At 37.3% G+C, this 144,179-nt stretch overlaps 6 protein-coding genes and 1 long non-coding RNA gene across 22 annotated transcripts in view; 3 read left to right on the plus strand and 4 right to left on the minus strand.

Annotated features, from left to right (window-relative positions):
* Positions 1 to 2,478: 2,478 nt before the first annotated feature.
* LOC121858649 (probable peroxisomal acyl-coenzyme A oxidase 1) lies at positions 2,479 to 34,644 on the minus strand. Of its 6 annotated transcripts, none has more exons than XM_042355196.1 (15): positions 34,452 to 34,644; positions 29,822 to 29,960; positions 28,964 to 29,129; positions 26,938 to 27,106; positions 25,565 to 25,688; positions 25,096 to 25,215; positions 24,396 to 24,520; positions 23,724 to 23,884; positions 19,225 to 19,387; positions 17,326 to 17,516; positions 17,098 to 17,213; positions 13,894 to 14,033; positions 13,423 to 13,569; positions 10,648 to 10,811; positions 2,479 to 2,710 (listed from the first exon to the last, which is right to left on the minus strand). In XM_042355196.1, the coding sequence occupies exons 2-15, from the start codon at positions 29,952 to 29,954 to the stop codon at positions 2,614 to 2,616; spliced, it is 2,016 nt and encodes a 671-aa protein (XP_042211130.1). In that variant the 5' UTR covers positions 29,955 to 29,960; positions 34,452 to 34,644; the 3' UTR covers positions 2,479 to 2,613. The 6 variants fall into 6 exon arrangements, with proteins under 6 accessions (XP_042211130.1, XP_042211129.1, XP_042211126.1 ...); XM_042355195.1 differs by having other exon boundaries at positions 34,443 to 34,644; XM_042355192.1 differs by lacking the exon at positions 34,452 to 34,644 and adding an exon at positions 30,531 to 30,584.
* Positions 34,645 to 41,573: 6,929 nt separating this feature from the next.
* On the minus strand, positions 41,574 to 57,055 carry LOC121858650 (TAR DNA-binding protein 43-like). 4 transcript variants are annotated; one of them, XM_042355199.1, is made up of 5 exons: positions 56,703 to 57,055; positions 51,836 to 51,859; positions 45,883 to 46,052; positions 45,615 to 45,755; positions 41,574 to 45,290 (listed from the first exon to the last, which is right to left on the minus strand). In XM_042355199.1, the coding sequence occupies exons 1-5, from the start codon at positions 56,944 to 56,946 to the stop codon at positions 44,520 to 44,522; spliced, it is 1,350 nt and encodes a 449-aa protein (XP_042211133.1). In that variant the 5' UTR covers positions 56,947 to 57,055; the 3' UTR covers positions 41,574 to 44,519. The 4 variants fall into 4 exon arrangements, with proteins under 4 accessions (XP_042211133.1, XP_042211132.1, XP_042211135.1 ...); XM_042355198.1 differs by having other exon boundaries at positions 41,574 to 45,293; positions 56,703 to 57,054; XM_042355201.1 differs by lacking the exon at positions 51,836 to 51,859.
* Positions 57,056 to 57,567: 512 nt separating this feature from the next.
* Positions 57,568 to 69,607, plus strand: LOC121858651. Its single transcript, XM_042355202.1, has 6 exons — positions 57,568 to 57,706; positions 61,159 to 61,820; positions 62,009 to 62,104; positions 65,708 to 65,866; positions 66,435 to 66,586; positions 67,676 to 69,607. Exons 2-6 carry the CDS (start codon positions 61,326 to 61,328, stop codon positions 67,776 to 67,778), a joined length of 1,005 nt encoding a protein of 334 aa, XP_042211136.1. The 5' UTR covers positions 57,568 to 57,706; positions 61,159 to 61,325; the 3' UTR covers positions 67,779 to 69,607.
* A 13,856-nt stretch (positions 69,608 to 83,463) lies between these two features.
* Positions 83,464 to 94,922, minus strand: LOC121858652 (transmembrane and ubiquitin-like domain-containing protein 1). Of its 7 annotated transcripts, none has more exons than XM_042355209.1 (6): positions 94,787 to 94,922; positions 89,855 to 90,855; positions 87,418 to 87,634; positions 83,903 to 86,322; positions 83,791 to 83,872; positions 83,464 to 83,747 (listed from the first exon to the last, which is right to left on the minus strand). In XM_042355209.1, exons 2-4 carry the CDS (start codon positions 90,799 to 90,801, stop codon positions 86,107 to 86,109), a joined length of 1,380 nt encoding a protein of 459 aa, XP_042211143.1. In that variant the 5' UTR covers positions 90,802 to 90,855; positions 94,787 to 94,922; the 3' UTR covers positions 83,464 to 83,747; positions 83,791 to 83,872; positions 83,903 to 86,106. The 7 variants fall into 7 exon arrangements, with proteins under 7 accessions (XP_042211143.1, XP_042211139.1, XP_042211142.1 ...); XM_042355205.1 differs by lacking the exon at positions 94,787 to 94,922 and adding exons at positions 93,007 to 93,067; positions 94,431 to 94,471 and having other exon boundaries at positions 83,791 to 86,322; XM_042355208.1 differs by having other exon boundaries at positions 83,821 to 86,322.
* Positions 94,861 to 107,551, plus strand: LOC121858653 (E3 ubiquitin-protein ligase PPP1R11-like). Its single transcript, XM_042355210.1, has 4 exons — positions 94,861 to 94,990; positions 100,500 to 100,608; positions 103,187 to 103,324; positions 106,628 to 107,551. The coding sequence occupies exons 1-4, from the start codon at positions 94,904 to 94,906 to the stop codon at positions 106,645 to 106,647; spliced, it is 354 nt and encodes a 117-aa protein (XP_042211144.1). The 5' UTR covers positions 94,861 to 94,903; the 3' UTR covers positions 106,648 to 107,551.
* A 10,530-nt stretch (positions 107,552 to 118,081) lies between these two features.
* On the plus strand, positions 118,082 to 118,450 carry LOC121858654. The gene is made up of 2 exons (XR_006087476.1): positions 118,082 to 118,121; positions 118,284 to 118,450. It is a non-coding gene; the product is annotated as an uncharacterized LOC121858654 (long non-coding RNA).
* A 3,455-nt stretch (positions 118,451 to 121,905) lies between these two features.
* Positions 121,906 to 144,179, minus strand: part of LOC121858655 (F-box/WD repeat-containing protein 5-like) — a 35,121-nt gene continuing 12,847 nt past the window's right edge. Inside the window, exons 10-16 of one of the 2 annotated variants that reach the window (XM_042355212.1) lie at positions 142,868 to 142,997; positions 142,546 to 142,644; positions 138,996 to 139,116; positions 137,162 to 137,253; positions 136,244 to 136,394; positions 134,672 to 134,810; positions 121,906 to 121,948 (exon numbers count right to left, since the gene is read on the minus strand). In XM_042355212.1, coding sequence (XP_042211146.1) covers positions 134,676 to 134,810; positions 136,244 to 136,394; positions 137,162 to 137,253; positions 138,996 to 139,116; positions 142,546 to 142,644; positions 142,868 to 142,997 — 728 coding nt within the window. In that variant the 3' untranslated portion in view covers positions 121,906 to 121,948; positions 134,672 to 134,675. Of the gene's footprint in view, positions 121,949 to 127,782; positions 130,417 to 134,671; positions 134,811 to 136,243; positions 136,395 to 137,161; positions 137,254 to 138,995; positions 139,117 to 142,545; positions 142,645 to 142,867; positions 142,998 to 144,179 lie in introns of those variants that run through there. The other variant, XM_042355211.1, reaches the window with a different exon arrangement.

A 144,179-nucleotide genomic window follows, 5' to 3' on the forward strand; every position in this document is an offset into this window, starting at 1 on the left:
CCATTAATCATCTATCCTACATCTAACTCAAATGCTTTCAAAGCATTTTTAACCTTGGGCCACTGACAAATAAATTTGTGTAACATATCAGTTTTGTACTGACCATCACTAAGGCTTAAAGAACTCATTTCCCTCATCAAACTTGCTTCAACTAGAAGTCTTTCCGTGACACATGAGGATTTATACACTTCTAAACTGTTTTCCCAATCTATGGGATGATTAATGTTCCTTATATGAACGAAAAGTGTACTGCTTTCAGATGCCGTTCTAATATTGTACTTGTGCTGTTTAATTCTGAGATGGAATGCTTTCCCAGTCTGACCTACATAATTTCCATTACAATTGCAACATGGAATACAGTAAACTCTTCCATTTATTGTATATTCAAGGTTGGGCTATTCGTAATTAATATACCTAATAGTAATAGTCGAGTCATACTTAAAAACAATATTAATGTTTAATAATTTAAGGGACTGGACTAATGGGACAAATTCATTGTGATAAAGTACTAAATGGAAAAAGAAAATCACAAATTTGCTTAAACAATTTCGTGTATTTAACACATCTTCAGAATTATATTACCGTACTTTATGGCATATAAGAGGCACTTTTTTGTCTGAAAAATGGCCCGAAAAATCAGCCTGTATCCTTATGTGAAGCTGCGGTCTCCCGTATGCTAACCAATCCCCCAGTTGCTGTCTCCAGTAGGCTAAATTCTACCTAACCAAACTTAAAAATTAAATATATGTTATTGCTTACTGAAACACATTATTATTGTTTTTAATTAATTAAAAATATTTATTGTAAATATAAAAACTGGATTTATAATTACTGTACTGATGATGATAACCTGAGACGATTAACATCCGTATGGTAGACACCCAACTCTTCAGAGGTAACTAAGCAGTAACCACTTCTGAACTCTTACAAGCATTGCAATCTATTAATGCCATACCTGCAACAATTATTTTTAAACCCACAAATACCTGATACAAATTAAGTATTACAGATAACTTTCTTTTCACATTTGCACCAGTTTACATCGCTGGCGGCATTGTAGCCAGGCTAGACTCGTCACTATAACCATCAGGCTACTGAGCCAACCTGCGAGGTATTATGGTTGTTTTTCAACTTATGTTTTTGGGGAGATATATGAAACACCATTTATTTTTACTCAGTTACATCCACACACCATCTTACATATATATACTGTATTGTGAAAAAGTAAGAGAAATAATTGTTCTAAGGTGGTTGGTAGTAGGCAGTTATCAAACAGGGAGGTACTATCGCCTGGGAAGATATTGGAAGCATAATGTGTTGTCTAATGGTAGACCCTGCTACCATATGGCATCATGAAAATTGTGACCAAATACTCTCAGGTTGCTGATCTGACTTTCTGCCTCATTTACACACAATTGCAGGGTCTCAATTGTCTCTCTTACTACTGACAACACAACAAATAAAACCTTACTCATTCTCAATTTGTTTTATTCATTCTATTTTATTCTCCAATGTCAGTTGATATGAATATTGAAGCGGGGCCTTCTCGGATGGGTCCCACTGGTCGGGAAGGTTGTGGACCCCACGGCTGACCTGATCATCATCATGTTACTAGGGCCTCAACTGACGCCAGTCCCATCAACCTCTGCAGCATCTACAGAACCAGTCCCGTTGTTCGTAAGGATTTCGTAAATCGAAGTTTTGTTCGTTAACCGAATTGAAAATCCTTATGGGAGGTAATTCGTTAATCGAACCGTTCATTAACCGAGGGACCAATGTGTATGTGTATGTGTATATATATATATATATATATATATATATATATATATATATATATATATATATATATATATATATATATATATATATATATATATATATATATATATATATATATATATGTATAATCACCTGGCTCACTAGCTTTATTGGTGATTCTTTACTTCTCTTCCAGTCTTGTGTGAGATGAATCTAGGGATAGTGATCTGTCCATGAAAAAAGAGGAAATAAAAGAAGAGACTGGTGCACAACATATGTAGATGGGGTTAAAACAACAGTTAGGAGCCCCACACACACACACACACACACACTCTCTTATCATCATCTAACCATACATATTTATAAACTCAATTCTATATACAGTACAGTATATAATTATCTATTACCAGGATACATATATAAAAAAATTTTTTATGGATAACCTGTTAACCAAATTTTTCTAAAAATCACCTGACTGAGGAATGTGAAGTCAAATGTTCACCAACATAATGAATGTTTTCTGGTTCACTTAAATACAGTACTGTACCTTAAACCTGAATTTACAAGATACACATACTTCCTGCCATCTGCAAACTAATACAGTACAGTAGTAATCCATTTTATTAAATAAATTTTCACTGCATTTCTGTGAAGAGGCTACCTATACTGTACTGAACTTCTTTCACTATAAACTGACAGAAGGGAAAATAAAAAATAAAATAAAAATAATAATATTATGTACTGTCTGTTTCACCAGTGACGAGACAAAATTCAATAATAGGGAACTCATTAATTTTAGTTACTCAAGAAACAGTGATGACAAGTGATACACTGTGTACTGAAGCATTCAGGGAATTAGAGGTTAGCTTTCAGTAGTGGTCTCAAGTACTTGTAATAGGCTTCAGGGACATCAGTCTGGTTCAAAGGACTCTTCTGGGCCTCATCAAACATTCTGAAAAAGATTTGTTAAGCATCACATATTTTTTATTATAAATATTATAAAATGAAAACCCTGAAAGACCTTACATGCTCTTGTGTTTCAGGGTCACTAAGATAAACAGCAACACACACTTCCGCATTCAACTGCCTTTCAAATGTGTTCTGTTATGGCGTTCCTCTTCTAAAATGGACTTAATATTTCCATCTGGTTTACCTTTGTCACTTCACAAAACCCAATACTGTACAGTGTCATATATCAATAAGAAATCCATCTCCACAAAATATGACATTTTCTCGGATCTTACATATTACACTACTGCTTCCTAGGTGTCTTCCCTCCCACCCAAAGCAGATTTTTCCGCTGACTGCCATACATAGAGTGATTCTCCTGCATGTAGTAAAATAACACTAAACATATATTAAAGCATTTTGTAAAGTAAGTTATATTTCTAAACAGTAATAATAATCATAAATTGTAAAAAAAAAAAAAAACACCATTTATCAGTTTAAAACAAATCAAAATGCATTCTACTTGTCAGAAACTGGTGGTCAGTGCTGAAGGTGATGGTATGGTGGGAGGGTGGTGGATGTGGAAATTATACTGGGAAAAGTAACTTGGATATACTGTAAGTTGTAAAACAATCTTGCTTGCCTAATTAATATCTTTATATGTATAGTTTTCCTGAGTATACTCTATAACCTCCCCAAAAATGAAGCTGCGAACACCAAGGGACTCTTGGCAATGTTGTTTACTGTCCTTGTTCAGCACAGGACACTCCCAGATGCCTGTGTCAACTCATCAATCTTCCAATTAAAAAAAATAAATAAATAAATAAAGAACTAACTTTTGTAACTCCGGGGTTTTAACTGTAAAATTATACAGTGGGAAAAACAAAATTAAATCTCCAAATCGGGCATCCATAGATTGGAGTCTGAACTGTACCCTCCTCTCTGAACTACAAATGGGGAGACCACCTGTCCAATAAAGCCGATTGTCCGTATCTTCCGGGAAATGTACTAAATGCATAAAAAACAATAAATAATAATATACAAAACACCAAAAATACAGTACCAAATTTTACAGCACACAGTGAACCCTCAAAGATCCGAACTAAAAGGGAGGGCCACCTGTCCAGAAAAGTAGATTGTTCGAATTTTCCGGCAAATGTACTAAATGTATAAAGACGATAAAAAATGATATAAAAACACCAAAAATACAGTACATAATATCCTGACTACTGGGGTTAGTTATACAGACAGTTTCCTGTGAAAAAGCCATAATTTTGAGCAATATATTACTGTACTCATTTGTACTCAAATGTACTACATTAAAGGACTAAAATTTTTCTTTTTTGGAAAATATGAAATTCCTACACTCAAATTATTCGTTATCTTGCAAGGATTCCAGCAATGTAAGTTATATTCTGCTAAGTTTAGTCTGTGAAATTTTATAAGATAAAAACTTTAAGCCTAAAACTACCTTCACCCATGGGAAGGGGGAGGTGAGGTTGTAGTGGATTTCTCCCCTACAAACGCTGCTTGTCGCTGAGTAGCCGACCCCGCGAATTCCCCAGTGTATGCCTCGTGGTCTAGGTCAACCAGCGCCGCTTTACATAGCGGAGGTCAACTATTAAGCCACGCCTACCTCCGCTATATAAGACCTGACCTCGTGGTGACCTCTCTCTTCTTCTAGCTACAGCCGCAGCAAGCAACACCACCTCCTCCGCCGCTGCCTGGTAGCCCTCGCTCCCGCCGGCGAGCATGGCGACCCACAAGCTGTCTTCCTCTGAGCACCCTCACCAACCAGCTCTCTCTACTCAACGCTTGTAACCATGCTGCCTTCCCAGCACCAAGCTGCATTATACATCCAATACAACATGTATACAGAGAGCACATTGTGAGTTTCCTTCCTCCATCCCATCCTGAGAGAGAACAAACATCACGTACTCCACAAGGTGAGGTATTGACCAGCCGGTGGGGAGATTACCCAGTGCGTCGGGTAATTGTTTTTCTGCTCCTATAGCCTGTATTTATATGGAGTTTTTTGAGTCTAGATTACTACCCAATATAGTGGACTTTATTCCTCCATGGTATAGATATGTAGATGATGTTCTTTGACTTTGGCCTAGAAACAGTGACCCATTGGAATTTTTAGACAAGCTTAATGATATTGTCCCAAGTATCACATTCAAAATTGAAAGAGAAATAAATGGATCCCTTCCATTCCTTGATATGCTTATCATGAGAAATGGCCAAAACTACAAATTTAGGTATACAGAAAGCCCATACAGGTAGACAGTTTCATACACTTTTTATCGAATCACCTGGAGTCTACCAAAATGTCAGTTTTCTCTGGTATGTTCTTAAGATGTCTGCGTATTTGTGACTGAATTTATTGACGATGAATTGAAACACATTCGTTCCATTGCACAGAAACTCGGGTATCCTTCTGTGTTTGTTGATCGTTGTTTTAAAAGGGCTAAAAAATCCTTTCATTCCTCTCAAACCAGGCAAATTCCTACACTTAAGAATATTTTGACTCTGCCCTATCGTAATGAATTTGTCCCGTTTGAATATGAATGGAAGTGTTTATTGTATTCCATGTAGCAAATGTAATTGTAATTATGTAGGACAGACAGGAAAAACACTGCAGCTCAGAATCAAACAACATAAGTATAATATCAGAACAGCATCTGAAAGCAGTGCCTTGTTCGTTCATGTTAGGAATAATAATCATCCCATTGCTTGGGAAAAAAGCTTAGAAGTATTTAAATCATCTTGTGTCACAGAAAGACTTTTGGTTGAAGCTAGTTTGATTAAGGAATTAAAATCAATAAACCTTAGTGATGGTCAGTTCAAAACTGATAATATGTTACATAAATTTATTTGTCAGTGGCCCAAGGTTAAAAATGCTTTGAAAACCTTTGATCTAGATGTATGATAGTTATTTAGTGGGTCCTTTATTTTTGACCTGACCTGACTAGTCACGTCACCCCCCTTCTCTTAAGCTCCTCTACGTGTGTGTTGGTGTGGGGATTAGTGGATGACATCTTTATGACCTGACCTCATGTTTTTAAGGTCACCCTGTATATTTAAGCCTCTCTCTGTCCATGTAATCCAGTTGCCCCTGAAGATGTCTTGAATAAAGACGAAAGCTAAGGTGCTCGTTGTTTCCCTTTTCCCGTGTGATTTTATCAAGATTTATCTTATCCACGTTTTCATTGTGGATCTACATGAAATATATATATATATATAGTATATATACTGTATATATATATATATATATATATATATATATATATATATATATATATATATATATATATATATATATATACCAGCAAATAAGTTACAACAAAAAATACTGTACAGCATGCCCTTGAAATTTGCGGGTTTTGGTTCTCAAAATGGCGGCGCATTGATCAAAATCCAATGAATATCATTTGCTGACGGAAGGAGGGGGGTGGTACATGTTACTCGTGTGCAAAGAAATGTACAGTATATTCCCTTTATGTTATTGCCATTAGGACAATTATTCCTTTTATCTGTATTGTACAAGTGTGTGTGTGTGTGTGTGTGTATGTGTGTGTGTGTCACAAAACACAAACAAATTAAAAAATAATGGGAAAAATCTTCTCACAAATAATCAGAAACAAGACAACAAAATGTATCAAAATGTAGAAAAATGTGAGTCTACCCTCAAGTCAACTCCGTGCTTTGTTATTAAAGTTGAGCTGGCTGGGTTACTATACGACAATTTTTCCTAATAAAAATTATTGTCTCTAGAACGAATAGTATCCGAGTGCCAGCTGGATTGATACCTAGATCAAACTTACACAATTTCCTTCGTAACCATCTAGCCAACCCAACATGAAGGATGTCAAATTGTGGTGTAATATATTTTTTTTCACAATATGTATGTATGTAGGAAGGATGGTGTGTACATGTAACTGAGTAAAAATAAATGAAGAAGGTTAAGTATATCTACCTGAAAATACGAATTGAAAAAACCATACCACCTTACAGCTTGGCCCAGTAGCCTAGTGGTTACAATGAAGAGCTATCCTAGCTACAATGCCATGATTAATCACTGTTAAGCACTATTCTGTCAATAAACACTAATAATAACAGTTAAGCCAGTGAAATATGGCAGGGAGCGAAGAGTCAACAGCAGACGATGCACCAAATAACAAACGCAGTCACTCACTTCCATTACTGCTCCCGTTGCCAAGTGTATGTTGCCAGGCGTAGCCAGACGCACGTATGGGAGAAATACACATTTTGTAGTCTAATATGAAAATGGTACGGGCTCAGTGATAAACAAATTATATAAACCATTCACTTTCCTATGATAACATAATAAAAAACATTGTATCATTACTAGAGTGAATGAACTAATATTCCCCAAAACAGAAATTGACAACTCTGTTATAACAAAGATTAACACTCACCATTCCATGCTGTAGCCCATTCCTCTCTCCCCTGCCACTGATGAATATCATGATGAATCATGATGATGATCAAGATGAAGGCAAGGAAGTTACAAGTACTCCTCATCCGCTTCAGAAGAAGAGGCTGAGGAGAGCAGAGGGAGGGCAGAGCTGGGGGCGGCAGGAGGAAGGTCGTCCATGTCGGAATCAGAGTCAGGAGGAGGTGCACGAACAGAAGGATAATGAACAGGAGGCTGACGCCCGTATTATTAAACAACATCTTCCCTTGAAGAGGGCCTTCGTGTTTCAACCCGAGTTTTAAACTAAACGAGTCCTGAGGGACACCGCAGTACAGTACTTAACGGGGTGGTGTGGCGGAAAAATTAACTAATTCCAATAAAATTAATTTATAATACCCGTATTGGAATTAGTTAATTTAACCGCCACACCACCCCGTTAAGTATTGTACTGCGGTGTCCCTCAGGACTCATTTAGTTTAAAACTCGGGTTGAAACACGACGACCCTCTTCAAGGGAAGACGTTTAATAATATGGGCATGAGACTTTTGCAGGTGTAGAAGGTGTAGGGCTTGGAGTGGACGAAGGCAAAAGAACATGGAGATTGTAGGTTGGCCAACCTGGCACTTGAGTTCCTTTAGTATTTCCTTATAAAGAACCAGGTCCTCCTCCATCCCTCTCTTGAACTTGACTGATCTCTCAAAAGAGGGATCGACGTAAAAAAAATAGTCCATGAGTGCCCTACTAGACAGCAAGCCCCTATTGATGTTCGTGACAGTTAAGGTGGGCACCTCCTCCTCTTCACCACCTTCTTCCTCATTCTCACAATGCTGCTCCTCAACAAGCTCAGCCAGCTCTTCCCCAGCATGACCCAGGAGCTCCTCTTGCACCTCTTCCTCTTGAAGGTTGTCAAACCCCTAACCTCCCACTTGACGGGCAAGCTGGACCATGTGTTGCACATCCTGGTCGACTGTGGGGAAGCCAGCAAAATCGTTTGCCACCTCTGGACACAAGGCCCTCCAGCAGGGGTTAACACAGAAGCTGTCAGGTCATCATGGCACTGCTTGATGAAGGAGAAGCAGTCTGCAATGGAGAACGTCTTCCACATTTCCCGCACTGACTCGGCTTCATTCCGTGTGTCATCGTCCCAGGCCTGCCGTATCCTGTTGAAGGTGCAGGTCATGTACTTGGCATTGAAGAGAGCAATGACTCCCTGATCGAGTGGTTGGAGCAATGTTGTTGTGTTCTTGGGCAGAAAGATTACCTCAAAGTTTATGTTTGCAACCTTGAGGGGCCTCGGGGTGGCCAGGGCAGTAGTCAATCACGAGAAGGACCTTAAACTCCAGGCCTTTCTCCTGCAGTTAATCCTTGACCTCCCCTCAATAAACAATTTCTCCTGCAGGTAATCTTTGACTTCCCACGCAAAATAATTGTGAAACCAGTCGGTGGACAACATTGCCGTCATCCAGGCTTTCTTGCTGTGGCAGTAGAAGACTAGGAGAAGGTGCAGACGCTTGGCACGGTACAGCAGCATGGGCTTGATCATGTGTCTTGTAGCGTTGCCACAAGCAGGAGAGATACACAATCTTTGGCCATCTTGAAGCCTGGTGCACTCCTTTCCTCCCTGGAAATGAATGCCCTGGCTGGCATCTTCTTCCACCAAAAGCCAGTTTCATCAGCATTAAAAACCTGTTCCGGCTTGTAGCCCTTCTGGATAATCTCAGCATAGATCGCAGGATACTCCCTCGCTCCTACATCATCCGCCGAGGCTGATTCACCAGTGATCCTCAAGTTGTGCAGGTTGTAGAACTTCTTGAAGTTCTCAAACCATCCTTTATTAATATTAAAACCTTTCTTTGAGGTATCACCTTCACCACCAGCACTAACACCACCTTCACCACTCGCTTCACCTTCACCACCTTCCTCAGCATGGAATCGGTCATACAGGACCTCGGCTTTGTCACGGTTAAACTTCTGGCAGAGAGGGATATGGCAGTGGTTAAAGTCCTCCGTAGAGATGTTCAAGGCTTTCTCCATCTTCACCATAGCTGTATCCCTCACACTAGAGGCTACCTTGGCAGAAGAGGGGGAACTTAGGGCAACAACGTTATGAATCTCCCTCTCTTTCTTCTTGATGTAGCGGACAGTTGACTCATTGATGCCATACTCCCAGCCTTACATGGCAAAGCTTTGTCCAGCAGTTGTATCTTCTCCATGAGGGTCATGAACCTTTTCGCTCTTCACTTGTTTGGGCACCTTCCCATGGCTGGATGAAGGTGGTTGAGGGCGTTCGTGAGCCATCACAAGCACGAGGAGCACAGTTGTTAAGAGAGCAGAGTACCACACGCACGAGAGTCAAGCGTTTATTCAGGACCGAGGCGGGGTGAACACGAGGGCCAACCTCCCAGGACAACAGACATCTTGCGGGATGCCACAATACTCGAATGCTCCTTGTCCAGGCTGCGAAAATGGCGCCAACTTTAAAAGTACCCACAGACATTCTTGGGTACATCCAAGGTGTCATCCGCAAATAATCGAAGGCCGTGAATTAAAAATCCACAAATTGTAAGTACATGCTGTACTACTATTTTGCTTCTCATTTGCTCAATACATCTATAAAACCTTGGTACTGCATTTGCAGAATATCTTTATCTAGTAATTACCAAAGAGAAACCCTAATGTCAATGATCTAAAAAATAGTATCATCAATGTTGAATTTATAATATCAAATAGAAGTGGACAATAATAAAGCCAGGTAAATATAAAATACTCCGGGTCTTCTCTGCACTATCACTGTCAGGTGACTGATATAGTCAACTTGTTCAATTTACTGGAAATAACAAGAACATTTTTCCGTTACCCAGGTGGAAACAAACACCATGCGCCAAGCAGTGCATTTGGCACAGAATTAAACGGAAACACGCTCGATTTAGTGAACTAGTTTGCTAAATTGAGCAAAAATAACAGAAATTTGATTTAGTGGAAATTTAACGGACTCATGCTCGACTGAACTTCAGGAGGTCCCCGGCTTACGAATGCCCGCCAATACAAACGAACATTAATTTTTACTTTCAGTTACTGTATTTTGTCATTCTGTTTCTTCTTTTGTCTTAAATTAAGTGATTTTAGATGCATATAAGGACTTAGGTTATGATATAGTGTGATTTTAAACATTGTTTTGTAAGTACGGTATGCACATAGCATGTGCTCTGACTTACGTACAAATCAGACTTACAAATGCACTCACGAATGGAAACCATTTGTAACCCAGGGACCCCCTGTAGTTTACTAAATTGAGTGAAAATAACGGAAATTTCAATTTAACAGAAAGGGGGGCTTGAATTAATTTGTTAAATTAAGAAAATACTGTACTTCCTCAAACACACACTTACATACATACATACAGAGGTGAATGGTAATCAAGTAAATTTACTTCGTTACCGTCCACCTCTGATGTTTAAATAAGTCAAATATTATAGACAGAAACTGAAATCCTGGATTACCTCTGATACACGTTTCCATCCCAACAACCTAGAGTCGAGTCCAAAATGCGATCATGCACATCAAAAGAATCCACGAGTGACACTGCATCAGGACGCAAGGCAGCCAGCAGACGGCACATCTCCCCTTCCAGAATACTCATATTGTAGCCTGTTAGGGCACCACTCTGATGGTAAAATACACAAACCATATCAAAATATCCCACAAGGATAAAATCTTGACAAGTACAGGTGATAGAGTACAGTAGAACATCGATATAACACGAGATACGTTCCAAGAGAGTTCGCTTTAAACCGTATTCGCACTAAATCAAAGTGTTGTTTCAATGGAATAATTTAGTTTGGTACTTGAGAGAAACACAAATTACTAAAAAGACTGAGAGTCTACCCAGATGCACCTCAGCCCATCTCCTAGAATAAACAAAACATTGTTTTTTGTAGTATTGTGTTAAAACAAACACTCATAAATCAACAAGGCTAAAATTATGGGATGTGAAATGGTCTGGTTACTAGCGATCAGCTGATGTGAAGATAGGGGGGTTGATATGTTTGACAGTTGATGCCAAGGTCTAGTGCTTATTTATTTATCTGTCCTTAAGAGCAACTTTAAGTTTTCTTTTATACAATGTCACTGAACTGACACGTTTTAATTAATTTTATTACAAAGGACTAAAACTTTTATCTCTAGTGCAAAATATATGACGTTTATATTCAAATTATTCGCTGTCTTGCAAGGATTCTAGCAATGCAAATTATATTCTCCTAACTTTAGTCTGTGATATTATATAAGATAAAAACTGTAAGCCTATAACCACCAAGCCCTGGCTGGGAAGAGGGAAGGGGGGGGGGGACACATTTGACAGTTGGGGCCGAACTTCTAGTGAAGTATTTATTTGTTTATTTATGTCCTTAAGCTTGAGTTTTTGTTTATAAAATGTCACAGAAGTGACCAGGGAGAATATAATTTACACTGCTGGAATTCTTATAAGATAGTGATTAATTTGAATATAAACATGCTATAGTTTGCACTAGACAAAAAACTTAGTACATTATTTTGAGTACATGTACAGTACAGCTTTGCCCTTAGGACAGTGTAGCGTGCCCAGAGAAACACTAGGCGCGAATTTTAAAATATGATGCGCCAGATTGACTCACGCAAAATAGGAAAGATTCGCTTTAAATTAAAACATTGTCCTTAATTGTGGGTGTCGCTTTAAATCAATAATCTTAAATTGAATCGTTTTAAATCGATGTTCTACTGTATATGATTACGTGTTTCTTCAGAGATGACACAATATTCTTCATAAACATTAAACCAGTGATTTTTGCACAACAATTACCAACATATCTATAATACATAATGTTAATATCATATATATGGTAATTATCATTATAGTACTGTACAGTGGTCCCTCGGTTAACGAACACAATTCGTTCCACAGTCATTCATTAACCAAATCCATTATTTCAATGGGATATTGGGTAATTGGTTCCAGCTCACAGAAAAGTACATACAAAGTAAAGCCAAAAAATGCATAAAGTCAGAAACACTCCTAAAATTCCCCTAAATCGCCCTTAAATCACTATATATAAACGTACATATACACTAGAACTCTTAAATCACTACTTAATGTGATATAGGTGATTAATTTTTATATCTTGTGCAAAATATATGACATTTATATTCAAATTATTTACTGTCTTGCAAGGATTCCAGTAATGCAAATTATATTCTCCTAACTTTAGTCTGTGATATTCTATAAGAAAAAAACTTAAAGCCTACTGAATAACCACCAAACCCTGGCTGGGAGGAGGGAGGGGGGGGGGGAAGGGGAGGTGACAGTGACATGTTTGATAGTTGGTGCGAAGGTCTAGTTTAGTATTTATTTGTTTATTTATGTCCTTTAGATTTAGTATTTGTTTTTTTGCTTATAAAATGTCATAGAAGTGACAGGGGAGAATATAATTTACACTGCTGGAATTCTTATAAGATACTGATTAATTTGAATGTAAACATGCTACAGTTTGCACTAGACAAAAATTTTAGTAATAATTTTGTACATTATTTTGATTACATATACAGTACAGCATTAGTTTCAATAAATGAATAAATTTACATATATCGAGCCAAAAATATTAGTTGAAAAACTTTATGTAGATCGAGCTTGGATGGCTAAATTTTAGAATGACCAATAATTTTAATATAAAAAATATAAAAATATTCAAGAACACAACCTTATATTTACTCCACTGGAAATGAATGTAAACACAGAACAGATTACTGTATTGGCAAACTAGCCTATCAGCTGATCAGCTGATGCTCACAACAAAACGTGTTTGTCATAAGGATTTCGTTAATCGAAGTTTTGTTCATTAACCAAATTGAAGATCCTTATGGGAGCTAATTCATTAACCGAAATTTCGTTAATCGAACCCGTTAACCGAGGGACCACTGTACTGTAATGTACTGTGTAAAATCATAGCTCCACTACCTATCTATCTGATGGCCACGACAACTAGAGGTTGCCATGACAGGGGATAAGGTGCATGTTACCATTATGTATAATACAGCACACACAGATGATAAATAAATTACTTTACTATATAAGTGAATTGGCAATTAAAGATCATTAGTGATGTAAATTTTTAAATGGTAATTTCTGTGCCAGCAGCCTGTAGACATTTATTTGTTTGAAGCTTAACATCCTCACTAGCACTCTCATTATTATTCACCAATAAAATGTTACAGTTAAACAACAATATTACAACTGTACCAACCCTGAGAAAATCTCCTTGGTTGAGGGTAATATGATAGATGAGGTAGAGACGGCACAATTGACGCAACACATTCTGCACTCCTTCACTCAGTCCTGGATTTTCTACACCCACCACGTATTTTTCACATGTAAAGTATCGGATGTGTGCCTGTTATGAAAGAACATTTAACTTTGAGTATGTTTTCATCTATTAATCACATTAAACCTTTAACTAAATGGGAAGGAATAGTTGTACTGAGCCTCAAAAACAATTAGAAGATTGATCAAAATGGAAAGCGATTTTAACCGATAATTAAACCAATAGTATTATTTATCTTTTCTACTACACTATTTTTCTTTTTTCCTCTTCCAATTTTTGGAATAAAGAAGTAAGAAATATCAAGAAGAAATATTCCCCACACACTTTATCATATCCTTAAACCACATGCAGAGTACAGAAAGTGATATTAACTTATATTATAATTTATGTTACCTGAGCACATTTAACCAAAAGAACAGAACTACTATTCCATGCATGTTCAAAGGGTCGCCCCATATCACAATACTCCTGGAGCCTGGCAGCTGTCTCAGAGACCATGGATGACACTGTTGCCTTGTAGGCTTCCACCAAACCTGCCAAAAGGAGATTTCTTAATAGTGTCAACAGTTGAAATAGGGAAGGGAATGGAATATCAGGAGACAGAAAATATACAAGGATGTGATATTAAACAGTTTTCACTTTCGTGCAAGTAGCAGTGGTCAGAGTAAAGAGCAATGTAGATTCTCCCATCATTCACTGTCATACATTCTCTCCAAATGCTGAAACAGATGTGTTCTGAAATGGCATTCCCTGACAACACATTCCCAAGATTTCCATCAGGTTTAATGCAGTTACAATATTTAATCAGGTATTACCCTTCAACAGCATGTCCATTCCTACAAGACACTCTACAATATACTCTCCAATTATAAGAGGAATACTGATATTGAAGTCTTATTATCTCGTGGAGGCTATAGCCAGGTGGCTCTCATTATTATACAGCTAGGGAGGCCTGGAAAGCTGCCATTTAAAAACAAGACACCTTTTAGCAATAGGCCTGCCCAGTCAGTACACATCATAAGAATATAAGAACACAAGAATGGAGGAAACTGCAGCGGGCCTATTGGCCCATACAAGGCAGTCCCATTTACACCCAACCCCTATTGTTCATATATCCATCCAACATATGTTTGAAGCTATCCAGCATATTTGACTTAATGATGATGTTTGGAAACTTGTTCCATTCATCCACTACTCTATTTCCAAACCAAAGTTTACCTATTTTGCCCTAAATATAAATTTGTCTAATTTAAAACCATTGTTAGGAGTTCGCTCCTGGTTGGATAGTTTGAGTTCCTTTGTAATGTCCCCTTTGTTTAGCCCTGACTTCCATTTATACACCTCTATCATATCGCCTCTCACTCTACGTCTCTCAGGGAGTGCAAATTAAGATGCTTTAACCTGTCTCTGTACTTGAGGTTCCTAATGCCCGGGATTAGTCTTGTCATTCTCCTCTGAATTCTTTCTTGGGATTCTATATCCATTCTGTAATACGGTGACCAGAATTGAACTGTGTAATTCAAGTGAGGTCTCACAAGCGCAAGATATAGTTCAGGATGACCTCTCTAGTCTTGTAACTAACACTCCTTTGTATGAACCCAAGTATTTTATTAGCCTTGTTTCGAGTAAATACACATTGTTTACTTGGCTTAAGATTCCTACTTATCATTACTCCTAAATCTTTCTCACATTCGGATTTCTCTATAACATTGTTGTTCATCTGATATCTGGTTTCTCTGTTTACATCTCCTAGACTAAGTATTATACATCTGTCCAAATTTAATTTCATCTGCCATTTTTCAAACCGTTCAAAAAATTTGTTTAGATCTTCCTGTAGTTCTGCGGAGTCCTCGTCAGATTAAATTACAAACCCTATTTTAGTGTCATCAGCAAATTTATTTTTGTTGCTGTCTACGCCGATATCTATGTCGTTTATGTATATAATAAATAATAATGGTCCAAGTACTGAGCCTTGGGGTACTCCACTAGTGACGTTACTCCAATCGGATTTAGTGCCGTTAATGCTCACTCGGTTTTTTGTCCTGTAACCACGCCCTAATCCATTTTAGAATATCTCCTCCAATGCCATGAGCCTCCACTTTTCTTATTAGTCATTTGTGGGGGACTCTGTCAAAGGTTTTACTAAAGTCAAGATATACCACATCATAATTGTGCCCCTCGTCCACTGATTCGAAAACAGCTGAAAAGAATGTGAATAGATTAGTTAGACATGAACGCCAGCTTGTGAAGCCATGTTGGGAATCATTGATCAACTTGTGCTTCTCCAGGTGATTTCGAATAGAGTTTGAAATTACTGCTTCCAGTAATTTGCCTGCAAATGATGTTAAGCTGATTGGATAATAGTTAAAGGATAGTGATCTATCTCCCTTCTTGAAAATCGGTTTTACATTCGCTATCCTCCAGGATTCTGGTACTTCACCCGTTTTTAAGGACATGTTAAACAACTTTGTTAAGGGCATACTAAGCTCTTTCATACATTCCTTTAATACTCTGGCAAATATCTCATCGAGACCTGGCGACTTATTAAGCTTACGAACGCCGTTACTAGTCACTATTATCTCACTTAATCTATTTTCTTCACTATCTCTGTATAGAGTCAGTGTTTTGTGGATGTCTTTTCCTCCCCCTGCTATCCAGTATTTTAGTTTCCCTACCCCTTCACCTTTTTATTGACCTTTTCTTTCTCTCTCCAGCCATCTACTTCAAAATAAAATACTCAAATTTACCAAGCTTTCATTCCCAAATCTTTCAGTAAGGCCATAGCCATTTTGTAAACCCAAAGTGATTATCTGTTCAATTATTCTCTTCTTTCCATATCTTATTTGTCTTTTGTATTTTAAGCACCCCTTTCACTCTACAGGCTGCTCTCAAGCACATCATCTCTGTCCTTTTTAACTTACTTCCTCCTCTTGCAGCCACAGTTCATGTTTCACTTCCTTATAGTAATACTGACTCAATTATTCCCCTTTACTTCTCTATTCTTGTCCCTTTGACATAGTTCTCTCTCTTCATACATTTCTCAATCTACCTATTAACTCCTTTTCCTTAGCTCTTTGATTCTATTTAGCACCCACTAGACCATTTCTTAACACAACCACGTCTAGATAATTAAAACATCTCTCTTCCTCAATTTTATATCTATTCAAGTTCAAATTAATTTCTCCATCTCTCTTTTCTACTTATTCTCACCATTTTACTTTAAAAAAAGGGAGGGGGGGGGGAGGGGGCAGTACAGGGGGATGGAGATGGTGGTCAGTATATAGAGTATAACGACATAAAAATCTCCTATTAAGTGGTGTTGTGTTCTGAAAACTGCCAAACTAGAGGGCATTTGGTAGATAGCTTGAGTCTAGCTTTCTCCAAATTAGATACATTCCTAATTTCAAACCTGAAAAAAATACCATTATTTGACATACATCAACTCATGACTGGCCAAGGTACTATACAGTAAAAAGCATAAATAGGCCTACATGGATTAGATATATTTATGGCTCCAAGCAATACAGGTATTGGTAATAATTTAAATATAAGAAAAATTTGAGCAGAAACCAATGTACAACACAACAGATACAATACCTGCATTAGAAAGTTGTGAGGTGGTGTGTGTAGATGCAGGCTGGGCCGAGAGGTAGGAAACAGAGTGGTGTAAAGCTAGACCTTGGCGAGCTTCACGATATGATTTAATGAGATACCTAAAGGTGTGAGAACACATAAATATTTATTTACAGTATTCTAGTTAAGCATAACAGATACATTTATACAGTACTTCAGTAAACCTTGGTGTATATTCTAACAGTTTCTTACCGAGCCACTTGTAGCCACATGACTGTGTTCTCTCCCTCATATGTGATGGCAGCAGTGGTGGTGGTGTAGATTCTAGGCAAATTTGAAGATGATAAGTAGCCATGTCCTCCACAGGCAAGGCGGCAAGTTTCTATTCCTGATGAAGCATCACCAGAGCTCAGAGCCTTGAGGCCACAAGACAAGGCATGAAGCTGAAAGATAAACAGTTCTAAGAAATGTAAACAGAGAAACCAGATATCCGATGAACAACGTTGTTTTCGAGAAATTCGACTGTGAGAAAGATTTAGTAATAATGATAAGTAGGAATCTTAAACAATGTCAACAATGTGGATTTGCTTGAAACAAGGCTAACAAAGTATTTGGGTTCATAGAAAAGAGCGTTAGTTACAAGACTAGCGGGGTCATCCTAAACTAAATCTTGTGCTTGTGAGACTTCACTTGGATTATGCAGTTCAGTTCTGGTCACTGCACTACAGAATGGAAAGAAAAATAGTCATGCTGATACCTGTTAACCCAAGTTGGGCATTCAAACAGCGGCGGGAAAAGGCGCTCGTTCTGGAACATCACCCAGGGTGTAGGGGTTGACTCGAATACTCTGGATAGCTTCAAAAATAGGTTGGATGGATATACTCGTATGAACGTTAGGGGTTGGGTGTAAACGGGAGTGCCCAGTATGGGCCAATAGGCCCGCTGCAGTTTCCTCCATTCTTGTGTTTTTATGTAAACACTCTATTAATCAAACACCATCATGAATAACATTTTATGGACATTTTCCACACTTGCATCGGCAGGCAGGTAGCTGTCCACACTGCATGGTCTCTTGCAGTCTCTCTCGTCAGGGTCTTAACTCTGATGTCATTTCTTACAACCTCTCACCATGTCATTCTTGGCTTACCCCTGGCTCTTCTCCCCCCCACACCCCTTTACATTTAAACTGATGCATCTCTTCACCCAATTAGTCTCCTCCATATTATCCACATGCCCAAAATATCTCGTACGACCTGTGTGCAAAAGTTTCCCAATACTTTCAATACTCAGCCACCCTCTTAGGTCTGAACAGGGTTTCCTATCTTTCAGTGTCGCATTACAAATACAGTAGATCTTACCATTCTCATTTCAGCCTGCTCAAGCCTGCATATGTTATTCTCTTTAATAGCCCACGTTTCACTGCCATACAACATTACACTTCTTATGCCAATTATATACATTTTTTCTTTCATGCAGAGGGAAGGTCCTCTTCCTGTCAAAAAAGCAGGAACTCCCTAAACTCCCTCCATCCATTTCTGACTCTTGCAACTGAGTTAACTTCAGCACCACCTCCAGCACTGATCATGTCACCCAGGCAGCAGAACTCATCAACACAGTCCAGGGATATATCCCTAGTGTTTGAGTTTTTCCAGCCTTGCTTATGCTACATGATTACCTGCACACACAGAACACTTAAAGTCAGCAACATCCTGCAGTCTGCCATTTATTCCATTTATTCCTCTTGTATACCAACCTTCCACACTCATTGCACAATACTGAGTTGATCCCATCACCTTTCTTACACAGAGCACATGGCCATGTGCAGTGAAACACCGCACAAATTTTTTTGAGAAATAACAAGATGTCTTTCCTTTGTAGGACATATGTATCCACAGCTTGAAAGTCGTGATGGGAATGACTGTTATTAAGTTAGTGATTCTAGCATCTTTAAAGCTGATTCTAGCATCTCAAAAGCTATCACTTCCTCTAGTAACAGTTTATGTGGACCATTAATATAATTCCCAGCTAACTATTGCTGTATGAGAAATGGGGTTGTGGATGTGAAAAAAAAATAGTTAAATAATTTCACAGTACAGTATTACACAAAACAACCTTACTGAACACTGTACATGAGAGCAATACACAACTTACCTCAGGCAGAAGATCTAGATTGCCTACTTGGATATTTCCTGTCACTTCATTGTAGGTGTCCCAAACATCTTTAGTTGCAAAATGAATGCCGAATATAGTGGCTATCTGTGGTAACAACTTATACTGTTGAGTCTGATAATCGAGGATCTGCGGTTCTGGAGCTCTGAAGGAAAGAAATGAATGAGAGGATGAAGAACAAATTTTGGTTAAACTTTTAGCCAAATTTCATATTATTCGTAATCATGTACATCAGGAAATCTCTTCCTGTGTAAGACAGTGTAACTATCCAGGCAAAATAGTTTGTCTAAAAAAAAAGAAGCTATTAAGAGTATGACTATGGATTCCTTGAAAGTGAATGATCATGGTTTAATTCTCATCTGGATGAGATGTCTGAGATCTCACCTTGTACACTCAATAACATTATGAGTAAACTATGAGATATACTTGGCAATGGTGAAATAAGCCCCTGCACTACCACCCTACTGCTAGAGGGTTGGGAGTAAATGCCTAACTGCTGAATGCCATCCTGTTTAATAATAATAATACTGAAATAATATAAATAATAATACAGTATTACCCCGCTTTACGAGGTTTCACTTTCCGCGATTTCTCATTTACGCGGCGCCTTGCCAGAACCGAACTTTCACTTTCCGCGGTGCATCTACCCATATACGCGCAGAGTGTCTGGCTCGACGCTATTTTTAAATTCGACCCTCCCGCCTGCTCCCGCCTGGGCAAGCCGCGCGGTAAGGTTGCGCAGTGCATGTCTATGTTGCGTTATCAGTGACGTCATATGACGTATCGGACTGTGATTGGCCATGCATCCTTACCTCCCTCCGCTGCTAGCTGTGATTGGTTTAAAGTAATATGACGTGTCCACCCGCGGGAGGGAGGGAGGAAAGACGACGCTTGACCTAACCGCGGCAGTTTCATCCCTCCAGGCCACACCGTGTATACGTGCATCCATTGTTCTGTGAAATGGCTTCCGCCGGACCACCGCCACCAGAGAAAAACCTTTCCTTACCTGGATCCAGCCGCCCTAAGCCAAAGAAGATACGACGTTCCCTAAGCTACGAAGTGAAATACCAGATAATTCAAGATTTGGAGAAAGGAACACGTCAAGCTGATCTCGCGCGCCAGCATGAAGTCAACGAATCTACGATTCGTACTATTAAGAAGGATGCAGCCAAGATCAAAGAGCACATGAGAATCACAAAGTCTGCAGGTGCTTCAATGATCAAGTATTGCCAGAACAAGGTGCTGCTAAAGGTGGAAAATTTGCTGGCGAGTTACTTGATTCGTCAGGCGCGACGCAACATGGCGGTGGACACGCGATCCGTTCAAGAGTACGCATGTGAACTGTACGCAGCAGTGTCATGTAAGATGGGAATTGCAGAGCCCAAACCCTTCAATGCTTCCTCTGGTTGGCTGCATAGGTTTAAGAAGAGGAACAATATCACCAACATCAACATTGGTGGTGAAGAAGCGAGTGCTGACCGTGTGGTGGCTAGAGATTTTCCTCCGTTCTTACGTGAGGTTATGGAGGAAGGGCAGTACACTGACGACTAGGTGTTCAACATGGACGAATCCGGCCTATTTTGGAAAAAGCTGCTTACCAAGACTTTTATTGTCCAGTCTGCCAGCAAGATTCGGGGTCGGAAGTTGCAGAAGGAGCGCATCACCGTCCTCTTTGCCACCAATGCCTCCGGTACTAGTAAACCCAAGTTATCGGTGATTCACACAGCCCGCAAGCCTACAAGAACGTGGACATGCGCAAGATTAATGTCCACTGGCTGACCGCACGCAAGGCGTGGATGTTCTCTGCTCTGTCACTCTCCTGGTTTGATGACCGTTTCATTCCCGACGTGAAGAAATTCTGCGAGCAACAAAATGTTCCATTCAAGATTTTGTTGCTCCTTGACAACGCACCAGGACACTCGCCCCTACTTATGGATCGTCACCCCAACGTAAAAGTGGTCTTCCTTCCTCCCAACACTACGTCATTAATCCAGCCCATGGACCAGGAGTTGATCTGCAATGTGAAAGCTGCATACTCGGCAAAGAAATTCAAGCTCCTGAACGACTGTACCAACACCAAGGATGAGTTGGGTAAGCTGGGTGACACCGATAGCGAGAGCAAAAGCGACGAGGACAAGGAACAAGAGGTGGTGACTCAAGAAGTTCTCGTCAAACAGTTTTGGAAAAAATTTAACGTCAAACAAGCTGTAGACTTCTTGGTGGAGGCATGGGATCAGCTGTCTATAGCTACGATTCGTCACGCATGGAGGCATGTGTTGCATGGTATACCAGGTGAGAGGCAGTCAACCTGTGACTGGTGAGGTTCAGTCTGTGACAGTGGCATTGGACCTTGCAAGAGAAGCTGCGCACAGTATTACAGCTGAAGGCTTCTCCAAGACCACCAACGAAGACATCCTGGAGGTGATCAGAGATCCTGAAATGACTGCCGACGAGATGTTGGAAGATGATAACGTCAGTGAAGAGGAAAGTGGTGCGTCAATCCCAGAAGAACACAAATTAACGCATAGTAATATTAAGGGTGCCATCGAGTGTGCAGAGAAATTAAAGCTCTTCCTTTCCAACGACCCTGACGATGACCGCTATGAAGTCTTCCATACCCGGCAGGTGCAGACTATGGAGCCGTACATCAAGGTGTATTAAGACAACATCAACACTAGCTGTCAAAAAAGCATTACCGAGTTCTTCGCCCGCAACCCACCACAGCCAGCCAGAGCCAGTGAAAGTGACTTTGAGGGATTTGTCAGGGAGGCCCTGACAACTATGACTGATAGTGATTCACCTAGTAATGGTGATTCACCTGAGGGCCAGTAATCTGCCTCGGAACCAGCCTCCATCCCCCTATGCCGATCCATCTCTTCTACTAACGTAAGTGTTACACCCAACCTTTATTTTTCCTAACCTAACCTTTATTTTTCCTAACTTAACCTTCATTTTTTCCTAGCCTAAACTCTTCTATATTAATTGTGTGTGCATACCATCATAAAGTTAAGATAATATTTTTACTACAACATAGTTGTGTCGTCAAAAAGTGGAGTTTGGGGGTCGGGCCAGTCTCTATTGGAATTAATCCCATATGTTCTGTTGGTCACTTTACGCGGTACCCTGTGGGTTCAATTGACCGCGTAAATTGGGGTACTACTGTAATTAAAATAATGACAAGAAGAACCAACCCAAACTTAACAAAACCAATTATACCCTGGGTCTGTTAGTTTCTGGGACTGGTTGGTTTCTGTTATAATCTAACTTAATCACTCCATTTAGTCATAAGGTGAAATAAGCAATGGTTCCTGATCTGCATGAGATCCCCAAAAATAGATGACTTCAGCTTGCCACATTTTATGCAGATTGGGTATAAATAGAAGTGCTTAGTTCCTGGAGGGAATAGTACTCTCATGGATACAACACAAGCAGCATTGGCTGTGTTCTCTGGAAGGTGGCTTTTGTGAAAAGCTACCCTGACTCAACCTCAGGGGGTGGTTTTATTATTATTGTCTGTCTCTGCAAGAGGTGCTGTCAGTTCAGTCAAACATAAGTAAGTGAAGTTTCTGGTCATCTTTGTTATTTGGCGTGTTTGCCTCAGTGACCTGATTTGTCATTTTGTAGAAACTTTACTTTGTGTTCTTGTGAGAGTCCTACTCCTCTCCACCTTTGCTTGTTCTATTAATATTATTGTCTCTCGAAGAATTATTGTGAATCATGAGTTACATGACCCATGTTTGAGCACTAGTGAACTTATGATACTTGTACATTGTTTACCCTGGCATTGTTATTAATCTATAGTTATTATTAACCTTGAGTTCTATGACACCATACTGAGCACTAGTGATATTTCCTTACAGTTTGTTAGCTAAATTGTATCCTTTATATTTACACCACCAATTATTATCATAAATTCAGCTTTATTTTGTATTTTAAAACATCTAGTGAAGCTAGTGTAATTTTGAATTAAAAAAATATTTCTTTCTAATGTTAATACATGTATAAACTTATTTTTGTAAATAAATTGTCATTTTATTTCACTTTGTCATCTGTATATCCTTTGGTTTAATGAAGTTGAGTTCCCATTATGATACAGTATATTAAAAAAAGAACAAGAGGGTATTAAGATTTATAGTCTCTAAAATCATTTAACTTCCATGAAACTGTTGACATTTACTTATGTTATCTCAATCTATGAGTGATATGATGCCCTGGATTGACTCATAAATGTTCCAAGGTGTACTAGAAAAGCCTAACCTGAAAATTAGTCACATGGTCAATGTGGAGAAATAACTTTTCATCTTTAGTAATTATTATTCACTCAGCCAACAGTCTGGAATTTAGCAAAAAGACTGGTCATCAACATCCTTGGTCTAATCTCCATTACTATCTTCAACACAGAACCAGTCACTAACAAGAATACACCATGTGTTCTTACTTTGTAGGCCAAGTACATAAAAAATACTCATACCAAATCTTACCCGGGGACTAATTCAGACTGATGACGAACAGCAGAGTAGCGGGTTGCTATGGTCACTGCTCGCTGTAGTTGCCGATAAGAGTCAAAGCAGATAGCAACCCTCACAAATACCATTGTGCCATAAGCAAGTTTATCATTAGCAGGCTTCACATAAGTTCCATCCTGAGTAAAAATTAAATTTTTTGTTAACATTCCAAGGAATATTATCTTATGTTCTACATTGTCAAGACATAAACCATAAACTAACAAAAATACAGGGCTTCAGTAACACTATTTTAATCAAGTATATATGCATTATTGGCTATCCTGGACACAAAGGCAAGCAGAAAATGGCTGGCAAGTGCGTAGTGACCACGAGCACTAGCCATCAAAACAACACTCTCCCTTTATCTCCCTCGCCACTGTGGCCCCAGGGAAGTTTCTAGAGGGTCAATATATAGTTTTTTTTTTTTTACTTTTTTGATTGTTTTATCATTTAAAAAGGTTAAAAATAATTTTTGGAAAAGTTTATTTTTCTCGATTTACCCGAATGAGGGATATGGCCAGCGGCACCCTAGCCCAGGGTGTAGGGGTTAAAATGGAAAACCATTCCTGCGTTGAAAGATGCGAGGGGATGAGATTTACGACCATGGTCAAGACTACCAGAGGGTTAATATAAAGATTTGAAACTCACTTCCAAAACTTTTGAATGTTTCATGAGTAAGTTTGTTCGAGGAATTCGGCAGTGGTCAAACCTCAGGAACCCATTATCATTTGTATTCAATCCAAGCCTTGGACCAATCTCTCCAACTGTGACACCTAAAAGTTTTAGTACATAAAATTAGGGTTTACAAAAGGCTGAAGAATAGTAGGTAGCAATGCAAAGTTGTATGATAAATACTGTATTAGTTGACAGGGAATATAGTATCTCGAGGTTTACCTGTACATGTATTTACAAGATCAGTGGTCACATGCAGCTACACCATGTTTTTAGGAGTCTTTCATTCTCATTCCGAAATATTTTATGTGAGGCACATAATCCAAAACTTTCAAATCCCTAATACTGTATAATATAGAATGGTAGTTAGAATTTTTCAGTATTAAATGTAGTGGGCTAATGGTTGAAATTCAGGGCCCATAATGCATCCCAAATTTTCCTGTAAGCTGTTAACTTTCAGTTTCACAGATTCCACATCCGAAGTGTTCTTTAAGAATGTAACCTCCATGAAAATTAAGGGTTAACTGTATAAACACAAACTAGAAACACAAAACACACCAATAAAGCAGTTACAAAGTAAGAAGTACTGAAGACAGACAAAAAATATCTCTATTGACCTTGATACTGCCTAACAAATTATGTTACTTTTCACAGAATGTTCACTGTTAAGACTCACCTGGCATGCTCTGATGAGTTTCTTCATCCCTAAGTTGGACAATAAATGGGTGGATTCCATGGCAAGTACCCTTAGTGTACAATTGAGCCATGACGACAGCATAATTCACAGTCTTGCCCACTGATGGAAAAGACCAAATATTTTAAATTGTTTCAAGTTGTCTGTTTGAGAAAAATATGTCCGAATGAAATCTGTTCAGTAACAATGGTTATGATAACACTAATTCCAGTCATCAGCCTCACTTAAATAATTTTACAAAAATCATGACTTTCTTTTTAACCAAGAGAAAATGTTCAGCAAGAAGCCTAGAAAAAGGCATACAGTACTTTGAACTATTACACATTTTTCATCTATATACCCATAATGGTACTGTACTGCAATATCGTTTTTCAATCTATAAACTGCATTAGGCACATTAACTAATATAAATCTTCTAAAAATGTGCATACTTCATAACTCATAGACCTACATCCTCCAGGCCACCATTTGGTTGCTGTGATGGTTGGAGAATGCAAAACAAATTCTTGAGTATCTGGATCATATGTGGCAGTTGTCTCAAGACCTCGAAGGAATGTTCCATGACCCAACTCTGTCTGCAATAAAAAGTACAGTATGTATATACATTACTTACAATTCATGAGCACTCTTAAATCTTGGAAGTGAACAAACACACACACACACAGTGGTCCCTCGGTTAACGAAATTTCGGTTAGCGAATTACCTTCAATTCGGTAACGAACAAAAATTCGATTAACGAAATCCTTACGAACATCACGTTTTGTTGTGAGCATCAGCTGATGGGCTAGTCTGCCAATTCAGTAATCTGTTCGATGTTTACATTCGTTTCCAGTGGAGTAAATATCAAGAAAATTGTGCTCTTTAATATTTTTGTGCATTTTTTATATTAAAATTATTGGTCATTCTAAAATTTAGCCATCTAAGCTCTGTCTACATAAAGTTTTTCAACTATTATTTTGGCTCGATATATGTAAATTTATTCATTTATTGAAACTCATTTACGTGCATACTCTGTCCTAAGGGCAAAGCTGTACTGTACATGTAATCAAAATAATGTACAAAATGAATACTAAAATTTTAGTCTAGTGCACACTATTGCATGTTTACATTCAAATTGGCGGACTAATATTCCAGTTGGTGAGCAAGCCAAAGCACGTTGAAACATTTTCGTAAGAATTTCGTTAACCGAATTTTTGTTCGTTACCCGAATTGGATATTCTTATGGAAGGTAATTCGTTAACCGAAATTTCGTTAACCGAGGGACCACTGTGTGTGTGTGTGTGTATATATATATATATATATATATATATATATATATATATATATATATATATATATATATATATATATATATATATATATATATATATATATATATATATATATATATATATATATATATATATATATATATATATATATATATATATATATATATATATATATATATATATATATATATATATATATATATATATATATATATATATATATATATATATATATATATATATATATATATATATATATATATATATATATATATATATATATATATATATATATATATATATATATATATATATATATATATATATATATATATATATATATATATATATATATATATATATATACACACACTTAAAATTCGTGAGGATTAGGTTCTCAAAATTACTACGAATAACATTTGCTGATGGGGGGGGGGACATTTTTACTTGTGTGGAAAGGAATGTATAATCCCTGTATTGTATGTATGTATGTGTGTGTGTGTGTAGATACACACACATAAACAAATAAATAATAATGGGAAAATCCTCTCACCTGGGCATATGTGCCAAAGATCTGTCCAGCCCATGCACGACCCATCCACTCTGCTTGTTGATCAACAGTCCCGTGACCCATAATTGCAGGGAGAAACATAACATAATGCAAGGCCAGAGGGTTTCCATCTTTTGTAAGTGCCACACCTAGTCCTGACCCCATCAGAGTTCTGAAAAATACAAATGAATGAATCCTTATGAAATTTCTTAATACCCTTGTACTGTGCAGAACAGCACTGACCGCATTAATCATATAAATACTATATTAACTTTACTCCCCAGCTAAAAGGAGGGGGTGCATAATAATAAAAGATTCATATATTTTCTATGAATAGTAATTCATCTATGAATTTCTTGCTTTGTTCCCCCTGGGCATTGAAATTTTGCTTAACATTACAGTCAATGGCCATCTTAATTCCATCAAGTGTTAAAGTTTGTAACTAAACTTGAAACACATAAAATAAGATCTCAGCATCAAGCCAACATTAATAACTTTACACTAGGATTGAGCAGTTCATTGCAATAAACCATCTGGAAAAAGGGAGGTAGGTTTCTCATTGACACAGAGCGAGAGTTACCTGAAATATTTATGAACAGACACATGCCAAGAGGTCCTTCTGCAAACTTGCAATTCACCTAGTGAGCAGTAGACATGCTAAACTTGATTCAGTGGTCCCTCGATTACCGAACACAATTGGTTCCACAGAGTCGTTCGTTCTCCGAAAATTTCTTTAACTGAATCTATTATTTCAATGGGATATTGGGTAATTGGTTCCAACTCTCAGAAAAAGTATACAGACAAAGTACTGAATACCGGTAATAGAAATAACAAAACATATAAATATAAACTAAATACAGTTCTGTACAGTATACTGTACAATAATACATAAAAAACAATAGATAACTGTATTGGTTCTAATGCCTTTTTCATGTTTCATAATAATTTCTGCCCTGTATATTATCAATATGTTAACTAAATTTCAGAATGACCAATAATTTTAATGTAAAAATGCAAAAATATTCAAGAGACTAACTTTCTTGATATTTACTCCACTGGAAACGAATGTAAACATAGAACCAATTACTGTATTGGCGGACTGGCCGATCAGCTGATGCACACAACAAAGCATGTTTCTCGTAAGGATTTCGTTAATCGAAGTTTTGTTCGTTAATCGAACTGAAAATCCTAATGGGAGCTAATTCGTTAACCGAAATTTCGTTAATTTGACCGTTTGTTAATCGAGGGACCACTGTACTGGGAATCATTTCATCCATCTACTTAAGGTCAAGACTAACCTGATTGCTATCTTAAGCTGTTCACCTGTGAAAAAGCAAGGAAACAAACAGACCTTACCCTAACACCGATAAAAATACAAACAATGTCTAATTCTGAATGTCCTGGGGCTAAGTGACAAGGTATCCTCCTGTTTTCCATCAATTTCCATGTAAAATTAGTTTTAAGGCCCAAGATTCATGGGGCCACTGAGCTGATGGGATCAGGAACTGAGCTTCTCCTCATATAAGGCATCACATGTGAAGTGGTTTAACATCAAGCTTTAAAATTGAGCTTAAGCATAATAGAGCACACATGCATTGTATAATGATCATAGCTTGTTAGTTCTGTGCAACATGGCAACTGTTGCCTCCCACATTATCATTTTTAAGTTAGGGTTGTTGATGTGAATAAGGGTAAACTTTATATCAAGCCCAACCCTTATGGGTTTAAGCTTTTCTTGGTTCTTAAGACCTTAGCCTTCATTGAGTACTGTATAGTACTTATGGTTTGTTCTATAGAGATTTATGGGTAGGTTAAGAAAAAATATATACAATAATAATAAAAATGATACTAGTCATAAAAAAATATTAATGTTGTAATAATAATAATAATAATAATAATAATAATAATAATACAGTATACTGTAAAGTATTTTTTTCTATCTCCCTGTAAACAAATTAATACTGTATAGAGTTCCATGGTTGACATCTGGTCAAAAAATCATTATTAATGAGTTCCTAAATTTTCTTACCTTATTCCTTCCATCTGCCCAACAATTTGCTGGACCTTCTCATCTTCATTAAACTTGCGAACCATGTGACATGCTTTCCGCAATTCATTGGCATACCGGTCTTCATGGCTCATGTATTCAGGTCGAATTGGGTCAAGAAATTCTGGGTCCGAAAGGAAGAGGTCCTCTGCAAAGTAATTCTTATGTTACTTAAATGTACTGTACTGTACTTGTGAATCAGTAAAATAGTACTGTATACTGATTGAGTTTTTGGGAAAAAAAAACAAAAACTGTAGAATTTTTTCGATCGCATGGTGTTCCTCAGTAAAGTGTACTAAGTGCAAGACTGAATGTAAATATTGCAAAGACCAACATATGTGACATTGTGTAAGAATCTCAGAATCCAACGACAAACAAGAATCAGCCCAATAAGGTAAGAAATTGGTGATTCCATCATATGGCGAGAGTCGGTTAGGTTAGGTTTTAGTTTTTCTAGTGTTTCTTGGTGTATTTTTTATTCGCTTAGCCATTATTTTTTTACAGAAAACGTCCAACGAAAAAAAAATCGAAAAAAAGGGCAATTTCAGCCAGAAATGAAGGTCATATTTGGTCTAAGCACATACAAATACAATAGAAAAATATATTTTTTACTTTCTAACAGAGTGCGGTGTGACAGTGCAAATTTACCAATAATACCCCTAACCACTCTCGGATGGTGGTAACATATAATCCTAAAATCGCTGGATGACCTAAACGATAATAATACCGTTTATAAGTCATACAAGCTAATCCCGCTCTGACCTAACCTCTCTAGATTATCGGCTTCTGTTTGTCCTACTCCAATTTACTTTCTTTGGTTAAATTTGCATTACGACTTACCTATTTGCCGGCGATTTGCAGTCTTTTCTACTCCACCATCCAGAAGATTCGTAATTTCTTCCTTGTTGAAGCTGCATTTTGCTCGTTCTCTCTTAAGGTCCAACACACACTGGCTGTCAGTTGGTCGGGCCATTGCTTGCTGGTTACAGATCATGGAATATTCATATAAAATTATCACCAATTGTTCATCTTAAAACATAAAACACATTATAGTTTAAAATAAAAAAATAACTATAAATATCTTCAAAAACACAAAGCACTAAAAGATCTTCGAACAAGATTGCCTAAATTCCAATGGTCTGGAACAATGGTGCCATTTTAACTATTTTTCCGCATGTGATCTAGCAGGCAAACTTTAAATCTAGCTGCTACCTTTTTTCTTGCTATTTTGTAAAGAAGCCTGGCAGATTCCTAGCATTATTAAAACCGATTATTATCATACTGATTTTTTAAAAATGTACTTTAAACTGCAAGAATTATTTAATGTTAATTTAAAAATTTCCTTTGACACCGTTATGACTGGTTTTGGCGAACATTCAGTCAGTTAAACACAGTAAAAAATAAACTGAGAAATTCGTATGGCAGTAAAACAAAAATGGTTAATGCCATTCTAGCAATCTGGACAGGATTAAGAAGAAATGGAAAATCATGCCATGAGTACGAAATCCCTGCAGATACTCTAAGCAAGATAGGAACTTCCCAAACCTACAGCGAAGGTGAACCACAGCAAAGTACTGTACCAGCACATCAGAAGCCCAAGTTAATGATGACGATAAATTCTCAGAGTTGCTGTTTTCTTAAGAAGCGAGTATTCTGTGTACCAGTACCAGTATATTCAGAATGTTCTTTTAATCTAAATATTTTCTTGCCATGGCTATAGTAATAAAATATGGAAAACCGTGATTTTCTAAAAATTGTGCAATTCTTATTATATTTACGTCATGTCGTATGCAAGAAATAGCTAGCTTTTTTTGGTTCCAATCTGGGGGGGTTTTCGAGGCCGCCAAAGCGGCTAACGAGCCGATCAGTGGTGAAGAGGATAAAAGTAAAAGTAAGAGTTGCAAGTGGTACTGCAGTGGATTCCTCCCCTACAAACGCTGTTTGTCACTGAGTAGCCGACCCCGCGAATTCCCCAGTGTATGCCTAGTGGTCTAGGTCAACCAGCACCGCCTTACATGACGGAGGTCAACTATTAAGCCACGCCTACCTGCGCAATACAAGACCTGACCTTGTTGTGGCCTACCTCTCTTTTTCTACCTACAGCCAGTCTTCAAGTCACACCACCACCTCCGCTCCTGCCTGGCGGCCCTCGCGACCCACAAGCTGATCCTCCTCTGAGCACCCTCACCAACCAGTTGTACTCTCTCCTATATGTCTTATTTCATCCGATAAGAAAACTTTCCTGGTTGTCTTTCAAAATTTATTAAAAAAAAAGTTAGAATGCATTCTTTAAACCTAGAGGATATACTGTAATTTAAATTTTAATGAAGCCTTAAGGGGGTTAAAAGAATGGTCTACAGTGCTTTTCAACCATTTATCATGGTGGGTCACCTGTAGTGGATACTCTCCCCTACAACTGTTGGTTGATCACTTTCCGTCCGCTTACCAGCCAACCAGCAGCGAGTTCCAAATGTGATGGGCCTCACTTTGCGGCAAATGACCCATTACTGCCTTCACCTCAGCCAATCAGCAGCGCCGCTCACTTCACATGTGGGGTTTCGTGATGTCTCGCACTCGGGATGGGTTGGAGAAAGGAAACTCTTTATGGTGGTTTTCTGTATATAAATATATTGAATGTACAGTGCAGTTTGGTGCTGGGAAGTTGCTGCATGGTTAGGAGCTTGCTGAGAGGAGGTGTTGGATGAGGAGCTTGTTGAGAGGTCTTGTTGGTTCGGGAGCTGGAGTAGAGGCCTTCACGGCTAGGCTGAAGCTTATATAGGAGGAGGCTTTGGCTGGGAAACTCGACAAGGGATCGGCTGGTAAGCGACAAATGGCAGTAGTAGAGGAGAGTATCCACTACAATACTCCCCTTCCCCCCCGAGCGCTGCAGGAGACTTGTTGTCGGCAAGGTTGTATCCTACATGCGAGACATAACGGGTAGGGGTGTGGATCAGTCTGCCGCTACGGGAGACGACTCTGTCTAGTGACGTGGAATCTGTGGGAGAAGGAAGGTTGTAGAAGGTTGAACAGGCGAGGGATGTGGTGCTTCTCTCGCGGCAGGTGTAAAGTCCTCAGGGGCGCCGGTTGGAGTGTCTGGGTTCATAGGGCCGGCTGCAGGATCCTCATCAGGAGCAGGGGGCCACGTCAGGAGCAGTAGGTACCCGAGGATGAAAAGAGGGTACTCAAAAATGTTGTGGGCGAGGTGGTGCTGTGAGCGGCAACGGTGGGCAGACTGGCGAAGAAGGTGCGGGATGAATGTGTTCAGGGCGATGGGAAGGCTGGCGTGGGGCAGTAGTCTTGAATGTCGAAGCTGCCTGTCGTAGTGTTTGTAGTAGGTCGTGACGGGCAGCAGGAGTGAAGTGGTCAAGGTCAAAATTAAGGCGTGTGATGTGCTGCTTGATAGTGTCGGAGGTTATGGCGTCTACCAATCTCCGTCGATGTCGCTTCCTCGTGTAGTTGCAGGGAGCCTCACAGCATCTAGCTTTAGCACCAAAACGTTGATGGTACCAACAGAAGGTAGGTACACTGTGCTGGGGGCTGGCGGCGGCATCCGAGGCAGGACGGGGGTGTTGGGGTCGGGAGGACACAGTGCGTGGGGCAGGAGCAGCTGCAGGCTTGGAGGAGCAGAGCTGCTCGAGGGTGTCCATCCTGCGGTGTAGGAACTGTAGTAAGTCCCTCATGTCTTGTGAGGTGTTGCTCGTCTGGGGAGCGTTGATCCAGTTGACAAGACAGGAGGAAAGTGACGGTGTGGCCGCTGAGTTGTTCGCGGCAGCATGGCGCACAGCAGTGTATTGGTGGAATACCCTGTCTGCCGTGGCTGCATAGGTCGCCGAGGTAGTCGAGTAGTCCAATGCCGAGAGGACGAGACGAACTTCTGCAGGGAGCTTGAGTGTGAAGCTGGTGCAGGATAGTGTCAGGAAGCCTGTCTGTGTGGCGAGAGTTGAGTCTCCACATCTAGTCCCAGAGGCATGCAGGCGTTGAGTTGCCGACGGAGAGACCAGATAGGTCTTGCAGGAAATTGGTGTCAGGCCGCTGGTATCGCCTCTTGAGAGCATCTCGTAGATCTGCGAATTTGTTGTCATCTGGGGGCTTAGTGATGATTTCTGCAACTTGTGTGGCAACTTCTGTGGGCAGGGAACAGACCAGGGCGACGTATTTCTGTTCGTCTGTAGCTGTAGAGCCGATGAGAGCTGCCTCTGTAGAGATTTACTTTACTTTACTTTTATCCTCTTCGCCACTGATCGGCTTGTCAGCCGCTTGGGCGATCGGTCACGACTCTTTTCCTTTATATTCTTCACCAAAAGGTCGGCTCGCTAGCCGCCCGGGCGATCGGTCACGTCTCTGTCACGCACTGTTGGCAAATACTGGGCATGCACCGGCTCCTGAATGTACCTGAACCCGCTCCAGTGTTGGTCAAGTCTTCTCTTGAAAGAGCTCACACTCGGTGCCGTCACAACACTTTCTGGTAGATTGTTCCAAGAGTTTACAACCCTCACTCCGAAAAAGTTTGCCCTCACGGTTTTCCGGACTTGCGGCTTCTTCAATCTTGAGCTGTGACCCCTTGTGGGGCGAGCGTCCGCCAGCTCCAAGTAAGGACACTCAACTGAGTAGTGCCCCCTGAGATGCTTATAAACCTCAACTAGGTCCCCCCTTGCCCGTCTGTAGTATAAGCTAGGCAAGTTCAGGCGCTCCAATCTCGCAGGGTAGCTGAGATGCCGAAGTGCAGGCACCAGCTTGGTGGCCCTCCTTTGAACATTTTCAACCAACTGACAGTCCCTAGCATATCTCGGGGACCAGATGGGGTGACAGTACTCCAGATGGGGAAGCACTTCACTCCTGAAGATCGTCACGAGGGACGGACCGTCTAGATATCTGAACGACAGTCTTCAATGTTGTGATTGAAGACTGGAAGAGTGATCCGCTTCTCATCCATCCTGTGTGAGTGCGTTACTCCGGGGGTCACCATTGTGGGGTTAACGTGATGTTGGATTGCACTAGGATGGAGGTGAGAAGGGAAACTCAGCTATGGCATTTTCTATATATATATATATATATATATATATATATATATATATATATATATATATATATATATATATATATATATATATATATATATAATATTTTTTTTTTTTTTTGGGGTGGGGGAGGGGGCATGTAAGCTATGATCCTAATCTAACCATTCTAACGGGAGTTACTAAGTCAAAGCCTATATTGCCATAGGATATGTATTGTTCCAGACTTATTTATACAGCCAGATCACCCCCTATTAGTCACCCCAGCCTATCAGGTCACCCCTGGACCTAGCCTGGGTCACTCCATGATGACTAGTCACCCAGGTTGAAAAGCACTGCTCTATACATTTAAAAAAAATTCTAATTAAGAAAGATTAGAGTGACTGCAATCTAAAGTCTAATTACTTTTAAAACAATATTTATATGCCTATTGAAGAAATACTGACCAAGCTTACTTGAAGAGAATTTCTGGCATGTAATGGTGGAGCACCACAGCTTGGACAGTGTAAGCAGCACTATAGCAGCGAGTGGGTAGTACGGTGGAGCCCGCACCTACCTTACACTGATAACAAGTACAGTATCTGGCGTGATGGTTGCACCCACCCTTATCTTGTACCTAACGATAAACACCTCTCATATATTATTATGTAAGGTGATTTATAAATATTTCTTCACCCTCCCTTGATCATATAACCTTTCACGTATTTTATACCTTATGTTAGTGATATATATATATATCTATCTACATCTATCTACATCTATCTACATCTATCTATCTATATATATATATATATGTGTGTGTGTATGCACAGGGTGGTGTAATGCCTCTAGTTTGGTAGCATTATGTTAATGTTATGGTGCAAGCACTGCTTGCTCCCTCTCGCTCTCAGCTACCGTTGCTGGCTAGTCTCCGTGGTGAACAGGGAAGCAACTTGCCCAAGTCTTCGCCTGCTAGTACACAGCCTCTTCATCAAGACTCCTGCTGTGCCGACCCCAAAACTGGATGCAGAGGCATCAAGGAGGCCTTTTATGCCAACCTTTATAGTGCTAACCTCTATCCCCAGAGAAGATAAGGTTGTGCTCCTTGGTGACTTTAATGACAGAATTGGCAGATACTTTTACTTTTTACTTTTAACCTCTTCGCCACAGATTGGCTTGTTAGCCACTTGGGCGATCGGTCACGTCTCCGATTACTTTTCTGCCGACATTTGGCAGGGAATCATTGGGAGAAATGGACTAGGCAAGTATAACCCCAATGGCCTACTCCTCCTCAGCAAGTGTGCTGCACACAACCTCACTATCACCAATACCTTGCTCAGGTAAGCCGACAAGTTCAAGGGTTCGCTTTGGTACTATTGAGCATACCACACATTCTGGCTTTTGTTTCTTGTCTTCATATTGTGCTATAAAGTGCCTTTCACTTTGCCTGTTGGCCAATGGTATCTCACTATCCCTACGTGTTTGACTGGTAGGGGTAGGTGAATGGTTTTCCAACAAACCTGACGACTTTCTGAAATCCCTTTGGTTCAGCTTTGCACCTGTATGTTCACTGTTTAACATATTTGTGAATGCACTAATGCCGTTTCAATGGTAAAGTGCCAGTGTTTGATACCATTTATGTGATTTTCTGCTGTACGGGCAGGTCGAGCAAAACTGGTCCAACAAATTGACACCCCCCATTTACCTTTGTCACCCTTTTTAGATCTTCCAGTCACTTCCTTTACTCCACAGTAGACAGCATGTTCACTCTCCCCGTAACTTGCCAGGTGCAGGCAAGCAATGTTTTATTTTCATTGTTCCATATAACAGGCAATTCAACCCATTTCATCTTCACATTTCTCATATCTTTGGGCAGCCCCTTTCTGGTAACACAAACAGTGCCACATACCCCAATGTTATTCATTCTAAGGTCTTCAAAGAGTAGAATACTCGTGTATAAAAGTTGTCAACATAAAGTACATGATCATTGTTTTCAAATCCCAGCCGTAAATTACCTGTACAGTACACACAAAATTTTAACAAGTACCCTGTCTGACTCGCACAATGACCACAGCTTAATTCCCCACTTTGACGATGGCTTAGATGGTAGGTATTGCTTGAAAAATAACCTACCTTTAAATTTCAGCATGGATTCGTCTACACTTAGTTCTTTCTGTGGGGAATATGCAGACACATACAAATCTTTAACTACGTCAAGAATGGGGCTAATCTTATAAAATCTGTCTTCATTGATTCCCCTCTCATTATTTGCAAAGTGCAGGAATGATTTTAGGAGTTCATACCTAGGTCTAGACATGGTAGACCTAAATCCAGTCATAGTTGTCACCCAAAATTTATTGACAATATTCCTCTAGCGAGTTGATGTACACTCATGCACCATAGTTTCCATGCACCCTCTACCCAACTCAATGGAAGTCGTAGCCTTGGCTTTATACCAACACGCCCCCCCCCATTGTTCAGTGGTGAAATGTGGTAGCTCGTGTTCATGAAGTAATATTTGATAATATATGCACGATACAGGTTTAGTGACTTCATGACACTTTATTTACCATCACTATACGAGAGGGGGACCGTTCGGTTTGCAGCCCTGACGACTACTACTACTACCCTTCAGCCAGGAGTAGCAGTAGAGGGTGCATCGAAACTATGGCGCATGAGTGTACAAGTCCCATGCAGATTTTTAATGCCACAAACGCTTTCATTTCCCCTGCTGCAACATCTGACCAGCACAGATACCTTGACCTCAGATAATGGTTCCATTGATCTTATCATGTCTGCAGCATACCTATTTGTTTCTGCAGCAACACGAGCATAAATTTCATTGGGAAAAAACTTGCTAAACATTCAACTGGGGCTAAATCCAAGAACCCAATAGGTCCAGAGGTACTAGCGAAGTTTGATTCACCCTAAAGTTGCACAGGTGGATGTTCTTTCACATTTTCAGTCTTTGCCCATGTAGGAGTAATTCCATCCCCTCCGGTAGATATTCCTGGAAAAGTACATTTTGGCTTTCATCAGTTACAGCTTCGCCCTCATCTTCCTCGTCGCCACTCTCCTCACTGCTAGCTACAGGTGACGGCCAGGCGGGGTCATCGAAATCACCCCTCTAACTCGTAAGAACATATGGAGTCTGCAATAGTGCGGTTAGCCTGTGCATGGCAGCTCCTGTTGAGTTACAACCACTCTCTATCGTCCATGAATCTATCTTGCCTCCTTTTAAACTTTCCAGCGTCCCAGCACTTACTACAAAGTTGCTAAGCTTGTTTCACTCGTCTACCACCCTATTTGTGAACCAGTTCCTTGCTTCCTTCCTAAATTTATGTAACTTAAATCCGTTGCTACGAGTCCTATCCTGCTCAGATATTACAAGAACATCTATATCTCCCCTATTGATTCCTTTCACCCACTTAAATACTTCTATCATATCTCTCTGCACTCTGTCTTTCTAGATAATGCAAGTTTAGTTTCTTTAATCTATCTTAATATGGAAGGTTTCCAAGTCCCAACTCCAGTGAATTGATATCCATTCTATAATATGAGCACCAGAACTGAACAGCATAATCGAGGTGCGGCCTGACTAGCGCAAGATTTAGTTGCAATATGAACTCCGCACTCTTATTATTTACACTTCTAGATATAAAACCTAATACCGTTTGCCTTATTTCGAACATTAACACACTGTTTTCTAGGCCGTAGGTCCGGGCTTACAAGTACCCCTAAGTCGCTCACACAAGTCGACTTCTCAAGGTTGATGTTGTTAAGGCTGTATACATTGACAGTAGTTGTTCTTCCAATATTAAGTACGCTGCACTTGCTGGTGTCGAATATCATTTGCCATTTTCCTGACCACTCCTGCAGTTTATTTAAATCCTCCTGTAGTGCATTTGCATCCTGTCCTGAATTAATCTGCCGCCCTATTTTGGTGTCATCCGCAAACTTGATTATGTCACTGCTGATCCCAGTATTTAGATTGTTTATGTAGATTATGAACAAGAGTGGGCCCAGTACTGACCGCTGGGGAACATCACTGGTTACACAGCCCCACTCAGATTTAACACCATCTACGCTAACCCTCTGTGTTCTATCGGTAAGCTATGATTTTATCCGATTTAAAATTTTCCTCTTGATACCACGAGCCTTAACTTTTCTCAGAAGCCTCTGTTGTGGTACTCTGTCAATCGCTTTGCTAAAGTCTAAGTAAATAACATGGTAATTTTCGTCATTATCTACTACCCAGAAGTCTTTCCTATAAAACGTCACTATCTGACTGGGCAATCGCTGCTTCGATGTATTCTTGTGTGACACTTCGCTTGCATTTTGAAGACATTTCTGAAAGGCAAAGAAAAACATGAAGTATCGGAAAACCCATCTCAATATGACAAGGTTTGGCTCTGGTTATCTGTGTCGCTCTATTCCCTCTCTCCTCTATTAATTTTGCACTACTGCTTTCTAATGCATAATTCATATAGCACTCTTAAACTTTTAAAATATCACCATATACCATTATTCTCTAAAAAATATGAATAAACAATGTCACAATTTTCCATCATGGCATATGCAAGAAATAATTTTACTTCCCAACTTACCTCGTTTATTTTCCTTCTAATTTAATGATTATCACTCTCCAAGTGCTAGTATTGAATCTATAGAATAAATACTAACCTTATATATACAATATAAAAAGTTGTAATAAAAATGGGGAAAATGAGCAAAAAACACGAGCAGCTACGTTGGCCTCATCGGCGTCGATCTAGCAGTGTCTCCCTCGTCCTGTTTATATCTTTTGATGGCAGGAGCTCCAGCTTGCCCATCGCCGCTAGGTGGCAGCATCTACTGGGTCGGCATGAAATTCAAACCGTGAAGGACTGTAGTCGGGGTACACGTTAGTGGATTTTTATTTTTTAAGAATGTGGACTAGTCGATTTACGCGGTGAAGGACAAAAATAAAAATGTGAATAAAGTCGAGCCACGCAGTGAAAGGGTTAAGAGTTGGGAAAGATAAAAAACCTATCAACTATTTCATGGGCAGTACTACTACAATGACTGAGCAGTCCTTTACTTTTTGAACAATAATTTCTTCCCTCTTAAAATTAAACCTATAATAGCCTAGTTATATATCCTAATTTTACCTCTAAAATCACCCACATGATCAGCTGGTCCTTTAAGGTGCCTTCACACGTACATACATTTTGATTGACAAGACAAAATGAGGCCCAGTTCCAACTCCGGTTAGGTGCTGTCGCGTGCACTAGATTGGCATTTCCTTGATGACAAATGTATGTACCTTTACCAGTGAATATCAACAACCTCACTGCTGACTTAAGTTACTTCCCGATACTCATACAGTACAGTACTTTTTGTGGAAAAGCATTAAGTTTTCTACTTGACTGAACTTCTATCCCTGTCCTGTAAGAGGACTCGCCAATTGTTTTGGCAGACCCAAATTTATCTTTATGAAAATTGAATTATTGTAGTGCAGTTACATGGATGTATGATATGCACAACCATACCCTTTCCCATTATTTCTTGTCAGTTGTCTTTATACACCTTGTTTCCAGTCACAGGTACTGTATGAAGATGAACATTGAACCCACAGGTTTTTTTTACTCAAATACTGTATGAGGCATATACCAGATCATCTTCAACAGTGCAGATTTTTCTCACCAATTGCCATTAGGGAGATGAATGTAGATTGGTTTGTGGACCAACCATCATAAGCCACCTGGACATTATCCCAACATACAACTAGGTTATTATGTAAAGTGAATATTTTTCCAAATTTAAGCAATTCATTACGGTTATCTCCAAACAGTTCTTATATTTTTCCTCAGCAGCTTGATACTCCAAGCTGGAGAAATTTTGTAGGTGCCAGTCATCAACCTCAAAATTCTCTAAAAGTTAACATGCCCCAAGAGATTTGGATTCTCATTGGTCACAAGACCAGTGGTTCCCAAACACGGGGTAGCGACCCCAAATGGGGTCACAAGATGCATCATAAGGGGTCGCATTGAAATCATGAGTCCTATAGAACTATAGTCCAGGTGTCAAGGACTGAAGAACATGGCCCACGTGCTGTCTAGTCAAGTCAGGACAATAAATTATGGTCAAGGGAATAATGCAGTTACTCTCCTTGTGTCAAGTCGGGTCAGTCCAGGGAAGGCGAACGCTGATAACACATTAAGCAACAAAAAAAGGCAGCACATTTCAATGATAGATTTCCCGAGTTGCTTACCGAGTCTTTGGATTTTGTTCAGTTTCTATTCAAGACAGACAGATGTAAAACAGTGTGGCTCATTTGTCCTCAAAATAGCAGAATTACAGGCTAACGAGGCATGGGTGAATTTTACCATCTATGATAACATATCAATGTTAGAGGCATTTATCAAATTGACATTCAGAGGTTAAAAATCAAACTATCAAAAGATTGTGATACAATTTGGAAGTTCCTATGTCTGAAGCAACTTTCCTGTCAATGGGGTCTACTGTTGGAAAATATTTCCTGTCGTTGGCATACCAACAAAAACCAGAGAAAGAATGTAAACACTACAGCCTGCTAGATGCGGAGGGGACCAGGTGTATAAAAGGAGTGCTGTATTAAAGATTTCACCTTATTTTTTTTTTAAATTGATGACTGATAAGCAGTAGGAAGTGATGATATTCAATGAGGTGTATGTATTTGTGCCAAAAGGGGCTGTGTATCAAGCAACAGTTTCACTGGTGTCGGTAGTAGGCAGCTACTAAACAGGGAGGTACTACTGCCTGGGAAGATATTGGTAGACCCTGCTGCCATATGGCAAAACAAAAATTGTGACCAAGTCCCAGGTTGCTGATCTGCCTTTCTGCCTCATTTACACACAATTGCAGGGTCTCAATTGTTTCTCTTTGACAACAAAACATACATATATTGTTTCTCTCTGGATTTTGTGTTTCAATTTTTGTATTTCTTTATAGTTATTACTATTACATTTTCACCCCCTAGGCCCTGATGTGGGTCAGTGACCTGTGCCCAGGTGGGCTAATCCACAAAAAAAAGGTATAATTTTTTTCTCCAAAATCAGGGTGTATCTTCCAAGCCGAAAAATATGGTAGTTCTCAGCTTTTGGATACTTAGTGCAAAATAGTACAAACCATTTCACATATTTCATACAACTAGTAATGTATTGAACTTCCCTTGTATGATAATTTTTTTATATACAAAAATATCACTCCTGAGTATAATATACAGAAAGCTCCCATTCCTTAAAACAAATTAGTGTTTATATAATGAAGACAACTTGTGGTGTGGTGTGATGTACTGCACCTTTGAAGTAAAAATTAAAAACTAACCCTAGACTTCGGGTACCAGGAACAACTTCTAGTCTTAGGGTATTGTTACTCCTGTAATACCTATTGTCAATATTTCATTTGACCAACATGTACTGCATACAATACTTTTGAACACCATTTTAGACTTACCAAGTTAACTGTAGCTCTTCTAATAAAACGCCATGAAACATCCGATGCTCAGCAACAGCAGTTGTCCATTGACCAAATTTTAAACTTCACTTTTAATACAAAGGTCAAGAAAGCAAAGGCAATTTGGCTGTGAATCGTTTATTAGACAGAGCATTCTAGCAATACAAACATTCACAATCACGCCCGAAAGGACAACAGTAGAAAGCGCTCCAAATTCTTGCATGACCAGCAGTCTGAGGGAAAATACTTTAGAAAGGTCCATTTTCAACTTTTAACAAGAAAATGGGCCCCACTAAAGCATCCTCAAGACTTTATTGCTCATTTCATTTTCCTATTTACTCCTCCTCACTCCTGCCTCACCACATTCATTGTAACTCCTTTACAACTTAAATCTCACATATCATTCTTTGTCATGTTTCAGAATCCATACAATAATACTCAAATTTCACCACATTTTCATAAGTCCATAAATCATTCTACCATAAATACATGCAGATGTTAGGCCATACTTTCGATCTTGCATCACCAACAGTTCATATCTGCCTGGCCCTGGCACTAACTACTGGGTCCTTCCCATCCTAATGAATTGCAGTGCACACCCCTTCAAGATTACGTTGTTACAGGTTGAAGATGACAACACTTTTTTAGTGAACTTGACATGATTGCCATTCCTAGGGGAAAACATGGAGATCTACAGATTTTGTTCACACTAATATGGCTAATATATGCTCAACTCCATGCTCTGTCCAAGGAAGGCTTTACCAAACTGAGAAAGTAAATATACCAGTCCGGCTTTTGGGTCACGCATAACTCACTCTGGTCACCTGACAGCAGGACGCACAACTTTTGTACCTTCCTATAATTTTTTTTGTTTTCATTAAAAACTCACAGCACACACTTTTCATAAAGAGCCCGTATGGAGTACATGTACACCTCGTATATGGGTGAAAATTCTAAGAATAATGTGAATTAAAATCTTGGGTGAAATGAATGGAGAGAAAAAAAAAACAAAAAAAAAAAAAAAACAGCATCATGTTTGTAGTTTATGAAACTACTAGTCAACCGTACTGAAATTCACTCATGCCAAAAACTCAAACAAAATATTCTTCCACTTATGACTGAGAAAGATCCTGTGGTAAACACAAGGCCTGCTTGTTAATCGTACGTGGCTCTGTCATACCTTCTTTCATCGCGTGCCAGAGGAGAGCAGGAAGGGTGAAGAACAGCTATATGTAAAGCCAATTCAACTGATACCTAAGCAGAAAATACCAACTACTTTAACCAAACAGCCAAACATCTATAGAATCGAGATTCAAACCTGCTTGATAAAATCTTAACTAAAGTAAATGCCACTTGAAACAATGACCGAAGTCAAAGAATTTGGATTTGATGCTCGAATCTAATGCTAGGATGACTGCCTTCCTGCTTCCAACTGACCGGCACTTCTTACCACCATGCTCAACACACAGACTTTGTACTGTGATTCCCAGGTCAGTGACCTCGGCAACACTGAGAGGGGAGGTCAGGTGAGGTCAAGGTAGTAGTTGCCCCTTCCCCAGAATATATCTATATATAAGTGAAGCAGACGACTTATTGCCATGAACACATTTTTGCACAGTTTGAAACTGACAAAAACATCTGCAATATAAATTTTAATGCACAGTTTCAAACAAACTTATCTGCATTAAATGAATTTTAAAAACAATTGCAAATCTTGTCCAGTACACTATGGACAATGAGATTACTTTCCTAAACATTGAATTCACACTTGTGCAGTGCTCATTGACAGAATGCTAAGCAAGATGTGTTGAGCAGGGAATAAGGGGCAGAGTCTACACTAGGCCAATGAGACTCATGCACTTTTTGGTTGTCTTATTAGAGATGCACACGAAGTATTAAAATAAAGAGGCCAATGCTCATATAGGACTTTCAAAATATATCAATATGTTGCATTGTCACACACTCATAGCTTGGCCTTCCTAGTCTACACACTCAGGGCTTCCTCGGTCACACCTCACACTGGCAAATATTGAGTCTGTGATTAGAGTGAGAAACATGATTATAACTCGTGAAATTGTCAGCAATTCCAAGCATTTAGAACCATTCCACACAGAACTTTGTCCCTGAATATAAGTGGGGAGATGGAACCATGAGAAAATTCCAAGCAGGAAATTGCTAACATTCTCACAATCTTGCTGTAAACAAACGCACACTATATACAAGACTCCTGGTTCCACACTGTTCACAAAAGGCGAACAGCTAAGCTATGGGGTAAGCAATAAAGTGTGACCTTAGATTACAATGGTGTTGTGAAGCAGGTTGGAAATCAATTGTCAACTGTAACATTAATATAATAACAGCATTTCATGAGAACGGTATGGAGCCAGGCTCATGGTACTGATTGCCTCAGATCCTCTCCACCCATCAAAGAAGTGAAATCAATCCAGTGAACCCTAGATCACTAGGAAACATTCCGCTTCCCTGAAGGATTCAGAGGGCCTCTCTCTCACGCTACTGAGACTTACACACCCAATGAACCGAATGTTCTGCACGGCCCTGGCATTGGCAAGCTCTGCCATCCACACGTCCATACCACTCTCAGTACAATGTAGCTGTCACACGGTTGGTCACGTTCCTTCTGGCAAAGTTGCCACCACCCATGCCCCGGGAGGCTACACGCAGCAAGAGAGGAGTGCCCTTACAATCATACCATGTGATCAAACACTGCTACAACATTCAGGGCCAAGTACTTGGGCCCCAGCACCCACCCATACATGATCACCACACCAACGATACACACTAAGCGTGAATATTATTCATTATAGTTAAAGTGAATACTTGGCTAAAACTAGAGCATGCTTTAGACAAGGGAAGAGGGAGTGTTGACTTGACCCACACACACTTTGAACACCCCTGAGCCACCCCCTCTGCCTTTGCAGGCAGGTAATAAAAAGATGTTGCTTACAGCAGTCACTCAATTGATGTAAACAAGTCTTTACTTCAGCATTCTACTTGTCATGGCCTGATGTCTCATCCACTCCTCACCCACCCAGGTCTGCCAAACATTCTTACATATCATACCTGTTGTACTTCTCCCTACTCTGAGAAGGGCCCCAAGACCCACCCTGACTGCCATCTCCCCAACCACCACCTGAGCTACCAGTTCCCCAGCTTCCATGACCCCCACCCTGGTTAACTGGGGGAGGATTATTAGTGGGTCCTCCCCCCTGGTTGGGCTGCCCTCCCTGGTTGTAGCCGCCCGGAGCCTGGGATCCATCTTGGTTCTGCTGCTGCAGGTTACCTAGGAGACCCCAGCTGGCCTGGCTAAGAGCAGCAAGCATGGGCATGGTTAATGCTCCCATGTTTAGTGGGTTAACATTCTGTCCACTCCCTTGGCCACCCTGCCCAGAACCCCCAAGACCCAGTGAGGTACCCAAGGCTGCTAAGTTGGGCATTTCACGGTTCCCACTCTGATTCCAATTCCCACCATTATTCATTCCCTGACCATATCCTCCCTGCCCATAACCACCCTGACCATATCCTCGCCCGTCACCCATGCGTCCACCACGCCCAAAAGGTCCACGATTGGGGTCACTCTTGGGTGCAGCATTTGACACATGAACTGACGTGCCCTTCACTATATGATCCTCACCGCAGAGACTCTGAGCTACATCAGGATCTAAGAAAGTAACAAAGGCAAAAGCCCTGAATGGCTTAGGAATGAAAACATCGGTGACCTCACCAAACTTGCTGAAGTATTCACGAAGATCATCAGCACTTATGTCTTCTGTGCATCGTCCAATGAACACTTTGCTGTTCACCTGCTGAATTTGTCCTTCCTGCTGGAAAAGATTAATTTCTTGGATCAGATAATGTAACAGTATACACCTACATATACCTTCCAAAGAAATACCTTTGTTGACCAGAAATCAGCACATTTGAAGCATCTTGAACAATGCATTCCTGTTCAAGACCATACAAATTCCTGCTATTGGTATACATATAAAAAAAAGAGTACTACGGTAATAATAAAGTCTGATCATGTCATTGATATGATCAGACTATTCTTTCAGGGTTTTGGGGGAAAGGGAGAAAAACACTTTCCAAAAAACAGGCTAACTGGTCAACAATTAACTACATAAGCAAATGTAACTATGAACTACCTTTGAATTGGGGATTTTGACATCACAGAGCCGCCCATCAATCATGTGCCGCTGGGACAAAACTCTTACTTGGGTTTCGTAATTGCCAAACCTGATGAACCCAAATCCTTTGCTTTGACTGGTCTTGGGGTCTTTCTTAACCTGTAAATACATAATTCATCTGTAGTAGTAGTAATTTTATATATACTGTACATCTTCATACTGAATAGAATTTAAAACTCACAACTGTCAACCATTTCAAATAAAACAACCAAATCCACAAACTTACCTGTGCCATGAGAACCTCTCCAAAAGGCTCAAAGTATTCACGCAATTCCTTTTCTGTTGTCTTCCAAGGCAGTCCCAAGACAATCAAGTCCGAGCATCGTTGCTTGCTCTCCATCCTCTTAGTCTTTGACATGGAACTCTCAAGATGGTCATCTGACTTGCGTTTATTTTCTGCCAAGTAAGAGAAAAAAAAACTTCTCACTAAAATTTAAGAGCATTCATAACATCCTGAAGCAGGTTAGTCCATAATTACTAAAAGCTCCCAATTTCTAAATCAGAGGAATGGCACTAAACTTGGCTATTTCCCATACTTTTATACACTGGTAGCCTTTTTTTTTAAATACAGTGGTACCTCGATTAACGAACACAATTCATTCCACATTAACCGAATCTATTATTTCAATGGGATATTGGGTAATTGGTTCCAGATCACAGAAAAGTACATACAAAGTATAAACAAATTGCAGTACAGTACACTTACTTTGAGGTGTGTATGTAGAATGTTGCTGGTTGATGATGGTGGGAATTATAAGTGGGGGTGGAGGAGAAGGGAGAAGAGAAGAGAAGCATAATGCTTCTTGGAAGGCGAGTCACCTTCCATCATAATGTCAGGAACCTCTGGACTGACAGATTCTCTAACATTTTATTTAAATCAACACTACACTGCGCTATATGTTATCAATATGTTAACTAAATTTCAGAATGACCAATAATTTTAATGTAAAAACATAAAAATACTCTGTATTCAAGAGACCAACAAACACGATGTTTCCTCCACTGTAAACAAAGTTAAACAAAGACGCTTTGGCGAGCGAGTCAAGCGGCTGATGGGCACACAAAAAAATAGTTCCCTGCACTGCATATATTATAAAAACTAAATTTTAAAATGACTAAATTTTAATAAAAACAAAAATGCAAAAATATCAAAGAACACAACCTTCTTGATATTTAATCCACTGGAAACAAATGCAAACATAGAACCGATTACTGTATTGGCGGACTAGCTGACCAGCTGATGCATACAACAAAACGTGTTTGTCATAAGGATTAATCGAACTGAAAATCCTTATGGGGGCTAATTCGTTAATCGAACCGTTCGTTAACCAAGGGACCACTGTACTGGATATGTCATTTTAAACCAAAATGGCATGAAAACATGAACTATCAAATGACCAAATGTGTTTCCACATGTGAACTAATTTCTAGAGTAGTAAAACCATTTATCCATTCAAGGGGGCATAATATTAGTTGAGTTTTAAGGCTTTATCAGATGCTTCACCTTAATTAGTGACATGCAGCTTTGTCTAAAATCAAAACTAATTAATTAGGCCTCACACAAACGAACATATATCTCATATTGGGTGAAACCATGTTATTGACAACTTTACCTACAGGAAATGAATGTACCATAAACTCTAGAGCACTTTAACTGGCCACAGTATAACAAAATTCTTCACAAACAAATGGAATCTTTTTAAACCAATCTCTGAACCCTGACAGAACTTTCCTGCAATTTCTTACTTTACAGTATTTTTCAATTGATTTGAGATGCCAGAACAGCAACCAGTAAGTGTAATGAGCAACAGCAATACCCTTAATGTTAAGATATCATTTGAGATGGTAAATTGTAGGTGATCAGGCACATTGAGGCTGAAAAAAAAACCTATTACCCAAATTATTTTCTTTTCATGAAATTGTTGCCACATATACTACATACTATACTTAGTTTTTATATATGCAAATATGTAAACTGTGTTCCAGTGTCATGTGTATTGGGTTTCCTTTCGAGTTAAGCATTTCCAAATTCATAAATTACAGTACCGTACAGTTCAGTATACCAAAGCCGGATATGTAAGTACTGTACAGGCAAATAAGGTTCTGAACAATACAGGGGCAACAACAGGAACTACAAGATTTATTCTAAACTTTGGGTGTTTCTGATGGTTAATAGAATTTATTGGAATATTTTGAGGATTCTTGAATAAAGTCTGCTGAAGAATCAAGATTCCAATGATATAAAAAACTAAATTAAAAACTGTCTACTGCAGGTTACATCATCAGTTTCAATTTACTCAACATAACATGTAAAAACAAAATGTATTTGATTGCAAGTACTGTATGCATTATCATCCCAAATTAATTCCCCAAGACCAAAATATTTGACAATCACAATGCAAGGCTTGGTTAAAACTATCAACCAAGAACCACCTTCGAGATGTGCAGACATGCATAGTTATCTGCCCAATTACATTAAAAATTAAACTAAAATAGTGTAAAATGATTGTCAGTACTTTGTCAACTATACCTCAAAAAGTGAAAGTGGTTAATTTGAGGTGAAAGTGGATAAATTTGAGGTGAAAACAGACATCAGACAACATTTATTACATGCCGGGTAGAGGACAGTGTTGTGCTATATGGCAAGTGGTCAGTGTTCCTATAGCCATTTCCAAAAAAACATAAAACAAGGTACTGTCTATATTGTCTGCCACAAAGTTGTAGGTTTGTAAGTAGGAGAAGACAATACTCCACACCCAGTTTAAAATCCCAAATTTAATCACCCAACTCAAAAATGCCAGTCAGTACTAAAATGGAGAATTTCAATATTAAAACAATTGTGGTATACAGTACATAAATTTGTGGAACTTTAAAACGTTACCAAACATAGTGCCCATCCTCTCTAACTTTGGCAAAGCACTTGTATGCCTCCTACTGTAGGTATTGGGTACAGAGGTGACTAGTATTTTTTTGGAAAATTTCCTATACAGTTGTTTCAGAATGAGCTTGGTCCCTAACAATGTGAAATACTAAGACTACAAGCTAAAACTTCCAAGCTAAGTGCATGCAATAAACATTTCCATTGATAAGAAAATCTGTTACGAGAAATAGAAAAGGAGAGTTCAGTAGGAAGGCTTGTACTCCACATGTAGGATATACAAGTGCTAGCTTCAGACCTACCTAACATTACCAGTTGACAACAAATGCTTCAAAAACCCGACTTGGGCTAGAAACCACCAGGGCCCTAGTATTTTGACAAAATTGAATACTGGAGTGTTTGTTTCAGGTAAGTTGACTACTGCAATACAATTTACCTTTCTAGTTGACATTGAAAATGATAAATTCCAAAAAAATTAAGCATCTGTCAAGTTTCCAAATAAAGTTTCATTGCAAAGAAAATTCATCAATACAAGGCAGTAATGTATTTGGCACTTATGAGCCCCCCTACCCCGTATCACTGGACAGTATCAAGGTGGGCCAAGAGTGCAAGTATGGACATGACATCCCCAAGGAGGATCCTTTCTCAGACTAATGTACCTACAGATGCCACCAATGAAGCAAATAAAATGTCAAGTGCATCCTTATGGTGGTTCAACTAACCAATAGAATAAGCAGCGAGGGTGGCATCCCATCTTGAAAAGATGTGTTCGCAACTTAAGAACTTTCGGGGATGTCTGGTGGTCTCTGTATAAAGGTTTGCCATATGCTCAAGATTGAAATCAAAGGATGGTCTCAGGCCAAGAGCTCCTGGATTTACCACACGAGACCGCGAGTAAAAGAAGGAATCCACCAGTAATCTATCTCTGATCCCAAGAAGTTCACAAGTCAACCCTTTTCTAGCACGTTCATGGTCCAAATACGGGATTTTACCCGACTATCTATAGCATAAGATCTTATTCTGGCCCAATTAAAAAACTGCTTTCTCCCGAAGGAGGAACTAAAGGGGATGCTGCCCAGATGCATCCCCCCTCCCCTCACTAAAATTAGCCAGGCCCTTCTCCCTACAGCCCACATCTGACCAAGTGATTTCTTTGATTTGAAATCCAGACCCACCACTGATGGCACTGCTTTCAGGAAAAACAGTGGGAACAGAATACTGTTGTGTGCTTTGAGAAATCGAAAGACTTCTATTACTGGCAAAGTACACAGAAATGAAGGACAAATGAAGTTTTTAGTGTTAGGGAAGGTAAAGAATAAAGTATATAAATAAAATGTGGTACTGTACGGTGTTTTTATTAGGTATTCACTTGATAAACCTTTTGCCTACATTTACTAATCAGTTGACCACTTTGAAATGTTGAACTTTACATATTTATTATACCAACTGTTAATTGAAGTATATTTCACATTAACATCCATTTAAAAAACTTCAGACTTCTCTTAACCTAGATTTTTTAGATGCCCACAAAAAATTAACTTATCCAATACTCAAAAACTCCAATTAGAAATTTTAAGATTCCCCCTCAAGTAAATCACCTATACTCCCTTAGGTAAATTCTCATATGCAACTGCTGTACAGGTACTCTCAACAGCAAAAGCTGAACCCAATTACATGATACGAGGCAGGTGATCTGGTAACACTGTATGGGGAAGAGTCGACATTTTAAATTACCAATTACCTAAGATTTATGATCAGCGAAAGCCTAAGAAAAATTTTATTGTACAGTATGCAACTCAATTGTACAAATGTGTAAATTGGAGGAATTTATTGGAATGTTATTAAAAAATATGACTACTTTATACTGAAAATACCATTAAGCTCGAGAAATCCTCGTTGGCATCACCATTAATGATACGTCTTGTTCTCCAATTCTGAACCATTCAGCAGGAACGTCATAATTCTTAATACAGTGATCCCTCGGTTATTAAAATTTCGGTTAATGAATTACCTTCCATAAGATTCTTCACTTCGGTAAACGAGCAGTCCCCCGATTAACGAATTCCTTACGAGCGCCCCTCAACATGTTTTCGCTTGCTCACTAGCTGTAGCATGTCCGCCAAAACAGTAATCGGTTCTAGGACTTAAATTTCCTTACCATTTTAGTAAATATCAAGAAGGTTGTACTATTCAATCATTTTAAAAGTTTTATATTAATTTTTTTTAGTCATTTTAACAATTACTGAACATAATTGAAGTACATGAAACTAGTTTTATGTGCGCCAAACAGCCACTCAACACACCAAGCTTGGCGTCAGTTTGTTTACAGGTTCAGAGGAAGGAACATCTTGTTTGAGACAAACCGTTTTTTTCTGTTTCCAGTCAAATTATTGGTCATTGAAATATATTTTACATATTGATAATATATAGCGCAGTGCAGTGTTGATTCAAAGAAAATAATCTTGAATTACACCAAGTGAACTAAAACTTTATGGGTGAAATGGCAGCACGGGGTGACTTCTCTTCCACCCTAATGCCTTCTCTTCTCCCTCCTCCTCCACCCCCATTCTAATTCCCATCATCATCAATCAGGAGCCTTCTGCATGCACACCTCAAAGTAAGTACTTTGCTGCATTTATTTTTCGTTTGTATGTAATTTTCGGTGAGCAGGAACCAATTACCCAAAAACCCATTGAAACAATGGTTTCGGTTAACGAGCAACCTTCTGGAACGAATTATGCTCGTTAACCGAGGGACCACTGTAACATTATATTCCTACAATTTACTGTGATAATATTTAAGTTAAATACAGAAAATGTTTTCTTAGACAATCTCCAACCATAAATCTTAAGTAATTTAAAACCTATCTGTCAACTCTTCCCCATAATGTTACCAGATCATCAGCCTCATATGCAAATTGGACTGGGACAAACTTCTGTTGTCAACGGTACCTTACTTTTGATTTTAACTACCTGTTCCCACCTAGTTTTACTGAAGGCACACAACCACAGCATGAATGTAACACCTCTCAACACTCAATTGGTCTGATTTCAGCAAAAGAGCTGCCAAGAGAGATAACAGGTAAATTACTCAACTTGTACAGATTACAGATAATAGAGAGAGAGAGAGAGAGAGAGAGAGAGAGAGAGAGAGAGAGAAAGAAAGAGAGAGAGAGAGAGAGAGAGAGAGAGAGAGAGAGAGAGAGAAAGAAAGAAAAAAAAAGAAAAAAGAGAAAAAAAAAGACAGAATTCCATAAAATCCAAATAAAAAATAAAACGACTCAAGCCACAAATGTGCATACCTTGGGAACCAATGGCCTCCATTCCTGAAATTTAGAGAAAATTAATAGAATAATTTTTCTGGCGTAATTTTGGGGAAATAATAAAAAAGAGTAAAATACAAAAATAATTCAAACCACAAACTTTTATTTGGTGGTCAATGGAGTAACAATTATTTATTTGATTTGGCCAGGTACTGTAATGTTGCCCAGTCAGAATGCAGACCCCCATTACCTATATATAGTACAGTACACTGTACAGTACTGTACTTGCAGTGGCTTAAAGAATTCCAGGTTATGCCCCTAACAGACCAGTCACTTACAATAAATCAACAAAATTAGACCAATATTAGTATAATCACCACTAGGGAAATATGAAAATCAGAATGTCAAACAAGCCACTCAAGAAATAAGGTGTGCAAGGAACCACGGGAGATGTACTAACAGAACTATTTCCATTCCAATTATGAACTATGGTACAGTACCTTAAACCCAAAATGGCTACCAAAAAGCAAAGATGTAGGGGGGCCACATATAAAATTACTTTAAAATTCACTTGTTAATTGAACATTTAAATTTTCCTCATTATGAGCCATAATGCATAACTAGTATGCTTAGGCATTGCTCATTATGTAACTAGCTGTTCAATTATTTTTTAGTGTAAATACAGTACCAGGTTCTACCATTATAATCTTAAGCCTAGGAATTTTCTCAACATTTTAAGAACTAAACCATTATTAGGAGCCACAATACCCATTCATCTACACAAATCTTATCAGTATGAAAAAAAAAAAAAAAGTTTTAAAAATCCAAGAAAAGTATACATATTAAATAATGAAAATCTAGTTATAGACTAGAAAAAGGAATAAAATTTCAGCTAATCAGGAACCACTCTATGCCAATAAACAAAAATATTAGTTGACCAAGAATTGAGCTGGAGGGTATCCATCCTTGTTTAAAATACAATGTAACGAGCCTCCCTCAAGAAGAGGGAGGGTTTTCTTGGGTCAAAGAGGCAAGTCGAGTGGAATTTCTTTTAATTTATATTTTTTTCTGAATTAGTACTTAAACAAATTTAACTAATAGGACTTCCTTTATATGATGGGAGAGGTGTTTACAGGTTCAAAAGGAAATCACTCCAAAAATTTCACTGGTGCAGATGAAACAAGATACAGCACTGTACAGGTAATGAATACCGTATTGTATTTGCATACTGTATACATAAAACATTAGAACAAATGAATCTTAAAGCCAGATAAACCCCCCCCCACAGTTCGCGGTTCTCCGTTATTCTCGGATGACACTCTGGATGTACCCAAGAATGTCTGTGGGTAGTTTTAAAGTTGTCATCATTTTCGCGGCTGGGACAGGGAGCAATTCGTTCTTGAGACAGTAATTTCCTTCGCCTGTATTGTAAATCTGTGTATACACACAAAAGATACAAATAAATAATAAATTGGAAAATACTCACAAATAATCAGAAATTAATTTATCAAAAAAACGAGTCTACCTTCAAGTCAGTGCTCTATTACAGTAGTTTCTTAATCGAGCACCGACTTGAGGATACTCACATTTTTAATATTTTTTTTCTAATTATGCTAGAGGATTTTCCAATTATTATTTATTTTTGTGTTGTGTGTGTATCTACACACACAACACTACAGGTAAAAGAAATAGTTGTACTAAGGGCAAACACAAATGGAATATACATTTCTTTGTACACAAGTAAAATGTACCCCCCCCCCAATGTTATTCGCAGATGTGCGGCCATTTTGAGAACCTAACCCTGCAAATGTATAGGCAATACTTTGTATGTCAGACTACTACAAAGAAGACACCTTTGGAACATTTTCTAGAAAAGAAAACGGACTTCTTAAGCGGGCTACTCTGTAAATAATTATTACTAATTGTGTGTTTTCCTCGGTAAATATTGATATATGTATGATAGTACTGTACAAATCTTCAATTAACAAATTCAAGTGATGAATAGAAAGAAATGGGAGGATGGAAAAGCAACTCCTGGCTTATGGGTTTTCCTCCTTTTTAAAGTGAATAAGTGCTTGGTGACAATATAAAAATTGAAACTAAACCTAACCAACATTCCAAACATATCCTAAAACAGGTCAAATAAAACCCTCAATCATTTGAAGTTAGACGAGGATGGTTTCTCTTGCCTACAATAAATAATTTATGTTGCTGCAGGAAAAAAGTCTAGGTTGATAGTATGAAACATCAAGACAAAATTGCATTACCAACAATAATATAAGTTGCTGTATATCCCCATTTTTGGTAAATTATCATGATTAATAATATGTAATCACTCAGCTCCTCTCTCGACAGGAGCTACCATGCACAGGCCAACCGGCCTATTGCAGACTCCTTATTTTCTTATGTTCTGTCAAGATTTACTACCACACTATCATCCATGAATCTATCTAGCCTCCTTTTAAAACTTTTCAGCATTCCAGCACTTACTAAAAAATTGCTAAGCTTGTTCCACTCGTCCGCCACCCTATTTGTGAACCAGTTCCTTCCTATCTCCCTCCTAAACCTAAACTTATCAAACTTGAATCCATTGCTACGAGTCCTATCCTGCTCGGATATTATAAGAACTTTGTCTAGATCTTCTCTATTGGGTTGGGTTGGGTTAGGTTAGGTTAGCATTATTCTGACCTTCATTTCTATCGAAAACTACTACTCATTTGTGATTTTCCCCGACCCAATACCCCTGGTTCCCACTGGGGGTCCCTTATTATCGTTGGAATAGGGAGGGTGGAAGCTCAAAGTGTAGTGATTTGCAGTAGAAATGGTCAGAATCTTCCAAAAACGTCAAAATCATTGGAAAAAAAATTTCAGCTTCCAACAAGAACATAGAAAAAATAGAATTTTCCAACAATGTATTGCAATTTTTTCTGAAAGTAGTCATGAGCGGGAAAAAAATACTAGAAAAGTGTCTTGGAATCGTCTAAACTATGGATACCAACCGAAACGATAATTTTACCAGCATTTCAGTGGCAAATTCTGGTTACATTACATTTGGCTGGATATACTGTACAAGCTATGTTTTTCTGATTTTTTGGTTTTGTTTTGAACGATTTGGACCTTCATGTCAGAAATCACTAGTTTTTGTGATCCCGGGGTCCCCTCATTACCGTTGGTTATGGAGAGGTACATAAAAAACCGGTGATTTCTGATAGAAATGAAGGTCAAAATCATTCAAAACATGTCAATACCACGGGAAAGTTTGAAGACCTAAATACAGGGATAACCAACACAAACTGGTATTTATGCATTTACACACCGCACATTCCTACCACTAATCTATTATCATATTCTAATAAGACGTCTAATTATAAGATAATTTTCATTTATTACATAACTGGCGGAGATGTACAATAACGGAGGTAGCATATCCAAATTTTTTATATTTTCTTCCATTACTCTTCCTCCATTATCGCCTGACTCACCTCCAACACTGTCTCTCTCGCGTCTCCTTCATAAATCATCAAGCGCATGCGTACACGTCACGCAGCCAATCAAAAGCGTTTTTGTTTTTGCAACCAATTATAAAATGATTTTGGGTTTAATTCGCAGTATATTTGGCCCAATCAAAATCGAGTTTTATTTTGGGTCTCATATCTTCAAATTCAAGTTCAGTTTCGACCATGGAAGTCTGCGATGGAGGTCACTTAAAGTATATGGAGCTGATTGCGAGTTTTGGGGAAAAAACGTAGAAACTATAGCATTTTTCGATCGCATGGTGTTCTTCCAACCTCAGTAAAGTGTACAAAGAGCAAGACGGAATGTAAATATCGCAAAGACCAACATATGTGGCGTTGGGTAAGAATCCCAGAATGCAACGACGAACAAGAACCAGGCCAATAAGGTAAGAAATAGGTGATTCCATCATATGGTGAGAGTCAGTTAGGTTTAGGTTCTTCTAGTGTTTTTTTTTTGTGTATTAGTCGCTTAGCCACTTTTTTCCGGAAAACGTCAAACGAAAAAATAAATCTCAAAAAAAAAACCCGGCTAATTTCCGCCAAAAATGAAGGTCATATTCGGTCTAAACACACACACACACACTAGAAAAATATATTATTTACTTGCTAAAAGTGAAAGGTGTGACAATGCAAATTTACCGAAATAGGTGATTCCATCATATGGCGAGAGTCAGTTAGGTAAGGTCTGGTTTTTGTTTTTCTAGTGTTTCTTGGTGTACTTTGCCATTATTTTTTTTCCGGAAAATGTCCAACGAAAAAACTTCTATAAAAAACGGCTAATTTCCGTCAGAAATGAAGGTCATATTAGGTCTAAACACTACAAAAATTTATTTTTTACTTTCTAACAGTGCGGCGTGACTGCAAATTTACCTTAAAATGTTACCGGATTAGTTAAGCTGCTTGGGTCTTTGCTCAAGGTCGCGGCAATATGTTGCTGGATTATGATTCTCTTAGATAGTATTTAACTTCTCTGAATTTCAAGAAATGGCCAACAAAACCGATGTCAACATGATCGGTGGTGAAAATATAAATCTCCCCATACAGTGAGCGCCTGGTCTGTGGAGGACGAGGCTTGGCTGGCTCGGGCGGTTTCCGGAGGCCGCCTCACCGGCCGGCAGGAGGACAGCCCCAGTCCTTCCCTGCGCCATGTTGAGGACTACCACTTCATCTTGGTACGTCTATCCTTTAAGAAAAGGTGTTTAAAATAAAATACGACAAAAATGTCACAGAAGCTTGTTTATTCAGTCATAATCAGATGATACGCGTCCAACTTGATGAACGCAGTGTGCATGCGCGTCAATGGCCTGGCGTGGCGCACCACAGCCTTAACACCAACGGTCGCCATGAAAACTAAACCTATACACCATGATAGAAACCCCCAAAACGCTCACCTTTGGGGAACACGCAGACAAACACATAGTTCCAGCCTTCGTCAGGTGCATGAAGGCGTCCATCAACCAGCCTCACGCCACGCATACCGCGGCTCTCGGCATGGCGATACTTGAGACCACAAGCGCCGGGGAACTGCGCCACCAAAGTTGATAGCAGTAAGGTGCTGTCATCTTCGGTGGGGATCTCGATGGGCTCATCATTCTCTTCTTCGCACACTTGGATGTAGCAACTCATGTTGACCATGCAAACAAACTCCACACAAACACACACGCAGCAGATACAGTCACACGACTCTGTGCAGGGTAGTGACGCTCAGTGCGGCGGCATCGACAGTGTTCGGCTATTTTCGCTTCGTGACGTCATTGGCATTCGGCTCCACCGAACCTATGGGGTAGTTCTCTTGGTGATATTGATTTTATATCTGTAAATAATTACTTTTGTTACATTACAGTATTACTACAATTAATATTAATAATAATTTTATTATAAAAAATAATTACATGTGTCTTTGACGTTATATTGAAGTGGTCGTGCAATATATCACATATTTAACACAAATAAAGTATTATTTGTCATTTTAATTACATGAGGATCAATATAGTTTTATTTATATAATTTTTTCAGGAGCATTTGCATATTTGATAAACAAAAATAAACTGATGTAGTGAAGACTGGCCTACGTGACCAAACTAGATGCCCGTATCCCAACGTACTTCTTAACTCTGGCTTCCTACTCTTTATGAAGTTACTTAAACCTTCCTTATCAACATATAAATATTTTTTAGTCAAATTGATATACATAAAAGTATATCTGTATATTAAACTAATCAAAATATTCATTTATTTTTTCTTATGAGTATGTTTACAGGAACCATCAGCAACACAAGTACGAAGGAGTCGTGAGTGCTCCTGTGGTCGACTGAGTGCGATTACGAATCACTATACCACGAGTGATCATCACACTACGTTCTCTTCTGCAATTAATGACAGCCACGTATTGATGGTGAGTACGAGTCAGTGTTTCAAGGCGACTTTAATCTATTGTATAATATACTGAAAGTAATTGAGTTTGTTATATGTTTTACTTGGCCTAGAACTTGGATACATCTCACTAGTGTATGTTTCCAGCAACCCTTTCTACTACAGTATATTAGCTTAATTGCCAATCTCAAAACATTAATATTCATAAGAGTTCTTTACAGCATGTATATGGTGTAAATTATCATTTTAAGACCATTCGGGTGGTTTTAAGCCGAATGTACCTGTAGTCGTGCCCGAGAGTTCTAAAACCGTAAAAATGTTTCTTTTTTTTTGTATTCCCCAGTCTTTAACCATTGAGCCATCCATGCCTCGTTGAGTCCTATATTTTTGTGGGCCATATTCTTTTGATACCCTTGTCAACCCTCTGGGCTCTGGTTGGCAAACAGACGAACACTCAAAAGAATAATTTCCCTGGTTTTTGCCAACCTGGGTTCCTTAATCCCTTAGGGTCTTTGCCACCCTGGACCCTTTAAGTAAGATGAGGGGTATGCCTTACCTGTCTAATGAAGGGGGTATGCTGTACCTGTCTGTAATGAGGGGGTATGCTTTACCTGTCTAATGAGGGAGGGCATACTTTTCTTGGCTAATGAGGGGGTATGCTGTACCTATCTAATGAGGGAGGGCATACTTTTACATGTAATGAGGGGGTATGCCTTACCTGTCTGTAATGAGGGGGTATGCTTTACCTGTCTAATGAGGGAGGGCATACTTTTCCTGTCTGTTATAAGTGGGTATGCTTTACCTGTCTACTGAGGGAGGGCATACTTTTCTTGACTAATGAGGGGGTATGCTTTACATGTCTAATGAGGGCATACTTTTCTTGACTGTAAAAATGGAGGGCATAATTTTCTTGTCTGTAATGGAGGGTAAACTTTTCCTGTGTAAAGAGGGAGAGCATACGTGTCCTGTCTGTAAAGAGGGAGGGCATACTATTCTTGCTTGATGAGGGCATGCTTTTCATCTCTAAAGATGGAGGGCATACTTTTCATGTCTGTAAATAGGGCATACTTTATCTATATGTAAATAGTAAGGGCATACTCTACCTGTATGTAAAGAGTAAGGGCATACTATTCCCGTCTGTAAGGGGGCATACTTTTTCTGTGTAAAGAGGGGGCATACTTTTCCTTTCTGTAAAGAGGGAGGGCATACTTTTCCTCTCTGTAAAGAGGAAGTGCATGCTTTTCCTGTTTGTAAAGAAGGGCATACTTTGCCTGTCTGTAAAGAGGAAGGGCATACTTTGCCTGTTTGTAAAGAAGGGCATACTTTGCCTGTCTGTAAAGAGGAAGGGCATACTTTTCCTGTGTAAAGAGGGAGGGCATACTTTTCATTTCTGTAAATAGGAAGGGCATACATTACCTGTATACAGAGGAAGGGCATACTTTTCCTGTCTGTAAAGATGAAGGGCATACTTTCCCTGTCTATAAAGTGGAAGGGCATACTTTTTCTGTCTGTAATGAGAGATGGTATGCTTTACCTGTGTAAAGAAGGGCATACTTTTCCTGTGTAATGAGGGATGGCATACTTTACTGTGTTATGAGGGAGGGCATTCAATTCATTACTTGTTAAGAGAATTCAGTATACTTTTTCAATGTTAAGAGGGCTCACTTTTCATGTGTGGAAGTGAAAGCATAGTTTTGCCCAAGGGGTAGGGGGACAAGCAGATACCACCTGATTTAGGCAGTCCCACCTCTTATAAAGCAACTCCTCCCATTCTGGTTTTCTTCAGTTCCCCTTCCCAGATATTTACAATAAAATTCATGGCACTGTATATTACTGTTATGAAATTTAGATACATAAGGTGATGTAGGTGTATCATTGGTGGCTGAATTGACTTGTGCAATCATGTTGGATTGTATGGTACTGTTCCAGATGTCTGGAAGAAGAGTGTGATCATGAATATGCAACTTCACTTACCATGGTAAAGTTGATGTACTTGAATATGGGAAATACAGGAGACCTGAAACTGACAAATCAGGTTATGAAAGTTTTGGGAAGAGTACAGTAATTGAGAAGGGAAAGAGTAGGGATAAATGAAGTGCAGTTTGATTTTCTGCCAAGAGGGGAACTACAAAGACATTACCCTGTAATTAAGAACAGGCAATTACGAGAGAAGTATCTAGGGAAGGAGAGAAAATTGAACTTTGTATTTATAGACTGAAAGGCATATGACCGGTTACCATGTGAAGTAGTGAAGTGGGCAATGAGAAGCTAGGGGATAATGTCCCTGGACTGTGACAGTGAGTTTTGTTACGTGGGAGAGATAAGTGCTGGTGGGGGTAGTGAAGCCTACTCAGTTATAAGTGTCAGAAGTGCCTAGAGGAACTTTAGGGACTTGCTGCCTTTATTGACATCAAGAGGATCTTCCTCTGTGTGATAGGAAGAATGGTGAGGTGGTTGTGATGTGTAATGTAACACTGAGAGACAGGAGGCACTGTTCAGAGCTAAGAGGGTAGCTGGGTATTAAGAGTACAGTACATTGGGAAAATTCTGCATAGAGGCAGGCTGAGATGTTTTGATCATGCAGAGAGAATGGATGAGACCACTTCGGTCAAGAGGTGCATGAGGATAAATGTGGAGGGGAGGAGAACCATGGATAGGCTAAGGATGACATGAGGAGTGGTTATAAGAAGTGTCATAGTTAAGACTTTGATGAGAGACTCAAGACTGTGCATCATGGAGAGCAGCCATCAAATAAATGCAGCTAATTCATACAAGCGTGGTAAATGGCTGTAAACAACAGTAATGATGATGATCGTAAGTGGAATGATAAAAAAGTAATTCTTTTGCTTAGTTTTTGTTATCCTTGTGTGAAAGAATACAGTATTCTGCAAAAGTATTAAATATTAAGATACCTGTACCACTATAGGATTTTTTTACGGGAATTAGCCCACCCAGGCACAGGTCACTGACCCACATCGGGGCCTGGGGGCGAAATAATAATAATAATAATAATAATAATAATAATAATAATAATAATAATAATAATAATAAAGAACCACAAAGAAATACAAAATGAAAAAAAGAATCAAAAGTGAGGAGCAATATATGTATGTTGTGTTGTCAATAGTAAGAGAAACAATTGAGACCCTGCAATTGTGTGTAAATGAGGCAGAAAGTCAGATCAGCAACCTGGGATTTAGTCACAATTTTCGTGATGCCATGTGACAGCAGGGTCTACCATAGACAACACATTATGCTTCCAATATCTTCCCAGGTGGAATAATTAGGGTTAATCATTCACATCATGGTATTTATCTCTGTGTAAATATTTTTTTTAGTTTTAGAAATAAATTTATTTATTCTTTTTATACAGTACTTGCCTTATTGCAATTTTTTACTGCTTGTTACTCTAAAAACTCCATCCCCCAAACAAGAATAAGAAAGTTGCCTATAATGATTTTTTTTACTTTATAGGTTGGGTGTGACTTACACAAGAGGATGAAAGTAGTTTAATGACCAGGAAATGACAGCAATCTTGTTTCGATTGAAGTAAGAAGCAGATACTCAACTGAAAACGATTTTCTCTAAAACTGTTTTGTGTGTGTTTTGGACAATAGAACGGAAAATAAGCTTTAATCAAAATGAATGTTGCCAGTCTTCCTCTTGTTGGACATTTATATCTCCCCTTGTTGTTGACATCTTTAATAGTTGGGTTGATAATATTGATCTTACTTGATAAAAGGAAGAATGAAGGGAAAGAAAGAGTTTTGGGGAAAAATTATACCACTGTCAGTCCTGTCAATAATGGTGTGTGTGGTGGTGAAAAGTCCCCCGGTGATACTGTTACCCCATGTGATCCAGAAACTGAAAATCCCTCTGCACACCCCAGAGAACAAATTGGTAGGGGTAAAGTTATTGTCAGTCACTCAGACCATGATAAACCCAGTACTCATAAAGTGGAAGATTTACTTGAGAGCACATCAGGCTGTTCAAGCAGTGAGGAGGATACTACAAGACCAAAGAGGAAGGTGTCTCATACCAGGAAGCACAGCTGTAGTGGTGCTAAGACCTGCTCCAACAAGAAGACTGTCTCAGAAGTGATCATTGTAGCAGACATCAGTGATGACCAACTCAGGGTATGGTTAATGTTAATCATTCTTAGAAGTAGATGACATACTGTATTTCATTTCTATGCACTGTACTATAATGCTTAACCTAGCCTGTGCCACTAATTATATGACACAGTTACCCAATAACAATCTTAATGTTTTATGGTTGAGGATTGGAGATAAAAGTGATCAAATGAAACTTCATTTCATTCCAGGTCAGCTCAGAAGACTTAGCAGAAAGGTTTACAACAGGTGGCCTCACTTGTACTACTAGAGCTTCTCTTGAAGTACAACAGTCATTATTAAACACTGTAAGTTTGCACATACTGTCATGTACAAAATATTTCTGATGGGGTTTATGTGGAAAATAGACAGTTACTGTACATACAATATGTACTTTCTTAAATTAGTCGATCCCTTTGAAGAGGAATTACACAAATACTGTACCCTGTGTTGTTCTAGACTGGCTGATTCATTCTATAGGTTTATTAAAAATATTTATTATTTAATACTCTTTCAGATTTTACCATTATAATTACTGATGTGCTATGTTAAGAGTGTACTGTAATTATAAGGGCTAGAGTACAAGTGGTATAACCTGCATTATAGTACCTGTATACCCTTTTTATCAGAAATTTTACCACTGGGGTTGAAGAAGTTTGTAGAATAGAGCTGACGGACATGCCTCTCAGAAAAGCCATAAAAGATGCATGTTCTCTGGGGTTATGAGCAGAGTTAATGTGGTAACTTAGCAAATCATATTGTGTGTTCAGTACAATATTGTACAGTAAGTCCTCGCTTAACGTCGTCCCGCTTAACGTTGTTTCAGTACTACGTCGCCAAGACCAAAAATTCGTTTAACGTCCCGGTGATCCGATACTACGTCGTTTTGCGTCGTCATGAACTACTTTCTACGCGCATCACCCACTCTTGTCTGGCCACGCTACGCTCTCTCGGCTCGGCGCGCTACCCTCCTCGCGGAACGTCACAGCATCCCCAAGCGACTCCAAGCCAGTCTCTGTTACGACTTCAAATCATTCGTGTGTACTTCAGTGCTTTTGCTCTAAAACTGTACTCTAACCATTCAAAATGGCTTCCAAGCGCCCATCAAGTGCTAGTGTAGTGAAGAGGCAACTTAAGACCATTACCCTTGCTACGAAAATGGATGTATTAACCAGATTTGAAAAAAGGGGAACGTGCTGTGGACATAGCCACTGTGCTTGGTCTAACCCCCACAACCGTGTGTACTATTCGGACCAACGCTGACAAGATTAAGGTTAGAGCGGGAAGTGGTTCTTCTCTGCATGCTACTAAGATGACTCGTACTAGAAGCACTGTGATAGAGAGGGTGGAAAAGATGCTGGCAATGTGGATAGAGGACCAGAATCAATGCAATGCCTCTGTGAGCCTTATGGCTATCCAGCATAAGGCCAGATCGAAGGAAGAGACCTTTACAGCCAGCCGAGGCTGGTTTCAATGATTTAAGCATCGGTACAACTTCCACAACATAAAGATGACTGGTGAAGTTGCTAGTTCAGATACTGTTGCTGCCGAGACATTCCCGCCAACAACGGAGGAGGAGCAAGCAGCGGCGGAGGAACCCCAGTCAGAGCAGGAGGAGGAGGAGGCAGCCGCAGACTCAGTGACTCGCCACTCTCCTCCCCACCCGCCCTCCTCCACTCCCACCCTCCTCCCCACCCGCCCTCCTCCACTCCCACCCTCCTCCTCCGCTCCCGCCATCTCCTCCTTCGCTCCACTACCCACCACACACTCGCTCTACCACCTCTGCCCATCGGTGAGAACCAATACAAACTTAGTACTGTAGTTCTATAAACAGGTAGACCACATCATATCCGGCAATCAGTAATCCGGTTCCAAAGCTGGTTCGGACATAATTTGGCCACCTCAATTTCAAATTTCGCGCTGGTCTCCTCGCCAACCCGCTGCTACTGTTTTGGTGGTGCCACTAGCTGACTCGGCTGTTGGCACGGTGTTTGAGGAGCGGCAAGTTATTCCTCTGTGTTTTTCTTCATTTATTATTATAAACTGCTCTTATTTAGCCCAAGTCATGTCTTCATTGAATAAAGGAAGTGCTTCTCGTGGTGTAAAGCGCAAACACCATACGTTGTCTATACAAGATAAGGTTGAACTTCTCAAAAAACTCGACAGTGGTGTGTCTGTTCGTAGCATATGCGACTTGTATAACTGGCGCTTCCACAACTACTAAAAGTCAACAGTAATGTTATAAAAGTTGTGGAAAAATTATTACAAAACTCAAATGTGGGTTAAAAATAAAGATAACATTATATATAAAACGATAAACTAAGACATATGAAGAGCAGCCACGTCCTGTGACGTCGCATACAGCGCAGTGCACACACACACTGCCATGTTTCACAACCATTTCTAGAGCATTACTGCTGTAAAAGTTGTAGAAAAATCATTCAAAACATTCTAATGTGGCTTAGAAATAAAAATAATATAATAATAATATAAAACTTTTGTATCATATCTTCTGTAGAATGCATAATATGGAATCTTTTCCACATAAAATGAATTATGGGTAGAAATAGGGCCGGTGCAAGAACGCCAATTCGTATACAATGAATGCGCATAAAGCGAAGGTCCAGTGTGCCACAACGCTGACATCTGTTGACAGTTGAGAGTCCAGTGGCTGTTTCTTTTTATTATCCAACTTGTACTATTTACAGAGTATTTTAAAGGTAGGGTGAGGTGGTTATGAAGTGGGTTAGAGGTGTTTATTTATTTAATCCTAATCTAACCACCTGTGGTTCGGCAAAATCACTAATCCGGCACTGCTCAGGTTCCAATCAGTCCGGATTTGAGATGGTCAACCTGTACTATTTTCTATAGAAATGGCAATGATTTTCTGTATATGTAATTTTTTTCATGGGGTAAAGGGAGGCTGGGGAACGTAACTCCTGTATTTTATCTATTTCTTATGGGGAAGTTTGATCCGCATAACGTTATTTCGCATAACTTCGCGTTTTCAGGAATGTAACCCCGACATTAAGTGAGGACGCCCTTTATAAGTTTTGGGAGCTTTGTGTTTTGTTTAATGATCTAATATTGATATTCTTAGATGAAACTAATCAATACACTAATTCTGAGATAAGAATGCACAGGCCGGACTGGATATAAAGATTAAAAAATTGAAAGCATCAGATGATGCTGGTGTAACAATGATGACCAGATAAGCTAATGCTGTACAGTACAATTATGATGGAATGCACTGTTCAGCTGACTGGCTGAAGAGTGTGATTGTGAACACTTACAAGTGAAAAGGTGCTGCACTTGAACATGGGGACTATGGGGGCCTGATGCTGTTAGATCTGTTCCCAAACATATTTACTTGGAAAAATGATACTGTACATCCTTGTAATGTAGAGGTGATATACTACATTTATTTTAGATTATTCCCAGCCTTTAGTGTCAGGTCTCCAATGTCTAGTGCATTGGTTTGGTGCGCACATTATATTTAAACTGCTGAGGGGAAGGGAACTGGCTATCTAATACAGTATACTTGTATAAAACACAGTGTCTTGTTCATTTTTGTGTTGAAGATAAGAGCTGAATTTGTCATAGAGATGCACATGCATTCTAGAGGTGTCATGAAAGTGGGTTTTTTTTTAGGGGGTTGGCCCTCACTCCCACAGGTGGAACCCCCACTCATTAAAACACTTATTTTTTGGTTTCTTTGCGATGTAAGGCCATGCTTTTTAAGATGGAACTGAAATTTGGTATATCTACTTAGGTAAATAGCCCCAAGAATGTTTATGAATATCTAAATGCCCTATGTGCATGACCACATACAGTACATATAACTAGGCTTGCAGGATCAAAATAGCATAAATTTTTTTAATCTAAAACAAATCTTGATGTTTCCACTACAGGAGCCTTCACAGCTTAGCCTTTTCCTGGTTACATCATATGACAAGTGTGAACGACTACTTGACACAGTTCTGAAAATAAGGGAAACCAGTGATTCTACATTAGTCTTCACATACAGCATTTTGTGCCTGACAGAAACAAGTTCTAGAGATATTTGTGAGGTGAGTTATTGAGAATGGAACATATGTAGCTACCTGTGTATGGTAACTTAGCCCCATCATTTCACATATGGCAACAACCCTTCAAATAAAAATATTACGTTAGTCCTTTTCTGAATTGCCTTAACACATGAAACTGACACTTGCATTGTTCTTGTTTTTAGTGGTAAAAAAAAGTGAGCATAATGTTAAGGTGCATTGATTTCAAGCAATTTGATTGGTTGTTGACTTAGTGGGCAAGTCTTGGGGGCCCTCAATTGTTTTTGTAATGAGGTCTCTCCTAGTGGACTCTCCTCTTGAAAGTTTAATGTAAGAATTGTGTAAATGCAATCAAAGAGATTACACAATAAAACCAGAATGTTTCATAGTTTTGGTGCACAAATTTTAGATAATTTGCTCTTTTGAATCACAGTAACTATGATCATAAAAAGGCTTCAAATAACTTTAAATTCTAAATAGTTGCATTTTTTTATAGCTATGAAAGCAGTGATTCATATACTACAGTATATGTACAGAAGATTCACATTGGTCATTTAGAGATCCATTAGCAAATTATTTTGTTTTCCTACAGTCTGCAGAGAGGCTTAGTGTAGCACTGTCTGACTTAGGAGGGACAAGATGGCTACCTCTTACCTGCATCACATACACTGGATACACACAAAATTCTTCAGTGTTATCCAGCTGTCAGTACACCAAAAAAGTTTTAGATAAAATCAAGAAAATGTGAGTATTTGTATGTATTCTTCACATAAATCTCTGGTGTTTGTATAAGCTGAGTGGGTAGGGGACTGACTTTAACTAGGAGTTCAAGCTCCAGCTAGTTTTGTGTAATCTGCCTACCTGTGATTATGTAAAAAAAAAAAAAAAAAAAAATTCATAGTGATATCCTCGTTAGATGGAATAATTGGTGCAGAGAGATTTCTGGGTATAGACATTTTTTCTCTTACCTGGAAAAAAATCACAGTCCCTGCATCTTGCACAGAGACAGAGCTGTATTTATTTACACAAACACCACTGTACGATTACAATACATAGTAAATAAACTAAATAATGTACAGTATACTGCTACAGTATTGTACTGTATACTGCAACAGTATTGTACTGTATATACTGGATTCCCCCAGCAGATGATGTCTTGAGCTTGTTATGTAGGCAGGCCAAATAGTGATATGATGATACAGGATGGCCTACCTTTGTCCTGTACCATCTCTTGGAGCAGGTGTTGCTAACTGTTACTCTCCTCTCCCCCCATAAAGGAGGGATTATGCATGCACTTTATACAGATTATACTGCACATACACCCTCTACACACTAGCGTACTGTCCATTTTACTATGTACAGTATACTGTACGTATGGTATTTTCACACTTACTAAATGTTTAGTACAGGGTACATAACTAATCAAGTTTTGCTTTAACACTGTGTTAACAGTATTCTTGGCTGATTACTGTGCAGTATATGCTGGTACAGTCATGTACAGTACAGTACTGCATATCACAGATTGTATGTGAAAACAGCAATGTGCAAACAAACTTGTGCAATGGCAGCAGACAATGAAGAGTATCATGATGCAAGAGTTTGAGGAGATAGGCTGTGAGATACATCAGCTAATCATAGGCATCCCATGCAGTCACATGACATTAGTGGCCAATTGTAGCTCACGAGCACTCTGCGCCTACCCACCCACTTGAGATGTACGGAATTTTTCAGAAAATGACATTTAGGCTGCAGCATTTAGTTTATCAATGGTGTATTGTACTAATTAAATAGATATATGTGCAGAATTACATATTTTTTTCATGACTCCAACAGATCAAAGAAATGCTGTGGAACGTCATGCAGTTCAAAAATGGAAGTGGACATTGAAGACTTGGCAGCTTCACTCTTACCAATAGTAACGCCAGTGAAAACATAACCATGCTCATGAGGGAGGGAGGATTTTCCTTCAACTATTCAATCATGTAAAATAGTTATCCGTGTATATCATCTTTATTTTTCAGGAGAAATTATTTGCAATTTTCAGTTTCTCCTGACTGCGGTTAACCCTTCCATAATCATCTACCACATAACTAGTACATCTTTACATGATGTCAAACTTAAATTGCAGTATGAATAGTTTCATTCTCAATTTACCTGAGACCAGACCAATGAGAAAGAGATAAAGGGAGTTATATTTCTTCTAGTTTTGAAGGATTATAAATGTGATCTCAAGAATGATTGTTAGTAAAGGTTGGAGGATGTAGTCACAGTGTAGTTTGTTGTGTGTTTGAATGTTTGATTTGTTTCTTGGACTTTTTTAAAAGTTAGTTATTTTTATTTATTTATTTATTTTTTATTTAAACCAATTAATTGCAATTTGTTTATTTTTTGTGGCATATAAATTGGGAATTGTGACATAATGATGAGTGAATTGATATTAATATTGAAAGGTACAACTAGAGAAAACATAGCCTACCACACATGGATATGTTGTCTCCTTGACAGTCTAGATCCAGTTGGTAAAATATTTCTGCTTTTGGAGTGGTGGTGGTACAGTATTCTCTTATTCAAGCTTTTCATTCTCCTGGGTTGGCTGTACAATTCTTTCATTCAACTCTTCTGACTCATAAGCTAGTGAGACTCCTTTTATTTATATATTTCATTCACAAGATGTATAATCCTTTCATTCAAATATTTCATTCATAGCATATCCATGAATATTTTAAAGAGATGGAAACTCCAGCTTAATTCCTGGAGAGAGAAACCAAAGAGTTCTTCATGTACTTTCAGGTGAAATAAATGTTGAGTAGTTTCTTTTTGCTTTCACAAAATGTAATGAATTTACAGACTAAGTTTTTGTGTGGTGCTCTCAGTTGTTAAATAACAAAAGAATAAGAAGTGTGAACAAAGTAGAAACACCATAAAGGATGCAAAATCACTGGTTAATAAGTAATACTATTGTTAAACTATGTGTGTATGTATGTATGTATGTGTAGATTACAAACACTGCCATGTATATATAGTGGTGAGGCTGGCAACTCTAAATGGGCCCCAGTGCAAACAGGTCCCAATTTAATCGTGATTGGGGCCTAACACAGACACATAGCAGTCCTAATGGTTTGGTTTGATTAGGACTGGGGTCCAGTTTATTAGGTAATGTGAGTGATATATTAAAGTTGTGGAGGAATGCTTTGAATAAATTGGCCAGGGAAAGTATATTTAAAGTTATATAGATATATCTAATTATATATGAATGTCATGCTGAGGTATAGTATCATGGCTATGTACTGGTAAAGATTTTTGAAATTTTTGGAAGCCTTCCCAGGTACAGTACAGGGTGCATGGAATCCAGAGCAACACGAAACTTTCCCACATTTGCTATTATTTAATACAATATATTGGTAGTATTGTATTACACAGTACATTGTATTTCTCTTTAAAAATATTTTTATAATTTCTCAAACTTATTGTGCTGAATCTATAGGTTATATGGTAGACACTTCATCTCTGTGCTTCTTGTCGGCCATTTTCATAATCCATGTGATGTTTGTCTTCCTCATTAGTTTAGGTCTTGTTGTCACACATGTCTGCTATGTGCTCAAATTTATACTTGGGCAGTGGTTCCCAACCGCTTTATTTAAGTGGACCAGATTGAATGGTCAAATATGTGACGAGGCCGAACTTTAAAATCGGAAAGTGAATAAATTAGTTAAGTACTCTGTACCTAGTCACTTGTTTATTAAAATAAAAAATATTGCCCTTAAATGTAAGAATTTTTATGAATACACTGTTCTAGACATCTCTCAAACAAGACCCATTAAATTTAGTGTAACCTGCCTTTTATGGGAAAGTTCGAGGGCTGCACAAAAATGGTTTGGGGGCTGCATGTGGCCCCCAAACCACAGGTTGGGGACTGCTGTTCAAAGGAAAAGGACTTGAAGTATGTATAAACCTGTACTAAGATTCTTTAACCATATACTGTATGGGAAAAGTTACGGGGGTTGGATTACTAGCATCACTGCAAGGCCTAATATAAATTGGCTACAGTCAAAGATTCACTTCACTGCAGAATACAGCTAATTTACAAAATGCAGGAAAATTGGCTGATAGCCATAAATACTACATAATTTTTGTAAAAGGTGACACTTGGACTTTTGAACTCTAGATAAAGTAAAAAATAAACCCCTTAGAGGCTTCTTAATTGCTAATATTTCATGGTGGTACGAACTGTGCAGCTCGGGTGTTTAAGATTATTTAACCCTTTTGATGCAGATCCTAGGTAGATATCTGTCCCCTCAACGCAAAGGAAAAGTAAAAAAAAAATATCGACCTTCCAAAGCTGTGTCATAGGATGTAAAAACACATTTTATGCAATAAACAACCGTATCTGACGACAATTTGTGTGTTTACACACAAATACACATACGTTTATCTATACACACAAATACACATACGTTTATCTATACACACTCGCATACAGTACACCACACTACGCTTACATTACACACACACACACACTGTGGCATGATAGCCCATGCCACTCAGACAGTATGTCTCCTTCAATCATGCACACACATTCGCATGTATGCAGACATACATACATGCACACGAGCATTTCAAATCTGCATGTACGTACTCACAAACACACACAGTACAACAGTATTATATCCTAGGTCATTCACATCTTTAGGATTAGATTACCAATAAAGTCCCAATCGGTCCTGGGCACTCAGACTGCCGTGAGGACACTTGGATACACATCTACTTTTGACCATGACAGAAGGAATACGCCCCTAGAATTATGAAACAGTCTGTATATTAGTAATCAATAAGGAACTTGTGGTAAGATTTGTTTACATTAAGCAAGAAAGAAAAAAAATACACATATGATGTAGAACAATCTGAATGATAAAGTTTTGATGGAAAGTGCAGTTAATTTACTGAAGTTATGCAAATATATTGTACTTGTATTCTGGGTTTTAATAATAATAATAATAATAATAATTAATGGTTTATTGAAAGAGCTTGGCAGCCAGAAGGCTGAAAATATACAGTTACATAATTGGGGAATGGGTTTCGAATTACAAATAATATACAAATAACATAAGTGATATAAATAAGATATATAATAACTAGATGGGGAAAAGCTCAAACTACAGGGCATTTCAACATAGTGACAGTGCAAGAAGTAGTATTTACTGGGAGTGAATACACTGGTTTATTACAAGTTATTGATAATTTTTACAATGGTTGGGACTGGGCTGTTCTTATAGCGATCAGTTCGTGCACGTATGGGCTGGATGCGGTTGCGGTGTCGAACAGCAATTCTCGGGCTAGGGATCTCAGGTGGTAGTAGGAGCCGGTGTCGAGGATGGTGCAGAAGCTTCTTACCAAATTTGCAGATGAGGTCGTGGTGATGGTCAGTGAGAGTCGAAACTGTGGTGAGTGCTTATTGATATGTGGAATAGGAAGGGGAGAGAATAATCTTGCATGCCCTCTTTTGCACTTTTTCTAGGTGTTTACGTTGTGTGGCATTTAGGGAGGAAGACCAGGTAGGGGAGGCATAGGTGAGCTTGGGAAGTATGAATGTTGAGTAAACACTGAGGAGCTCGGGTGCAGGAACTCCGAGGGACTTGAGTCGGCGGAGGAGGTGGAGACGGAAACTGGAGGATTTGACAACTTCACTGACGTGTGGTTTCCAATTTAGTTTGTTGTCTGTAAAAGTTTACTCCTTTAAGTGATATCCAAATTCTATGTAGACCATAATTTTGTCATAGTAGATGCTTTCTACCACATGCCATAAATAGACATCAGCTCCTCAAGTAGGGTTTTTCAATACTGTATAATACAGTAATTAGGTAGAAACAAAGTTTTGAAAAAGCCAAATTCTACAGGGCTTTGGCTTACATGCTGTAAGTTAATACACAAATGAATCAAATTTTAGCAACTGATGCAGTGAATACAAATATGTTTGGAGATTAAATGTTAAGGTAATACAGGGTGTCCATAAATGCTTACCCTAAAAACCGTATGTGCTCATGTTTTAATCAGGGTAATCATTTATGGATGCCCTATATTTTTTTCTGTCAGATATATGATAAGCTATTGTCTGTTCATTTGTACCTTGCAATTGAGGTCCATGGTCAGTTTGTAGCTAGGCAGCTGGTAGGTGGACACAAAAAGTCACTATAGTAATTTTGTATTTATATTTTGATATTTTAAGGGATAATAGCTTTTCTGTGTTGATTTCTGATAGTTTCTGCACTTGGGGAACAAAAAATTAGCTTGTGAAATGCACTGGTAATACAGCTATCATAAAGGAGCAAGATGAAGTTCTGCTAGGTTAACTCCTCTTCACAGCATAATGTCATGCAGTGTGGTGACCGAAAAGGGCGAGGATATCGCTGAATTTTTTTATAATCTTTTTCTTATTCTCCTTGATATTTATGTAACCAGTGCATTTCACAAGCTAATTTTTACTTCTCCAAGTGCAGAAATTATCAGAAATCAACGCAGAATAGTTATTATCTCTTAAACAGAATATAAATAATGATAGATTAAATTCTAAAGAACTGTAGTGACTTCACGTGTCTTGTCTGCCAGCCAATCAGCTGCCTTGCTACAAACTGGCCCTAGGCCTTGGTTAAAAAGTTCAAGTGAACAGACTATAGCTCTGAGAACAGTTTGAACTGGCTCAGGTACCAGTTGAATCTGTCATTTTGGGCAGAGCATATGCTTCAAAATGAAAATGTAATAAATATTATTTTAGAACACTGTACGAGTAACTTCTTTTTAACTGTACTGAATAGCTGAGATAAATCTACTGAATGGTTTACCCAAATTTAAAAGGGTATGTTTCTATTGTATGCAGAATGATACAAGACAAAGTGTTGTTATTCCACATTTATGGTCCTATGATGCATAGTGACTTCATTCTTTACCAAAGTGATAGTACAGTAATTAATTTACCATATTATTAAAGGTGCTCATAGGTGCTAAACTAAATATGAATGCAATAGTTATTTACTACCCCTGTGAAGGTAAAAGGTCAGATATACCAGTAGGTATTGATTTTCTGAGTGACAGTGGTGTCAACATGAAGTCAGTAATTATGGGTCGGATTCTGAAGAAACTGTTGTGGCCACAGTTCTTAAGTTCATGACATAACTATTAGTTATGAATAGTGGGAAACTTAATTGCTGGATTTAAATACAAACATTTTAAAGTAGGGTTAATATATTTATTTTTTTCTGAAGATATTGGTAATGTTAATTATTTCAGTATGTTAATGGTCTATAAGGTGAAGCTTAGTATATTCTAAATACAAGACTGCAGAACATCTGTATTGTATATCAATACAGGTACTGTATACCAATACAGGTACTGTATACTCACAGCTTAAGGCAGTTCTTTGCCTTTGTAATGTTTCAAAGGTTTATTTCATTTACATCATTCACACACTCATTTACTCAGAGCATGAAATATATAGTACAGTAATTGTTTTTGTTTTTTCAGTTCTACTTGAGTGGTATAGTATGGCAGCATACATTGAACTTCATAATATTGTACTGTAGTTTAATCTTAAGCCAACATATATGGATTTTTCATACCAAATTATGTTTACAAACCAAAGTGCCCTGCTGGGTGGGGTTGTGTTGCAGGAAATGAAGAGCTTCCAAGTACTGTACAAACTGTACAGTACAGTAAATGAATGTTAGCAGTAATCTAACATAAGAAACAGTTCTGTTAAATAGTACTGTACAGTAATTTTAAGAGTTTCCATCTTTGCAGTACATAAGAGGCTTAGAAATTATTAAAAATATGATAATTTCATTTTGGCACAATTTCCATGCTGTAAATAAATTTTAAAAGACCTTTTTTATTTTGATTTTAGGAGTGCTAGAGACATTCATGATAACCCTTATTTTCCTAACTACAGTAGTAGATTATGCTATCTCTAAGTACTACTGTAATGCTTTTTATCTTTAGTTTAATTAATTATAAAAATTAGTTACTATATTACGGGGGTATCTGTGACACATTCCAATGTGGAGGAGGAGGAGGAGGATAACCTGGTGATAGTAAAGTGAACTTGTGAATTTTGCTAGATAATGAGTAATTTACAACACGGGTGTGATGGGCCTTCGGACCATGAACCCCAAAAGTCAGTTATGTACAATACAGTACTGTACTTATGTTTAGACCCAAAGACCACAAACAAAAATTTGCATGTACTGTACGTGAATGGTACCTGTTATAGCCACGCACAATTGTGCGCGCCAGCCACATGTTAAGTGAAGAAACTGTTTACAACTCAGAATAGCTTACTAATCGAGATGGAGCTGATAGCAGCTGTGTGACTGCCTGAGGGGCAGACTATCCCCTTCTACTGTAGAGGCAACATCATGATTCTCGTCAGCCAACATCTTCCTGCAGGACATTATATTTGTTTTCGATGGTCTAACCCTAGACCCAAAAACGTGAGTGTGATTGTGAACTGTTGAATCCTCTGAGAACTCTAAATAACTTTAATAAGTGTAATTATGTACAGTATATTGATCATATTATTCAATGTGTGTGTCCTGATGTACCAGCAGTTGTTACATGTGAGTTATATTTAACAGGTTATGTACTGTATATTGATCATATTATTCAAACTGTGTCCTGATGTACCGGCAGTTGCTATATGTGAATTGTATTCTACAGGTTTTGACCAAATTATACTCATCGCGTCAAAGACAAGGGTCTTATTGTCCTGCACAAACCAAAATCTCTCCTATGAGCGATTACAATCAAAGCGTGGGATAGGACCATCATGGGAACTGCCAAGGATCGTGTTATCGTATGGAGCAGAAGGAAGAGGACCTATATCAGAAAGACTGGACTTCGTGTCAATATTGTTCGCCAATTCTTGTCGAGGAAGAAACTTGTGGGTCTGGTGACATTAAGATTGATGACAACCAAAGAAATGGACGAGGAGAGCAAAAATAAGAATGGCAACCCTGTTCAACACTGTTTGAACTTTCTTCAGTAGATAATCAGGTAGGCAGACCCATAAAGTTACAATAGTCAACCCCAAAAATAAATGGATGTAATACTGTCACAAGACACCATCTATCCAAAAACTGTTTAGCAGCATATAGATTTCAAATATGAATAATGCAACTCTTAACTCTTGAATGCTCTCTAAAAGTCAGTTTTGATTCAAAGTACACTTCAAGATTACAAGCAGATTCAACATGATGGAGTTGTGCTTCCCCAAAGTTTAAAGAGCCAAAATCATCTGTGCTGTTTCCCCTCCTAATTCCTTTGCTGACGATAATCTTGGTTGCCAACGGGTAGGGCATCCTTTCTCAGCTGAGAAAAAAATGCACTATAGTACTACAGTCTGTTCGCCATCTACGCCACTCTCATTCAGCATTTCTACGATCCTTAAGAAGAGAACTTATATACGAGTCATACCATGGCGAGTCATCTTGCATTGTAATTCGCTGTGTGATTTCTGGACAGCAATGGTCTGAAATGGACTGGAAGATATTATGTAATTTAATCATCTCATCAGAGGACAAAACAGAGGAGTAGACCCAGTTCAAAGAATAATTGACTTCCTGATCAATCATGGTCTGGTCAATGTTTCTAGCCCCTGAAAATGATTGCTTTATTGTAAGATGTTGGTCTTGGGATGTTAAAACCAAAGGTAACCAAAGCATGGTCAGAGACTGCTGGATCGATCAGGTCAACTGCAACATCTAATACATGGTACAGTACAGGATGCAGTGATGAAGGCATACTTGACACCACTGACACCAGGTAATAAAGTTAGTTTAATAGCTGTAGTTACAGATATTTCAATCCATTAATGGTATGTATTTCTTTACAAAAAGTTTACTTATAAATATGAGCAGTCAGTGGGTCATTATTTCCTGGAATGTGTAACCAAAACATCAGCAAAATGTGTAAAGGGCATCTTAAATTAAGATGATATAAGACTAATTGTTTTTCATTTCAACAAGATGAAGCAAATATGTTCTGGTATGGTGTTCTCTTTCCACAACAAAGCCTTAAGGAATTCATTTGACCTTGTGGAAAGATAACATACATATGTCTAGTCATACTTTATAAAATGTATAAAATATCTTTCCTGATAATTCTGAAACGGTAAAAGTATGTGCAGTGTCTCATTAATCAGTAAGATGTACTTACGAGCACAAGGGACAATGATACACAATGTTGTGCAAGGGTAGACACAAAACAATTTAGTTTACTAATGGGTTTCTGACACACATTATGCTGAAGAAAATCTTTTATTAGCAGGGTTTGCTACCCAACAAAAATCAAGTTTTTTAAATACTAACAGCATAGTAACAATTATATTGATGTATATAAACTCGATTGCATACACTTTCTTGAGGGCTAATCATTTCATGAATTGAGAAAATTATAGAAAAATATAGAGAATGGGGGTCTTTACAGAGCGTATGGCCATGTTATGTTGGGGATACAGAGTACATCACTGATATTCTATATTTAGCATAAACATCTATATTAAAAAGCATCCCACATATATTTGCCAATTACATAATGCAAACTTCATAACATAAATTCCAATTCCCTGGTGCTGCAATCATGATGAGCTGGACAGTTTATAATTCAGACAATGTTGTGCACAGAATACCAAAATAAGGAAGAAATTACCAGCGAGTGCAGCAGTGGAGGGATACTAAACTTAAAGTAACACACCCACCCACACACTATTGAAAGGGCTCATGACTAAAACCACAGAAGTGTCACTATGTATAAATTCCAAGAGTAGAAAAAGGCTTGTTTTCACTGAGTCTTTGTAGATTAAAGAAGAAAAAAATATATACAGTAATTGCTGAACATCAATTAGAGCATTCAATCATTCTTCAGTAATATTACTGTGCATTTATACTTCAGATGAAATACATATTATGAATATACTGTACTTCAGTTTTGTAAAAAAAAATCGAGCTTATTCAAAAGACTGGCAAAACATATACATAATTCCTTATGCACCCAATTCCAATAAAATTTTTTGCTATTTTTAAAATAGGCTGAATCACCTTGCTGTCAAACATACCTTCCTATTGTATAGTAATTCTAAATGCCCCTACATGTCTCACATTCCATCTGTCACTTTGATGTACCTTTTTTTTAAAGACTTCACTGACTGTTGCTCAAGTATATCATTTTAATGCTCAATTATCATAATGAAAAGTGAAAAAAAGCAACATCGAGGACAATCCTGAAAAAATTATAATATTCAAGTCAGCACATACAATACATGTAATAATAGAATTTGTGGAATACTACAGTATAATAATAATACAGTGAAAGATCTCTTAACCATGGTATATGAAGGTTCCGAGTTACATTGGCCCCAGTCCAAAAATGCCGAATTTAACCTTACCATAAGGACTGAAACCCATGAGAATTGGGGTCAATTAGGACTGGGGCCCATGAGACTCAAGCATATATGGAAAAGATCTCAATCCTAGCGGTTAGTTTATGGCCTACTGATACTGGGCTCCATTTGACCAGTCAATTTATAGAGCACAAGGGGTGTGAAAAAAAGAAAAAAGATGCACTGATCTTAAGTTGCATCTGGTAGTTTTGAACATTGGGATAATCTATTCAGATCCCTTCAAGCTTTTTTTGACAACACTGTATAACATTACAAGGCTGAATTCACAAATATTCAAAGCATGCATGCAATGCCAAATGTTCTCCAGAGTAAAAAAAATAATAATATATATATATATATATATATATATATATATATATATATATATATATATATATATGAACAACGGAGTACCTTAGCTTTCGTCTGAAGATGTCTTGAATAAAGACGAAAGCTAAGGTACTCCGTTGTTTCCATTTTCCCGTGTGATTTTATCAAGATTTATCTTATCCACGTTTTCATTGTGGATTTACATGAAATATATATATATATATATATATATTTTGTTTATTTATTTATTTTTCTCCAACCATTGTTTACATACTACAGGTAATTTTTTGGTATTCATGCAAGCCCAGTCCTTCTACAGCAAATAGTGACCTGTATCATGAGTAGCACAGGCTCTCCCTTCATTCTTTATCATTTGTTCTCTTAAACTGGTGTAACAGATGTGAATTAACTTGAAATCACATTTACTACATTTGCAAATTTTTAAGTTGACTTATCATTACAAAAAGATATTTCATGCTCAAGGAATGACAGGTATCACATTCATAGTTTACATCAAACACCAAAATAAAATAATGATGAAAAACTAATTGGAAGTATAGTATGAAAGACTCCTTGTGCTTAGCTCACTTGTTTACTGTGCCTCTCTGTTGACTACGACTAAACAAATGTCTTAGTGTAATATTAAGAAGAAGGTAAAACAAGATGGAAGTATATGTGTGGTTTGGTGATGAACTCGGCATACTTCAGCATATAGTAAGACCTCTTTAAGTTGAACTTCTATAAGTAAAAAAAAACCCACAAGATGGACAAAACTCTGGCTTAGTGGGGGGGGGGTGTCAAGGAGCGGCAGTTCAGCGAGGTGTCAGTTCCCGCATGTTTGTTGTCACCTCTCAAGCAAGCAAAGGCAAAATGACACCACTGAATTCCACTGGGAAAAATGGATGGTGCTCAGAATTCTACCAATTGAAGGGAAACTGAAGATATGACAGAATCGATACTGGAGTCTCCATGAATCTTAACTGTGAAGAGTTTGGGCTGAAGAGAAGTACTTTTTATGACATCAGCTAGATGTAAGTGCATACAAAATATAAGTGAAACTACTGCAAGTGTAAGCAGCCCCCAATCATCCTCCTCCTCAAGATTCATCTGCAACAATAAAAGTAAGTGCAGTGTAAATGTATACTATTAAATTTAATTTTGTTTTTGAAAAGGATGTGTCAGTAAATTGTAGTTGAAAGTACCCAAGGGGAAGGCTAGACATAAGTCAGACAGCCCCATATAATCCTTCTTAGAAAGGTATTACTGTATGTACACATGATCAAAAAGTGTCTGTGCACATTTCACGTGAAACAATGTGACACCACAAACAATGGAGCTTGCAAAATGCCATATATTGCTTGTTAGCGACATTTCCTGTTTTATCTATAGTAAGTATTGTTATTATATGCACAGAGAAAAAAAATTAATCTTGCGAACAATGTGTACTTGGTTCATGTTGACGGTTACGTTTTCTATATATATATATATATATATATATATATATATATATATATATATATATATATATATATATATATATATATATATATATATATATATATATATATATTAGAAAAATATCTCCTCTTACACAGATATATTAATGTAATAATACCAATAGAGAGTAAATAAAAACCATTGTTGTTTACCCCCCTTACAGAGGATTACTGTACTGGCTTTTGCCTAACTGGCAAACGTACCACCAGTACCAGCTTTTTAGGGGGTACGGGTGTGTCAAGAAATACCCGTATAGTAAATTTCATAGAATTTCTAGTATTTAATCCCTGTCACACATGGCATGAATCTTGGGAACCCTGGGTTATCATTAAACCCATTCGTTGTGTAAGTTTTAAAAAAATTACGTGATACCAGGTATTTGTAATCTCAATGGGCTCATTGAGAAGGGCAAAATACAGAACAGACTCCATTCCTTATAAAAACAATACAACGTACTGTATTATTCTATTTGAGGATTCATTAGAGATATTTTATTTTAACCTGTACACCCCGGTTGACGTTCCGGAATGCGCGCCTTTTCGCGATATTGTTTGAATGCCCAGGGCGGATTATTAGGTTCCAGCATGACTATTTGGTGGTCACGCCACATGCAGGGTAGCATGGGTGGGCTCAGTGCGGTTAGTACGCATTAGCCTGTCACCATGGAGAGTCGTCCCTCAACCTGGCGACAGACTGGGTGTGTCGCCGTGCACTTTTTATGAAAAATAATGCAAATAAAATAAATTCTAAATGAATTATTTATAGGAAATAATTATTATGATCAGTAATTATATGCATGATTGACCATCCTGAACACAAAGGCAAGCAGAAAATGGCCGCTAATTGCGTAGTGTTCACAAGCGCTAGCTGACAAAACAACAGTCCCCTTATTTCCCTCGCCACTCCGGCCCCAGGGATTTTCTAGAGGGTCAATATATAGTTTTTTTTTACTTCTTCTTGATTGTTTTATCATTTAAAAAGGTTAAAAATTATTTTTGGAAAAGTTGATTTTTCTCGATTTACCCGAATGAGGGATACGGCCAGCGGCACCCTAGCCCGGGGCGTAGAGGTTAAAATAAGTCCATTGATGGTTGTAATAATTGGTTAATAACAATAATCCAGAAACTAATGAACTTCTTAGTAATTAGTACAGTATGTGATGCCCACCCTGAAATTCTTTTTTATTTAATTTTTAATGTGTACTGTACGGTAACCAAAATACAATCTTGCATTATATAGTTACTGTAACTAATGCGCAGACTCTTTATTCAATCGCCATCGTTTTGTTCTTTTATTGTCAGAACATGTGTGCTGCTATAATCCCCCTCCTCCAAAATAAGGTTTTATGTTAGCCAAGTTCATGTGGTCCTAATTTTCTGATGTGCAGAACAGTATAGTTTTACATCCACTCCTGTATTTGTGCTCAATAAGCCTGGCAGTCAGCTGGTGTCATGTAACTAAGCATTAAGTCTTACGGCAAATTCTGTCAAGATATAAATCTGTTTCATAAAAAAAAAAAAATCAAATGCCCTTCATGCAGTTTCCCAATTCAAACAGATAATATCAAATACAGGGAGTCCCCGGGTTATGAATGGGTTTCGTTCCTGAGGACGTTTTTAAGTCGGATTTGTACGTAAGTTGGAACACATGCTATGTGCATACTGTACTTACAGAACAATGTTTAAAATCCCACTATATCATAGCCTAAGTCCTTATATACATCTAAAATCCCTTAATTTAAGACAAAAGAAGAAATAGAATGACAAAATACAGTAAATGAAAGTAAAAAATAAGCATCAGGTATATTAAAATACTGTAAATTTCATTCCATCCTTAGGCTTTAGTAAGCCCCTTTATAATATTTATACAGTACTGTATATACTTGTCACACTTGCCAGATGCTTCTGGTGTTATTGTACAGGGGTACCTAGTGACAGCACTAGGATCCCGCTTCCTCTATCAAGGAATAAACAATTGAAATTGACATTGTAAATTTCAAGTTTAACCACTGTTCGTATCGGTGGGTGTTTGCAAGTCGGGGACCCCCTGTACATACAAAAGTACATTTGTGCAATACTGTACTGAGTTTATCTGGATGAAAAATGTATTCATTTCAACAAATAAGTTCGTAAACAACTATAAAAGATACCCTCAAATTTTTTACTATCCTGACATGCATGGATAATCATCAAGCATTTGTAACACTGTTGTCTCCTGAATAACAAACACTATAAGAAGGAAGGCAAGGAAAAGCTTATCATATATCTATGCACTAGCTATGGCTTGTGACACACCATGTTAGGATATGATTATCTGCTTCAGAAGGCCTGAATTATAATTTTATTTTTGCTCTAGCAAGCTCTCTCCTGCTGCAGTACAAGGTAGGCACAAGCAAGAGCAACATATGCTCTTCCTCATTTGTGGTCATTCATTCTTTCTACAGTAGCTACTTTATCATATGGACATGAAATTAACAACATGGCCCTGTCTTTGATTCAAAGAATCATCTCTTGGGAGAATTAATCCCTGGGAGTATGGCTATTACAGCCTCTCCAAGCAAACCCCTGAGATTTTCATTCTTAAGTTGGTAATGTACAAGCAAGATCCTCGATTGTTTTCATCCACATGTGTGGTAAACCAAACAAAACCTGTTGACCCATTGACCTTATGCTGTAACAATAAAATTTGACAGCGATATACAGTACAGGTAAACCTCTATTTAGGACATCCCAATCAACAATATTTCACATTAATGATGCTGATATATTAAGACTACTTCCCTATTTGCAATGTAAACAAACTCTCATTAATGATATTCGTCATCCCGCCAACTTGACATATGGAACGCATCACTCTCTTCATTTGTCAGCTGAGGCGCCATGTACCCAAACACTGCCTCGTGGCCATCTAGTTAACTACAGTCCAGCCATTGTTTCTTCTTGGTTACATGTGTGCAAGAAATAAATGGATCTCAATGTTTATCAGTCATCATCAGTGGTTTTTTAACCTTACAATGAGATGATATCAATGAATTTCACATTATACTCTGTTTTAGTGACTGTGAAGTTCTTTCGCTCCGACTAAGAAATGCTTTTGCTGTGATCTCCCCGAGCTCAACAATGGGTGACCTGACATTGCATCTGAAGATCAATAATATGAGACCAGTGATCCCTGCACCCCACCTCCACTGCAAATGAGAGAAGAGTTTATATACAATGGGTGGATCTGACATTGCATCAGGTCAGGTCAGTTGAAATGAGATTCACTAATCCCCTACCACACCTCTATCACAAGTGTTAAAAGATGTAATGAGTGATTACAGCTAGGCATTACATTAGGAAACTGGACAGTATGCTCTTACAGTAGTAATACACAATATTTTGTTGATTTATTATATATTGTATGTGTACAGTGGTGCTTGTATAAATAGATACAGCTCTCGAGTCTCTGTGTAAGATGCATCGCTTACTCGGAGAAAACAGTGGAGAATTCCACTGTAACACACACACAGCTCAATTCACGAGGCTCCTTGCATGCCCGTACCATATAGATTTTAAATATATTTATTTAACTACTGTAAACTTTTAGATAAGTTATTCAGGAATAATTGAGTAAAAAATGGCACTTTTAAATTAATTAAAACTGATTTTATACTCCAGTATACACATTTCTTATATTTTTCATAAAAGAATTGAGTCCCCATAATTATATTATATTAAAATATTTTGTTTAAGGGTCTTTTATTGGAAAAGTCTGGTAGAGAATTTATTCAGGATCATTATGGTATCCAATTCATCTCTCAATCACAATTATCAGATGCTCGAGTATTGGAGATAGTGAAGTGAGGAAAGCTACCCTGGGGGGAGAAAGTGACCGTGGGACCCCTCATCCCCCCCCCCCAAGGTTTGCTTCCTACCTAGTGTATATCACTGACTCCTCTCTCACTCATTCTACTGTAACTCATTCATGATGCAATATTATTTACAGTACTGTATTTGTTATACAGGTACATTAATTAGTATAGATAAGTTACTGTAATAATCTGTGTTTATTAATACCTGTACCCTTCATATGCAATACTGTATTTAATTTCGTAGGTAAAAACTAAAGTCACCAAGAAAGCATCTCCATATACAGGGAGTCCCCGGGTTAGGAATGGGTTCCGAATGGCATACAGTACTTAAAGAATAATGTTTAAAATCCCACTATACATCTAAAATGAAAGCAAAAAAAAATTATCGGGTAAATAAAATACAGTAAATTTAAAGTTTAACCTCGTTCGTATCGGCGGGCATTCGTCAGTACCAATGGTACCAAATTAATTTCTCTAACACAAATAAAGTAGGTGGTGTGAATAAAAATTCATAAACTCTTTTGCTAGCCATAAATATATTTGCTACTCAGCTTTTGTCTGCACTCAAGACATCTTCAGGTCATGAGACCCTTTAATCCCACACCCTGGCACTAGGTGACCTGATGCAATGCATGAGACCACCCGGTGACCTGACGCAATGCATGAGACCACCCGGTGACCTGACGCAATGCATGAGACCACCCGGTGACCTGACGCAATGCATGAGACCACCCGGTGACCTGACGCAATGCATGAGACCACCCGGTGACCTGACGCAATGCATGAGACCACCCGGTGACCTGACGACCACCTGGTGATGCATGCATGAGACCACCTGGTGACCTGACGCAATGCAAGAGACCACCCGGTGACCTGACGCAATGCATGAGACCACCTGGTGACCTGACGCAATGCATGAGACCACCTGGTGACCTGACGCAATGCATGAGACCACCCGGTGACCTGACGCAATGCATGAGACCACCCCACCTCCACTTGACATTAATCAGGTTAGGTTGGTAACAAGAAACCCACATCTCCACCGCAACACTTCTTAGGCTTTTTCTTAAAAGAATTGATTCCTCATCTTTATAATCGTGTTTTTGTGACTGTGAAGTGAGCAGTGTAACTTTGAAAATGTCTGGCAAGTGTTTTGTTCATTATCTTTAAGGCTAGGAAGTAGGTTACACCTCCAGTCCCCACTCTTCAGATTCCCCAAAGACTGTGTGGGACTCAGGTTGATGTCTTCACTCCACCTTAAGAGCCCCCTTAGCCTTGAAGGGGACATGTGATGACGACTAGACATCTTCTTAATGATGTGGTGAATGTTATTTAATGGTGTTGTAGTGCTATAGTAGTATTCTAGGAATACTACATATGAGTGTCCGACTAGCCAGGAATCTATCCCATTGAACCCCAAGTTATAATGAACTTAATTTATGATATTTCGACCTGCAATGAGGTTTTCAGGACCCTAACCCCATCGCAAATACTCTGGAGGTTTACCTGTATTACTATTGTGGACTTTTGACCAGTGATATATATACTCATGTACAATATTATAAAATGGTTATTCTCAGGATGAATGAGTCCCTGGCCATCCAGAAAGACAGACAGGTGGGAAACAAATGAGTTGTCTTCAGGTGCAAGGGATATTAATGAAAACAATAGTTCTTTGGGCTAATCCTAGTAACCACCACACAGGGAAAATCTCTGTAGGAAATAATCAATATATGAGATGAGAAAACTCCCCTAGCAAAAGAAAGGACAATAAATTGTAGAAATATCTGATATGAAGCTTCATTACTCATCTCATTTGAATTGATTCCAAATAAGAAAGTTTTAAAAGTGGATGAACAATCAGTTATGTCTTCAAATGACAAAGTGAAAAAAGTACCCTTGCAGATGAAAATGATCACTATAAGAGAGTAATTTACTAATGAGACAATAAAGGAACTTATGGCTTCAATCTTCATAAACAGATCACATCACTCCTTGTCAATGAATCTGTTAATGTAAATGTTCTAGGTTGGCAGAAACTCCCTCAGAAGAAACTGAGATGAAGGAAAAGTAATATCAGATTTAGGTAGAGCAAAAAAAAAAAAAACGCCAAAAATAAATACCCGGTAAATAAATCTAAAATAATTCCTGGCCAAGTTGTAGAGCAAAGTATGGTACTACATACATGTATATCATTTCAAACTGTAGTTAGTGAATACCCAATAATGCCTATGTTCCTAGCAAAAATTATATGGTGCTAAATTTATATAATGTAAAGACCATAAAAACATGAGTCGGTGATGTACTATATAATGATAACTTCTGATTTCAAACAGAGAATTGTGTTTATGTGTGTCAGGTAGGTTGATGGTACTGTGGTTTGAAGTACATATGCAAGGGCAAGTTTAATAACCATAGCTATAACCTACACAGCTGCACACCAAACAAAATTCTATTCTCCTTGGTATTCACTAAAATTTATGATGATTCTGAGCCTACATGAGGTATGACAGACATTCATTGTAGCTAGATAAATTGTGAGAGAGAAATTTGAAAACCCATGTTATTAAGTCCAATTGAGAAGACTGTCAGAGCTTACTTACACGACTTGGAGGTTAAAGGTACAGTGTACTGTATTTACCAAGCCTAGGTACTATTCTACTGTGTGCTACTTCCATTGATACATACTGGACTCAACACTCAACACCACAGAAAAAAAGTCATTCATTCAGTGGAAGGGTGCAGTGCACAGAGTAGAAATACCATAAAAAAGTTTATGGCTACTGTTCCAATATAAAATAGCTTGTTCAGCTATACTGTTCTGTATTCTCTATATATTCCATCTGCCATTCACAAACAATGCATTTTGATTACACTGTATGTTATCTACATCAGTAGCTAAGAGATCTTTAACTGTATGACACAAAGTATATGGATATACAAGCACAATAAACTGTAAAAAAGTAAACAAACAATCTCATAAATCAAACACTTTATATGCTAAAGATTTTTTCTTGCTTCAGAATTTTCTATGGGTGTAGAATGCAAAACTGTTACACCTTCAGATACTACTGTCCATCACCACATTAAATTTAGTCTAATCCAAATGATCAGACAAATTGAAACATTCTAAATAAAATTATATATTCAGTAGTTTTTTTATAATGTACTTTGTGTCTCAGTTTGTGGACGTGCTGATATCTGGGCAGAAGTTCCATTGTCAGGCACATGTTGCGTGATGTAGAGGAGGTACGTAGAAATTAAGAGCAGAGCCGTGAGAAACAGGAGAATGACAGTTGACATCGTGTTGAAGAGGTGTCCATATTCATAGCGAAGGTACCACATCACAACCATCACACAGTACAGTAAGGGTGCCTAAAACAAAACAAAAAAATAATATATATAATCACTTGCAAGGAATTGGAAGAATGTCATGACTTATTTTACCAAACTGAAAAAAAAGATGAAGTCCTTCAATTAGCTACCTTCAGAGATAACGGACAGGGACAATGAAACTTTGGAAGAATACGTCAGAGAATTCAAAGCTATTTCCCCATTGCTTCAAGTGAGGTAAGTTATAGCTACATACTATACACTATAAGAATGCTCAATGACTATGGAGTAAAAAAGACACGGGGTTTTATACATATTTTCATTCAAATTGAAAAACGAAAATGTTTAGAAGTCCCATGGACAAACATGTATTGTTTAGGAAGACTTGCCAAGCACCAGTTTGTATTTACTAGTCATAATGGATAATTCTGTTTTCAGTATTAAGTTAGTACTGTAAGTTGGAAAAGTGAACTTAAATGTTTGGTGTGGGTATCTAGGCCAGTGAGTTCTCACTTCCTGAAGAATATATTAAATAAATCCCATATTTTTCCCCTGATCTCTTATGGGCTGATCACAGGTGGACCAACAACACAAGCTGTATTGGTACTACTTGATTAAATTAAGAAGAACTATCATTGCTGTGGGTAGACTAGGTTGCAACCCACAGACTGGATAATCTCAAAAGTTTCTTCAAATTGACCCGAAGCCATAAAACTACAGGGGGTCCCGGGGCTACGAATGGGTTCCGTTCCCGAGGACGTTCGTAAGTCGGATTTGTAAGCAAGGCAGAATACATGCTATGTGCATACCATACTTACAGAACAATGTTTAAAATCCAACTACATCATAGCTTAAGTCCTTATATACATCTAAAATCACTTAATTTATGATAAAAAAGAAATAAAATGACAAGATACAGTTAATACTAAAAATTTCAGATTTAACCCTGATCGTATCGGCGGCGTTCGAGGACCTGCTGTACTTAGATTGGGTAACATATTGACTAAAATATCACCAACAATTGACAATTCTCTCCTTCATTGGATAATAAGCTAGTGATAAAATACATAAACTAATAATATGAAGCCATGGTGAATTACTGAGAATGAGGTGCACTATTACTGTAAAGGCATTTACCAAAAGTCCTGAGACGTAGGCTTCTTCTTCCTCTTGTGCTGCCAGTTCCCCTGACTGACCTCTGTTCATTTGCTGTGGTTGTGACACATGACAGTGTACCACACAATTGTCAAACAAGCCATACTGTGCAAGAGTTGAATTGTCTTGACTTAAGAGTTGACCATTGAAAATAAGTCGAATGCGTCGATTTGCATCCATTTCTATGGAGAAGTGTTGTCTGTAAAAAAAAAAGAAAAGAAGCAAAACAATAATACACATTCATAATTATCATTGTTGTATGGCCATTTTCCATGGTTGCGTGAGTTAGCCATGATTACCTGATGGCATGGTGTCCTGGTTGTTATCAGGCATCTCCATGGTGTAGATTAATATAATCTTTTTCTTTTCTATTTTTAATTTCTTTTTACTATCATGCTCAGTTTTGGTTAGGTTAGGTTAGGTTGGAGTTAGGCCATTTTGGTCACAGGATGGGGCCGTTTTGGTCACAGGGTGTGGCCGTTCTGGTTTGGGCTGTTTTCGATTGGGGCCGTTTTGTCTCGAAACCGACTTTCCCCAGCAGCAATGTATAAGATTTATTGCAGACCTACCTAACCTGACCTAACATCCTAGAAAATAAAGGTTTTATTTTGTTATCTTACTTTTTTGGGGTGGCAGTAGAGAGCAGTTGCAATAAAATGATGGAATTACTTGAAAATGGTAGTCAACATAAGTGAATAGTTTGGCATCACTGCATGCAGAGACAGCACTTTTACTGTAAATAAGACAAACCAACAAAACCTACCTATCCTAGGATAACAACGCATTATTTTAGGATATACAGGATTGTATTATGTACTGTAGGTAACTACAAGGAAGTTATTTGCAGCCTGCAAATTATATACTCAAATCCTCCATCTGCCTATTGGAATGAGCTTAAATAACTTTTTTGTATTCTTTCATAATAGGTAACTTTGAGCATACAACCTGAGACAAGAATGTCCCGAAAGGAAAGAAATATAGGTATAGCACACAATCATCATGGCAAACTTAAACAGTAAACTTTAATGTGATCTGACAGTTACCAGTACTGTATATAATACTGTATATACTGTACTTCAGGTAATATACTATACATCTGCCCCCAGTTGCTGGTCCCACCAAAAGGAAGTGTAAATATCATTCACCATACAGTAATTGATAGTTCTGTATATCCCATTCAGATCCCTGTATTTGCTAACCTCAGATATCATTATGTAAGCCAATATTTAATCATACCCTTTACCCATGATAAAATGGTGCTTTTACAGGCATTCATTGATAATTAGGGTACAATACAGTATTTGACCAAGTCATTGAATATGATATACAGTACAGTAGTGTAGTTTTGAATCTCGCACGCACCAGTGTGGTGGTGAGAAGGTAGCGTCGCCCACCCGCCTCACCCATGCGTTCTCAGCCTGCCAAAATTCAGTTTCACGCTTTCTACCTTGGTAACAACAACTAGCACTGCTCCATGGGTTATTTTTTCAGCCCAACATAAAAAATAAATAAATAAATAAAAAATAAAAGAAGTTTGGAAAACGACGTGCTGGTACTGCACCCAAGAAATCCCGTCTTTCTTTCTATTAGTTTAGACGTGAAAATTCAGGAAGTGTGGAATCTGGAGAAAGACAGGCAGAGGTGTGACCATGACAGTGATGTCACATAAGAAAGTGATGTGCCTTTGGACATACGGTGCAGTACGGTACTTGGCTAGTTTAAGTGTAGTTTAAGTGTATGTGTTTCAATTATTTAAGTGATAATTATGGCATTCCCATTGCTCATGGTGTCACAATCTGGCGGCCCCTCACGAGTGACATCACACCTTCAGTCAGCTGAGAGGACTGCCACTGCTCAGGATGTTCATCATTTAAGGATATTTTTTTTTATGTTTAATAAATGAGTATTCAAAGATGTAATATATTTTTAACCTGTACAGAACGTTAGTATGCTATTATAACACAAAGCTAGTAGTCTGCTCTGGTTCGTGCATAATGAAAGGCTCTACTGTATGAAGTTCACTGAAAAGGTGAGCGTAACTGAAAATGTGCCCTGGGAATATAGTGTCTATATACCATCTCACTTTTTGGAACACATCTATGACGTAAATCAGTGACTTTCTGTATTTGCTTACCTCAGACGTCTTTATGTAAACTAATATCCAACCATGCTCTTTTCCCATAAGAGAGGTCATCTGGTCTAAATATTTGACACTTCGATAAAATTAACTGGGAACCTTTTGCTTCATATATAGCCTCTTGGGTTCTTAAGTAAAGCACAGTACAGTACCTTCTCAACTCAATATCTTCCTTAATGATATAAAATTGTTCACTATAGCCATAATAGTACAGAAATTTTCTTGTGTCACCTGAAAACTATCATTGTGTAGTACAGTACAGTAATCAACATTTATTCTTACCTTTTAAAGCTTCCAACTTGCTCAGTCAGCAGGGCAAATACAAATCTCTGAGTCTCATCAAGGAATTTCAGGCGAATTCTTATACTGCCAGGTGGTCTCTTATCCTCCCCATCTTCCTTCAGAGAGGAAGTAGCATCTGCAGCACTCGATGAGGAAGAAAAAGTTTCGGTGGTTTTGACTACGGGAATATATGCCTCTTCTCCGACAGAACTATCTGAAGTTGCACTAATTTTATCTTGTGCACAACTCTGTTCATTTCTTACTTCTGTAGGTTCCAAAGCAATACCAGAAGATGCATCGGAGTGGGTTTCTGAACATGCAGTACTCCCTCCCATGGATATGAACTGCTGTAACCTTCTTTTCCGGACCTCCATCTCAGGTATGCTTTCTCTCAGTTTCTCTGAAGGTGATACATGGGACGGAATAGAAGAATCAGTGGACTGATTTGTGATGCTGCCTTCACTTGCTCCTTGACTGAGACACTGATCTGACTGTGCATTTCCTGATGTGGTGGTATTGTCTTTATTATCACTTTTCTGAACAGAACTTTTACTAATTTCATCTGACAGTGGTGTGCTCATATCACATACTTCCCCGTTTTGACTCCCATCTGTCAGTTCTCCACCAGTTCTCTGTGGCCCTTCCATTTCTGCTGCATCACTGACTTCCGATTCTCCACTTTCTTTCATTTGAGAAGTTGACCTTACAGCTGTGGCTTCCCCTTCTTGTACACTGCTGCCTTGAGTCTCTCTCTCACTCTGACCACTATCACTGTGAGTTCTTTCCCCCTCCCCTGTATTTCCACTCTGAAATACAACAACTGCTGTAGCTACCAATGGTTGTTCCCTCACGTTTGTTGACAACCATGCCGCTGCTATCACAATTGATACAACAATTATCACAAGAATGGCAGTCACTGTATCTTGTATACCTTCATAGCTTATCATTGTACTACAATCGTGGCAATGCTTGTTGTTCTGACTTCACTGTGGCTGGTAGTTCTGAAAAATACAGAATGACAGATTACAAACCCTATTAAAATACTTAAAGGAATATTTCTACACCAAGGAAAATATTCATAAGTTTATGATTGAAAATTAATCTATGAAAGTAGGAGAGGAAAGAGAAAGGAAGAGGAACTGTATAAATAAAAAATCAATGAACTTCTGAATCAACCACTTTTAAATTGTGGCTGTTAGGCTTCAATCTTAAGGCATAAAGTACTGTATATTAAAGATCATATGAACCAACTGAACCTGTATTTTTAAAAGAAGTAGTATACAGTATAGTTCAGTACAGTACAGTACCCCTGTACATATATTAAGTTTCAAAATACAGGAGATCCCCGGGTTATGAATGGGTTCCGTTCCTGAGGAAATTCTTAAGTCTGATTTCTACATAAGTCGGAACACACGCTATGTGCATACCTCACTTACAGAATTATGTTTAAATTCCCACTATATCATAGCCTAAGTCCTTATGTACATCTAAAATCATTTAAAACAGAAGAAGAAAACGAATGACAAAATACAGTAAATGAAAAAACAAAAATTTGTCATCAGGTAAATAAAATACTGTAAATTTCAAGTTAAACCCCCCTTGTATCGGTGGGTGTTCGTAAGTCAGGGACCCCTGTACATTGGAACACAATTAGGACAATACTCAAAGAGCTCCACATTTTTAAACAATTTATTGAATATAAAATATGCCCGATTTACACCAACAAGAATGCAACACATCCCTTTTTTCTAGAATTAAAAGTTTCAAAATAAAGGTGGAGGATTTGCAAGTTTTGTCATTTTGGCTTTTCTTAGTTCTTGTTTTCAATAAATATGCTCCGTCCACCCAAGAATTCCATATATTGTACATTAAACTTTCACAAACACATCCCAGTGTCCAACCAGATGGTTTCTAGTGCCTTTCCATACCTTATCTAACCTAACCTAACCTAACCTGATGGAGGAATTTGCAATTTTTTTAATATTATTTTTGTGATTTTTCAATCCAGAAAATGAATGTGTCAATGCCATATTAACTGTTCACATTATATAATTTGTCATAAATAAGATAAACCAACCAGGCCTACACATCCAAGGATGGAAGTAATGTACAGTATTTTATTTTAGGTCAAGTTTGGTAGGTTAATTTACAGGCTATTATTCCAAAACCACCATAACAACTTCCCCCAAGAAGATCACTAGTTCCTATCCTCCTCCACAGTGGGTGAGTATAATGACCAAATATGGTTAGGTTAGATTAATTTTGGTTCTTCTGGTTGTTTTTAAACCCACATTTTCCCTCTGTTTTAAATCTCTGTCCACTTTTGGTGAGATTACAATTGACAGGGTAAGATGGGTCATATTTCAATACACTAATTATACATTTCCCCAAACTTTCAATATCACCACTATATTCAGCATAAAAAAACTACTGTACATTAAAAAAAGTTGCTATATAGGTGGAGCAGCTAGTTAGCACCAGAAGGATTTTATGGAATGGCACCAAATTTTCAGTTGTTTGGATGATACTAAGTAAGAAAATCGAAATGATAATGTACAGACTCTACTAGAACCTTACCTAAACTACCTAACCTGTGCATTTAAATTTTTGACATGTAAACAAAGATCGTGGACGTTTCCACATAGCAGATGATATAAACCAAAACTTGGTCACCACAAGATATTCAACAGTGCCAAAATTATGGTAGAGGTAAATTTACTGCCATATGATCAGTGTTTGCAGTGTTTTTACCGTTATTTCCCTCTCCTTTCATTCCCTGCCCACTAACAAGTAATTGATGATCAAAGGACAGGCTAAAAAGAACACAAATACTACAATGTTGTCATTTCGATTTTACTATTTAGTATCTTTCAAAGAACAACTGTGGAAAATATGAATAAGATATATAAACACATTCAGGTGCTAACTGTCTGCTCCACCTTTACCATTGTTGCTTCTCATGCCTAAATTCTATGCTGGTTCTTGCAGAATAATTACCAATTTACATTAGGTTAGGTAAGGCATGGAAAGGTCACTGGGAAGCAGTTTTCAACGGTTAAAGCATAAATACATTATGGCATCCTTCACATGTTAGGAATACTCCTAACATAACCAATTTATGATAAATCATTTATACAGTATACTGTACATACCATAACAGCTGCTGGAAGTGTCATGAGTATGTAATGGTCACTGGGAAGTGTTTGGGTGTTCCTGTCAATGAAATATTTCATGCTCATATAAACAGTGCATAAGAACATAAAAAAATAAGGAGTCTGCAATAGGCCGGTTGGCCTGTGTATGACAGCTCCTGTCTTGAGTTACTACCACTCTCTATCATCCATGAATCTATCTAGCCTCCTTTTAAAACTTTCCAGCATTCCAGCACTTACTACAAAGTTGCTAAGCTTGTTCCACTCGTCCACCACCCTATTTGTGAACCAGTTCCTTCCTATCTCCCTCTTAAACCTAAACTTATCCAACTTAAGTCCGTTGCTATGAGTCCTATCCTGCTCGGATATTATAAGAACTGTACCTAAATACTGTATGTCATTGTCAGGAGGTGGCACATCAATGTAAATTAGTGCTTAGAATAAAAAAAAAGTTGTCAATATAACAATAACTGCAAATCCTCCACCTGTTTTGGGGATATTCTTGAGGTATGAAACAACTTATCTATTATAAAAAATAATGTCTTAAGTTATTGGTTAATTAAGACCCCTGTTCCACACTATTACCATGAAAGTAAAATACTAATACCACAAAATAACGAAAAAGTCTCACATTAAAATGATAACATACTGGACATAGGTACGGCAGTTGTATTGACTAATTATGTTGTTAATGGTTAGGTTAAGTTAGGTAAAGAAGGCCATCTCTGTAACTATCATTGTATAGTCAGCCCACCACGCACGTGCATACGGGTGCCGTACCAATGGACATCAACGTTTCACATATGGCTGCAGTACCTACAATATATCCACTACCAAATGATAAGTATTATATAACAACATGATATCGCAAAACATAAATGTTGTTCTTATCACATGAGAATAAAACTCCAGTGACACTGCAATAGTTCATTAGCTTTAAATATTATTGAACATGTAATGAAATACTGTACTCAATTTTCAAAAGGTCATAATACTCTTTAAGGCATACTACTGTATTACTAAATATTCTATGCAAATGAAATGACAATAAAAACTAAAATCTTGCTAAATACCCAAGCCAAGTCAGGCTGACAACACAACATTCATTTCCTTGATATCCCTGACAAAAGATCTAGTACTGTATTGTCTCACATAACATTACCAGTGTTACTATTTAATAATACAAAATTCATGAAGACATAAGACTGAGATGCAAGAACAATTTACGTAGTAGATATCTGGGTTCTTACCAAGACTCTAGAAACTGCCAAAATATCAAATTGCCACCCGACAAATTATATAAAAAGTAAAATAAAAAAAACAAATACCCTTTACTGTCACAGGTAAGAACTGATAACTTAATTGTGGTTACTACACTAAAGGTTATAAGACGTTCAACAAGTGTAAGTGGAGCACGACCATACCTAAAACCTGCCAAAAGATCACCATCACACACAGAGGACAGTTTTACTTTTTACTTTTTTTTTGTATTCTCTCTAGCAGTGTTTACCTACATCTTGCCACTGCGGGTTTTACTTGCGTCAGAAAATTATGTCCATTTTTCGTTCTTTGGTAAAATAATACCTATCACATATAACACTATCGTCCATCAATACATATCTATAAATAAAGCCCAAAAAAATCCACATCTATTTCAAGGTTGATTGTTGTTTTTTTTTAGTGTAGGAAGGACAAAATACTATTGACCTTCTTTTGAGAATGATGTTTGATAAGAGAAAACGGATCACAGTTCACAGGTAATCAGCTGAGTTTTGTTTACCTTGAGAAGAGAGGACTGAGGAGGGGTTCAATCTTAGTCTCTCTCTCTCTCTCGTAATTGTTGGCGTGGCCGGCTGTCTTTCCTCTTCTTAACTCACTCCATCTACACTACTCGGCCATGGCTACTTCAATACCCAGTGCTGTCTCGGGGTCGTCCAGCACCGTGGTAGAGTCCGAGACACCACACCTCGGCGCTGAAGAACAGGTGAGACTTCTCCTAGGGTTAAATTTATGTCAAGTGTTGGACAGGGACTTGGAGAAACACATTCACATGGATAAATAAGTGAGACCTAATGCCTTAAATACACTTACGGCTAAAGAACCAGTTTTATATATATACATATAAATATATATATATATATATATATATATATATATATATATATATATATATATATATATATATATATATATATATATATATTTATGCAAGTAAATCGCTGTATGTGATACATGGAAGTTTAGAAATACATTTGAATGGCAGACTATACTGTACACTAGATATTGTTGCTTGTAGTGGATATTTTCATTTTGATAATGTGGTGTGTTATTTCAAAGATAAATATTCTGTATTTTGATGTGGTCAATTGTCAATAGACTGATTATAATTTACAGTTAACTTGTAATAGTGTAGCTAGTTGATTGTGAATATTATATTCATCTCTTATTAAAACGAGCAATGTGTTTACGGATTACCAATATATTAATACGAAGATGCAAAGTGATATTTTAATCGTGATTTAAGCTATTTCATGAATTGCATTAAATAAAACACTGAAAGGTATAAGAGAAACATAATACTCAAGGATATCACCAAATAACCAGTAACTTTACAAAATATTTCTATAGAAGAAAACTTGTTTCTTACCTCAAGAATATCCAACACCAGGTGGAGGAATTATATATTATTATTATTATTATTATTATTATTATTATTATTATTATTATTTTAATTGTGTGGGAGTTCTACTCACCCTGTAGTTTTTGTGTCCAGTAAATACGATCCATCACCCATGGGTACCACATTTCTGCTTCAACTGTTGACAAACACTTCCCAGTGACTGAAGGAATGCTGCCCAGTAACCTTCCTATACTGTTCTTTACCTAAACAAACCTAACCTAACCCAAAATAATAAAATTCCATTTTTGGATAGGTAGGTTTGGTTAGTTCATTTTGTCTATAACAAATCATATAAAGTAAACAAGTCAGTGAGGTGTTGTGTTCATGTAAAAAAACAACAAACAAATCACTAAAACGATAGGTAGTGGATATTTTGCCATGACCAGTTAAGTTCCTAATAACACTTTTTTACAGTGAGTGCACTCTGATTGGCTAATCATCCATTACCGGCGAACAACGCGAGAATATGTGACCGTTACTCTGGTGGCATTTGGCATTTATTTCACCGTGAGTCAATCGTTGTGTAGGAGTTGTTCGAGTTTGCTCATTTTTCCACAAATGTCTTATTATTATAAAAGAAGCAACATTTACGAGAACCTAATAGAACCTGACATAACCTACCAAACTTTACCTAACTTCCCTGCCTGGGGGGGGGGGGGTAGACCCCCCTTTATATTAAACAAAGTTCTTAGCCAATCAGAGCGCACTCATGGTAAAATAGCGTTAGTAGGAACTTAGCCGGTCACGGCAAAATATCCACTTTGAAAACAATAACATGAAAATACTGTACGTAGTTCCTCCACTTGGTTTTATATATTTTTGAGGTAAAAAACTAGTTTTTGCTTTAGAAATTTTTTGTATAGTAGCTGGTTATTTGGTGACAGTATCCTAGAGTACCTGTATTATCAAAATAAATTAACTAGGAAAAAGTAATTTTTATGTTTTGTTTATAGGAATTTAGCAGTCCTCCTGAAATGTGAAAGTCTTCTAAACCAACAGGAAACCATAGTAGCTACATGTATCATTTGATTTTATTATTAGTTTCTGCTAATACCTGTAGTGTATATTAACTTTATTAATCTGTAAGATTCCTAATTATTAAGTCTACTACAGTTAACTTTTCAATGTGTCATCATTCTTCTACATCCACCATATAGGTTACCTGTACTCCTCGAACTCAGGTGAGGACAAATAGACTCGTCACTCACCACCATGCACACAGTCACTGAGACAGTTGCTTGATTATCCAGTTTCTCTTTTCAGTATTTTTAAATTTCATGTAATATTTAGAATACTAACACATTCTGTTGAATAGATTATTTGGTAAAGAAGATTTTTGTTGACAGATACTGTACTTTACTGAACATGTACAGTACTGTAGTTATGGTAGATAAGCTTTTTTTAACAAACTGCTTTTTTCATATATAGTACTGTACAGGTATTTGTGTATTTATATATTTACTGTACGTATATTAATCTTTGTTTATGTTTATATAATAATGTACACTACTCTTATAATTTTAGAGTTTCCTGTTAATTCATTTTAGTGCTGTTTTCTTACACTTTCTGGGCTTTCATCAGGATATGTAGTTTCACCTCAGTGTTAAATCCTTCTTTTTTATGGGTGATGGGTCTGGCCCACAAGTCTCTGCTTATAGCTTGATCCTTTATCTTCCTTCTTTAATGAATTGTATGAGGGAGGAAGAAAGATTTTTTGTCTGTGTCTGTTGTTTTATGTTTGTCATGTTTAGGTTTTTAGAAAACTTTTTTTTTTAAGTAAACAGTTATGAACTGAGGTGCATGTACTACTCGGTAAGACTACAGTTCTTGTGGAAGTTGATTGTGTCTGTGGTCTGTCTCATATCTTGTTGATTAATAACCTAAATATACCGGGTAGTTGTGAGAATGGTGTAGAAGTGTACGGTATATCTTGTGATAATAGGCAAGATAAAAATTGATTTGCTGTGTTGAGTAATAAAACAATATTTTATTTCCACATGTGCTTCTTTCCTACTGTATTGATGTATGCAAGAAGAATTCCATGTATATCCCATAACTTACTTGACTGTGTAATAAATAAGATAAGATAATGCTATCAAATCCATCACACTTATCTATGTCAAGGGCAACTTAATGTAGAATTGGTACATATATTTTAGTTGTTAATTTAAATTTTGACATTCAAACACAAATAGAACATTAGAACAGTACAGTATATATAAAACAAGCACAGCTATTCAAACACTTTCAACTTTATGCTAATTGAGAAACATTCCTGTATACAGTATATTATGCATGCAGGTTACATACACTTACTGTACAGGTAGATATTTTTACTTTGTTCAGATTTATTCATTTATTACTGTTGTTTTAATTTACTGTATGTATTTTCTCAGGTAAGTTTACATTTAATTTTGCAATATCAAGTCTTACATCTTGAAAGTTACCATTTGCTCGCCTTAATATGAGGCCAAGTTTTTTTTTTTTTTATTATTATTATTATTATTATTATTGCCCCTCCCTTCCCTCTCATACTTTCTCCAGCCATGACACTTTTCCCATCTTATTTAGTGTTCCTGGGTACACTTTTGACCTTCACATCTGCTCCTATTTACTGATTCACCCTTCCTGCTTTATTCACTTATTAGATAGTGACACCATATTATATTTTATTCTTTTATATATATATATATATATATATATATATATATATTTATATATATATATATATATATATATATATATATATATATATATATATATATATATATATATATATATATATATATATATATATATATATATATATATATATATATATATATAAACTAAATAGTGGGTTCCTTTACTCAATATTACATAATTATGTAAATGAGGGGAAGGGAGACCTTGAGCCTGTCCAGCCCACTGCTCTCAGGGCCATAATTTTCCTACAACTGCTTGTGTAGTTTAAATGACACTGGACCAAGATAGTACTAATGTTGAGGGTGGGATATTGTGTATGATCCCTCCATTGTTCTTGATAGTTTTGTCATGAGAAATCACATGTATGTAAAGGGCAATTTCAACTATCAACACTGAGCCAACTACTGGCTACCTATTTACTACAGTACTACAATTATGTTGTCGATTTAGATGCCAGAAACTCTGCTGTTGACATTTCCTGTGTGGCACTTTTACTTTCAGATACAGTCTCTCTCTCTCTCTCTCTCTCTCTCTCTCTCTCTATATATATATATATATATATATATATATATATATATATATATATATATATATATATATATATATATATATATATATATATATATATATATATACTCTCTCTACTCTCTCTACTTTCTCTACTCTCTCTCTCCTGTACAGTACAAAGTGTCCTGAGGCCAAAGGGAGCACATGCTTCCTTATCTGTCTTTGAAAAAGCAAAAAACTACAGCACATTGATTTTACTTGGCAGATGGGTTGAACATTCTCCAAGGATGAGCTGATTTTAGATAGGAGAAAGTAGGTCAGATATTAAACTACAGTCCGTGTCTGGTCAAGGTCACAGCATGGTTGAAATGAGCAAGTTCTGCCCATCATAGCAAATATATAATAAAAAAGTAGGTTAGGCTAGTATAGTTGCTGTCCAGCTTGGTGGAAGAGTGTATAATTAGGTCAGGCTTGAATAGTGTGTTGTGTTGCATTTAGTGAAAAGGTGTAAAAGTAGGATACTGTAATTCTGTCCAATGTGGTTGTAACTGTGTAAATTGTGTTTAGTGTGCAGTAGTGGAGGAGAACTGAAGTAGGTCAGTCTTGTTGTTGTGCGGTCACATCCTAATTTCATCCCTGAAGTATATTATTTCCTCCATAAGCATTTATTTTTTACTATTAATTAAATAATCTCTAGACATTATAAAAACACTGACCTATCACAGATGCTCACCCTAAACCATGGTGTATGATCACCAGTGACTCGGAACCACCAACCATCTTCACCACATACCGATAAACCAACCATCCATTTGCACCACTAACTCCACAAACCATCTGCACTACCAACTATTTACACCACTAACACTCTCCTCTACCACCACTGTATCACCAGTACACTTCTACAGACCTTACTGAGTAGTTTAACAACCTCCTGTGCAACATTGTGAGACTTACCTTCACACCACCACCTGGACACATTTACATGCTGACCCTGCTGACTTACAACCCCCTTGGCAAGGATACCTGGCTTTCAGTTTGTGACCCTTACTCACATTCCTTCACCAATAGGCAACCAGATTGCCTTTCCATCCATTATCGTACTGCAGTGTGTATTTACTCATGCTGGCTATGGTTCCACAACTTGCTGGCATTTATTGTCAGTAATCAGAATTGTTATTTTATTTTTGTCATTGTTCACTGTACTGTGATGTAACTAATTTTTATAATTATGTAAGTACTGTACATGGTACCTTGTGTGAGGTACAGTACAGAGTATTTCATAATGTAATTTCATACTAAGTACAGTACAGGAATTACTGTAGTGTATTGTACTGCATCTGTTATTTCCTAAATACCAGGATTCTTAGAGCCTACCCATTAGAATTGGAAACCAGTCCCAAGAGGCCCTAACACTTATATTTTGGTTATGGCCTGTTGGAACTGGGACCCATTTGACCTGCAACTGGTTCTACACAAGCCATGAAGTTTGCACTTCATGGGTCATAAACCTCAGTTTCATAGACTCAGTTTGATCATTTGTTTTACAAGAGAATACAATACCTTTTTCATACAGTATTTTGTTGTGAAATGTTTTTAAAACTATGAGCTTACATTGCAGGTTTCTAGCGGTGTTGTGAGGCTGAAGCTGCACAAGCCAAGAACGAAGAAGGTTAGCTGGACAAATGATACAATTGATAATGAAAATATGGGCAAGAAGAAATCAAAGTGTGAGTGATAATGCCAGTTAAAAGTACCTTTCATGGTAAAGTGGAGGGTGGTGGAATAAGAAACAACATAGATGTTCTCTCACCCATTGTCATTTGTTCCTTCTATCTGTTTTAACCATCTGCTTTAGTAAATGGAGTTATGTTCTGAGGCTTAAAAGAATTAATTTTTTACAATTGTAGAATTTATTACCTGTGCATGCATGATACATGGTCTGTATGTCAACTTTGTTCTAACGAGGATATCCACCTTATCATGTTTGATTATAGCAGCTAGACTACCTCAGAACGGTAGTTATCTTTCCGTCATCATAGTTGGACCTCGGTCATAATAAAAAAGTTTTTCAAAGGAACTGAATGTTGTTGGGGTGTTGGTAGTATACATCAGTAACACAAAAATCTCTATTGTGTCCTGGATTCAGTTCCTGGCTTGGGACAGATGTGAGAAGGGTGTTATCTTGTTTGACACTACCAAATATTGCAAGTGTTCTTCAGATAAGTCAGTTTCCATGTGTACTTACACTGGACGATAAAGGTCATCTAATATACTATAGGATTAGGCGTGTGTGTGTCTGTTCTGGGCAGCCGAAACGGCACAATCGTTTTTCATCAAACTTGGTGGAAAAATTGCAAAAAAAATCGTAGAGTGGAACAAACTGGTCCCATGTCGATGGTTTCTTTAGGAAGGCATTAGTTGACAATTTTATTTACGATGGAAAACGATGCAAGTCTACGGACTTGGCGCACCCTAATTAACCATGCAGGTTTGGCACTCCCTCAGTCGCTGTATGCTGTCACGAGCGTTCAAACTCTCACAAGGGCACGAACGTGCCCGCGATCACTTGTAACATACTAGCAAAGAATAGATCAAGATTACAGTAAGCTAGTGAGTGGTGAGATGATATATAAATAAGACAGAATGATCACTGGACCAAGATAGTTTCCCCCTAAATATACTGTTGCCTTACTTCAGCCATTACAAATATACTATTACTGGATCTAACTTCTGTGCTTTTTTTTTCACTTGACCTTCAATGTGGCTGTTACCAAGAGCCACATTAACAAGACAAGTTTTTACATACAGGTATCTAGCTTTTCAAATTACGACAGAAACTACAGTAATTTCTTCGTTAACCAGAATCTCCTATCCAGTAACGGGAAAATATTTTTTTAGCATTCTGAGAAATGCAAGGAAAAATCCCTCCATTCCGGGTTTGGGGACGAATTTCCAAGATTGTATCATATTTCAAATGTAGGGACATGTGCCTGGCCCTAAGGAAGATGTCAGTTGCTTCATTTTACAGTACAGGTAGTTCTGCTATAACGCGATAATTGTGTTCTTGTAAAATATCGTGTTATAGAAAATCGCGTAATAGAAATAACAGGGCTTATGGAGAAAATAGGGTTAGGTGCAGATTACTCGAAATCGAAAAAATTTAGTAGTTAGCCTAACACAAAGGATAGCACAGTCTAAATAAATGTTACATTCATATCTAATAATGAAATCATACAGTAAATGTAATACTTTACCTTGACAAAATATGAATGTAACTTGATGGGGGAGAAGGGTGATTTTGAGGTTGATAACATCGAGCTTCTCTTCAAGTGTTATATCCTTTCTTTTACGATCATCACCGGGAATTCTATCACCAGAACGCTTCTTGGAGATATTCTTCTTTACCATATTCACAGTTAATACCACAAAATTGGAGAAATAGTAAGCAAAAATCGCGTTATAGCAAACAAGCGTTCGCGTTATACAAATATCGTTCCTAATTCATAAATCGCGTTAGAGCAAATTCGCGTTATCAAAACACGCGTTATAGCAGAACTCACTGTACGTATTTCATTGTGTGGGATTTAGGAAAGGATTTAAAAGACCCTTTACTTTCATGGTTGAACATGGGGCATAAGAGAAAACTTCCTTGGTTTTTAATCCAAAACAGTCCTAAAGGGGCTGAAATAACAAGCTTCTACTGTATCTCAACAATGAAAAAGATAAATTTTCCAAATGATTCTCAGGAGGTTTGCTTTTTTTAACGGAATAATTAAATAACTACCATTCTGGTGTACTGTGCTGTAGTCTAAAAGCAGTACTCAGTTAGGATAAGACTGTATGGATATATTGGATACAACAAAGGTGATTTATGACACCATCTCCTTACCACTGATCATAACATGGAATTTCAGGATGAACCCTTCATTTGCTGTAATTTTCCCAGTTCCTTTATTATTACTGTATTTGCTATCACTGTTACATTTGAAATGCCTGATTACAACTTAAAACAATAATACAGTACTGTATTTTCCACCATATAAGATGCACTTTAAAAAAAAGTTTTAAATAATCATCTTGCGCTTTATTGACGATGGTTAACATGAGGAGAATGTGATCATCAGTAGTAAAATTAACCCAGACTCCTCCTCTGAGACATTGGTTACCAGATGACCCTAGAATTAATTACACAGGATCACAAATTACTCAAGAAGGAAAACAAAGTGAAATAAATGCAAATGTAAAAGCCCAAAGTTGGTGAATCCATTTGCAGTACTGTTTACTTTTCAAAATCTCCCATCTCAGGTTGTTGTGTTTACGTGAAGCCACATGAAATCAACGACAGCAGCTCGGACTCAGACGACGAGTGTCAACATTGCTCGGGCCACGTAGAGAAGAAGAAGAAAAATCAACCACAGTCAGAAGAATCACATGGCAATGAGGGTATGGAAATTTAAACTTTAAAACATCTTTTATTTACTGCTAACACTTTAAGGATAGTTCAGAAGAGAAGCCAATATGAGTTGCCCAAATAATCACTTCTCTGAGATGAAAAGGAATTGACTTTTATTCTCCTGGTGGTTCTCAGTAACTAAGTGTATATGTACTGTAACCGGATATATTGATCACTTGTGCATCCTTAGCTCCCCATCATCCTTTTATAAATGTGTTTTCTGTTAGTTTTGTTTTTATTTTGCCCATGAAATACATTTAAGGCAATTGGGGAAAGAATGACGAACATGCCAAAATGATTTTATGAGATAATTGCAGTTGAAATTGGCATTTCTAACTTATTTCCCGTGTACCTCTGTAATCCACGACATGATTATGATGAAACTGATGTAAAAATTACGAGAAATTTAGTCGAGTTTAAGGATATGTAAATGAATCTTGAACCGCGATTATCTCACAAAATGATTTAGGGGTATTTGTTACAATTCCCCCGAGCGCCGTATATGTTTTAATATTTTTCTCTATCGGTGTTAAGACTGGTGGATACAGCAAAACTTCACTAATTAAAGCTATACTTGTTACTGTACATGTGGTAAGGGTGGGTTAAATTAGCTGATAATTTATATAAAAAAGAATACAGTATAGTCTGCATTTACGCAGATTTGGTTTACGCGTTTGGTCATTTACTCGGCACCTTGCCAGAATGAAAATTTTAAGTTACGCGGTTCATTCCATCATTTACGCGGGAAGCGGCGCCTGGAGGGTGCGCAATAGGTCGCTCTTACGTTATTGCTGACGCCATTTGACGTATCGGACTGTGATTGGGCCACGCATCCTTACCTCCCTCCACTGCTAGCTTTGATTGGTCTAGTGTAACATGACGTGCCCTGCCACCAGAGGGAAGAAGTCGCTGACCTAGACGGGCCAGTCTCATTGTTCTCAGTTCTCCGCGTATATACTGTTCTCTCTTGTGCCCGCTATTCCCCTCACAATGGTTTCCGCTGGACCCCCACCACCCCCGAGAAACCTTGAACTACCTGGACCAAGCCATGGTTATGTGAAGGAAGTCATCGAGTTGGGGAGAAAATCAAGCTCATGCTTGACAAAGAGACAGTCAAGCATCGGTATGAAGTGTCTAATAACCTTCGGTCTAAAATTATGGAGCCGTATGTCCAGATGTATCTCAACAACATCAATGCTAGTCGTCAACGTAGTATTACGAACTTCTTTGCCCGCAACCCATCACAACCACAGCCAGCCCAAGTCAGTGATAGTGACAGTGAGGATATGGACTTTGAGGGGTTTGTCAGGGAGGCCCTGCAAACCTCTGTGAATAGTGATAGTGATTCACCGGAGGGCCACTAATCTGCCCTCTGCCTCGGAACTAGCCGCCATCCACGTGTGCCGACCCATCTCTTCTACTAATGTAAGTGTTAAACACCTTTAGATTTGTACAGTAGTGTAGTTTTTTATTTAGATATTATGTGTGCGTCAATACCATCATAAAATTATGATGTTATTTTTACTACAAGGTACCGGTACGTATTGTGTCGGAAAAAGTGGAGTTTGGGAGCCGGCCCAGTCTCTATTTCAATTAATCCCATATGTAATGTTATTTCGTTTACGCGTTTCTCGTTTTATGCGGACCTCCACGGGTTCAATTGACTGCGTAAATGCAGACTATACTGTACTGTACAGTACTACTGTACAATTTCAAGTGGCTTTAAGTGTATCGAGAGAACAAAGGTTGGTGTTGACCAGACTGGCCAAACATGGTGGGCTTGGCAAGAATTATCATGATAATTTGGAGCCCCTAATCTTCATCTTGTGAAATTACAGGAAAATTCATAAACTAAACTACATAACTATTTATGGATGACCAGGACTAGAAAAAGTACTCAAAAATTATTACTGAAAGCTAATGTGTACTCTTCCAAGGGATAATTTTTCTTCTGTAAAAGTACTAAGTAGTCTTCTTCAAATGACTACAAGTAAAAGAACAGATTACCTCATCTGAAATTTAATCAGATTCAGATTTGCCTCACACAGTGTAGGGGCTAGTTTATTGGGCACTCCCATACATTCTTGGAGGATACAGGTACCCTCTATCTCCTATTAATAGCTGGCTTTAGTATTGGGAATAGCTAGGTTCTAATATATGATTATAAATGGTGAATTGATTCTGAGATCTCATTTTATAACAGTCAGGACTAAACAATTGGCATCTCTACCTGCTCCCTCTAAAGTGCTTAAGTGAGTTGGATCTTGGAGCTTGGTACTTTAGATACCTTCTTACGGCTGATGTTAAAAGCAATAATGGATTGGACCATTCATGTTTATGCCTTGCAGCAATACTCTTGGACGTCTCCACTTTTTTGTGTACCTTTGTGCCAAAAGGGTATCCTTCAGAAGTGGTAAGAAGGTGAAGTACCTTTATTATAAAAAAATTGAATTATATTTTTGTTTAACCCTTAACTGGTGGCTATAGATTCCCTACTTCATCCCATATGATAAAAAATGGCATGCAAGGAACATGAAATATCCACTGATGATGGCCACCATCCCAACAGCTAACTTATACAGTACTTGATGATGGCTGGCATTTCAGGGTTAAGATCTCAGTCACACAAGTCTGGGCAAGAGAGTCTTGAGGGTCCTACCTCCTAGACATGTTGCCTCATCAGAATTGCTTGATCCAAATTTGGTTTGAATGTAATTTCAGGATCAAGCCACCATTTTTGTGTTTTAGGTTTAAAGCACCAAGTTTTATGTACAGCGTTCATCTACAGGCACAAGGTAAATTAAGTATAAAAACTGAGAATTTACATCTCTTAGCAAGTAATACTCCAATTTTCTCAGGTTATGGGAGTCAACGTGCATCTTGAGTATTAACGCCCGTATTATTAAACAACATCTTTCCTTGAAGAGGGTCGTCGTGTTTCAACCCGAGTTTTAAACTAAATGAGTCCTGAGGGACACCACAGTACAGTACTTAACGGGGTGGTGTGGCAGAAAAATTAACTAATTCCAATATTATATATTGATTTTATTGGAATTAGTTAATTTAACCACCACACCACCCCGTTAAGTACTGTACTGCGATGTCCCTCAGGTCTCATTTAGTTTAAAACTCGGGTTGAAACACGATGACCCTCTTCAAGGGAAGATGTTTGATAATACAGGCGTTAGAGTCTTGAGTATTACCACTGTACAGTATTTAGGTAGAAAAGGACCAATTTAATATGTTTAACTGTTGTTCCTTCTCAGTTTCTTAGTGGACCATTTTCTTTTCAGATCCGTCTGGGGGCAAATGAACATTAACATGAAATTTCTTACACAGTAATTGATTGACTTAGATAATAACTGCTGTACTGTACTCATGTCATCTTCCTTTACAGTTTGTTGTAAGAGGAATGCAAATAGATGAAATGGGGTGAATTGTCATGTTTTGGAATGTATATGAGTATTTTCCATACCAAATACTGTACCACTTTACTCCCTAGAGTAGATGTTACTGTCACTATCCTCTACCAGGGCCAAATGTAGCTTCCAAAAACATATGAAAACTGAAACTTTAAATATTTATTTTTCTTAAAAGCTCGTAAAAAAGACATTGTTATAATACACAATGGTTCAGTGTGCAATTTTTTATAACATGCAAGCGTGTAAAGGTGGAAGGTTATTTGGCTTGTTAGTAGAGTACAGTAGGAAGTATTTCAAACATAATGGGACAACACATGTATATTTGAAATGCAGTAGACAGTATACTGTATATGTTAAACCAAGTTTGAGTGACTGTTGATTATTCTACCTTGTGGACTACAAGTGATGAAAGTGGTACTGGCTTCCAGGTTGTGGGAGTGAAATGTTTATGTACTATAGTGGAGGATATTTTTGATAGAAAGTTGTCAATATGCATTGCATATAGTTAATGGTTGATACACAAGTGCTGTATATAGCTCGACTGTTACTGGAAAAAAGTATTGATTGTTTGACTATGATGGGACACACATTACCCATTTTATGTACTCTTGTCTCCAGAGATGATGCATAGAGTATGTCTTGCACACTCACTTTTGAAGAATTGTTATGCTATTGTTTGCTTTTGAATTTATAATTTTTTATATTTATACAGTGATCCCTCGGTTAACGAGCGCCTCGGTTAACAAAATTTCGGTTAACGAATTACCTTCTATAAGATTCTTCACTTCGGTTAACGAGCAAATCCTCGATTAACGAATTCCTTACGAGCGCCCCTCAACATGTTTTCGCTTGCTCACTAGTTGTCGTATTAGTCCGCCAAAACAGTAATCGGTTCTAGGGCTTAAATTCCTTACCATTTTAGTAAATATCAAGAAGGCTGTATTATTCAATCATTTTAAAAGTTTTACATTAAATTTTTTTGTCATTTTAACAATTATTGAACATAATTGAAGTACTGTACAGAAAACTAGTTTTATGCGCGCCAAACAGCCACTCAACACACCAAGCTTGGCGTTAGTTTGTTTACAGGTTCAGAGGAAGGAACATCTTGTTTGAGACTCTTCAACATAAATGCTTTTTTTCCTGTGTTCCAGTCAAATTATTGGTCATTTTGAAATATATTTTACATATACTGTATTGATGATATATAGCGCAGTGCAGTGTTGATTTAAAGAAAATAATCTTGAATTACACGAAGTGAACTAAAATTTTATGGGTGAAATGGCGGCATGGGGTGACTTCTCTTTCACCCCAATGCCTTCTCTTCTCCCTTCTCCTCCACCCCCATTCTAATTCCCATCATCATCATCAACCAGGAGCCTTCTACATGCACACCTCAAAGTAAGTGTACTTTACTGCATTTATTTTTCGTTTGTATGTAATTTTCGGTGAGCTGGAACCAATTACCCAAAAACCCATTGAAACAATGGTTTCGGTTAAAAAATTTTTCGGTTAACGAGCAACCTTCTGGAACGAATTGTGCTCGTTAACCAAGGGACCACTGTATATATTTTGACAGTATTTTCATTCATGAGTGCTTTAAATTTAGTCTCTTTGCTGACAATTCAACATATATCATCATTAACTCCAGTGACTTTTAATATTTCAGTGTCTATGAAATATTTTTTTACATATTTTTTGTGTCCAGACATCAGGAAGAGATGATATGTATTCCACCTTAATGTTTTATCAGATGCTGTTTACTAGTCTTCATTGAAAACAGAGGTTTGGTTTTCAAGATCAGCTATTGGGAGGGATCAGATAGGCCCCCCTACATAACCTAACCACTAGATTAGGTCAGATTGGGGATTCTTAGGACTGGGGCCTATATAACTAGTTACCAGTGGGATGTAAGTTTCTGTAAAGACAAATTGTAAATAATGAACCTGTCAACTTTTCAGTCAATTAACCCATACAAATTTGGAAAATGTCCATTAAAGGTTGATAATAATGAATCTCTATCAATCCTGTGTGACTTGAATTTTGGATGGTGAGGAAGCTTTAAAATGGTGAGAACAGATTACTGTATGCCAGTATAGTTGTTTGTGTTATCATGTATGCATTATATTTGTATATTCATAAAGACAATGGGTTGAACATATACTATTTCATTAACATACAAATCAGTTAAGGCTTTGAATGCTGAGGTAACCTCTTAATGGGAATCACATTACAAAACCCACTACCCGTACTCATGTGCAAATATTTTCTGCAATTAGATTTAAATACTGTAACAACTTTTTTTTTAGGGGTACTAAATTTAGTTTTAATACAGAAATGTAGATTAATTTTTATGTTAGGAAATTAAAATTACCCGATATTTATAAAGATGACAAAATATAGTGTTGGGTTTTAGTCATTGATAATAATTAAGGTTATAATTGTGTGTAAAACTGTAAATTGTAAGGTCCTGATAATTATGTTGATTGACCCATCCCTCACTGATGCTTACAATATTTGTACTGTACTGTATGTATTTTTATTTTATTTTAGTGATGCTAATAATAAACCATGGTCACATGTTGAAATTTCACTTGTTAAGAAAGATGATGACCTTAAGCAATTCTGTACATTTGTTTGTTAATAAACAAAAAAAAATTAATCCCATATATTATCTTGGAATTATACAGTATGATTGGGTAAGTTGCACTGGTAGTCTATTGATAATTATCTGTGTTTACAAATTTCGTAAATCTCCGGAACTCAGTCTATTTTAACTTGACAAAATTTATTTTTCATTTGGCTCCTACTGTATTACGTTTAAACCAGCTTGGTGTTACTGCTTTGTTGCATCACTCCAATTTTACTGATTAAAACTGTACCTGTGTTACCTGTGGCATCCCCCTCCAAAAATATCAGTGGATATAGAATTGGAATGATCACCTTCTAGGTTTTGAAGAACATAAACCAGCAGATATTAATGTTTTACAAATTTATTCAAACAAAGGAATTGAAAAGTGGAAAAAATAAAACAAATTTCCAGTTATAGATTATTTCAGTCAATTGTCAAACTCTTGTACATCTGGCAGCATGTCAGTGACAGCTGCTGCCACCACACCATCTCGCATATAATTGCTTCTTGACACACACACACACACACACACACACACACACTTACCACTGTTTATTTTTTATTATCACTGTACATACAGTGCTACAGTATTATGATTGATGGACTTTTTCCTGCATAAGGCAGGCAATTACACCTAAGACCAATCTCTCTCTCTCTCTCACACACACACACACACACACACACACAGTATAAGCCATCTCACATACTGGCAAAAGTACAGAAGTGTACTGTATACAGTACAGTACTTGTATATGTTTCTCACTGCAACGACAAGCACCTACCACTAGGCGAGTGTTAATTTACTTCACTGTATATACTGCATTATATTACTGGTAGCTTTTTATAAATGCTATACTGTACAGTACAGCATTTTCCTCTTTTCTTTTAATAACTATTAAAATGTTTTTTTGTAAAAGAAAAAATAATAATAATAAGCTGTAATAATTTTGGAGTTATCTGGGGACGGTATCCTCCAACCTTCAGTATAGTTTTCCTTACTTTAATTAATATTACAGTATAAGTATACTTGGTAAAAAAACTATCTATACAATTCTTGTGCGAAACAAAATGACACCACGAACAAAGGTTTTTGATAAAGGCACATGAGTCACACGGTACTGTTATTCACCGTTATATTACAACGAACTAATTTTATATTTTGAATGAAATAACTATATTAGGCCTACCATAATAGGTAGGAAATTTCTTACAATCATGCCGACCAACCCTAGCGAGACAACAGGATTGTTCAGTTTGAAATTTATCAGCGCCCTCCTGAAAGACGTTTTTTTTTTTCGGAGTGTACAGTATTATCTAGCCATATTATTTTAAGAATTGAAAAATTCCCAAATCTGGTTTTTCCTAGTCCCAAATTTGTGAGATAAAAGATATACAATACAGTACAGTACAGTACAGTACTACCTGTACAGTACATCGGGACGAAGCAACTCTGTATGGTCATCAAGTCAAGAGGTTGAAACACTTAGGTAGGTCCCAGAACCCCAACATGTGACTGGAATCTAAACACTGAAAAAATTTGATAATTAGTTTATCCTTCACATAAGGTACCAAAGGATATCTATTTTTTAAGAAGGTACAGTATCTTAAAAATGGAGAAGACTTGAGAGTTTAACTTTGAACTCTGGTAGACCCTGCTGCCATATGGCACCACAAAAATTGTGACTAAGTCCCAGGTTGCTGATCTGACTTTCTGCCTCATTTACACACAATTGCAGGGTCTCAATTGTTTCTCTTACTATTGACAACACAACATACATATATTGTTTCTCACTATTGATCTTTTTAAATTTTTGTATCTCTTTATGGTTCATTATTATTATTATTATTGCAATGTTGTAATAATAACGACCACACGGACATACGACCGCCCCAGTTGTACTAAAATGTTTTCAAATTACGTATTTTTGAGTCCCGACGTTAGTGATTGCGCTGTGTACTGACAAAATTTTCGTTTGTAATTCACTTTAAAATGACTGGCATGCTTAAAAGTGAGAATTTTGTGGTGCTGAGAAGAAAAAGACACCCATTTTAGATTTTCTATGTATTATCTTCGCATTTTCAACTTACGACCAATTCGACTTCCTACCTGGATTTGGGTCCCTAACCCCGTCGTAAGTCGAGGAGTGGCTGTAATTATAAAGTTTCAAAAGCTATACTATAATTTATTTGTGGAACATTTTACATTACAATATAATTTGTCATAAACATTGTGATGGTAATGTTGTGGTGTCAGCAAAGGTTGATGCTTATACAGTAATTACTTTTTTTTTTTTACAATATTCTTGATATTTCCAGTAATGATAAAGTTCCATTTTCATTGTTTCTGCAGAACATTTCATTTTCTGATTATACAGTAGAATAAGTAAGGTGAGAATAGACTGATCTTAGACATTAAGGTGGAAGCATTATTTAGGTTGTATTATTTAGGAATTTAGTATCTAAACTTCATAAACTGCTAAGTCATGTCCTCTTTTAATTCACTTTCTCTGCAGGCAAAATTCCTTAGATGGTGCTATAATATATATCAAATAGTTTTAATGTAAAAGTCTTGTTGAAATCATTGTCTCCAGTAGCTTAAACCATATACCTTCATGATATGAAAAAGTTGCCAGTCTTTTATGTTAATGGATATTTTGACTTAAACTGTGAACAGGATAAAGAACAGTACTGTACAGGTATTGAGAGAGAGATGGGGGGGGGGTTATTAGCATTATAAAATAAAGGTGTGAACCAGTCAGAGAAAAACTATTGTGCAGAAAGGCTGCAGTATTTTACTCCTTTGGAATTAAAGTTTTACCTCTACTATCTTCATTACTGATGTGAAACATTCATGATACCAAATACTGTATGTCCTTATTATAGACACAACTGTTTTGTAAAGCTGTGGATATATCTCAGTTTTGCAGCAAGAAGTGGCTCACAAGGGTAACAGTACCAGGCGACATTACATCTTTCATGCGCAGAAGAACATTTACCAGTTTCTGCAGGCTGGGTTGAACTTTGTTTTTAAAGATTTCTACATTTTAAATATAATATTCCATAAGCTAGATCCACATATCTTTCTTAATAGCATAATGCCTATCATTACTTATATTCTGGGCCCCGACTCTCAAAGAACTCTATGTTAAATATTCACTTTCAGCTGCTTATGTGAGGATGCACTGCGCTGGCTCCCATAAAGAACACCCCCTCCCCCCACAAAAAAAATGAAGGCCTAAATGATGTTAAAATTGAATACGAGATTCTACTGTAGCTATCCAAGTGAAATTGATGATTTTAATATATGAACCTTTGAAAATTTGGGTTCTGATCTTTCATTACATTACATTTGCAGTATTTATAGTACACTGTATGCAGTATTGCTGGAGGTGATGCAAAAGTCAGAAGTGGCTGAAAGTTTAGGCAGGTGTTGTGTTTATTGATGGTGAATTGGTGGAGGTCCAGTTGACATGAAAGGAAAGATGTATGCATCCTGTGTGTATAATGATGTTTGTCAGGGAAACATGGGTAATTAAAGAGGATGACATACATAGACATGAGCAAGCTGAGATGAGAATGATAAGAAGGAAGTGTAAAATGACATTAAGAGATAGAAAACCCTGTTCAGAGCTAAGAGGGCAGCTGAGTATTGCTAGAATTGGATAGTTTTTATTTAGAGGCAGGCTGAGAAGATTTGAGCAAGTGGAGAGAATGGAGGAGACCAATTAGGTAAAGATATGCATGAGTTTGAATGTAGAGGGAAGGAGAGCCAGAGGTATGCCATGAATGACATAGGGCGAGGTTGTGAGTAATGACCTTAGAGATAAGAACATAACAATAGAGGCCGACAGAAACCAAATAACCTGGGGAGATGCCTTCAGGTAATCATGTTTAACCCACATAAGTGAAAAATGGCCATAAGACAGAGATGATGATGATGTACAGTCCTCCCAAAAAGTATTGTTAGCTATGGGGTCAATGTGATTTGTGGCTTTCCGAGCGATAGTACTTGACCTGTTTCAGAACGGTTGGTAGTTTTACATCTGCGATCTTTGAGCATGAATGAGTACGTTATCGAATGATGTGAATCCTCCGAGGCTTCAAGTCATATACACAGTATTACAGTACATGATTTGGATTAGATGTTGTAAATGGATACCAACACCATGCCAGTTATCTACGGGATCTTACATGAAATGGAGGGAAAAATTATTGGGGAGACATCACAAGTAAACTAACCCACAGTATCACGATGGGTTAGGCGCCATGAAACAACTGGTGCCACACTGAAACTTACAACCACAAATGTCTCTCTATAGATTGCCTGTTGCCTGCAAGTCCCTCGATTTGAAACCTTATTTCAGTGTTAAACCAATACAATTTACTGTTACATATCAGTAACATGGCAGATCCCATGTAGACCTAGATAATGTATATTGCTGTAGCTATTCACTCTAATATCAAGTTCTATTTGCTAAGTCACTTCATAAATCAGACATATTGTGAACAACACGAGTAGGTATATTGTGTGACTGAACCTCCATTAGTATAACGTCTTCTTAGTCACGATGTTCCGAAACATTTCCATTTAATGTATATTTCGGTGTTATTGTATAATCCTCAGTCAATTATTGTTTACATATGCCTTACTTGTGCCCAGCATGATACATACATTAATATAGCTTAATGGATTTCTTGTTACTGTATATGTATATTGAATTATCTAGTATGCCATACAGGACAACCTCCTCCCCCATCTCTAGTTGTTGCTGATATGGCGAGTAGGCATAGCAACTTATGATGATGCACTGAAGATTATATCAAAATATTTTGTCTAGCATTTCAAATTGTAGCGATGGAAAATCTAACTTTAGTTTTATGGGGGACTGTACATTCAGCTTGCTCATTATTATTGTTGATGCATTTTTGTAATCTAATTATCCAATGACACTGAGCTCTGATATATTGTATCTTCTTTAATTTGAGAATTAACTTTATAAATTTGGTTTTCAAGTTGGTTTTTAAATTATAGCAGATACCTGAATGCACAGTGTTAATAATTACAAAAGTGTATTGACAATAATGGCAAACATGTCGAACATATACTGAATAGTGATATCCCAGTTAGCCGGAACAATTGGTGCAGTACACTTCCGGGAATGAGAGATTTCAGGGTAACGAGACGACTCTCTCAAAGCCGGAAAAAAATCCCCCATCCTCGGAATTTTCCGGGTATCGGGAAAATGTTTTCGGAATTTGGGGAAAATGTGCCCCTCATAAAATTGCTCCCAAAGCTGGAATTTTCCGGAAAATTCCGGCTTTGTGAACGATTTTCCGAGAAATTTTAAATTCCGGCTATCGGAGAGTTCCTGGTTTGGGGGATTCCGGCTAACGGCCATATTATTGTATATGGTTCTACCAAATGGATCACCTGGACAGTAGACCCATACATCACATGTAATGTGAAAGGAATACTGTATATCAACATAACCTTAGTTAACAGTCAGCCTTTACAAGAAAAGAAAACAGTGTTATTTAAATGGTTATCCGTTCCTTCCGGTAGATCCAGTTTCTTGTTGCTTTCAAACTGGTTGATAACACTTTCTTGATGAAGATTTTACTAAAATTTGGGAGTTTAGCTCTGTAAAACACTGCATTTGATAACACAAAACCTTTTTTTTATTTAATTCATGTATCTATACTGTATGCTAATCCTTGAAAAGAGGCTCTTAGCTTTCATAAAAAATTTCTCTTCCTCATCAGCCATGCAAATTACCACCCATCATTACATAACTATCCCTACCAACTTAATTATACTGTACTGTATATTTGGTGTGAGTGATGTTTTATTCATGTAGAAACACTCCCAAGAATTTGTTGCTGCCATTAATAAGAGATGCCCAGTATTTGATATATCATACTATGCATAATCACATATAATTTTTCTTTACTTTATGAATAATCATTTTAGCTTTACCAAAATAATGTTTCATAATGTAATGGAAATAGAACTATTTTATGCAGTATTCTTTTGTTTAATGTAACAAAAATTAATGACCCACTTGTACTTCATTCCTCCCAAACTAGTCCTAAACTTCTTGAGTGCAGCTACCAAATGATAATAATAATAATAATAATAATAATAATAATAATAATAATAATAATGAATGCAATTTGTGCCAGTCCCTTTAATTATAGTTTGTATTTTTTGTAACCTTCCTTGACCATTTTAGTCTGCCTCCAGTCATACCCAAGATTGCTGGACAAAGGGGACAGGAGAGACAGTCTTATAGTCAATAACTTTCACAGCTTGTAGTACATCAGCTTCTGCTAAGTGATCACTTGACACATTTTGTGGATTTTTGAATTTCACTTTTCTAAGAATTTACTCCTTCAAAGATAAGTCATGTTACCTTTTTTAATACTGTACTACAATTGTAAAAGCATTGAGGCATGGCTTGACTGCTGTTATTTCAGACACAGCGCTTTTTATTAAAATTTTCAAGTTCATATTAACATACAGTAGGTTTACTAATGCCACTGTATGTATATTATGGCATAAGGAACTTTACCCACCATATGTGTAAACCACACTATTGTACCCCATATAATGATAATTTTTAATGTATGATACAGTAATAAATGCCTTCACTACACAAAATATGTGTATGTGTGTATTTAAAAGAGCTCACTTAATCCTTTGTAATCTATGAACTAAATGCAAATACACCTGAATTAACTGCAGCATTAACCATAAGTTATACATTTATCCTGATAGAAATGCAAGACTTCATGATAGGATGCTGAGTGTTCTATTTTCTTGTCATTCATATACTGTACAGTTTAAGAACTGGATTATTTTTGCCCAAGTATTGTTTGTGGTTTACCATTCTATAAAACAAGTTACAATAGTTACATGATGGAATGTTTACAAGTTTAATGGGCACCACTCTTAATAGGCTCCAAGTTAAGCTAACTACTGTAGTATGACTGGGACCTACTAGGAGTAGGAGCTATTATGACTGGGCCCCAATCTTAGTGATTAGGTTGAAGCCTATTAGGGCTTGGGTTCATTTAGCCACTCATTTAATTACCTAACACCTTGCTCGCGCAACTAGGTTATAGCCTGACGAGTGCACTGGTTGGAAACCCAAGGTTCCTAGGACCCTCAAATTTTTTGACTGGAGCTAATTCAAGAATTAGTCTCATCCCATCAGACCCCTATCCTTCACTGAAATAGAGTCTGGGAAGTGATGTCTAAAGATAAGGAGTCTTCACTGTCACACTAACAGGTGCAGTTCTCACCTCGCACATGACTTCTCTGTTGCACCATTTCAGGGATCAACCCCTAACTTCCAATCATCACAGCAGCATGAGCAGACACCTTTGCTTTAATCCATTCCCATTAAACTTTCAGGCATGTGGTTACAGACAGAAAGAAGACCTTTCTAATGTACGAGTCCAACACTAAGGGTAGTCAGGGAAATAAACAATGAGTGAGTCACCCTTTAACTATAACTACATTTTGAATGACCAAGGAGAAGGTAGGTTCTATCTTATGACAAATTTTCCGAAGGTTAGGTCTCCAGTAGTATTCTAGGAGTTAGTCCTTTGGGAAGAAGATGTACCCTGGGGCCCCCTGGTAGTGCCACGGGACCCCTCGCAGGGCCTTTGGTAGTCCCCTTGGCCCTGTTAGGGTTCATGGGGACCCCTGATTCCTCTGGTCCTGGCAAGGCTCCTGAGGGGCCTCCTGATAGTCTCCTGGGTCCCCTGATATGGTCCCTGCAGCCTCCCTGGTAGTCCCATAGGGCCCCTGGAAGTAATAGTCCCATGGGGCCCCTTGTTAGTTCTCTGGGCTCCCTGACCCTGGTAGGGCCCCTGGTAGTCCCCTGAGGCCTAGGGGCCACTGGTAGTCCCATGGGACCTCTGACTGTGGTAGTCCCATGGGGTCCATGGAATTTGCAGGGCCTTTGGGGACCCTCTGATAAGCCCCTGACCCTGGAAGGGCCACTGAGTGTCCCCACCAGTCCCCTGACTGACGTAGGGCCTGTTGCTAGCCAGTATGGCCCTGAAACGGCCCATGGCCCTCATAGTCTCCTGGGCTCCATACCTTGGTAGGGCCCCTTGTAGTCCAATAAGGCCCCCTGGTAGTCCCATGGGGTATTTGGCCCGGGTAAGGCTCCTGGAAGCTCCTTTGTGCTTCCCTTGGGCCCCTGGTAGTTCCATGGATTCCTGGGCCTGGTAGTCCTATGGGCCCCCTATCCCTAACAGAGCCCCTGGGGGCCGCCTGATAGTACCCTGGGGATGCCCTGACAGTTCCATGTGGCCCATGGCCCTGGTAGGGCCTCTCGTAGTCTCATGGGATGCTGGTAGGACCCTTTGGGGCCCCATTGTAGTTCGAAGTGGCACCCCTGGTAATCCCATGGGGCCCCTGGCCCTGATAATCCTACGGGACCACCAACACCAGATGACTGAGGCTACATCACCACCACCAGGTGACAGGAGGCTACATTACCACCACCACCACCACCACCAGATGACTGTGGCTACATTAACACCACCACCACCACCAGGTGGCAAGAGGCTACTACCACCACCAGATGACTGGAGGCACCACAACCACCACCACCAGGTGACAGGAGGCTACATTACCACCACCAGATGACTGAGGCACCACTACCACCACCACCTGGTGACAGGAGGCTACATTACCACCACCACCACCACCACCAGGTGACTGAGGCTACATTACCACCACCACCACCAGATGACTGAGGCACCACCAACACTACCACCAGATGACTGAGGCTACATTACCACCACCAACATCAGATGGCAGGAGGCTACATCACCACCACCAGATGACTGAGGCTACATTACCACCACCACCACCAGATGACTGAGGCATCACCCTCTTAATTCTGTTGTATTATGTACTATATAATTATCTTGTATCTGTAGTTCATACCCTAATGTGTACTTTATTGTATTATGGTATTGTATTACAAATATTGTTTCTCATTTTCTGGTGTAATGTATTAATAAAGCCTCCAAGTGCTCAACTCTAGTATCCATAATGTAATTTTACTGATCATGTGATCAATTCCCAATAAAGATCAATAAAACAGTAAGCTGATAAGGGCTAAAAATATACATATAACAAAAATAAATACAAATAGGAGTATAGGACCACCATGAAGAGTAAGCAGGACTCAACCACTGAGCCATGACAAACTTAGTTATTTCACCTTAAAGTCATTCTTAAAGTTCAAGAAACTGGATGAAAATAGTTATCGGGAAAGTTGATTATCTACTTTTAGGGGAAGTAGATTATTGATTTTTAGGGGAAGTAGCATATCGACTTTTTGGGAAATATTACCTCATTTTCCGAAGTAGATTATCATAAAAAACGGGAAATTTGTATCATAGAAAATGGGAAATATCTACTTTCCGGGAAAGTTGGTTATCTACTTTCCCGAAAAGTAGATTATTTATCTACTTTTCGGGAAAGTAGATTATTGACTTTTTGGTGAATTAGATTATCGACTTTTTGGGAAATATTACCTAATTTTCCGAAGTAGATTATCATAGAAAACGGGAAATTTGTATCATAGAAAATGGGAAATATCTACTTTTGAAAGTTGGTTATCTACTTTTCCGAAAAGTAGATTATCTACTTTTCGGGAAAGTAGATTTCCGAAGTAGATTATACTTTTTGGGAAATATTACCTATTTTCCGAAGTAGATTATCATAAAAAACGGGAAATTTGTATCATAGAAAATGGGAAATATCTACTTTCCGGGAAAGTTGGTTATCTACTTTTCCGAAAAGTAGATTATCTACTTTTCGGGAAAGTAGATTATTGAATTTTAGGGGAAGTAGATTATCGACTTTTTGGGAAATATTACCTCATTTTCCGAAGTAGATTATCATAAAAAACGGGAAATTTGCATCATAGAAAATGGGAAATATCTACTTTCCGGGAAAGTTGGTTATCTACTTTTCCGAAAAGTAGATTATCTACTTTTCGGGAAAGTAGATTATTGATTTTTAGGGGAAGTAGCATATCGACTTTTTGGGAAATATTACCTCATTTTCCGAAGTAGATTATCATAAAAAACGGGAAATTTGCATCATAGAAAATGGGAAATATCTACTTTCCGGGAAAGTTGGTTATCTACTTTCCCGAAAAGTAGATTATTTATCTACTTTTCGGGAAAGTAGCTTATTGACTTTTTGGTGAAGTAGATTATCGACTTTTTGGGAAATATTACCTAATTTTCCGAAGTAGATTATCATAGAAAACGGGAAATTTGTATTATAGAAAATGGGAAATATCTACTTTCCGGGAAAGTTGGTTATCTACTTTTCCGAAAAGTAGATTATCTACTTTTCGGGAAAGTAGATTATTGACTTTCAGGGGAAGTCGATAATCTACTTCGGAAAATTAGGTAATATTTCCCAAAAAGTCGATAATCTACTTCCCCTAAAATTCAATAATCTACTTTCCCGAAAAGTAGATAATCTACTTTTCGGAAAAGTAGATAACCAACTTTCCCGGAAAGTAGATATTTCCCATTTTCTATGATATAAATTTCCCGTTTTCTTTGATAAGTAGATAACCAACTTTCCCAGAGAGTAGATATTTCCCATTTTCTGTGATACAAATTTCCAGTTTTCTATGATAATCTACTTCGGAAAATTAGGTAATATTTCCCAAAACTCGATAATCTACTTCCCCAAAAAGTCGATAATCTACTTTCCCGAAAAGTAGATAATCTACTTTTCGGAAAAGTAGATAACCAACTTTCCCGGAAAGTAGATATATCCCATTTTCTATGATATAAATTTCCCGTTTTCTATGATAATCTACTTCGGAAAATTAGGTAATATTTCCCAAAAGTCGATAAAATACTTCCCCAAAAAGTCGATAATCTACTTTCCCGAAAAGTAGATAATCTACTTTTCGGAAAAGTAGATAACCAACTTTCCCGGAAAGTAGATATTTCCCATTTTCTGTGATACAAATTTCCCGTTTTCTATGATAATCTACTTCGGAAAATTAGGTAATATTTCCCCAAAAATCGATAATCAACTTCCCCTAAAAATCAATAATCTACTTTCCCGAAAAGTAGAGAATCTACTTTTCGGAAAAGTAGATAACCAACTTTCCCGGAAAGTAGATATTTCCCATTTTCTGTGATACAAATTTCCTGTTTTCTATGATAATCTACTTCGGAAAATTAGGTAATATTTCCCCAAAAGTCGATAATCTACTTCCCCTAAACATCAATAATCTACTTTCCCGAAAAGTAGATAATCTACTTTTCGGAAAAGTAGATAACCAACTTTCCCGGAAAGTAGATATTTCCCATTTTCTGTGATACAAATTTCCCGTTTTCTATGATAATCTACTTCGGAAAATTAGGTAATATTTCCCCAAAGTCGATAATCTACTTCCCTAAAATCAATAATCTACTTTCCGAAAAGTAGATAATCTACTTTCGGAAAAGTAGATAACCAACTTTCCCAGCAAGTAGATATATCACATTTTCTGTGATACAAATTTCCCGTTTTCTATGATAATCTACTTCGGAAAATTAGGTAATATTTCCCCAAAAGTTGATTATCTACTTTCCCGAAAAGTCCAGTGGATAAGCGTTTTACTTGCCACTCATTGAGGCCCGAGGTCGAGTCCCAGTATTTCTCTCTTCTTTTCCCTTTTTCTGTTTTTAGTTTTTAGTTTTTTCGTCATGGGACACTATTTTAGCTGTATTATATCCTAAAAGTTAATAAAAAGTGAAATTGTGCCATAAATTTGACGTTTTTAGGTATTTTAGCGTATATTCATGTTCGAAGCTTCGAATGCTTCAATGAAGCATCAAAATGATTCAATGAAGCTTCGTGACGTCACTCTCAACCTTCATATATAAAGTCTCGACTAACTCATTTTCGCCCCATGCTTCACCGACCATCACCACTCACTGGCTGCAGCTGACAAGCAGGTGTGGGGTACTTGATGTTTGGTTCTCATTCAGGATGGGATGGAGAAAGAAAACTCACAATGTGCTCTCTGTATACATGTTGTATTGGATGTACAATGCCGCATGGTTACAAGCGTGAGGTAAAGAGAGCTGGTTGGTTCAGAGAAGGACAGCTGGTGGGTCGCCATGCTCCTTGCGGCGGAGGAGGAGGTGTTGCTGGCTGCGGCTGTAGGTAGAAAGAGGCAGGTCACCATGAGGTCAGGTCTTAAATAGCGGGGGTTGGCGTGGCTTAGTAGTTGACCCCCGCTCCGTGATGTATGGCGGCGCTGGTTGACCTAGACCACGAAGCATACACTGGGGAATTGGTGGGGTCGGCTACTCAGCGACAAACAGCGTTTGTAGGGGAGAAATCAACTACAATACTCCCCCTTCCCTCCAGGCGGTGTAGGAGACTTGTTGTCTGTAGGGTTGCTTAGCACATGTGAGGCAGAACGGGCGGTGCATGCCTCATGTGAGACAACGGCGATGGCGTGGATGAGCCGGTCACTGGATACAACTGTCTATATACACACTATCTGTGGGAGAAGAGAGGGAGAAAAAGGGTGTGTGGAGGCAATCAATGTTGTGCTTCCCTCTCTCAAAGTGGCGAGTAATTAGCATTGCAAAAATAATTAGAATATTATAAAAATCATTTGAACATTTTCTAAAAGCCATTTGAACAAGTTATAATCAAGATATCAAATTTTGGTTAACAGATCCTTAAGCAGCACATTCAGGAGTACCTATACTGAAATTTTGAACAAAATCCATTTTTTGGCCGAAATGACGAAAATTATAAGTCTATAGCCTTAAAGGATTTTTGGCCAAAAATACGTTTTCTCTCTGAACTAAAATTTAGTAACGCCTAACTATTTAAGTACATCAGAATAATACACAAGCACCAAGAAATGACCTCAAAAGAAAACCCATAAGTGGCGAGTAATTAGCATTGCAAAAGTAATTAAAATATTCTAAAAATCATTTGAACATTTTCTAAAAAGCCATTTGAACAAGTTATAATCAAGATATCAAATTTTGGTTAACAGATCCTTAAGCAGCACATTCAGGAGTACCTATACTGAAATTTTGAACAAAATCCATTTTTTGGCCGAAAATGACGAAAATTGTAAGTCTAAAGCCTTAAAGGATTTTTGGCCAGAAATACGTTTTCTCTCTGAACTAAAATTTAATGTGCCTAACTATTTAAGTACATCCAGAATAATACACAAGCACCAAGAAATGACCTCGAAAACCCATAAGTGGCGAGTAATTAGCATTGCTAAAGTAATTAAAATATTCTAAAAATCATTTGAACATTTTCTAAAGGCCATTTGAACAAGTTATAATCAAGATATCAAATTTTGGTTAACAGATCCTTAAGCAGCACATTCAGAAGTACCTATACTGAAATTTTGAACAAAATCCATTTACATTGAAAATGACAAAATTATAAGAATCTACAGCCTTAAAAGTTTTTGTTACAAATACGTTTCTCTCTGAACTAAATTTAAATATACCTATTTAAGTACATCCAGAATAATACACAAGCACCAAGAAATGACCTCGAAAACCCATAAGTGGCGAGTAATTAGCATTGCAAAAGTAATTAAAATATTCTAAAAATCATTTGAACATTTTCTAAAAGCCATTTGAACAAGTTATAATCAAGATATCAAATTTTGGTTAACAGATCCTTAAGCAGCACATTCAGAAGTACCTATACTGAAATTTTGAACAAAATCAATTTTTTGGCCGAAAATGACGAAAATTGTAAGTCTATAGCCTTAAAGGATTTTTGGCCAAAAATACGTTTTCTCTCTGAACTAAAATTTAATGTGCCCTTTATTTAAGTACATCCAGAATAATACACAGCACCAAAAGAAATGACCTCAAAACCCATAAGTGGCAAAATAGTGGCATTTTGAAGTAATCAAAATATGCTAAAAATCATTTGAACATTTTCTAAAAGCCATTTGAACAAGTTATAATCAAGATATCAAATTTTAACAGATCCTTAAGCAGCACATTCAGGAGTACCTATACTGAAATTTTGAACAAAATCCATTTTTTGGCCGAAATGAAGAAAATTGTAAGTCTATAGCCTTAAAGGATTTTTGACCAAAAATACGTTTCTCTCTAAACTAAAATTTAATGTGCCTAACTATTTAAGTACATCCAGAATAATACACAAGCACCAAGAAATGACCTCGAAAACCCATAAGTGGCGAGTAATTAGCATTGCAATAGTTATTAAAATATTCTAAAAATCATTTGAACAATTTCTAAAATCCATTTGAACAAGTTATAATCAAGATATCAAATTTTGGTTAACAGATCCTTAAGCAGCACATTCAGGAATACCTATACTGAAATTTTGAACAAAATCCATTTTTTGGCCGAAAATGACAAAAATTGTAAGTCTATTGCCTTAAAGGATTTTTGGCCAAAAATACTTTTTCTCTCTGAACTAAAATTTAATGTGCCTAACTATTTAAGTACATGCAGAATAATACACAAGCACCAAGAAATAACCTCGAAAACCCATAAGTGGCGAGTAATTAGCATTGCAAAAGTAATTAAAATATTCTAAAAATCATTTGAACATTTTCTAAAAGCCATTTGGACAAGTTATAATCAAGATATCAAATTTTGGTTAACAGATCCTTAAGCAGCACATTCAGGAGTACCTATACTGAAATTTTGAACAAAATCCATTTTTTGGCCAAAAATGACAAAAATTGTAAGTCTATTGCCTTAAAGGATTTTTGGCCAAAAATACTTTTTCTCTCTGAACTAAAATTTAATGTGCCTAACTATTTAAGTACATCCAGAATAATACACAAGCACCAAGAAATAACCTCGAAAACCCATAAGTGGCGAGTAATTAGCATTGCAAAAGTAATTAAAATATTCTAAAAATCATTTGAACATTTTCTAAAAGCCATTTGAACAAGTTATAATCAAGATATCAAATTTTGGTTAACAGATCCTTAAGCAGCACATTCAGGAGTACCTATACTGAAATTTTGAACAAAATCCATTTTTTGGCCGAAAATAATAAAAATTGTAAGTCTATTGCCTTAAAGGATTTTGGCCAAAAATACTTTTTCTCTCTGAACTAAAATTCAATGTGCCTAACTATTTAAGCACATCCAGAATAATACACAAGCACCAAGAAATGACCTCGAAAACCCATAAGTGGCGAGTAATTAGCATTGCAAAAGTAATTAAAATATTCTAAAAATAATTTGAACATTTTCTAAAAGCCATTTGAACAAGTTATAATCAAGATATCAAATTTTGGTTAACAGATCATAAGCAGCACATTCAGGAGTACCTATACTGAAGTACTGAACAAAATCCATTTTGGCCGAAAATGACAAAAACTGTAAGTCTACAGCCTTAAAGGATTTTTGGCCAAAAATACGTTTTCTCTCTGAACTAAAATTTAATGTGCCTAACTATTTAAGTACATCCAGAATAATACACAAGCACCAAGAAATGACCTCGAAAACCCATAAGTGGCGAGTAATTAACATTGCAAAAGTAATTAAAATATTCTAAAAATCATTTGAACATTTTCTAAAAGCCATTTGAACAAGTTAAAATCAAGATATCATATTTTGGTTAACAGATCCTTAAGCAGCACATTCAGGAGTACCTATACTGAAATTTTGAACAAAATCCATTTTTTGTTGAAAACCAGCAAAAAATTATGCCAAATCTAAGAAAAGCTAATAAGGATTTACTGACCCGAAATACGTTTTCTCTCTGAACTAAAATTTAAATATTGCCTAACTATTTAAGTACATCCAGAATAATACTGGCTTTTTGAAAACTGACTCGAAAACCCGCAAGTGGCGAGTAATTAGCATTGCAAAAGAAATTAAAATATTCTAAAAATCATTTGAACATTTTCTAAAAGCCATTTGAACAAGTTATAATCAAGATATCAAATTTTGGTTAACAGATCCTTAAGCAGCACATTCAGGAGTACCTATACTGAAATTTTGAACAAAATCCATTTTTTGGCCGAAAATGACAAAAATTGTAAGTCTAAAGCCTTAAAGGATTTTTGGCCAAAAATACGTTTTCTCTCTGAACTAAAATTTAATGTGCCTAACTATTTAAGTACATCCAGAATAATACACAAGCACCAAGAAATGACCTCGAAAACCCATAAGTGGCGAGTAATTAGCATTGCAAAAGTAATTAAAATATTCTAAAAATCATTTGAACATTTTCTAAAAGCCATTTGAACAAGTTATAATCAAGATATCAAATTTTGGTTAACAGATCCTTAAGCAGCACATTCAGGAGTACCTATACTGAAATTTTGAACAAAATCCATTTTTTGGCCGAAAATGACAAAAATTGTAAGTCTAAAGCCTTAAAGGATTTTTGGCCAAAAATACGTTTTCTCTCTGAACTAAAATTTAATGTGCCTAACTATTTAAGTACATCCAGAATAATACACAAGCACCAAGAAATGACCTCGAAAACCCATAAGTGGCGAGTAATTAGCATTGCAAAAGTAATTAAAATATTCTAAAAATCATTTGAACATTTTCTAAAAGCCATTTGAACAAGTTATAATCAAGATATCAAATTTTGGTTAACAGATCCTTAAGCAGCACATTCAGGAGTACCTATACTGAAATTTTGAACAAAATCCATTTTTTGGCCGAAAATGACAAAAATTGTAAGTCTATAGCCTTAAAGGATTTTTGGCCAAAAATACGTTTTCTCTCTGAACTAAAATTTAATGTGCCTAACTATTTAAGTACATCCAGAATAATACACAAGCACCAAGAAATGACCTCGAAAACCCATAAGTGGCGAGTAATTAGCATTGCAAAAGTAATTAAAATATTCTAAAAATCATTTGAACATTTTCTAAAAGCCATTTGAACAAGTTATAATCAAGATATCAAATTTTGGTTAACAGATCCTTAAGCAGCACATTCAGGAGTACCTATACTGAAATTTTGAACAAAATCCATTTTTTGGCCGAAATGACGAAAATTGTAAGTCTATAGCCTTAAAGGATTTTTGGCCAAAAATACGTTTTCTCTCTGAACTAAAATTTAATGTGCCTAACTATTTAAGTACATCCAGAATAATACACAAGCACAGAGAAATGACCTCGAAAACCCATAAGTGGCGAGTAATTAGCATTGCAAAAGTAATTAAAATATTCTAAAAATCATTTGAACATTTTCTAAAAGCCATTTGAACAAGTTATAATCAAGATATCAAATTTTGGTTAACAGATCCTTAAGCAGCACATTCAGGAGTACCTAATTATACAGTATATTAATAATTTTATTTTCTAAGTCTTTTGGTCTATAAGTATCTATCTTATATTTCTTTGCTTATATTTTCTAGGTTAATATTCTTTTTGATACTTTATTTCTTCTGTCATATATATTCTAATATTTTCCAGATTTTATATCTTTTCTTTCTCTCAATTTATTATCCTGCCTTAGTTATATTCTATACCATGGATTAGTCTGGGAAAACCATGTCATTCTTCCACAACACTTATTATACTTACAACGGTAGCCTGCCACCACCCAGACTTTTATTAGAATATAACTTACCCGGTACCTCATTAAACTGTTAGGTAGCGTGATAGTGAGCGTATAGGTACGTGAGTTACAAGAGTTATTTTCTGAGAACCAACGGTTAGATTACCAGAGGGATTAACAGATTTCCCCTTAGTGACATTGTGAGATCTTGTCTGAGAGATTACGGCCCACTAAAAGACCCCAGTATTATGTGAGATGCTTGGTGAAGGGTTCAGCAAAAACACATTTTTGTATAGTACTGTAAATTGTAAAATTTTATAAATAAAATTGTAACAATGTATTTTAAAACATAATTACAGTACAATATTTAAAAAAAATGAATCTGGTGTTTTTATACAATACGAGTTCAAAGAACCAGAGAGCAAACCGTACCCAACTGAAGATTTTGCATCAAGTGCCAGGGCAATAAGACCTTTAATATAGTGGGTCATCTGTTGCCGGCAAGTATTTTATTTTTTTTACTGTTATTCAAAAGTTCTTATTTTCCATAACTTGTAGGTAGTGTACAGAATTTTAATTCTGAGATTCTGCTGTAAAAGATTATTTTCCAGTGTTTTGGGATGAAGCCCATATGTTTACTAGTACTCTCAACTACAGAGACGATAATCTCTGTAGCTTATATTAACTTGAATTTCAGTGATGGTCTCAGGGCTTCATAGCCATTGCTTTTTTTTTCTTTCCCCTTGATTAAAATCAATGGCCTTCAGTCAAGAATGAAACCAACAGTTTTGTGGTTGTACCTTAGAAGGAATTTTACGTTTCTAAAATAAAAAACATGGTAACAAAGAAAGATACATTTGAAATCTTGAAAATACATCTGTAAAGGATTTCAACATTACACTACTCTACAGTATAACATACCAGTCATAAAACAAGCTATTTCAAATACAGTACATCTGCACTTACAATGTACGGTAATTATTCTAGTCATAACCATGATTCTCCGTTTCCAATTCTAAATTAGACCATATATGGATTACAAATGCTGGAAAATATGAAATATGTAAAAGAATAGAATTGGACAAGTTCTGCAGTTTTATTAGTAAAAATATAAACAAATAAAAACAACCAAAAAGTTTCACATTGTCTCCCCTTCAGTCAAGGTGCTTATTGTCAAGACGATGAATTGTAATAAATAAGGCAATAATGAGTTTCAAAGTCGTACATATAATGGCCAGTTCCTACTCTGTAAAAATGCCTGGCAATAGGAAGAGCATCCAGCCATGCAAGCCTGGAAACTGGCCACAAAACAGTGATGATGATAATGATGATTATAGTATAGTATAGTATAGTATAGTATAGTATATTATAGTATAGTACAGCATAGTACAGTACAGTACAGTACAGTACAGTACAGTACAGTACAGTACAGTACAGTACAGTACAGTACAGTACAGTACAATACAGTACAGTACTCTTAAAACATGAAAACAGTATAAAAAATATTACCAGAAGATCTGCAAAATGTAATACAGGTATACGTCGATTTATAAAAGGTTTACGCTTCTGAAAACCCTATGGTAAATTGGATTATATTTCTCTAAGAAATACCATTATAAATTACGAGATATGTTCCTCATGTAGGGGGGGGGGGTGGTGACTTCTCCATCATGTATTAAGATAACACTTTGCAAAAACAACTTAAATATTTGCATTAATATTAATTAAAAATGCAGTACTGTGCAGTATACATCTCCAACAATTTAAAGAAATACAAAACTGTAATTTGTTAATGGTTGCCATAATTAACCGAGATAATATACTTTTAAAACTCTACTAATGACTATCATCTTTTTGCCAGGCTCATCAATGTGCCTTATCATCTCCAACTTAACATCTAAAGTGATGGCTTTGTGGGGTCTCATCTGCTAGTCACTTTCCTGATATCTGTAAAAGGGTAAATCACTTGGAAAACACAAGAAACTGCTGGAGAGTTCTGTTGAAGCATGGAACTAGATTTGAAAGACTCCACTGGCTCGTTAACAATAATGTTGTGATATGTGATAGTCAATCAAACTGCTTGGATCATATGTAACATTCATAAATGTTTTCCATCCCCAAAAACATTAATTAAAAGAAAGAGAAAAAAAAGAAGACATTTTGTATAACTGTAAAACCAAAATGCTGTATCATAAACCGTGGGCTACCTGTAAATACAGATACAGTAATAATTTCAATGAGTTAAGGACTTTTAAAGTCTGGTGAACAAATGTTTACCACGACATTAAAAATTCCTACAGGATAAACCCACATGCTTAAATATCTTATGACCCCTGTGGTCTCTACACCAGAAGGGATAATGTTACTTCAACAATGCCTAAATTTAAGTGCCAGGGAGTCCTCAGTGTCACTAGCGCCATTAATAAATAACAAAATATTAAACACAGGTACTGTACATAATCAATGAGGATACTTTTATTGGCTGAGTTTTGGTGTGATAAATTTTCATGACCATTTATCCTACATAAGTAAAGGAAAAGCTTAAAAAAAAAAGGCTGAACCTCTCACTTTCCGTATTTTTTTTAATCTCACAATTTAAGTTCACTTCCAAAAGAACTAAATACTAGCAAGCTAACACTTACTGATCCATGTAAAAAAGTATTCAAAACCCTACAGTCACACAAACAAGAAAACTAACTGTATGTTACACTGTAATACCAGGAGGACATCATTATATGTATGAATATATGAAAAATAAATAAAACATTTCTACTGCAGTATCTAATAGCTTCAATATACTGTACTGTACAATCTAATTACTTGATAACCTGATACTGACACAACTCAATAAAAAAATTAATGCATAAAGCTTATGAGCTGAAGCAAAATCAAGTTTTGTATTATCAATAATAATATCACAGTGTTCATGATAATGCATTGCATTACATTACATTTAAAAGCTGCCAACCAGAATGTACATGTATTCACACAATTCTTAATTACAGTATACTGATTCAGTACAGTATTCAATAATGAAAGTCCACATTCATTAAAGCAATGAAGTTACTGTCTCACTAAAAATGAGTATCAAACCTGCAAAACAATAAGCCCTTGTGCCATTCGGAGGTCTTCATGTGCTTGAGTGTGTAGAAATGTTTTTGAAGGTCTTCACAAGCTCCAATACTGTACTGTACAGAAAAGAAATTCGAAAGTTCTTCTCATACTTCAGTGCATAGAAAATTTTTCAGAGATCTTAACAAGCTCTAAAACAAATAAATCTTCTTGTAGGTCTTCGTAGGCTGTAGTGTATAGAAAGTTTTCTGTAGAGTCTTACAGGCTTGAGTGTACTGTACAGATACAGTAGGTCTCTGTAGGTCTTCGGAGGTTCGAATGCACAGATATCTTTCCAAAGGTATTTCCAGGCTTGAATACTTAATAATTTTTCATTTGTGATGCACTGGTAGATCATTACACTGAAATATAATAGGCTCAGCTGTATATATATATATATATATATATATATATATATATATATATATATATATATATATATATATATATATATATATATATATATATATATATATATATATATATATATATATATATATATATATATATATATATATATATATATATATATATATATATATATATATATATATATATATATATATATATATATATATATATATATAATCAACCAACCAGATTATTCTAGAAAATGGGTGACTGATCCTGAAAACATGTTTTATAAAAAGAGCCCATAGCCAGGTAATGTGTTACTGGGCTAGCCAATATTAGGGTGTTGGCCATCATACTGCACCCTTTGACAACTGAGGGCTGCTCTTACAACTGCTGCCCATATCTCCCAGATAAAACAATCTCCCTCACTAGAGGAATATAAGAAGCAAACGTTGTCCACTAGAAACAAAGAGGCCCAATTAGAACAGAGCTACCTAGTCATCACCACTTGGGCTACTCAACTGACCAGCAACTTAATTTCATGGCCAATCTGCCATTTTGCTTTCAGTTTTAGCTGACTAACCAACAATACAAGGGAGGAGTAAGGTTAAACAAGCTGCCTGGCTATGGGCTCAACTAGAAAACAGGATTTCAGAATCAAACCTTTATTTTAAACTAAATGCCCTCACATTTTTCTTCACTGTCAACCAAGTCTTCAGAGAGGATAAATGACACGAAAAAGAGGCCCACATTGAAAGAAAAGCTTAAAAAATGGATGAACTAAATGAAGCGTCAGTGCGTGGTGTTGACATATGTGACACTTTCATATATTACAACTGTATAGAACCATTAAAGTCCTGTTGAACAGAGTAACAAATGAATGAGAATTCTGTTTCACAAGCATAAAGTTTTAAAGTATGAGACGTCAATGTATGGGCTTATTTTCAATTTAACGAGCAAAATTAAAAATAAACCAACTAGCAATATCATTTGCTAGGACGGGCTAGTCATTCTTTGTCTGAATGGATAGCTGGGCTAGTGTACGTGTAGACTTGTTTTCTATACTCTGAGGTAGTCAGTGACAGGCAATCAAGCCTGGCTAGCACTTGTACTGTCCACAGCTTTCTTTTGTCACTCAGTAGGCACTGTGGATTCTAACTGGGTGTGCTGCCCTTATAATGTCTCCAAAAAAAAAAGTTACTGAGTGCAGTAGCACAAATTGAAAATATAAAGTGCTTAGTATCAAAGATCGTTTTGCCTCCGATATGTGGACAGGTGGAGAGCTAAGAGTAGACTAAGAATAACATGGGGAGAAGTTGTAAAAAAAAACTATATTAATTAAGATTCTGATGAGAGAGGCCATGCAAAATGGAGAGCTGCCAACAGGTAATTATAATTAACCCATGCAAGTGTGGAAATTGGTTGTAAAACATTGATGATGATGCTTGTGGTTGTATACACCAGAGCTGCCTCGACTCTCCATTTCTTCATTCTACCTGTTCATTTTGTATAACCATTCATTGAAGACTTGTGCCAGGCTTATAGTTATAAAAATGCACTACTGATATTCTTGAAACTCTTAATTCAGGCTGAAAGGCTGGGAGTAACAGTACTGTATATACTACACATATTGTCCATATTCTGTCATGTTTTACAAGATCTTCTGTTCTTTATACCAATACTGTCAAGACAATATCTCAGTGCTTAAGTAAGAAGCAGCATGGAAACCTTTTGCCTGAATTCCAGGGAGGCATTGAAATTATGAACACCTTGCCAAAACTGCCAAGACCTATACACCATTACCCAGGCTTGTATATGGTAAGTGATAAAGATGGAAGCTGTACTTTACATGATTTAGCACAGATCAGGTTATTTTAAACTAGATTTAGATGTCTTCTTTCCTTGAAAAACAATAGTTTTTTCTTTGAGGGGGAGGGGTGGGTGTACAAATTCTTTAGCTACATTAACCCAACTGCGATTCCCCTAAGAAATTAACAATGCACACTTACAGTGGTGTGTATTCCTAAGAAGCAAGGTAGGTAGGTCTTGCTTAACCTATAAAAATTCTTCCCTTCAAAATTAAAATATCTCTTTGTTTAGTTAATGCATGACTTTATTGTACAGTACAGTATATAGTTAATGTATGACTTTATTGTACAGTATATAGTTAATGTATGACTATATTGTACAGTACAGTATATCGCATTCTCTTTTTTTATTTAAGTCAGAGAATTAAAACCTGCAGTAATAGGAGTCCAAACTTTTGAAACTTAAAATACATGAGCATTTGCCACCTGAAAATCTGTCCCTCGAATATGCAACATTCAATTTACAGTAGCTTCTTTCACCTCCTTGCAGGTTAAAATGATATGCCACTGCCAGATGAAACCTATAAATTTACTTTATATTGACCCACTTTTTCCCAAATCCATGTAATTTGGGCACAGATTAATTTAATTACTGTACAAAGCATTCTCATGCTGGAATGTCCCATCAATAATATTTGTTGTCATCATTGAGTAGAATTCCTTTTGCTAGAGATTTGAACAAGGAAAGCACAGCATACCCCCAGTTGTCTCTTTCTTACAACTACCCCTTATAGGATTGCAGCATTACCAGATCAATCATAAATTCATAACTGTAAATTCAAAAGTAAGATCTAAAAAATAAGAAATTATTTGTTTCAAATGACTTAGATATTTCATTTTACCATTGATGTAACCGATGGAAAATACATTGGGAATAAATTTGAAATACGGTAAAATGTACTGATGGTTGCTAATTGTCTGACAAAAACCTCATCCAAATACCCATCGGTGTCATAAATAAAGGTTAAAGATGAATGAAAAATATATATTAATAATTATCTAACCCTTTTGTTCTGTGTCACAGACTCGTAGACTACTAAACTCATAGTACTTGATAGTAGTATACTGTACATGTAATGTCATTAACAGTATTAACAGTGTCATTTACTTACCCTAACATTTTTTCACTTCTGATCTGTATATTTTTAAAATCTACTCAGATTTCTTTTTGGACCCATTAAGGGCAAACTCACCCCCCCCCCAAATGCCACATTCTTCCTGCTCATAGCAAAAAGCTACCCCCCCCAAAAAAATAAATAAATAAATAAAATAAAAATAATAATAACAACAATAACACAGTAGAACGTCGATATAACAGGAGATAGGTTCCAAGAGAGGTCGCTTTAAACCGAATTCGCACTAAATCGAAGTGTTGTTTCAATGGAATAATTTAGTTTGGTACTTGAGAGAAACACAAAATACTAAAAAGACTGAGAGTCTACCAAGATGCACCTCAGCCCATCTCCTAGAATAAACAAAATATTGTTTTTTGTTGTATTAAGCTAAAACAAACACTCATAAATCAACACAACCAAAATTACGGGACGCCAAATGGTCTGTTTACTAGCGATCAGCTGATGTGAGAGGGTGGTCACGCTGGCGCCGCGCACCACCCGCCTCTCGTCCGACTCACCAAGCAATTTCACTTTCCTCTCAACTTATTATTTAATTACTTTATGCTATCTAAAATAGATTTTCACTCAAATTTAGTTAGGCAATTCATCCTCTGAAGATGCAGAGCCCAACTCGACCAGCTCATCATCCACATCACTGCCCAAATTGGTGCCCCATACTTGAAGCACCATTTCCTCACTGCTGTACTTCCAGCACTTTGATTTTCTGATTCCAGTGTAATTGCTTGCCTTGATTTCTTGGTCTTTGGGGTAGTTAATGATGTACAGTAGTAGCTGGCCTCTTGGATATAGTGGCGATGGTTGATGCACGTGGTAGAAGGAGATAGTGTCACAAAATATGTCCGTTCACTAGAGCGTCAGTGCGAGAACTGAGGATGCAAGTGGGTGTGAGAGGGTGGTGGGCAGCCATGTAGCGTGCCCAGACGCGTCTGGTGGTAAACATTAGACACAAATTTTAAAATAGTGTGTATTTCCATATGATGCACCAGAATGACTCGCGTAAAATAGGGTGTCGCTTTAAATAAATAATTTTAAATTGAATCGCTTTTAATCGACGCTCTACTGTACAAACTTAATAAAATACACATCTGGCAAGGCAGCTGAGAGAAAGTGAATGACAGCAAGTGTTAGGAGACTGTGTGTTGCTGTTGATTGCTCAGCATGCACCATAGCAGTAAAGAAATTGCAGGAATTAAATGAGAAAAAATAAATAAAAAGGAAAACAAATTTACATATAAAAGGAAGAAAAAAATAGTACTTACAATTTCAGTAATTACTTTGTATATCCACAACTGGAGGCGGTGGGTCGGGCCTGGGATGTTTTATTCGAAGTTCTTTTGCCATTTCTACTTCTTTCAAATTTATCCCTAATGACCGTGCTCTCCTTCGTGACCTCCATACCTGAGGAGAAAAAAATTAGTTGAAACCTTGATAGTAAAATTGGAGGAGTGATCCTGCAATACCTTTTTCAAAAGGAGCCCACAGCTAGGCAACTTTTGTAATATCCCTGTACAAAGCAACTTCTTCAGGGTGTTATGTCCCCGAGACCAGCCTCCCACACTGTCAGCTTTGGTTAATCTGTAATTACGTACTCCTGGATAAATTAACTCCCTTCCCTTCTCATGAACTGTGTTCCTTAGAGCTATGGGGACCCAACCAGCACTCTAAACACATCAAGGCCACTGGTTGATATTTTGTATATGAGTGAAGCCAATCCAAACTCCCTATTTTAAGTCATCACATCACAGGAATGAAGGAGGGTTTCCAAGCTACTTGTCTACAGAGTCAATCTATCAGAAGAGGGTATTTCAAGATTAATTCTCTATTATTTATGGCATTAATCCACTGAGAGAGAGAGAGAGAGAGAGAGAGAGAGAGAGAGATATGTCACACTGTACAGTATTCACAACTTCAGGAATCCAACACTCCCTAATTCTGCTCTGTACAGATCTGTGTTCCAGTATTATGAATAGTGAGCTAGAGCAGCCTTAGGAATCCATAGCCCCAAAAGGTGAACAACATACACCCTGACTGATGATGGAAGGTAAACAATGCAGGTCAGGGAGAAACTAATATGCACCCATAAGCAGAGGGGACCTAAGGTGGCTTCCTTCCATCACTGACAAAACGCTAGTGAACCATCACCTTACTTGAAACTAACCTAATCTTCTTAAAGACAAAGGAAAACAAAATGATCTTAGAAGATCCAAACATGAACTTTATAAACATGAGAATTAGGACAGTAAGTTGTCTCTCTACTCAAGTCCTGGGACAGAGTGAGTACAAGAACAGGAAGAGGCTCTGGACATAGTTTATTCAAGAGAGAAAACCTTTCAAAATGATGTATGCTAGAACAAATATCTATCTTAACTACTACATAATAATGCTTGGCCCAATAGATCCATGAAGTCTCTGAAATAGGGCTGAAACTTATCCTTATCAGAAAAATAGATTGAGAGAGAGTACAGTAAATAAGCTGGGGATGACCTCCTGGATTGCCTAACACAAACTAAGAAGAAAATGGGGTTGTTTGGTTTGGATTCCCTTTGATTCAAACTGGCAGACACTGGCCTTGGTTTGCTGAGTGCTGACCACCAATGCACTGTATTATGCCCCTCTCATTTAAGGCCAACACTACATAGGAAAGGGAAGGGAAGTACTGTATTATCAAAGTACACCAAGCTGATTTCTGATGCATAATGTCCCCTAGCAGCCATGAGAACTGCCTCATTACAAGAACGTATAAGTAAATTCCCTCACAAACTTGGGAATTACTGTTCCGCACATGCACACACGCACGCACACACACAAAGTAATAATTACAATACGCTTACCTTGATTCTGTGGTCATCACTAACAGTAACAAGCATTTCAGGGTCTCTAGGATTGAAGGCAACAGCATTGACAACATCTCTATGGGGCAAGCGAGACAGACAGACTCCATAGTGACGTTCCCAGACATAACCGTGTCTATCCTCGGCACCACTGTGGGGAAGAATCTACATATAAAATTCAAAACCATATTTCTTACACTATTCATGGGAGTTACATTCTGGAAATCCTTTAAACTATAAGTCTGTGAAGTGTAAACTGAAGGGTTAATGGGGAATTAAAAAGTTTGTCATCCTTTTTTACCAAACTGTATCCTTATATTAGCATGTTTGTACATTGTTTCTAAGCTATTTGTTTTCCTGAGAAAAATTTATTAAGAACATAAAAAAAAAAAAAAAAATCCCAAAACCATAAAGATCATTTGTCGTGTAGATCATACACATGATCTATATCTATATATATACCTGTCCCTCCTATTAGCTCAACAATATATATATATATATATATATATATATATATATATATATATATATATGTGTGTGTGTGTTTTTTTTTCCACAGAATGCTATGGTCTGCTTTTGTAAAGTGGTTGGAAATTAAATGAACAGTACAGTACAACTACAAGACACAGCTTGAATGATCTATAATATTAATATTGAACAAGTTTCCATTTTCCTGCAATAAAGAATCACTTCTTTCTCAAACTGCAACAAATACAAAAGTCCTTAATCCTTACCAAGAAAATTAACTGACAGCTCTACAGTAATGGCTAATAGCATTTCATTGTTACCCACCAGTTACCCTGAACTTCAAATGAATTATTTATAGTACTGTATTGTACTGTACTGTATGTCACTTATTTTACATTTCATTTTGTGGCATTGAATTAACTCAATGTTAATACTGTACTATTTACCCACCTTGCTACATACTGGTGAGAAACATCAAGGAAGATAAAGAAGCATTCGTCATTAGGGGTATAAGCTTTATGGGACCGTAACATTGTCCCTACCTAGAAGAAAAGAAAATTACTGGAATGAGTAGAGTACCTAAATATCATAAACTGCTAAATGACAAAAAAAGAAAAGAAAAAAAAGAAAAAAGAAAAGTACATACAGAAATTATCTCACCTTTCATGAATCTATCATTTATGAATAAAGCATATTGTGGGCAATAAATGGATCTACTGTATAGTCTTGTCATTTACATCATATTTTATCTGTAGTGGTCAACCCCTAACACAAGTGATGGAAATAAGATAAAACATTAGATAAAAACATTGATTTGATGTTTCCTGTACAGAAAAACACTTAAAAATATTCAAGTGCACATAAATAAAGTATAAATACTGTACTGTGCAGTTCTGTACAGCACATCAGTAGGTACATAATGTATGCACTATGTGAATGGCTGAGCTGACGATACAATAATGCAACACTTAAAATTACATTATATGGTTGTGAACTATGTAATCTACACTACAGACAAATAAATTTATCTTGTTAATACTTTAGTAGTGTTTGGTTGAAATGGTACAGTAGTTGGTATAATAAAACATGTACTATACTGTATTGTACATTCCCACCCCACAGTATAAGTTCTAAGCCCGTTGGTTGCCTTATTTAACTTTGTCAAATTACACTTCTATTCCACCTTAGAGTTAGTTCAAGTTTCATTCACAGCAATAACAAAAATATTTGGTTGAAACTCATGCCATTCTCCCCTCTGATGGCTGCTACCACAACTTTCATAGTAAGCAACCCAGCTGCTCTGTTACCTGGTTTGTGAACTGGAATGTATAGATCTGGACTTACTGCCCAACTTTTATTTAGTGATTGTATCAAGTTATATCAAGTAATTTTGTATTAAGTACAAAATTATACTGTACTGTATTGTACTGTGCTCAGATATTCCTGCACCTCCCTTACATGAGTAACTCTTCATTTACTGTTGGTGGTAAAGCAGTTATGATTGCACTGTATCTCTCACTACAATGCCCTAGACTCCTATGTTCGAGTTCTGGCCTAGGACAAACATGGGAATTTGGTCATTCAGTGTAACCCTACCAAACACTGCAATTTTCTCAGGATACTCCAGTTTCCTTTTGCACTAACATTGAACAATAAAGTTAATAACAAGGTAACAAAATACAGATCAACCACCCAAATGGCAAGTTTGCTGACATGTGTAAAAAAAAGAAAAAAGTTTGATAGTGCTTTGTGAGTAAATTAGGTAATGATTCATTTTAACATTCCTTTTGTTTTTTACAAGGAAATAAATTTTTCTGGTGTATTTTGGTATACTTTGTTTAAATCTGACCTTAATTTTCTTTGGAAAATCCCCATTTATGAGAAAATGTCAAAGAGACATATAGAACTAATCAATCAAAGAAACCTACCTAACCTTTTACTAGAAAACGTTAACTATAATCTAATATGATAAAGTTTATTCAATGCTTAACAGATCCCTTACATCAGGACACTACAAATGATAGATTCCCTTAAATGTTACCTGAAGGATTGTCAACAAAGTAAATTTTGTAACTGCATTTCAACAAGGCAGAGTTATACAAAGGTTATTACACACTACAATACCATGTATTCACCTCCTCCATCACCATAAACAGAAACAAGTGCATGCATACCACATCCAACAATGAATTAAAAACAAGATTTGGGTTTGTAGTAAAAAAAAAAAGATTAAAATTACCTTAACTCCTAGAGAAAACATCTCATTCTCTGATAGAATATTTACCTCTGTTAAGTTAGTGAGATCAATTACGTGGAGATCTATTCCCTCAGCAATACGTGGTGGGCTTAGTGGACTATCAATGACACAATTAGCTTGCCATGGCCTACTGTTGACATAGAGGTACCTGGTGATAAAAGACAGGGACAGGTCAATGCTTAAATTTCCTTGACTGATGGGATTATTTATAGATTGATTCATATTGTAATTAACTTTAAAAATAAAAGGTCAACATCAAAGGAAGGATTAGGAATATGTATATCTATCTAACTATCAATTTACTATTTCTAAGCTACTCCCACTTGTGTGTGGGATGGGTCAAGGAAAACAGATACCTCAAGAAAGGGGGAACATGATAAGGGAGAGATGGGGCACAAGTATAGGCTGAAACAACAATAAAAAAATACTCCATACACACTTCCTAACATTCTCAACATGCACAAGCAGTATACAAAATGAAACTCAACCTCTATATTGGGCATACTAAGTTGTAATCTGGTTTATTTAATATACTGACCCATCAAGTACAGTATAGTATCTACAATATGATATAATTCCATCATACCCAGTCCACAATCACTCTTTTAGCATAATCTTGGGAAGATGGTGATACAACAATAACACACTTGTCTCTCTTCACTGCAACCCTAGTTCAAGTTCAGCTTGGATTGGATGTGAAAACAGTGGTTTCCACTGTGAATCTACCAAACACCACAGATTTTCTCCAATACAGTGATATCCCCGTTAGCCGGAACAATTGGTGCAGAGCACTTCCGGGGATGAGAGATTTCCTGCTAACCGGACGGCTTTCTCAAACCCGAAAAATTCCCCCATCCCCGGAAATATTTCTGGTTACTGGAAAAAACTTTCCGAGTGCCTAAACTATGCATCTTGCACAGACATACACTAGACCACATCCTCAGAATATTTCTGTGTGCTAGGGAGTTTTCCAAGAGTCTAAACTAAAAATCTATATGATATGGTTGTGAATGAAGCTGTGTGTTACAGCAAGGACTGGTATTTTCCACTCCCTTGGAACTGTGGGGGATTTGTGGGTCTTGTGTAACTGACCTGCCCTGACACAATGTCAGGTGGAGGTAGGGTGGGGTATCAGTGATCTCATATTACTGACCTTCTGATACAATGTCAGATCACCCGTTGTCAGGTAGGGGATTAGTGGGTCTGAGGACCTGAAGATGTCTTGAATAAACATGAAAGCTAAAATACAGTATTTTTTATACTTACCCTTATCACATTATATCCCTTCAACAATACATTACATAAGATTTTAAAATGTGGAGTGAGAAAGCTGAAAGCTGTGGGTGATTAGAGAGATGGAGTGGAAGGAGTGGTAACATGCACCAGTGTTGTCAAGCAATAAGCTCCTCAACAGCTGATCTTTTAATTCACCACCATGTAGTTAACCATGCATAAATTTATATCATACAATATGGGGGTGTGTGGGTGGTGTTAGGGTGTCTGGGTGTGGTATTAATTAATAAATAAGCAATATTGTATCGTCAATGACAGTCGTTTGATGAATAGTAGTGCACTACAATTGTCACTACTATTCATCAAACTACTGTACTATCATTAACAATACAATATTGTTTATTTATTATTCATTAATTAATACCCCAACACCACATCATATACACACACAACATCTAGTTTACATTTTTTTGTGTGAGACACTGAGTTGGAGGGAGGCAAGGTGGAGGCAGGGGGGAGGCAAGGAGGCTGGTACTCCTCCTTTAACCAATGATGGGCCTCTTATGGTGTATGTTTTATCATGGTTAATATAAAATATTAAACAAATTAAGCACAAATTATTACAGTAAACATATCTTTATTAATTAAAAAAATAATAATAATAATAAAACATGGTAGGCATGGAGAGGAGTAGGGGAGAGGGAGGAACCTCTTTGAGGGGTGTGCAGTCAGTTCCCTCCCTCCCCAAACCTCCAACACAAGAGGACCCGGGAGCGTGACGCAATATTTCGTCATTTTTCTATACATGTTATAGTACAATTCATATAAGGAACAATAATCATCCCATAGATTGGGAAAACAGTTTAGAAGTGTATAAATCATCATGTGTCACAAAAAGACTTCTGGTTGAAGCACATTTGATGAGGGAAATGAATTCTATAAACCTTAGTGATGGTCGGTACAAAACTGATAATGTTACACAAATTTATTTGTCAGTGGCCCAAGGTTAAAAATGCTTTGACAGCATTTGGGATAGATGTAGGATAGATGATTAGTGGATCTCATATCTTTGACTTGACTTGACATGACTAGTTACATCGCCCATTCTTATAAGCTCCTCTTATGATTGCGATGGTGGTGGTGTGTGGATTAATGGATGTCATGTGTTTGACCTGACCTCATGTTTTATAAGGTCACCCTGTGTACTTAAGCCTCTCTCAATCTCAGTCCTAGTAATTCAGTTGCCTCTGAAGATGTCTTGAATAAAGACGAAAGCTAAGGTGCTCCATTGTTTCCCCTATTTCCTGTTTGATTTTATCAAGATGTTATAGCACAGTATTTAATATTTTATATTATCAATGATAAAACATACACCAGAAGTGGCTGATCATACGAGAATATATACAGTAATAATAAATGTTGGAGGTGTGTATCGCTGTATTGGTATTAATAGCTATGGCCCTTTTCTTGAAATTTATAAAATACATTAATGAAAATGAATGGAAATTAGAAATTAATAGATTTAGAAATTGCAAGAAGCTGGATGGTCCATCATTATTTGTATTTTTCATAAATACTGTATACGTACGTACAGGTATATTAAAAAAGTTCCCTGAAAAATCTCTTGATTTTATACCTTATTACTCATTAATGAGTCATCCATCATGCCACAAATTGACTTGTGTTTCATGAACTACATATACACGTACGTGTAGTGATCTCTTGTTGAGGGGGAGGAGGGTGCAGTGGGTAGTAGGCAGCTACCAAACAGGGAAGTACTACGACCTGGGAAGATATTGGAAGCATAATGTGTTGCCTAATGGTAGACCCTGCTGCCATATGGCATCACAAAAATTGTGACCAAGTCCCAGGTTGCTGATCTGACTTTCTGCCTCATTTATACACAATTGCAGGGTCTCAATTGTTTCTCTTACTTTGACAACACAACATACATATTGTACTGTATATCGTTTCTCACTATTTAATTTTTTTACCATTTTTGTATTTCTTTACGGTTCTTTATTATTATTATTATTATTATTATTATTATTATTATTATTATTATTATTATTATTATTATCAGTGTTGTTATTATTATTTTATTTTTAATTTTGTATTTTTTTATTACAGTATCAATTTTATTTACTATGAACTAATTATTATTAATATTAGTATTATTATATTTACATTTTCGCCCTCCAGGCCCCGATGTGGGTTAGTGACCTGTGCCAGGGTGGGCTAATCCCAGTAAAAAAAAGAAAAAAAAATACAATTACTGTATCGGGAAACTAATCATCTTAAGTATTAGTAAAGTATTCTAAACATCCCATTAAATATACTGCACCTGTGATCAGGAGAGAGCCCCATGCCTATGATATGTCCATTCAAGTCAATTAAGTGGTCAATAGGATCGAATCTCTCTGCAACCGAGTCATAGTCAAGCCTGAAAAGATACGTACATTTTTTCAGTATACAGTACAGTACATTCAACATATGATCGGAAATATCTAACACTATTAAAGTTAGCAACACTTGTAATACTTGGCAAACATAATTGATATTTTATATCTAAACAATATCTTATAAAAACAATGTTGTGGCCACTCTGAGAGGCAGACAAGTAGATACAGTGCTTGACTCCCGACCCAAAGTAAAAGTGTACATACCAATTGGGTTCTTGAAATAGGCCAAGGTTCCGTAACTCTCTCTGCTGATCCCTCTGCTGAATTCTCTCCCGCAGACACGGACCAACCTCCAGTACAGTGGGTATTGAAAACTTCTTTATTCTCTTAAAACCTGAAGAAAAAAATTCAATGCAAAGTAGTAGATTGAGAGGAGACTTTAATCCAACAACATGCAAACTACAGACATAACCTCCCTTAAATATATTTCACATCAAACACTTTTAAAACATCTCTTTTTAACACTTGCAAGGGTTTTCCTACAGCAGTGCATATTGGTTAGAAATAAAGAACATCACAAACTGACTATAGTTCTAACTGCTTTACTAGTTTGTATGTTGATATGGCTGTTATCAAACTGATACCCAACTCCCTCCACTAGATATTACTATGTAGTTTATACAATCTTTTTTTTTATTGTTATCATTATTTTAATAATTATGTGATGCTTATAAGAGCAACTTTCAACTAGGCCCCTCCCTATCCCTCCCTTTACCATTAGCAATTACAGTGGTATCCCCGTTAGCCGGAACTATTGGTACAAAGCACTTCCGGGAAGGAGAGATTTTTGGGTAGAGACGACTCTCTCAAAGCCGGAAAAAAGTCCCTCATCCCCAGAATTTTCCAGGTGACGGAAAATGTTCTCAGAAGTTCCAGAAATTGCCCATTACACCATCTCTTGAACCCAGAAAAATATCCCTCATCCCCGGAATTTTCCGGGTAACGGAAAATTTTTTGTGGAATTTCCACAAAATGCACCTGATTTTCATCTCTCAAACCCAGAAAAAACTCCCCCATCCCCGGAATTTTCCGGGTATCGGGAAAATTTTCCGGAAAATGTGCCCCTCGGAAAATCGTTCCCAAAGCCGTATTTTCCGGAAAATTCCGGCTTTGGGAATGATTTTCCAAGAAAATTTAAATTCCGGCTATCGGAGAGTTCCGAGTTTGAGGGATTCCGGCTAAAAGAGATATTACTGTACATATTCAAAATTCTAAAGATAACTATTCTCACACAACCACAAGAATTACTATGCGTACAGTATATACAACTCACCACCATCTTAGTACAGTAGTTTCAACTCAATTATCTGTTGATAGAGGACTGATCTTAAATACCTATTCTCAAGCCTGTAGCCAGGTGAATCCTGTTGATGCCAAACCATATTAGGGAAGCTGGAAGCTGCTCTTATGCTTATCCATCACTCCCATTCACAACTAACTCTCTTAAAAGGGTGGACTGGAAGCTAAGGTTACCTTCTATAGCAGGATACATCTTGGGAATATCATTTTATAGCAG

The sequence above is a fragment of the Homarus americanus genome, unplaced genomic scaffold (genome assembly GCF_018991925.1).
Source record: "Homarus americanus isolate GMGI-L3 unplaced genomic scaffold, GMGI_Hamer_2.0 scaffold74, whole genome shotgun sequence".
Classification (NCBI taxonomy): domain Eukaryota; kingdom Metazoa; phylum Arthropoda; class Malacostraca; order Decapoda; family Nephropidae; genus Homarus; species Homarus americanus.

Coding starts and splice junctions, on each gene's coding strand:
- LOC121858649 (XM_042355192.1), bottom strand. CDS start 30,569: ATGTGCTGGTACAGTACTTTGCTGTGGTTCACCTTCGCT. Junction 27,107..28,963: donor GGGCAGATGGAAGGAATAAG/GTAAGAAAATTT, acceptor TGTATTTTTCAG/AACTCTGATGGGGTCAGGAC. Junction 13,570..13,893: donor TTTTGGTTAAATGTGCTCAG/GTAACATAAATT, acceptor CTTTCATAACAG/GCACACATCCGATACTTTAC.
- LOC121858650 (XM_042355198.1), bottom strand. CDS start 56,946: ATGGTCAACATGAGTTGCTACATCCAAGTGTGCGAAGAAGAGAATGAT. Junction 46,053..51,835: donor GGAGGCCATTGGTTCCCAAG/GTATGCACATTT, acceptor CTTACTTGGCAG/AAAATAAACGCAAGTCAGAT. Junction 45,294..45,614: donor TCAAAATCCCCAATTCAAAG/GTAGTTCATAGT, acceptor AATCTTTTCCAG/CAGGAAGGACAAATTCAGCA.
- LOC121858651 (XM_042355202.1), top strand. CDS start 61,326: ATGAATGTTGCCAGTCTTCCTCTTGTTGGACATTTATATCTCCCCTTG. Junction 62,105..65,707: donor AACAGTCATTATTAAACACT/GTAAGTTTGCAC, acceptor TTTCCACTACAG/GAGCCTTCACAGCTTAGCCT. Junction 65,867..66,434: donor GTTCTAGAGATATTTGTGAG/GTGAGTTATTGA, acceptor GTTTTCCTACAG/TCTGCAGAGAGGCTTAGTGT.
- LOC121858652 (XM_042355209.1), bottom strand. CDS start 90,801: ATGATAAGCTATGAAGGTATACAAGATACAGTGACTGCCATTCTTGTG. Junction 87,635..89,854: donor CAAGTTGGAAGCTTTAAAAG/GTAAGAATAAAT, acceptor TTTTTTTTACAG/ACAACACTTCTCCATAGAAA. Junction 86,323..87,417: donor CCTACGTCTCAGGACTTTTG/GTAAATGCCTTT, acceptor GTTTTGTTTTAG/GCACCCTTACTGTACTGTGT.
- LOC121858653 (XM_042355210.1), top strand. CDS start 94,904: ATGGCTACTTCAATACCCAGTGCTGTCTCGGGGTCGTCCAGCACCGTG. Junction 94,991..100,499: donor ACCTCGGCGCTGAAGAACAG/GTGAGACTTCTC, acceptor CTTACATTGCAG/GTTTCTAGCGGTGTTGTGAG. Junction 103,325..106,627: donor AGAATCACATGGCAATGAGG/GTATGGAAATTT, acceptor TTTTCTTTTCAG/ATCCGTCTGGGGGCAAATGA.